Raw genomic sequence first — 112,438 nt, 5'->3', positions numbered from 1 at the left:
TAGGTCCATACCATTTCTGTCCTTTATCGAGCCTATCTTTGCATGAAATGTTCCTTTGGTATCTCTAATTTTCTTGAAGAGATCTCTAGTCTTTCCCAATCTGTTGTTTTCCTCTATTTCTTTGCACTGATCGCTGAGGAAGGCTTTCTTATCTCTCCTTGCTATTCTTTGGAACTCTGCATTCAGATGGGAATATCTTTCCTTTTCTCCTTTAGACCTGTAATTTTAACTTGAGCCACTGTTCATTTTCAAACTGTCAGTTGACCAAGAGCGAGCTTTCTAGCATTTCTCTCACTCCAGGACAGGAGCTTGCATTCAGTTATGTCTATTTTGCTTCTTTAATCTAGAAGTTTCTTCTTTGCAATGCCACGCACACACGACCTTGGAGGTCTTCACACCCTGCATGGGCAGATTTGACTTGCAGAGGACAGAGTGCTCTCGATGAGTTTCATCAGACAGGGACTTGGTAAAGGATATTAAATTGCCTATAGAATCATGGCAATGTCTAAGGCAACGGGTTATAAACAAAAGCCTCCCACTTCACAATCATCTGTCTAGGTCCTGAATCACACGAGAGCATCAAAATTGCTGCCTGGTGCCCTGCCTCTGGACATCCGTGGGCTAGTGAACAGACACAGGAAGGGGCAGCCTTTGCTCATGCTGATACAGAAAAGCCCATTGCCTGGGTGAGTGTGCTCACAGACAGGCTTGGCGGACAGCAGCAATGCAACCCATGCCTCACGCTCCCCACATGGCCCACCTCCACAGTCTCAGCTGTGAGGCGTCTGGGAACGGTGGTCTCCCATGTACCCTCCTCCATTGCATCCACCTGCCTTCCTTGGCTTCCTCAGTTGACCAGACAGCAACCCTCTAAGAATTCAGGTGCACTCCTGGCCCACACCCTCCTCCTTGCCTCACACAAATCCAAGAGCCACCCCCTCTCCCCCCGCTGTTTTGTAATGAAAGTTCCAGCGATCAGAGAGAAGCTGGCTTTGTTTGAGACCTGGGGAGTAGCCTTGGATTCTGCACTGCTCTCCAAAGTCCTGGTTTTAGGTGAGGAGAGGTAATAGGAAAAGCACTGGCCAGGGTCAGTAGATGAGAGCATCTCTTGAGGGCATCATGGCCACGCACAGCCTGGCAGGTGAGATTGAGAGTTACAGTGCGAAGGGAAGGCAGAGCCAAGGAGGCTGGAAGCACTTGGCTCAGCATCCAAGGCTGGTCTGGGTCAATGTTGCAGAGACATTTCTGGGGCTCTGAGGCAGACCGCTCCTTAGTGCACGGGGCAGTGGGGACCAGGGGGCGAGGAGGAGTGGGCACTGAGGCCATGCTGACAGATTATTCAGGGCCAGCCACTCTTTTTTTTTTAATACTATTTATTTGGCTGCATCGGGCCTTAGTTGTGGCATGCAGGATCTTCCGTTGCAGTGCAGGGGTGTCTCTCTAGTTGTGGCACTCCGATTTGGCTGCTTTGAGGAGTGTGGGGTCTTAGCTCCCCAACCAGGGATCAAACCCATGTCTCTTGCATTAGAAGATGATTCTTAACCACGAGACCATCAGGGAAGTCCCAGCCAGCCACTCTTGTTTTGGATTTCTGCAAGCCGCTTCTTCCTCCTGGCTCCCTCATCTTCCCGTTAGCCTTCCCACAGTCCAGCGAGCCCCTCTGCACCATCCACCTGCACGTAGAAAGCTGGGAGCTGCCTTCCAGGGAGGGGAGCTCTAATCTTGGCTTTGCCACTTGATCAAGTCACTAAACTTCACAAACCGTAACTGTGTGTGAAGCCAAATCATAAACTATTGATGACAAATATGAAGGATTGTCATTATTGACTTTGAACTTTTATAGCTCCACTTTAACACAAAATATACTATAGTGATCTTCGGGATCACAGAGCTGGACACAACTGTGCGACTAACTTTCACTTTTAGTCTTCATATTGTAGTGAAAGGGTTGGTCAATCACTCGTGTCTGACTCTTTGGAACCCCATGGACTGTAGCCTGCCAGGATCCTCTGTCCATGGGATTCTCCAGGCAAGAATACTGGATTGGGTTGCCATTTCCTTCTCCATGGGATCTTCCTGACCCATGGATTAAACCTGGGTCTCCTGCATTGCAGGCAGATTCTTTACCATCTGAGCCACCAGAGAAGCCCCACATATACTCTGAATGGGTCACAAATATTAAATATAAAATCAATAATGACATGACGACATGCTGACGAAGGAGCACTGCTCTGTGCGGCCACTGCCCCTCCTGTTGTAGGGACTCCGCCGCAGTAAGGAAAGTTCATCGAAGTTCACCCACCCTGAAGATTCTGGAGGAGAAAGTTCAGTCACTGCCAACAGCCTGGCCACTTCCAGTTCTCATCTAGGGAAAATGACTCATGCAGCAATTATTTTCAAGATGGGGAAGAGAGAAAGGAAATGAATAATTAGGAGCAATCAAAGAGATGCAAATTTCCCTTTGCTCAGAGCCGGTGGATCAAGATGCCTCTTTTCATTCCATTTAATTTCAAGGGAACCAGGAGAAGGGGTTGGAGGACAGGAAAAGCGAGAGGCAAACAAATGAGATAAGAGGAAAAGAAAAAAAAACTTCCTGCCACAGGAAAGGCAAGCCATTGCTGTTCTATGTAAAAGTAAAACTGCAAGAAGTGACCGTGGGCAAGGAAGGATCCTAATCCTTTATGGGAATCCCAGTGTTCACAAGGGGAGGGTGCCTGCTGTCTCCGGGTCCCTGTCCTGCGGCTCCTCTCTCTCCACCCTGGTCTCCTCCGCACCCCCAGCTCCCCCACGTGGACTGTGGGATGGTGAACAAGTGACCACAGCTTCAGCGTGCAGCCGGTTATTTTCTGATCAAAGTCCTTTAGTGAAAACAGTTTCACTTTGCTGACTTGCTCTGGGGCAGGAACCATGTTGGGCACCTTGTGGGTGTCCAGCTTCCCGGGTGGAGTCTCCACAGGGGGCCCAGGAGGAGAGCTGTCGGCTTGCTTGCAAAACCCCTGGAGCCCCACAGTCTCTTTGCGGGGGGCGGGGGGGGCTTTGGGGAGGGGCACCCTCAAGGTTCAAGGGCTGCTGCTCAAGTTTGGGGCCAGAGCAGAGAGTTTCTGGGAAGCTTTCCCTGATTCCAGGGGTGCCCAGCACCCTAAGATAGAGTGCCCTATGCTCCCTGTCGGGGCACCATGTTGTTGTTCAGTGACTAAGTCGTGTCCGACTCTTTGTGACCACATGGACGGCAGAATACCAGGCGCCTCTGTCCTCCACTATCTCCCAGAATTTGCTCAAAAATTGTGTCCATTGAGTCGGTAATGCTATCTAACCATCTCATCCTCTGTTGCCCCCTTTCCTTTTTGCCCTCAATCTTTCCCAGCATCAGGGTCTTTTCCAATGAGTCGGCTCTTCCCATCAGATGGCCAAAGTATTGGAGCTTCAGCCTCAGCATCAATCCTTCCAATGAATATTCAGGGTTGATTTCCTTTAGGATTGACTGATTTGACCTCCTTGCTGTCCAAGGGACTCTGAAGAGTCTTCTCCAACATCACAGTTCAAAAGCATTAGTTCATCGGTGCTCAGCATTCTTTGTGGTCCAACTCACATCCATACATGACTACTGGAAAAACCAAAGCTTCGAATACACGCACCTTTGATGGCAAAGTGACATATCTGCATTTTAATACACTGCCTAAGTTTGTCATAACATTTCTTCCAAGGAGCAAGTGTCTTAATTTCATGGCTGCAGTCACCATCTGCAGTGATTTTAGAGCCCAAGAAAATAAAGTCTGTCACTGTTTCCATTGTTTCCCTATCTATTTTTCATGAAGTGACGGGACTGGATGCTACGATCTTAGTTTTCTGAACGTTGAGTTTTAAGCCAACTTTCTCACTCTCCTTTCACTTTCATCAAGAGGCTCTTTAGTTCCTCTTCACTTTCTGTCATAAGGGTGGTGTCATCTACATATCTGATGTTGCTGCTATTTCTCCTGGTAATCTTGATTCCAGCTTGTGCTTCATCCAGATGAGGGCACCACGTTGGGTTACAACTGTCTCCCACTAGCCTGGGAGCCCCACGAGGCCAGCACTGCCTTTCTTTTGTTCACTCTCAGTGTGAACAAGTGCAGAGTGCTTGTGTGCCCAGTGCACAGCACAGGGTGAGTAGAATGTGTCCCTGAAGTCTACACTGCCAGCTGTCCTGTTGTGTGTCCTGGGGGCACAGTCTCAGTCAGAGGAAAGATCTTTGCAGCCAGGAAGGCAAGATAGGGAATCAATCTCACGTGCCTAGGAAGGGCCATGCCAGGCTCCTCCCTCACATGGAAATGGGGAATGAAGGAAGAATTTTAGTAATGAGTGCACAGCTTCAGGTATTGCACCCAGAGGTGGTAAAATAGTTGCTTGGGTGAGTTGTGACATCAAAGCGCTTCCCAGGTGGCTCAGTGGTAAAGAATCCACTTGCCAATGCAGGAATCACAGGAGATATGTGTTGGATACCTTGGGTCGGGAAGATCCCTGGAGTAGGGCATGGCAACCCACTTCAGTGTTCTTGCCCGGGAAATCCCATGGACAGAGGAGCCTGGCAGGCTACAGTCCATGGTATCCCAAAGAGTCGGACACGACTGAGCAACTAAACAACAACAACAAAAAAGAAGCCAAAACCCAACTTAGGCTATTCTGCCAAATGGAATAAGTCCAAAGTCACTGGGTTGCTAGCATTGCCCACCGCAAAAGGAAACCATAACCCATCTTGGTTAAAAAGTACACAGTCGATAAACACAAGCTGACTTACTAACTGGGGAATTTGTCATTGTTTTCCCAGAGAGGGCCACAGTCAAGGGCTGTGCCTTCAGTGTAACATGTTCAGTAAATATTTACCACATCCTTGGGTTCTCACGTTCCCCATGCTCAGCGTCGTAACGCCACACGACCGGTTGGTATCCTGTCTCATCTTCACATTGTTCTGCCTAAAACCCCAAACAAGGTCATCAGGGTTTAGAAGGATAGACATGTCTCTGGCAAGATGTGGATTTGGGAGGCGCGACTCCGGCCTTTTAAGGACAACGTTACGGAGAGGTCTCTCGTGCCCCCGCAGAGCCTGGGAGGTCAGAGGAAGGCTGGCGTCGCCGCAGGATTGTCCCAGACATGATGATTCATGCTGGGTCATCGTCTGAGAAACCACTTAGCAGGCCTGCTGAGAACCTCCTTGTGTCCCACGTAAGAGGCTGAGTGGAGGGAGACCTGGTCACACGTAGTTCTGTTCAGTCCTTATTCTGCGGCAACCAGAAGGGCCTCTTCCCGGCTGTGAACCAAGCTCCAGAGGCAGGCCTGGAGAGGCGGGCTCAGAACGAGGTTAGGACAGCTCCTGTAGTGGTGCTTTGCCCACACTGTCTCTGTGCAGGTGTGACCCTGATGTAGCCTGACAGAAGGGCACGTTGGGGCACAGAGAGGTCAAGTGAGCTACCCAAGGTGACATAGCCAACGTTGAGCAGAGCTGGGGGATAGGGCTTGACCACTCCACCATCTGAGCTCTCCCGAACCAGGAGGCTTCCAAGCTGGCCAACCAGAGAAACAGCCATATGTTTGGAACACATGGCTCATTAGGAACACCTCCAATTCTGAGCTTTCTCCTTTGGGGTGTTCTGCTTCTTCCCAGAGGAGGAAAGGATACAGATGTGGACTGCATTTTCCAGGGCTCAGGGAGCGTCCGCTGAGCAAAGCACAGGTACCAGCCGATGCAGACTGGTGTCACTGGTAGAGAACGGTCAGACATGTGACAAGCCAGTAACACAAAAGTGACACAGTGTCTAAATGAGGGTTTACATAAGAAGCACATTTGATACAATGTACAGATGGTGATTTATATTTGTCTACCTCTAGTCACCTTCCGCAGTGGCTCAGAGGTAAAGAATCTGCCTGCAAAGCAGGAGATGTGGGTTCCATCATTGGCTTGGGAAGAAAATGGCAACCCACTCCATTTGCCTGGGAAATCCTAGACAGAGGAGCCTTGCAGGCTACAGGCCATGGGGTCTCAAAGAGTAGGACACAACTGAGTGGCTAAACAGCAACAACAACACAGTCCAGAGATAGAAAACTCACATGGCCTGTGGCACAACGGTGATAGAAAAGAGACGAATTCATCAAGATGCACCCACAGCCCTGGGTCCTGAGGAGAGCGTGACCTCGAGGGCAGCTGCAATGCCCCGGGTGAGTTTGACATTCTGAGACAGAGCGGGACCCTATGGTCCTTGCCCGGCAACCATGTTCTCTACCTGCCTTTTGTCTACCTTTAGTCAAAGAATAAGTTTCATCAGAGAAGTGAGAAATGTGGAAGCCAAGGAAAACAGTCAAAGAAGACTAAATAATAATAATGTAGTCATTAAGAATAGTCAAGAACTTTTAGTTCTTTCTCAAGGGCTATAAATAATATTCTGAGCCATATCCTGTGAGCTGTCTTATAGATACTAAAAGCCCAGGTGAAGTTAACTACATGATGACCAGACTGTACCCATGATAAGAGCTGCCAAAATTCCAAGAATTGGCCTCAAAGAAATCGGAACAAATGGACCCCAGAACGGAAGATTAACTGTATCTAGAACAGCCAGGGTGATGCTGGAAAGACCACTGATGAGCAATGGAAGATGACTGTCAGAGATGTCTGCGCTAGTTTCAGCATATAGCCCCCCACCCCAACACCACGTCTGTAAAAGCTCTCACCCTCTGCTTGTTGGCAGTGGGGAGAGTCAGTCTTTGGACAGATGTCTGCTCCCCGCCGGGCCCCCCTGTTGCTGACATCTGAAATAAAGCAAACTTTCTTTTCCATCAGCTTGGCCTGTTTGTTGGCTTTTGGGCAGCAAACAGCCAGACACACACACTCTCTCTCTTAACAATTCTGCCCACTCCCCACTGCAGCGTTCCTGCCCACGAGACCTGTCTGCATGGAGAGGGGCTCCACCAAGATTGGAGGATGGTCATAAGGGGAAGAGGGCGCCCTGTATGCACCCGAGTCCTCACCCAAACGTCCTGGGTCACTCTGCCAGGGTTTGTCTCCAAGGAGCGCGTTCATCCCTTCAATCACCCAGCTGCTCCCTGTTCATCCCTCATCATTCTTTCAGCGTCAAGGTCTGTCACGAGCAGAGATGAGCACTGGTTATAAAAATGGAGAAAACACACCTCCTGTCTTCAAGCTGCTATCGTTCTACAAAGTGCTGTTATACAAGCGCAGTTTTGTGGGTCACGCTTGGAGATGCCATGCCTGGGAGCTGGGGGTGGGGAGGTTTCCGGAGAGAAGAGCCTTAGCTGGATTGTTGGGATGAAGGGAAGTGTCCTCAGGTGGGGGGCGGTGGGGGAGGGGCAGGAAGGGACATCCCAGTCTGAGGGAGCTGCAGACAAGAAATCACACGCGATCGACTCGTCCCATAATCTTTCTGGCCACCCGGCTTCCAGTCTGCGGATCAATCCTAAATCTGCCCCTGGATTATTTTTCTGAAAACCCATGTTATTCCCCTGTACCAGCCCTTTCATGGCTTAGGGTGAAAACCCCAGTGCCTCTCTTTGTTTTAATGATGTATAGTTGATTTGGGCTTCTCTGATGGCTCAGCTGGTAAAGAATCCACCTGCCAGTGCAGGAAACACAGGAGACCCAGTTTCGATCCCTGGTTGGGAAGAAGCCTTGGAGAAGGAAATGGCAGCTCACTCTAGTATTCTTGCCTGGAGAATCCCATGGACAGAGGAGCCTGGCGGGCTACAGTCCATGAGGTTGTAAAGAGTCAGACACTACTGAAGAGACTGAGCACACACACACACATAGTTGACTTACAGTATTGTGTTACTTTCAGGTGTAGAGCAAAGCGAATCAGTTTTGTATCTAAATGTATATTAGATTACTTTCCATTATAGGGTTATTATAAGAAATTGAATATATTTCCCTTATTCATACACTAAATCCTTATTGCTTATTTATTTTATTTTTTATTACTTAAAAAATATTTATTTATTTGACTGTGCCAAGTCTTGGTTGCAGCATATAGGATCTTATTTTAGTTGCCCCATGCAGGATCTAGTTCCCTGACCCAGGTCCCCTGCATTGGGAGTTTGGAATCTTAGCATCTGGACCGCCAGGGAAGTCCCTGCTTCTCTATTTTATGTAGAGTAGTCTGTATCTGTTAATCCCACACTTCTAATTTATTCCCCCCCTTTTCCTCTTTGGTACCTGTGAGTCTGTTTCTGAAGCCCCAGTGTTTTGATTGGTGCCCAAGGCTGTCTACTGTTTGAGACCCACCCACTGCTGGGCAGATTTCCTGCCCTCTTTGCCCAGCTAGCCTCTCCTTTAACCAGAGCAGGCCTCTGAAATCACCAGCCCAGGTGGAAAACTCAAAGCCTCAGAGGCCACAAAACAGCAGGAAGTGGCAGAGCAGACGACTGCGGGACGCCTGTGACAGAAGATTGCTGGCTATTGGCATTTCCCTGGGTCTCCTGCTCGCTGTGCTGGGGAGGGCCTTGCGGAGCTGTCCCATGTCCAGTCCTGCATCCAGGCCTTGGTCCAGGCTGGGCTTCCCTCCTGCCTGCCCCGCCCCATCCGTCTCCTATCCTTTCTTCAACACTTAACCTCTTGTGAAACTTCCTAAAACACTCCAGGGAACAAAAGCTTGCCTCATGCCAAACCAAATCCAAATTTGTCCGGAACCATATTCACCTTCCTTTTCCAAACTAGAGGAAAGCAGCAGCTGACCTAACAGTATCTTCACTTGTGCTCACCTAGAAGGCACCGTTGGTCCTTGACTTCACAGCGAGCAAACCTCCTGGCTGTGCAGTCAGTGTCAGCTGCCAGTCTGTGACTTGGGTGACCGACTTGAGCCTCAGGCTCCGTGTCTGCATCGGGGCCAGGAGCGGGGGTCCGTGACTCTGGCTCAGCTGGCACTGCCCTGGGCTTGTTAAGGACTCCGAAGACCCCTGCTTCCCCTCCATCCCCTAAGTTATCCCTGTTACTGTTTAGTCACTCAGCTGTGTCTGACTTTGCGATCCCAAGGACACCAGCCTTCTCTGTCCACCATCTCCCAGAGCTTGCTCAAACTCATGTCCATTGAGTCGGTGATGCCATCCAACCATCTCATCCTCTGTCATCCCCTTCTCCTCCAGCCTTCAATCTTTCCCAGCTTCTGGGTCTTTTAAAATGAGTCAGTTCTTCATATAAGGTGGCCAGTGTTTTGGAGTTTCAGCTTCAGTATCGGTCCTTCCAATGAAGAACTGTTTCTCCATCATGGAGTTTGCGCCCCAGCCTCACACCTCAGACACGCAGGCTCTGGTTAGGAGCATCACCAGGGCCGAGCTCCCTGAACTTGGAGTCCTTCCCCTCCTCCCCTCCTTCCCCTCCTCCACAGGAATGTGCTGGTCCAGTGACCAAATGCTGGGGTAGAGGAGATCTCAGCACACAAGATAATATGAAAGGGGGAGGAAAGAGCACAGGTTCTGCAAAAAGAAAGCAAGGCAAACATCTATTGTGACATGTGAGAAGGAAGACAGCTCGCCTCCCTCTGGGAAAGATGGGCCCAGGTTCCCAACCACCTGCTGGACCAGGCACCGCTTCTGAGTCCACAGCCCCACCTGGTGGTGCAGTCAGCACATGATGGTCACCTATCTTGCTGGAGCCAGACTGTCTCTCTCCTCTTACTAATAAGAGTCTACCTGTAATTTGAAAACCCAGCACAGTATCTAATTTACTTCCTCTGCAGTGAGGCATTGCCCCGGGAAAGCTATATTCATTCCTGTTTTCATCTTGGGCAAAACCTTCTTTTCTGCAGAGGAACATGAATTCGGCAACATGAATCTGATATACCTTGTTCTCTCCTGGACTGTAGGGAAGAGCCCCCTTCGCTAGGATAAAACGTCGCTGTCCTTGACGACACCTGCACAGGTAGCCTGCTGTTCTGGACGCACCCCTCCCTCCTCCCGCGCCTCCTCTATCCCCTCGCAGGGCTGTGCACCTGCCGGCCCCTCCCAGGAATGGTTCTCCCTTTCCTGGCTGGCTCCTCAGGTACATTCTCATGAATGCATCCACATGCCACCAATCTAAGGGGTCCTTCACACTGCACCCTCGACGTAAAATTGTCACCAATGCATCACCTCCCTCGTGACTTCAGGAAGCGCCTTTGTCCCTTATTTCTTGTCGATCTCTCTCCCACCCGCAACATGGGCAACCTTCATATTTCACGTTTGCATTCCTGGTCGTGTTCTCTGCTTTTCTCGCAGCGTATGGTGCCCGGACTGTAGACACACTCCATGACTACTTCCTGAATGAACCCAGGAATTCATCTTTCACAGCTGGGCTCCTCTGCCAGCTCTGCAGCCCGCCCCGGCCTGCCCTGAGGCAAGGAGAAGGGAAGAGAGGAATGACAAAGACACGTGAGCCCTTCTTTAACCAGGGAGCCGGGAAGCAGTGAGGTCTCTGCATGTGTGGATTGACCCATGTCTGAAGAGATCACCGACGCCCTCATTAACTCACCAAGCAGGTGGCCTGGGCCTGCGGCTGGGTCTTGGCTCTGCTGGGAAGAGACTCATGTCTATTTATTTATTTATTTTTGCCCACACCACTCAGTATGTGGGATCTTAGTTCCCTGACCCAGAATCGAACTCTCACCCCCTGCAGTGGGAGCCCAGAGTCTTAACCACTAGACCACCAGGGAAGTCCTTATATCCCTTTTCAATAACCTTTCCAGGTGCCATCACTGTGCCTTGCTTGTCTCTAACATCGAGTTGTGTATGTGTGCGCGCTCACAAGCCCAGACTCTCCCACCCTCGGTGCAGGGGGAAGGGGGAGTGACATGGACACTCCTTAAGATATGTTTGCTGCTTAGGAGACTGAAAGCGCCCCCCAGAGGGTGGAGAGCAGGGAATAGCCTCTCACTGTCATGCTCACATTGACACCACTCTCACACAGCGCTTTCACATACGGAGGAAAGAGCCCATTTAATTTCCGAGCACTGGCACCTAGTAACCGCGACGGCCAGCAAGTGTCACTGTCCCCCAAGAGGTGAAGCGCAGGGCCCGGGCCTGTCAACCTGGGTCTCAGAGGAGGAGAACTGGATGAGGCTGGCCCTAAAGCCAGGGATGGTCAGGGGCCTCGGGGTCATTCATATGCTGGTTCACGGTGGGAAAGTAGCTCACATCTGGCCTGCTGACCTCCCGAGTCAGGGGGAACCTTTTAGTTCAGATAGCCTTTTTATTTTGAGGGGATGTGTTTGTCACTATTTTTAAAAATTAATTAATTAACTTTATTTTTGACTGTACTAGGTCTTTGTTGCTGCTCTTACACTTTCTCTAGCTGTGGCAAGCAGAAGCTACCCTCTAGTTGTAGTGTGCGGGCTTCTCATTGCGGTGGGTTCTAGTTGCGGAGCACCGGCTCTAGGTGTGCCGGTTCCAGTAGTTGTGGTACGTTGGCTTAGCTGCCCCGCGGTTTGTGGGATCTTCCCAGACCAGGGATTGAACCCCTATCCCCTGCATTGGCAGGTAAACTCTTATTCACTGTACTACCAGGGACGACCCTGGAAAACCACTTGTTTTCGTTGCAGCAACCCTTCTCTGTTGGATGCTGACTCGGGAGTCGCTGGGGGCTAGGACTTTCTGGAGCTGCGTGGTCACTGGCCCTCTCGGCCCGCCCATCTGTCCTTGTAGGTTAGATTCTCCTCTGCCCCCGACACTGCTGCTGTTTGGGGGTGTGGACACCCGGCTGCAGACATGGGTGATCTTATCTCAGTCCCGTGTGTGAGGTCATCCTCCAGGAATCACCTCCTGCCTTCAGGCAGTTGTTCCTTCCTTGGGGCAGGAATCTCAGGAATCTCAGGAAATCTCAGGAAAGCTGATCGGGAAGAGTGAGGCCTCGCTCCTGTCTTGACCAAGGCCTCCAGATCCTCATGGTCCACAATTTGTTCTTCGCGTTTAACAATTTCTGGAATATGCAAGTAATTGATACGATGTCCCAGGGAGAGCCATCCTGGGTGCTGGTGATACAGCCCATTGCAAGCATCATCCTTGGGGGAGTGGGGAGCAAGGGTGCCCTACGTGTGTCCCCAGTAACCCCTGGGTTAAATCATAAGCTTCCCGTCCCTCCCCGGGGCTTCTATCCGTGGGTTGGCATGATCGCCTGGAGAAGGAAATGGCAGCCCACTCCAGTATTCTTGCCTGGAGAATCCCATGGACAGAGGAGCCTGGTGGGCTACAGTCCATGAGGTCAAAAAGAGTTGGATGCAACTAAGGGAGTAACACTTTCACTTTCACTTTTTAACCCCTCTCCCCAGTCTACCCTGATTGTCCACCCACCCCCACCATCCTGAGCTGCTTCTGATTCCATCTTTAGGGCTAGCCTGTCCCTCCTGGGCCAGTGGAGGCACCCTTGCAGGTAGCTCTCTGGGGGCTGAGATTTCTGGGCCCTGACTCTTGCCTGGTCCTGGGAGGTCAGGCCTCCAGTCCTCTAATAAAGAGCACACAGGGAGGGAGGTTATTGCATTTAGCCACGTCATTCTGCCCCAGGGTCAGTGGCACCAGGGTGGCCTCACCCCAGTGGCCTCAGTGCAGGCATTGGGCCAGGTATGCCAGGGAGGTGGCCAAAGGGCAGCCCACTCTCTAACCCTGTCTACCTCTGCTATCCATGATGTGGGTGGAAGCAGACCCAAGAAAACCTGCCTGCCACACCTCCATTCCCCCAGGAAGCACTTCCTGGAAGGCATGTACTAGAATCTGGTTCGTGAGTTCCCATTTCTAGCTTGTAATGCCTCTGGGTTAACTTTAACACAAAACAATACACTGTGATTGTCTACAACTCTCAAAGGAAGGGCAATGAAATTTTAAGACACCCCTACATTTTCTCTGGATCATAGAATTATCAATATTAAGAATGGATCAAATTTCTTATGCCTCCCAATAGAGCATGGCACAGCTGAGCCTAAAGGAAAGGGATCATTCCTGGCTCTGTCTCCTTTAAGATGATCTCTCAGGGGCAAAGACCTTGAGAGGGCTCTTAAAGGATGGGGCGGTAGAATTACTGACTAATCCTGTGAAGGAGCCTCCTTGTGGGACACCCCATCAGATGTGTTCTTCGTTTGCAATTTGGCTTTCCCCACAGCTTCCTCTCACACCCATTCTAGCCCTTTGCCCACTGCATCCGCAGATCCAGACATTATGGATGGCTTGGGGGCCCCTTGAGGTCACAGCAAGGGCTCAGACATCTTTTGGAAGATGTTTAGAGAGAGAACCCCTGTGTTCCTGACTCACTGGCAATACATGTCCCTAAACCAGAGAAATGAGTTTGGCTCTGTACAAACTCCTTACTGGAGTTTGCTAGCATTTTCAGCATTACCCCAAGTCTTTATCTACTTTACCCATGAAGCTGAAACATGTTCCTTAGGAACTCTCTTCTTTGTAATTTTTTTGCAGCATAAAACCCCAAGATGTATTAAAGCCATGATCTTTCTGGCTAATTGACATCACTTTTATAAACTGTTGGGGCAACTGCCAGTGGCTTTGGGCTCAACTGGGCCAAGCTGGAGCAGATGACTGACACCTGCCCGGGGCTTCCTCGACACCCCCCTTCCCTGCTCCTACCCTGTGGCCATGATTTTTTAAAAATAGCATTTTGAGCTGATCAAGAAATTTGTGTGTGTGCATGTTCAGTCGTGTCCCACCGACTGTAGCCCACCAGGCGCCCTCTGTCCATGGATTCTCCAGGCAAGAATACTGAAGTGGGGTGCCATTTCCTTCTCCAGGGAGTCTTCCCGACCCAGGGACTGCTCCTGTGGCTCTTGCATCTCTTGCATCGGCAGATGGATTCTTTACCACTAGTGCCACCTAGGAAGCCCAATCAAGAGGTATGGAAATATTAAAGTTATCGGGAGGAAAAAGTCTAGATTGCCAGCCCATGCAACACTTTTCAATTTGCAACTCAGTTTTCAAAGTGAGTTCGATTTGGTAAAGAGCCAGACGTGGTTGCTCTCCCAGGGTGAAGCCGTTCAAAGCAGAAACGGTTAAAATGGTTACTAGGCACAGATTTTCCCACACTGTTCTGAGTGTTCTGTTTTCCATTTAGAAGGTTTTTTCACCCCATAATGTCCTAGGTAGATTCAAAGATACATGAAACACCATGGTTTATTTTTGAAAATAAAATGCTAAGTAGAACAGCACAACTAAAAAAAAAAACCAAGTTATATTTTTGTTTTTTTTTTTCCACTTTAACATGAGTATTAAAACATGTACTTCTTTTAGAGTTCTGAGTTGTTCTATCACCATGTGTTTTAAACTGACTAGTTTTAAATTCACTTATTATTTCTTTACATGTTGCTTTCTAAAAATAACTTTTCTGGGACTTCCTTGGCTGTCTAGTGGTTAGGATTCTGTGCTCTCACTTCTGAGGGAAAGGGTTCAATCCCTGGTTGGGGAACTAAGATCTTGCAAGGCGCACGATGTGGCCAAAAAAAAAAAAGGTTAACTTTTCTTCCTGTAGGCCATCGGGGAAGCCCTTCTCTCTACATGGGTGGCCCCTCATGTCAGTCTGTATAGGAGCTGTTCACCTGCAAGTGACTTTGTTCTGTTTATTTTTAAAATTTATTTTATTGAAGTATAGTTGATTTACAATGTTGTGTTAATTTCTACTGGGCAGTAAAGTGATTAAGTTATACATACATCCCATTATGGTTTATCATAGGACATTGAATATAATTCCCTGTGTTATATGGTAGGACCTTGATTATCCATCCTCTGTGTAATAGTTTGCATCTGCTAACCCCAAACTCCCAATACTTCCCTCCCCCTTGACAACTACAAGTCTGTTCTCTATGTCTATGTGTCTGTTTCATAGATACGCTCACTTGTGTCATATTTTAGATTTCATTTTTAAATGATATCATATGGTATTTGTCTTTCTCTGACCTACTTCACTTAGTATGATGATCTCTAGGTCCATCCGTGTGGCTCCAAATGGCCTTATTTCATTCTTTTTGTGGCTGAGTAATATTCCACTGTATGTACTTACCACATCTTCTTTATCCATTTCTTTGTTGATGGACATTTAGTTTGTTTCCTTGTCTTACTGACTGTAAATAGAGCTGCTGTGAGCACTGGGGGGCACTATCTTTTTGAATTAAGGTTTTCTCTGGATATATGCCTAGGAATGGGATTGCTGGATTATATGGTAACTATTTTTAGTGTTTGGGGAACCTCCATACATAGTGGCTGCATCAGTTTACATTCCAAGTGTCTTTGTTCTAAGTGTGGGCTTTAACAAACACACCACAGAAATTATGTCCCTGGAGCCCCAGGAAGAACCCAAGGGAGGAATGACATGGGCAGAGTGACCTGCAGACAGGCGCAACCTCAGTGAGCCTCTTCCGTGATGCTGTGGCCGATGACTCTCTTGGACTGTAGACCAGGCAGGCTGTGCCCTGGCGTCTTGACACGTTGAGTATTTGTTTGTGATACCTCCTCCCCCTCCAGCGCTGCTGCAGAACCCCCGGCCCATACAGATAAGCAAGCTCGTGGCAGCGTCACGCTGTTCAACCTCCAGAATCCACTGGATCAATTCCAGCGGAGGCAAAGAGTTCATGCGCCGGGGCCAACGCCTCCCGGGCTTTCATCTCTGTTCAAGAAATCTGGCATTTTCAAAAATCCAAAATCAATCAGAATGGAGCCGGCTTTGTCCAGTAGATTATTAATGGCCCTGGAGCTGACTGATCATATTTGCACAACCTTTCAATAAACAGCTTCAACAACAACTAGGGTGGAAAAGAAAGCACACACCTCCCATACAGTCAGGACAAACGCAAGATATTGATTTCACCACCTCCTTCTCCAACCCCCCGCTTTCAAAACAAACGTAGAGTCTTACCCCAGGGCAGTGGATCATGGCCAGTGCAGTCCAAGGTCCCAACTACATTTTGCTGGCACGGTGCATTGCCTGCTTTAGCTGGAGTAACTTCCAAGATTTCCTGAGGCCGAGGATATAAACAACTGATTCGGGGGAAAACAGACATGAAAGGAATGTCTGACTGGGCAAGGAACTCCAGGTAGCTTTTCCTGATTGATGACTTCTTGACTTGATGGAAAGATGCCGCCATAAACCTCAGTGGGAAGGTCTGGTCCTCCCAGAGCCTGTAAACAGAAGGCACTCCTGCTGGGAGGGCGGTGAGCCGCACACAGAGAGCTCTCCGGCGGGGGAAGGTTTCAAAGTCTTCATTAGGCTCCTTTCTGTTTTAGACTCTGTCTTATTAGTGGAAGGGAAGCCTGGCGTGCTGCAGTCCATGCAGTCGCAAAGAATCAGACACGACTTATTGAATGAACGACAACAACACCTATTTGTGGGAAAGGAGGGGAAGCTGCAGGAGAGGTTTCAGAGGACCCTGATGTTCTGGTCCTTGCAGCTCTGCTGGCCTGACAGCCTTCTTGGTCCTCCCCTTCGTGACTTTGGCAAGGACAGCTCCGGGACGCGGGGATGTGGGTTTTCTCATGTCTCGTCATTGTCCCAAAATATGACATCTCAACAGTTAGCTGTTACTTGTGCAACACCCCTCCCACTCCCTAACCTCCATCGGCTTTAATGATTCATTAAACTAGTTTTGCTTATTCTTCTCCTCCATCAGGTGTTTCTAGCTCCCATCTGACTGCATTGTCACCCTACTGTTTGAGCCTGAGGATAATCTCTAAGGTCTATATGTCACCTTCCAACAAAGGAAAATAGATATGGTTGAGGGGCAAGAGTACAGATGCTGTGGGTAGATGGATAAGAGTTGGGTTATTCATTCAAGGATGCTACACATAGGCGCTAACCACCAGGCCCTGAAGTGAAGCAAAAGCTGCTCAGTCGTGTCCAACTCTTTGTGACCCCATGGACTGTATAGTCCATGGAATTCTCCAGGCCAGAAATACTGGAGTGGGTAGCCGTTCCCTTCTCTAGGGGATCTTCCCAACCCAGGGATAGAACCCAGGTCTCCCACATTGCAGACGGATTCTTTACCAGCTGAGCCACAAGGGAAGCCCAAGAATATTGGAGGGGGTAGCCTATCCCTTCTTCAGCGGATCTTCCCGACCCAGGAATTGAACCAAGGTCTCCTGTGTTGCAGGCGGATTCTTTACCAACTGAGCTATCAGGAAGCCCTATATGCAGCCTAAATGTCAGCCGAGTTCTGCACCCAGATTCAGCCGGAGGAGGGGGAGTTTGGACTAGTTGTTCAGCCCACAGCTGCCCCACCTGTAACCACACGAATATGATGCCCCTAGGTTTCCATGAGAATTTAGGGGGATGATGGGCAAGGCTGGCATTTGGCAGGACTCAATACTTTTTTGTTTCTTTTTTTTCATTTGGGCCGAACACAAGGGAGACAGTTTGGGAGGATAATTTGATCCACAAAAACTCGATTCCTTAGTTGGATGAGCCCACGGAGCCATGGCCACTCTTCCATACTTATCACTGTGTAAAAAGCAAGGCCTCTGACCCCGCTCCGTATCTTTAAAAAGTTTACTTTACCTGGGCAAACACTCAGTATCAAAGAAACAAATATGAGCAACACAAAAGTTCAGTTATTCCAGGTGGGAGTTAATTAGACTTAACCAGTCATCAAATGGCGTCTCGACTGTCACGTCTTAGGATAACGCAGTCTTGATGAGGGACCCAGAGGCCGGGTTCTGACCCCAGCCAGGGCCACCACCTACCTAACGAAAGCATGTGACTTTGGACTTAACCTGTCTGTCTTGGGCCAAATTCCCTTTACCTCACAAGGAGGGGTGAGGTGCTGGGTGGTCTGGGAGCCGGGCGTCCCTTTTCCCTCTGTCCTGGCCTTCTTCCCTTATCCCCAGAGCCCCTCGCAGTACTGGGCCAGTGCTGGACAGGCCATCAGAGGACCATCTTGCCCTGCTGGAGCCCTCAGGGCCGAAGAAAGACAGGGTCCTGTTTCTATTCTGGTTGGAGTAGAGCTCCCAAATGACAATGATGCTCTGTGAGCTCAAGCTAGGAACAGTGGTTGATATTTTTCCTATTGTATTTTCTTATCAAAGCTCGTGGACTTTGGGGCAAAGGACTGAACATTCTCTCATTTTAAAGAAAACCCAGGTGGCACTAGTGCTAAAGAACCCACCTGCCAATGCGGGAGACCTAAGAGATGCAGATTCAATCCCTGGGTTGGGAAGATCCCCTAAAGAAGGGAATGGCTACCTGCTCCAGTATTCTTACCTGGAGAATCCCACGGACAGAGGAGCCTGGTGGGCCACAGTCCATAGGGTCGCAAAGAGTCGGACACGACTGAAGCAATTTTGCTTGCACATTTTTCTTACTGCTTTCTGTGTGATTCTAGAAAGACCAGCGGAGAGAGGTTTAGCTTGCCAGAAAGGGCTTCATCGTGGAGATGAATCATCACATTATGTTCTCAGAAATCTCCAGGCCGCTGTTGCCGGGAGAGGGAGCCAGCACCACCTATAGACATGTGGTTCGGATTACCTGGTTATCTTGCCATCTGCTTTCTGGTACTAAATGATGCTTTAAAAATTTTGTCTCTGGGAACGTCTTAGTCTTGGGCTTCCCAGGTGGCTCAGTGGTAAAGAATACACCTGCCAGTGCAGGAGACTAGGGTTCAATCCCTGGGTTGGGAAGATCCCCTGGAGAAGGAAATGACAACCCACTCCAGTATTCTTGTCTAGAAAATTCCACCGACAGAGGAGCCTGGCAGAGTACAGTCCATGGGGTCCTGCGAGAGTAGGAACAGTGACTGAACAACTGAGCAACTAAACAACAAGTTTTTAGTCTTACACTACAAGACACAGCATCACTCCATGCCCCGAGTTTAGATTTGGCAATAGCTTTACTTCACCTTTTTATTGTAGGAAAAACACATAGCATAAAGTTTACCATTGTAACCACTTTTAAGTGTCTGGCTCAGTGGCACTGATCACCTTCACACTGTTGTCACTACTGTCCATATCCAGAACATTCCCATCTTCCCCGCGTGAAAATCTGCTTCCATTAAAGGTTCACTCCCCAGGCCCCTCCCTACCCCTGGCACCACCCTTCCATTCTCCATTTCCATGAATTTGCCTGCTCTGGGTACCTCTTGTAAGAGAAATCACATCATATTTGCCCATGAAAACAGCCTTATTCTTTCTGCTGCAGGCCGAAAGGAAGGCGCAGGTTCACCCCAGACAAAGCTCCTTATGGGGAAGAGCCCAAGAACCTCAATACGAGAGGCTGCAGGCATCTCCATCATCCTGACAGCAGAGTCCCAAGGACAGCCTTAGGCTATGCAGGCTGTGTTGCCATGGCGATTCTGCCCAGGGCTCACTTCTGCAGTCCATGGAAAGAAGGAAGTAGGGGTTACTTTGGAGCCCCTTGGTCACTGTCCTCTAGAGGGGCCCCTGCGAATCCTCAGACTCACCACGCCCTCGCTGAGCCTTGAAGGTGACCTTCTCTCTGCCCCAGTGCTCAGCTGATTCCTTCCGGGTCAGGTGCCTCTGTCCCCTGAGAACATTTTCCTGCATAGGGGACCCATCCTGTGAGCTCTCACGCCGTCCCAGCCTTATGGCTGTGCAATCTGTTACTGTAATTAATTGTCCCCTTGCCAGTCACTGTCCTGCCACAGATCATCTCAGCACAGGGACCACATTCTCCCTGCTGGGTCACCGGAGCCTGGCAGCGGCAGAGGCCGAGGTCTGAGACGTGCAAAGGCTGAGGGAGGGCGTGTGTTCAGGGGAAGACAATCCACAGGGAGTGAGGGGGTCAGGCAGGGGGGACGCTGAACCGAAATGTAATGTAGCCTCAGCCTGATCCCGGGAGAGGTCTGCAACATGAACAGCACAGCAAAGCTGTCCCACCTGCCACAAGGGGGCCAGGATTTTTGTAGCCAGGCAAGTCAGTAGGCAGGCTTCCCAGGTTGCTCAGTGGTAAAGAATCTGTCTGCAATGCCCGGACTCGAGTTCGATCCCTGGGTCGGGAAGATCCCCTGGAGGAAGAAATGGCAACCCACTCCAGTGTTCTTGCCTGGAGAAACCCCACAGACAGAGGAGCCTGGTGGGCCACAGTCCATGGGGTCGCAAAGAGATGGACATGACTGAGCGACTGAACAACGACCACGAAGTTAGTGGGTGTAAACTTCCAGGCATTTTCAGGGGAGGTGGCGTCCTGAGGAGGCCAGATCTCTGGAGAAAGCGCAGCTGGGCTAGCAGTGATACTCTCACCAGGGGCATTGGGGCCCTAAAACACTGGGTGTTTGTCCAGGGAAAACTTGTTGAAATTAACAACACATCTGCCATCTAACATCCACAACGTGCCAGGCACTGTGCTCTGCCTTTTACCATCTCGGTCTGTCTGTAAGCAGCCCTTGGAGCGCAAGTGGAGAGAGGGAAGATCCAGCGTAGCTAGACGACGCCTCCCAGTTGCCCAGACACTGGGTGGCAGGTAGATCCGCTTACCTGCAGCCAGGTAATGCACACACGCAGTAACGTTTGAGATGCAATCAGAGGACAAGGCACTGTCTCCCTGTCTCTTTGATCAACTTTTATTCAGGATGGGAATTATTGTGTTATGTCCTTTCACCGACTTGCTTTTCTGAGATTGGGCCTGGGCTAGCCTGCCGGATTGCTAAGCTGGTAGGACCATTTAAACAGTAACCTGATTAGACCCCGCGCCCTTCCACGTAGTCTTCCCTTCGCTTGGCAGCATCCTTGGTGAATTGGAGAGATGTCCACTTTCCAGGTTAATTTCTTTTTCAGTCCTAGCCATTCAGTCTCCTTCCCCTGGGAGCTTGGGAAAGGGGGGAGACCTGTTCCCACTCAGCCCGTGGGAACACCACGCCAACAACCTTGGACACTCTGCCCGCCCCAGGCCCCCGGCCACGGCCCTGTTTGTCCAAATTAGAGTCCGTTTACTCTGCAAACCGTGCTCGTGCTTTCGTCCACACTGAGCAGCTGCTGCCCTTGTTTGCACGGCATGGTCAGCAGGCAGACAGCTGCCCCGGACAAGCCCGGCAAGCTTCCGGCCAGAAGGAGCCACAGGCACCTGGTCGGACGCCGCCCAGCTTCCCCGGAGCAGACGGCGGCGGCCTGGGCTCCACAATCCAAAATAGTGTGCGAGAAATAAAGTATTCATACAGAAGAACCCTGGAATACCTGCCAAGGGGCAGCCTCCCAGCCCTGGCTCCACCAGACCCCCTCTTTAAAAAAAAAACAAGTTAATTAATTTTAATTGGAGGCTAATTACTTTAAAATATTGTGGTGGTTTTTGCAATACATTGACATGAATTGGTGCTTTTGAACTGTGGTGTTGGAGAAGACTCTTGAGAGTCCCTTGGACTTCAAGGAGATCCAACCAGTTCATCCTAAAGGAAATCAGTCCTGAATATTGGAAGGACTGAAAATATTCAGGACTGATGCTAAAGCTGAAATTCTAACACTTTGGCCATCTGATGCAAAGAACTGACTCATTTGAGAAGACCCTGATGCTGGGAAAGATTGAAGGTGGAAGGAAAAGGGGATGACAGAGGATGAGATGGTTGGATGGCATCACCAACTCAATGGACATGAGTTTGAGTAAACTTCAGGAGATGGTGATGGACAGGGAGGCCTGGCATGCTGCAGTCCATGGGGTCGCAAAGAGTCAGACACAACTGAGCAATTGAACTGACATAAATCAGCCACAGGTGTCCATGTGTCCCCCATCCTGAATGTCCTTCCCACCTCCCTCCCCATCCCATCCCTCAGGGTTGTCCCAGAGCACTGGCTTTGAGTGCCCTGTTTCATGCATCGAACTTGCACTGCTCATCTATTTTACGTATGGTAATATACATGCTTCAGTGCTGTTCTCTCGAATCATCCCACCCTCGGCTTCTCCCACCGAGTCCAAAAGTCTGTTCTTGTATCTCTGTCTCTTTTACTGTCTCTCATATAAGGTTGTCGTTAACCATCTTTCTAAATTCCATATATATGCGTTAATACACTCTATTGGTGTTTTTCTTTCTGAGTTACTTTATTCTGTATAATAGGCTCCAGTTTCATCCATCTCATTAGAACTGATTCAAACGCATTCTTTTTAATAGCTGAGTAATATTCCACTGTGTATATGTACCACAGCTTTCTTATCCATTCGTCTGCCAATGGACATCTAGGTTGCTTCCATGTCCTAGTTATTGTAAACAATGCTGTGATGAACATTGGGGTACATGTGTCTCTTTCAATTCTGGTTTCCTCAGTGTATATGCCCAGCAGTAGGATTGCTGGGTCGTATGGCAGTTCTATTTCCAGTTAAGGAATCTCCACACTGTTCTCCATAGTGGCTGTATTAGTTTGCACTCCTGCCAATAGTGTAAGAGGGTTCCCTTTTCTCTGTACCCTCTCCAGCATTTATTGTTTGTAGACTTTTTGATAGCAGCCTTTCTGACAGGCATGAGATGGTACCTCACTGTGGTTTTGATTTGCATTTCTCTGATAATGAGTGATGTTGAGCATCTTTTCATGTGTTTGTTAGCCATCTGTATGTCTTCTTTGGAGAAATGTCTGTTTAGTTCTTTGGCCCACTTTTTGATTGAGTCATTTATTTTTCTGGTATTGAGCTGCATGAACTGCTTGTATATGCTTGAGATTAATTCTTTGACCAGATCCCCTCTTTCTGAGCAGGAAGAAGCTTGGCTGATGGTTCCTGAGGCAGTCTATGCAGCAAGATGGCAGGGTTTTTATCCTGGTTCCCTCGCAAGTGGTTTAACCTCTCTGCAGCTCAGCTTGCTCCCCTGTAACATGGAGCTAAAGTCCTGGTGGGATGATGGTGTGAGCTAATGACAGAAGGTACTCAGAACAGTGTCCCACATGAAGTTGTTGTTCAGTCACTAGATGGTGTCAGACTCTGTGCAACCCCATGGACTGTAGCCAGCCAGGCTCCTCTGTCCATGAGATTTCCCAGGCAAGATTACTGGAGTGGGTTATCATCTCCTTCTCCAGGCAATCTTTCTGACCGAGGGATTGAACTCATGTCTCCCACACCGGCAGGTGGATGCTTTACCACTGAATCATCTGGAAAGCCCCCCATATGAAGTACGTTCTCAGTATAAAAACCAGCATTTATTTGTCTCTCTACTGTCTAAAAGAGTGCCAAGTGGTGAGGAAGTGGAATTGGTAGTGGTGTGTTATTTCCAGCATTAAGGGTCCTTCCAGGCAGGAAACTGTATGGAATGCTTGTCAGAACCTAACCGCAGAGTTTGGTTGGAACTGATAATGAACGATGGCAGCTGGAAGCCCAGAGTTCTGGTCCAGGTCCCATTCCTGTTGCATTATCCCTACGGCGTATCCGCCCCCACCCCCGACCATCCCCACTGCATCCCTGGGATTCCTGCAGACTCTCTTCTGAGTGGACTCGCTGTGGGGATGTAACATGTCCTGTCCAGTAGGATACTGTTTGTGTATCTATCCTACTGTTCTCACATGGGGTAGCTCTGTGAGATTTTCAAGCGGCTTCCTTACACATTTGTTTGTTCCATCTTGAAAGTACCAGGATTTAAAATTTAGTACTGGACTGAGTCTCCATGGGCCCTCCAAGGTCCATTTCCAGTGGTCTTCCATGTGGACAGAGGGTAAAGCTTCCACAGCTACATAGCTTTGTTGTTCAGTCACTAAGTCATGTCTAACTCTTCGTGACCCCATGGACTTCAGCACACCAGGCTTCCCTGACCTTCACCATCTCCCGGAGCTTGTCCAAACTCATGTCCATTGAGCCCATGATGCCATCCAACCATCTCATCCTCTGTTTCCCCCTTCTCCTCTTGCCTTCAATCTTTCCCAGCATCAGGGTCTTTCCTAACAAGCCAGCTCTTTGCATCAGGTGGCCATAGTATTGGAGCTTCAGCTTCAGCATCAGTCCTTCTGATGAATATTCAGGGTTGATTTCGTTTAGGAGTCACTGGTTTGATCTCCTTGTAGTTTCAAGGGACTCTCAAGAGTCTTCTCTGGCACCACAATTTGAAGGCATCAGTTCTTCTTAGCTTTAATCAGCAGCAAAATAAAATGGAGTTCCTTGAACGAGGCCCACATGGATTGTGAGTTCCTTCTTAGGCTTTATTGCCTGCCATGCCAGCAAGCCTGCGGCTACCGAAGTCAGACCAAGCACGTCTTTCCCTGACCATGGAGGTCTCTGTGAGCTGCCACGCCCGCCTCAAGGAGTGCCCTGCAAAGTCCTGACTTGACAGTGAGCTCCAGGCAAGGAGGGGGCTTTGGAAAATCCCAATTGGAAGGCGACGCTCTGTGAGTAATAGGCTCGTCACACTGCCATGCCCAAGCTGAGCCCTCGACACTCTGGTGCCTGGCAGGGCCATTTCCTGGAAAACATGAAGACAGGGTTAGTTTCAGCCTGCCCTTCCTGATGCAATCAGCCCTCAACCCAGTGAGCAAACACATGCCAGACTCTGGGGCCGTCTCCCTGACTCCCAGCCCAGACCTGCTCCTGGGGGAGTCAGCATCTACCGTGAGCCTCCCATTTTATTTGGTGGCTTCCAGTTACTAGGAATTTATAGACACAACCAATCCTCCCTGGTTTTATTATGCTCATAAGGTGCAGGAAAAAAAAATTATGCAGCCACACCCTCTTCTCTATCTGTCTCAGGCTCAGGAATCCACACGTTCCAGTCCTGATTTTGCTCCAGGTTGTCTGAATTCCTGTAAAGACCAGGAGGGGGCACTGTGTAACCACACAGCGTGTCCCCAGCAGCTTCGTGGACTGGTTTTTCCTGGCCATCCCTCTAACCTGTAGAAAGTGCCAGGCTCCATTGACTCTGAAAATCTAATCTACTTCTTACCTGGACCACAACACCTGGATGAAACTGCCGTGTAACAACACAGTCTTCACAAGGTCAGAGCAGTCCTCTTAGCAACATCCTTTACCAACTCTGCCTACAATACAGGAGACCCAGGTTTCATCCCTGAGTCGGAAAGATCCCCTGGAGAAGAAAATGGCAACCCACTCCATTATTTTTGCCTGGAGAATCCCAAGGACAGACGAGCCTGGCGGGCTACAGTCCATGGGGTCACAAAGGGTCAAACACAACTAAGAGACTGAACACGAGCAACAGAAAACCATATTTAGCACTTTTGTGTCTAGTTTTTACTTTGGCTTAACAAGGAATAGGAGAAATTTTGGTATCAGTAACAGTATTTTGGCACCAACAACAAAACCAAAAATCTTAAAAAAAACAAAACAAAACAAAACCCTGTGCCATCAAAAGATAACTGATGCAGCCAGTGAAGTACCAAACATTAGCAGAAACGAAATAGAATTAGGTACATGGGAAAGGGCTTTGCAAGCTCTAAACTACCAAAGTAGGGCCGTGAGAGGGGAGTGGTAGTTGAAACAACAACACTTTCCAAGATAAAGGATAAAAAATAACCTTGAAACCTCAGCTCTCTGCTGTCCCCAGGGAGCCTTTTGTGGGGACCCATCCATGGGTCTTGGCTGCCGCTGACAGCCTCTACCCCTTCTCCCCACCAGGGGGCTTCAGTCCTCTTCTCTGCTCTGTTCTTGTTCCTAGACCCTTGTCCTTCCTTTCACCTGTAGATTCCCCATCCTCCCCAGTCATCCTCCCACGAAGGGCTTCCTTTCCTTGTTCCCCTCTCAGTCTGTGATCCAGACATTAAGGCTTTTGGGAGCCACAGATGAAATAAAGCAGAGTCAGTGGTAAAGAATTAGCCTGCCAATGAGAGAGACGAGGGTTTGATCCCGGGATGGGGAAGATCCCCTGGAGAAGGAAATGGCAACCCACTCCAGTATTCTTGCCTGGGAAATCCCATGGACAGAGGAGCCAGGTGGGCTATAGTCCACGGGATCGCAAAGAGTTGGACCCAACTTAGCGACTGAACAACAAAAGCCACCAGTCCCACTGTATTGAAACTGTTTCCTCGTCTGTTGCCCCAGTGAGGGGAAAGTGTGTGATTTATGTGTGTGTGTGTTCATTTCAAAGCTCGGTGCAGTGCGGTAAGCCAGAGGCATTCAGCAAAGTTGGAAACCTTAGCTACACCGAAACCTCCAGAAATGTGATCAAGGTTGCATGGAAACTAATCACAAAAGATGGGGCTCAGGCATCAGGTTTGACAGAACTTTTTCTTTGTTATGTTTGCTTTTAATTTATAGCTCTCCTTCCCCTTTATCATGTCACAAGGGCGTCCTTGGCTATAAACCGTTCTTTCTCACCTTCCCAAACGAAAACTCTGTTCCCATTAGACACTAACTCTCACCCTCTGGCAACCATCCTTCTACTTTGTGTCTCCATGAATCTGAAAAGTTTCCAGAGCTCAAGGTCAAGAAGATATTTTCCTGTTTCCTTAGGGAAAATTGGTTTCGTCTTTCACCCCATGGACTGTAGCCCGCCGGGCTCCTCTGTCCGTGGGATTTCTTGGGCAAGGATACTGGAGGGGGTTGCCACTTCCTACTCTTAGGGGACCTTCCTGACCCAGGGGTTGAACTCGCCATCTCTTGCATCTCCTGCATTGCAGGCGGGTTCTTTACCACTAGGGCCATCTGGAAGCCCCCATAATCTTCCTATGATGGGTTATATAAAAGTTGGAGCAACTTTGGGATCTGGTCTCTGAAGCTCTTTTTTCCTTCACCGGCCTGGAATTCAGAGACTGGAGCTCTGGGAGATGGAAGAACGGGGGGGGGGGGATTTCCTCTTTGGGCTCCCACTGCACCCCAAGTCTAGCGCTTCCTTGCAATTACTGTGTGCTTGTCCTCGCATGTCATTCACTTTGCAGCCTGGAAACTGAGGAGGGAATCAGGTTATGATTTATTTTTCAAACACACCTGCTGAGTGTCAGCTCCAGTTCTGGGTAGCTCTGCCTTCCAGGTGTTCTGCATAGAGTGTCCCACCTGGAGAGGGGATGACCAGCGACCCTGATGGGAAAAAGGCTTATCCCACATGATGGCCTTTCTTCTGTCCCCTGGAGCATACTCTGAGTCATGCTGAGGCCACCTGTGTGTGTCTGAGTGACCAGGACGGGAACCAGATGGAGGCAGTCTTCTTTCTCTCCCGGCCAGGCTGGTTAGCAAACATTCTCCCCACTCAGCGCTAGATGCTTCCTTCAAAGGCTTTCCTGAGGATCCCTTGAACAAATGCCTTCTGCAAGTAGGAATCCCCAGGCTGAGACACAGACAGGCAACAGGACTCCACAGCGTCTCCTTCTCAGGCCTCATTGTCTTTCCTTCTGTCTGCGGAGCCCTGGAGGGTGACCACATCTGCTCAGTGGCCACAGTCCCCACCCCCAGTGCTGCCCGAGCCCCAGGGAACCTCAGGGCTTTCGTGCTCTGGGGTCCCCCAGGCTCCCTCCATGCTTCTGCCCTTTCCAGCTCCCCAGGGGAGGCCCAGAAGTGGGAATTAGCTGGACCTAAGGAAGTAGCGGGAACTTCCCAGGGGGGTGAGTGGTAAAGAATCCGCCTGCCAATGAAGGAGACTCGGGTCCAATCCCTGGGTTGGGAAGATCCCCTGGAGTAGGAAACGGCAACCCACTCTCCAGCGTTCTTGCCTGGAGAATCCCATGGACAGAGGAGCCTGGCCGGCTACAGTCCATGGGGTTGCTAAAGGGTCGGACATGACTTAGTGTCCGAACATGCACACACAGAAGCAGCAAGCCAGCTACAGACTAGAAGGACGCCAGCTTGGGGCCCATGCTCCCCACCCAGCAGGCCATGCCTGGGGAGCTGCCAGGGCTGGCGGTTGGGCAGCCAACCTGGACATCCCACAGCAGGCAGGCCTGGGGCTGGAGCAGGGTCCTGGCTCCTTCCCGGCCCTGGCTGACCCCACAGCAGCTGGGTGGAGGGTGGGGTTGGCCAGGACAGTGCGGAAGGGGAACAGAAGGGCCGAGGTCTGGGCCGGTGCCACCCCCCCACCCCAGGATGTGGCCAGAGGCCCCTCACTCCTGGGAGGGGAGCGGAGGACCTGGCTGAAACCGGAGCTCAGGACGGTTGGGACACGCAGGTTCCTAGTGGCTTCACCGCCCCCTACCCCCTACCACCCCCTGTCAGAGCAGCCAGGGCTGAGGGGATCCAGACGAGGGCAGGGCAGCTGCTGGCAGAACCGAGTACCTGGCGGCGGGGGCGGGGAGGGAGGAAGACAGAGAGAGAAAATGGACAAAGGGAGACCCCCATAAAATGAGCCGCGGGTCTGTAATCACCAGAGCCTTTGTTTAGAGCTGGTTTAAACAAGTTGTGATCCTTGGGAAGGGGAGGCCATAAACTGAAGCGAAAATAAAAGCATTTACAGCGAGGGCCCGTGAGGTGCCGGGGATCAATGGGGGAGCCGTGGGGGTGCGCCTGGCCTGCACTGCCTGGACTCCTGGGTGCCAGCAGGCCAGCCCGGCCCAAACATCACAGGCTCCACACAGATGGGGGGATGGTGTGGGGGTGGGGGGAGGGGCAAGTGGGGCCCAGGGACAATCCTGCATTCCAGGCTGGGGGGCGGGGTGTCGGGGGGAAGAGGGCAGGGTGCCAGGGCTCTGTGACATCTAGAGATTCATGGCCGGAGGCCGGGAGATCTTAGAGTCAGCCTTCCACTCCCCTACAAATTCCTTTATAATGGACTTGAGGGGTTGCACTAATACGGGGTTTGAAGGGCACTTGTTCCTGGAAGAAATGCCTCTTAGGCTCAACTTATCAGCACGGAAAGGTGTCAGGAGGCAGGTTTTACCCGAGGGAGCAACATTCCTCAGGGGTGCTCCATGTAGCCATGGGGGGTGAGGCGAGATGCTTGTGAAGGTGAGGCTGAAGGTGGTCATTCCTGACTGTCCAGCCCTGAGATGTTGGTGTGGACCCTCCATTCACTCAACAGATGTAACCAGCACCTGTCGTAGGCCAGGCAACCAGGCAGGGACGTGTTAGGGAATTGTATACATGTATACACTCCTGTTTTTTAACAGATTAATTCTCCCCAGGGATCTGTGTAATGGGATGTTGTCGTTTTTGTTCTTGTTTAGTCGCTAAGTCGTGTCCAACTCATACAATCCCATGGACTGTAGCCCGTCAGGCTCCTCTGTCCAGGGGATTCTCCAGGCAAGAATATTGGAGTGTGTTTCCATTTCCTTCTCCAGAGTAGCTTCCCGACCCAGGGATTGAACCCATGTCTCCTGCATTGGCAGGTGGATTCTTGACCGCTGAGCCAGCTAGGAAGCCCATGTAGGGGGTGCTCTGGGAGAATGGCAGTACCGAAGAAAGCCAAGGCGGTTCTCGGACACACGTTGTCTGAGGTCAGAGGGCCTCACCGGTTGTGCTCAGAAGGAAAGGCAGCCAGGCTTTTCTGCAAAAAATCCCACTAAGGTCACATTCATATTAATAAGGCAGATGAGTAATTGGAGGCCCCTGAACTGATACAGCAGGGTTTTTTTGGGTTTTTTTTCCTCTTTAAAATTTCCTGCTGACTGTTTGGCAACATTTGTGGAAGTGGTGCTGAGCTGAGTCTTCCAAACGGCAAAGACCAGCTAGAGAGAACCCAAAGGCAGGCAGCTCACCCGCTCAAAAGATCTTAAGAGAAGTGAGTCCGTGGGGATCTCGTGCCTTTGGTCCTGAAACACCAACGCTTTGTGCAGGGGGAAAGCAGAGCAGGGAATGGGTGTGGGCTTTGCAATTAGACAGTTGGGGTTTTTTTGTTTTACTATAAATAATGCCAAATTATATTTTAAAAGACAATCAAACATTAGAAATTGGATGGGATATATAATAACAAACTTTCCCTAGGTTTTTTTTCAAATTCATTTATTTTTAATTGAAGGAAAGTTGCTTCGCAGTGTTGTGCTGGCCTCTACCAACAGCAGGTTTTTGATCTCTTCTCAACTTCGTCATTGGACACTTGGCATCATCTCCAAGACTCTGTTTTCTCATCTGTAAAATGAGGACAAGAACGTCCCCGCCCCCGGGGCTGGGTATGAGGATGACCGAGGTGGTGTGCCTGGGGCTCCTCCCATTGCTTCTCCTTCCCTCCTGCCCTCCCCTCTTCCCAGTGAGACAGATAGAGTATTGCCCCTCCCAAATTTGAAAAATGGAGATTATAACAGAAGTACCAAAAAAATAGATAAGCTTTCCTTGTTTGTTTAGGAAACATCTCGAATTCCTACACCTGGTGCTTTACTTACTAAGTTGTCTTCAGCTCCTCGCAACCCCATGGACTGAAGCCTGCCAGGCTCCTCTGTCCTTGGGATTCTCCAGGCAAGAATACTGGAGTGGGTTGCCATTTCCTCCTCCAGGGGAATCTTCCAGACTCAGGGATTGAACCCGGGGTCTCCTGTGTTGCATGCAGTACCAAAAATATAGATGAGATCTCCTTGTTTGTTTAGGAAACATCTTGAATTCCTACACCAATGACATGCAATTTCACTGTCCATATATCCTGAACAACATTGGTTTAGGACTTCCAGTTCATTCAGGTAGTACCTGCCGTGGGCTAGGACTGTACTAGGGGTGGAGATGCAGAAGTGAATGGCACCGTCCTTAGCCACAGACAAATACCAAGGGTGCAGATAATTTCAAAGACACAAAGAATTTGGGGGAAATAGAGCAGAGCCCTGGGCTTCCCTCGTGGCTCAGACGGTCAAGAATCTGCCTGCAGTGCATGAGATGCAACTTCGATCCCTGCGTCAGGAAGATCCCCTGGAAAAGGGAATGGCAACCCACTCCAGTAGTCTTGCCTGGAGACTTCCATGGACAGGGCAGCCTGGTGGGCTACAATCCAGGGGGTCCCAAAGAGTCGGACACGACTGAGTGATTGAGGACACACACATTGTTAATTTAATCACATCTTTAGAGAAAAGTGAAAATGTCATTCGTGTCCACTTCTCTGTGACCTGATGCACTGTAGCCCCCCAGACTCCTCTATCCATGGGATTCTCCAGGCAAGAATACTTGAGTAGGTTGCTATTTCCTCTTCCAGCGGATTTTCCCAACCCAGGGATCAAACCCAGGTCTCCTGCACTGCAGGCATACTCTTTACCACCTGAGCCACCACTTGTCTCCAAATACAGTCTCCTTCTAAGATACTAGGGGCCAAGACTTCAACGTGTGAATTTGGGAGGGACACAGTTTACTCCATAACAGTAATCATAAGCTCTTCTGGGTGCACCCACCGCTCTGTGGGGACATGGGAGCTGGGGGAGTGCTCTGCGGGGGGCTTCCCAGGCCTGGCCCTCAGCCTGGCCCAGCTCTCGCCTCTGCTGGACAGTCTGTCCTGGTGGGCCACACTTCAGCGCCAGTTCAAGGCTTGAAGCTTCTCAGGGTGGTCTTTCTGAATCAGCTTTCCTGAAAACTTGTAACATGTGCATCCCAGCTGCAGTCACACCAGCAGCCTCAAAAAAAAAAAAAAAAAGATAAGAAAGAAGAAAGAAAGAAGGAGAGAAGGACAAAGAAAAGAGAAACATGATTGGGTTTCCCTGGTCTGTTACAGGATATGTCTGCAGAGATGCTGAAGCTGGGTAGCCTTTATGAAACCATCTTGAGCAGGAGAGAAGTCGTTTCTTTTCATTTGGGGTTCTCGATGAAACATTCTAGGAGACAGATACATGAAAAGGGGAACAGAGCAAAGACTACAGCCCCTCGGGTTTGTGAAAGAGACACTTGGGCACCTGGCCCAGGTGTGGGAGGAGCTGTGGGAAGGGGCACAGGACTTGCCTCCACAGGGGGGATTCGGTGTGAATCCCGGAGAAGGGACAGGGCCAGAGAAAGACCCGCAGATGCTGGCAGGAGAGGGGGGAGGGAGGAAGAGGGAGGGGAGAGGAAATGGGGAGGCAAGGATGTGGGAGTGAGTGAGGGGAGGAGATGGCAGGCAGAGATGGGAGCAGAGGGAGAAAGTTCAGTTTCCAGTAGATAAAAGCCAAGCTGGATTTCTGGCATCTTTTATTCTTCAGGCAACTCTGCCCTCCTTTGCTCCTGGTATCTAAGTCGTGCATCTCAGTGCTGGGCTGAGATTGTTATCCAGGTATTTGAGATCTGTTATCTTGTGATGGGAAGGTCTAGATGTGTTTCCTGCTCTCCCCCGCCTCCTCAGCTCCTAATAGTGCTTGGTCATTCTGTATGGATCAGAATCTGTGTCTGGTCCCACATGCCCTGCTTGGTAGGTGGCCCCCTCAAAGGGAAGCACTGAGACTGCCCTTTTGTTCTGTCTAAACTCCCCTCCAGGGACCCAGTACTGCCATCTGCCTTGCTCAAGTTAAAAAGATCTTGAGTAGGCCGGCAAGTTGAGTCTTCACTGAACACCCTAGAATATTCATAAGCACAGAGAACAGCATCATGACGCCCACCCACCTACCCCCCACCCAGTTTCCTCATGGCCAAGCCTGTTTCATCTTCTCTGACACTACCCCTCCTCCCAGGTTATTTTGAAGCAAATGCCCAGATAGTTCAAACTCTGTAAACATTTTAATAAATATTTCTAAATGAACTCTAAAAACCCCACAATAATATCGTACCTAAAAAATGAACAATCATATCCTCAGTATCAAATAACCAGCCAACGTTTGCATTTCTCTGATTGCCTAATAATATTTTTTTGCAGTCTGGTTGTTTGATTTGGAATCCATATAAGATATAAAGTCCATACATTGGCATATATATCTCTTGAGTGTCTTTTAATCTCTAGGTCCCCTTCCCATTCCCCTCGCTGCACCCTACCTTCACCAGAAATGGAGTTGTTTTTCTTTGAAAGTTTGCTGCAGGCTGAATATTGATGATGGAATTCTTGTGGGAGTCCTTTAACATGCTTTTCTGCCCCTTGTATTTCCAGTTCTAGAGGCTTGGTTAGGGGTGTGTGTGCATTTCCATTAGCAAATGTAAAATGTTTTTCTCTCTTCGTATAATGTAACTGACCACTGATGATCATTGTCTAGATTTTTTAATTTACTTAATTAAATTAGCAGTTAATTTAATTGCAAGTTGCAAGATGGTGATATTCTATCATTCCTTCTTCATTGACTAGCTGGAATGCTGCAAAGGAAAACCTCCCTCATCAATTCTTTGGTTTCTCTCAGGTCCAGATCATATAGGAAAAGAGGGACAAATACTTGGTTGTGTCCCCTGATTCAGCAATTCAACAGGGAATAAAGATTTTGTTCCTTAATATCATTCAAAGGTAATCAAATGAGTAATTGTTTTGGTGGGCTATTGTATCAATGAGAACTCAGGGGCTTAAACATATTTGACCTTTTTCAACCCACTGCACTTTTCATCCATATAAAAATACGTTTCACTTGTCCTAGCTTTGACCTGAGTAGCCTGTGATAGTTTCCTAGCTTATCTGTAAAGGTTTCCTGGCCCAAATCTGCAAGGGGCCATTTCTGCAAGGATTCCTGATTGTTTTTAGTGGGATATGCTGTGTAGAGATAACAGTCTGAGTGTTGGGAGTGGTAATTACCACCAGGTGGGTCACTGTTTGTAGGCCTTTTCCCTGGACAGAGCTAGAAAATATGTGTTCTTTAGGAAAGATTAAATAACCATAAAATCCTCTGATATGGGGATTCAAACCCAAGATTTACAGGAATTTTGCTTTGTCAGTCTTACATCATGTCTTCTTTCAATCACAGCGAAAAGTTCTCAAATCTACCAGCATAATTTGATTTGTCTTGCATTACTCTCTGGCTTCCTCGGTGGCTCAGGGGTAAAGAACCCACCTGCCAATGCAGGAGACTTGGGAGACCCCGGTTCAACCCCTGGGTCGGGAAGATCCCCTGGAGAAGGGAATGGCAACCCCCTCCAGTATTCTTGGCTGGAGAATTCCATGGACAGAGGAGCCTGGTGGGCTACAGTCCATGGTGTGGCAAAGAGTCGGACTCAACTGAAGCACACATGTTACTACCTAGACACAAGTCTCAGAATGACAGTAAGAGCATGATCATCAACAGAATGTTGACTGAAAGCCTCAAGAGGCTTGGCTTCCGGGGCTTTTTGTCCTTTGGGCACATCCCACTGAGGATGTGCAGCCAGCTTACAGTGCTTTCAAGTCACTTGCAATAGTTCCACACTGGGCGGCACACACTTTGGCCTGTTTGTTTCTAGTTTTAGGAATTGCTGTTTGATTTAATCTTGTTTCATGAAGTTCCACAAAATAGTTAGTAGCTCCAGATGATCCAAGGTGATGTAAGTCAGATAGGGAATGGCAAATATCATATATCACTTATATGTTGAGTCTAAAAAGATGATACAAATGAATTTATTTACAAAATTTTGAAATGAACTTATTACAAATTTTGAAAACAGATTTATGGTTACCAAAGGGGAAAGGTGAGGGGGGAGATAAGTTCGGAGTTTGAGATTAACATATACACACTATATATAAAATAGAAAATCAGCAAGGATCTACTGTATAGCACAGGTAACTCTACTCAATGCTCTGTAATAATCTAAATGGGAAAAGAATCTGAAAAGAAATGTATAAATTTAACTGCATTACTTTGCCATACGCCTGAAACTAACACAATATTGTAAATCAAATATATTCCAATATAAAATAAAAATTAAATTTAAGAAAAAATAAAATGATCCCTTAAGAAAATAAAAAAATAAAACATGTAATGGCGCCAAAGTAAATTCTACAGAATGTAGTGTATGAAAAAAAGTCTACCTTTATCCCTGTGCCCTTCAGCTTATCTTTTTCTTTCTTTTGTTAGTAAACATTTAAAGAATTACGACTTCTTTCTTCCATTTTAAAATTCTTCTGTGCAAAGAAAAAAAATTTTTTTAATTAAAAATACTTTTGTGTATTTTTATGAGTTGTATTGAGATATTGTTTACAAACCATCAGATTCATCCTTTTAAAAATCAGCATGTGTCTTCTGTCCTTAGGCAAGTGGCAGCATGTAGTAAACACTTTTCTCTGCCTTGCTTTTTACAGTAACAATATACCCTAAAGATTCTTCCATGGTATGAAGAGATCTTCCTCAACCATTTGCAAAGCTGCATAGCTTCAAAGTACCACGTTTTATTCAACCAGTCCTCTCCTGGTGGCCATTTGAGTTCTTTTTGTTACTGCAAGTAGTGCATATATTTTTTTTCATATTTTGATGAGTGTACTTTTGGACGATCCCTTTGTAGGTGGGGAATTGCTGGGTGAAAGAGGAAAGTCATAGATAACTTTTCAAGACATTGCCCAGGTTCCCTCCCACCATAAATGTATGAGAAGCATTGCCTCCCAGCTTAGCTAACATTGTATATTGTTGAACTGCTGTATGTTTGCCAAGCTGCCAGCAGAAACTGTATCTCAGTGTGATTTTACTTTGGGATTCTCTCGATATGAGTGAGGTGGAGGACTTTGTCATGACTGAGTGCCACTTGCAGTTCTTATCTTGTGAACCACGTTTTTGTGAACCTTGTCTTTGTGAACCATGTAATTTCTCATCCATTTTCCCATAGGTTTTTTGACCTTTAAAACTCCCTGTGATAACGAGTGCAAATGTTTTCCCTAATTTGTCTTTTGTCTTTTTACTTTGTAATAGGGTTATATGCCATGTAAAAATTGTTTCCCTGTTGTTCATTTATATAAGCAAATTTATTAACTTCTTCTTACTTCTGATTTTGAAAACACAGTTAGTGAACTTTCCCCCATTTCTGGTTTATGGATTTGAGCTCTCTCCTTTAGCGTGTGAAAGTGGCTCAGTCGTGTCTGACTCTTTGTGACCCTATGGACTATAACTGGCCAGGCTCCTCTGTCCATGGAATTTTCCAGTCAAGAATACTGGAGTGGGTTGCCATTCCCTTCTCCAAGGGATCTTCCCCAACCCAGGGATTGAACCTGGGTCTCCTGTATTGCAGGTGGATTCTTTACCATCTGAGCTCCCATGGTCTCTTTTATGGCATACTAAATTCTCACATGCAATTGGATCAATTTCTGGACTTTCTTTTCTGGTCTGTCTGTCTGCCTGTCTTTGGGCCAAAATTAAAATGTTTTAATTATAGGAGCTTTATAAGACCCTCTCATGTGTGGTAAGGCTAGCCTTTCTTCTCTTGGTCTTTGTTCTTTTCCAGGGTTTTCTTTGTTCTTGCTTGTGTACAAACCATATTTTTAAAATGTTAAGGAGAATTTATACAATTGTAATACATAGATGTTGCTTAGATCCTCCTTCAAACAAAGAATTATTTTTTTTAAGTTAGTATCAAACCAAGAGAATATCCATTCTATGTATTTGATGAAATTAAAGAATTATTGTCAGTGTGTGTGTGATGGTGCTGGTTGTTGTTTTAGTCACTAAAGTCATGTCTGAATCTTTTGTGACCCCATGGACTGTAGCCTGCCAGGTTCCTCTGTCCATGGGATTTTCCAGGCAAGAATACTGGAGTGGGTTGCCACTTCCTTCTCTAGAAGATCTTCCTGACCTAGAAATCAAACCTGTGTCACTTGCATTGGTAGGTGAGTTCTTCACTGCTGAGCCACCAGGGAATCCTGTGTGTAATGGTACTAAAGGGTGTTTTTCAGTCCTTATCCTTTAGAGAAATATAGTGAAGTATCACAGACTAAATCATAATTTATATCTGCTTCTAAGTAACCCTGGTGGTGGCTGGAGGAGACAGAGATGAAACAACTGACCATAAATGGATAGTTACTGAAACTGAGTGGTGGGCACTTGAGGTTCATTTTACTATTTATTTTTATGTATTTTTGAAATAATAAATAGTTTAAAAAAGAGAAAGGGATTTCGATTTCTAAAGGTTTTGAAACGTGGAGCAATATGAAACTTTTTAAAAGAGTAAGTTTCAGCAAAGAGTGGGTGCTTTACATAAGGAAATTTGCAGTCAGAAGCCAGGATGCAGAGGACGGAAGTAGGGAGAAAATGTTTGCATTGGTTACACGACTGACTCAGCCCAGGGCCAGGTGCATGAACTAATCCTTTTCTCCATTAAACATTTACCTGTAACTGAACTATATCCTTTTTCTGGGACGTAAAGGTCCAATATAGATAGGTGTGCCCTGATTTACAGGCCCGATGAGTTCCCGAAAAGTTGGTTTTAAATTCTCTATTTTCTAACTGGTAGCCTACCATGTTGCTCAGGGTTTGGGGTCTTTGAAATTCTGAAATGTTTCAGAAGGACAACTTGAAAAAGATGTCATAAATGTCACTTTTATGGCACTCATTTTATTTTTAAGCAATGTATATTTTAGAAATAAAGAAATGCTGTAGATTGCAGACCACAGACCCTCTAAGTTTCCCCTTCCATACTTCAACACTTGAGAGGTAAATTTTGCTCGGGGTTTAAAACTAGCTTTCAGTCCTGCAGCTTGACCACCTCTCTTGACTGAGTATCTGAACACTGCTCTCCATAAGTTATCATGTTTGCAGTCTGTTTAAAACTTAAGAGATTGTGGGAGAAAAAATACAGATAGAACTGGGTTGTTGATGTGAGGAAGGAAGAAAACAAATATATCTCTTTTATTTCTTTAAAATTCAGTACTGGCTACTTATATTACCTGTCAAACATTAATAGAAATAACTACTTGGAAAAACAGTCCTGCTCTGACTGAAGGTAAAGATACATATAAATGCCATGACCCACAAATTGAGCTTCAGAGATATTCATGCACATGGGTCCCTGGACACAAGTACAAATAAATGTGCCAACAAGATTGTTCCCAACAATGAAGCACTGGAAACAATACAGGTGTTTGGTAGCAGTAGGTAGTTGAGCATTGATAGACTAGATAATTATACAGCCATGAAGAGGAAGTATCCATGGTTACATTCAGTAACATGGATGAATATTACAAAAGAGTGCTATAAAAAGAGTAACAAGAATGCATACACACTTTATAAACTGTTGCTAAAGGATGCATACATAAATGTTAAAATAAAACAATAGGAAGAGTGACAAGTATACATATGCTAAACTCAACAATCAGTTGTTGGATCATCATAGAAGGTGGGGGCTTCCCTGATGGCTCAGGGGTAAAGAATCCACCTGCTAATGTAGGAGATGCAGGAGACCTTGGTTTGATCCCTGGGTTGGGAAGATCCCCTGGAGGAGGAAATAGCAACTCACTCCAATATTCTTGCATGGAGAATCCCATGGACAGGGGAGTCTGGTGGGCTACAGTCCACGGGGTCGCAAAGAGCCAGACACGACTGACCACAGCACAGCAGAATAGAAGACAGGCTGGTGAGAAGGGGAAATGAACGAGAAGAGACACATAAAGACATCTGGGGTTCTGGAAATGTCCTGTTTACCAGCCTGATTGGTGAATGCACAGGTATATAGTGTATGATTATTTATTAAACTGGATATTCATATATAGACCTTGCTGGATAGGTTTTATATTTCTCAATTTAAAAGGTTACAATAAAAAAGTTAATTAAAGGGCCTTTAAATGTTTATGGGAAACATAATTTCCTTCGTATTGTCTATAAAAAAATATATATCACTCTTAAAACAGCCATTGTGGGCATAATTGTAATGTCACTGAATTGCTAGACCATATAACTCATACTTATGTAAAGAATATTGGAGAAACTAGAGATATGTAAGGGAATAAAACATCTAAATATGTCAACAGCAGTGATTTTCGCTGAATTAACAGTTTGCAAATACACATCTGTGAGTCCAGGTTAAATAATGCTTTGTAAAGAGAAAACATAAAACAGAGAAAGCTGTAGCTCACAGCAGAACATTCAGATGTTCAAAAAACAGCAAACTCTAAGTATATTGATTTTTTTGTACTTAGAATAAAACTCCTGTCTTACACTTGATGTGTGTTTGAAGGGCAAGGAGGAGGAGATTGAGTGATGAGGGAAGTGACTTTACTATTATTGCAAGTGCAGCCTCTGGAGGCCCTTATGGTTTGCCATGTGGGAGGCAGAGTCCTTTCGAAAATCAGATCATCACAGCTGTCAGCCAGTCAGAAACTCAGGTTAGCCTGCCTTTCTAGATTTTGATATTGGTTAGTATGTGGTTGTTGTTCAGTCACTCAGTCGTGTCCAACTCTTTGTGACCCACCCCATGGACTGTAGCACGCCAGGCTTCCCTGTCCTTCTCTATCTCCCAGAGTTTGCTCAAACTCATGTCCATTGAGTCAGTGATGCCATCCAACCACCTCATCCTCTGTTGCCCCCTTTTCCTCCTGCCCTCAATCTTTCCCAGCATCAGGGTCTTTTCAGTGAGTCAGCTCTTTGCATCAAGTGGCCAAAGTATTGAAGTTTCAGTTTCAGCATCAGTCTTTCCAACGAATATTCAGGGTTGAGTCCCTTTAGGATGGACTGGTTTGATCTCCTTTCAGTCCAAGGGACTCTCAGGAGTCTCCTCCAGCACCACAGTTTGAAGGCATCCATTCTTTGGTGCTCAACCTTCTTTCTTATCCAAATTTCACATCTGTACATGACTACTGGGAAAACTATAGCTTTGACTATACAGACCTTTGCCGACAGTGACGTCTTTGATTTTGAATACACTGTCTAGGTTTGTCATAGCTTTTCTTCCAAGGAGCAAGAGTCTTTTTAATATAGTACATGTATATCCCCTGCATTAGAGATTGTTACAAAAGAACTGATTGTGAAGTATTGATACTTCACATGGCACCAGGTTTGAGAAATGAGAACCAGTTACAGAAATACAACGAACAATTTGACGTGTTATCAGCGGAAGTTACAGAATTACACTGAGCAAAGAGAAACGAGGAGGGAGCACCTGATCTTTACTGCACACCTGGGACTGTGCCAGTCTATTTCACAGGTAATCTCAAGCAATCTTACCAGAGGGCTTCCTGCAAAGCAGGAACAAACCCCCAAGGATGATGGACTGTTCTCCCCCATTTCACAGAAGAGGACACTGGGATTCAGAGCAATAAACTTACCTGCACAGAGTAAATGGCAGCATCTGGGAAAAGCGTGAATTTCAAGAAAAACTTAAATTGCTGTCATAGACAAGATATTAAGAAAATGCAAGGACTTCCCTGGTGGCCCAGTGGTTAGAAGTCTGCCTTGCAGTGCAGGGGACGCAGGTTCCTTCTCTGGTTGGAGAACTAAGTTCCCACGTGCCATTGTACAATCAAGCCCAAGGGCCACAGCTACCCAGCCTGCGCTCTTGGAAGCCAGAGAGCCACAACTAGAGAGTTTGTGCACCACAATGAAAGATCTCACATGACTCAAGGAAGATCCAATACAGCAAACTAAAAAAAAAAAAAAAAAAGCTCAGATGCTTTCTACAATGTACTTACTACATGTGAAGACTAAGCACTCAGCTTAAATAAATAAATATTCAAAATGTGACCCATTGAGATGTCTTCCTGACTTCAAGATTTATTACATAGCTATAATAATCACGAGAGTGTGGTATTTGTGGAAGGACAGATATGTAGATCAATAGAAGTGAAACAGTGAACCCAGAGGTAGACCCACACACAATCAATTTTTGAAAAAGTTGTAGAAGTAATTTAATGGAGGAAGAATAGCCTTTTCAAAACGTGATGCTGGAGCAATTGCAAGTGCATAGGCAAAAAGCAAAACAAGTTAAAACCACAATGAGATCACACTCTGCACTGACCAGGATGGCAAAAATAAAAAGCAAAACCAATACCAGGTGCTGGTGAAATTGCAGAGAAACTGACTGATGGGCACATAAGATGGTACCACCACTCTGGAACCAGTTTGGCAGTTGCCTAAAAAACTAAACATAAATGTACCACACAGCCCAACAATTACACTGCTGGACATTTATTCCAGAGCAATAAAGACCTGACATTCACACAAAACCCTATAAACAAATGTTTGTTTGTAACAGTCTCAAATTGCCACCAACTTCAATGTCCTTCAGTCAGTGAAGAGTGAAACTGATGGGGGCAGGTAACAGTACAACTCGGCTTTGTCTCCAGATTCGTCTTCTTGGGTGAATGACTCATCTTGAGGGGAGTCTTACACTTCTTCATTCTTGGTGCATTCATTGTCGTCAAAGGCTGACCTGAGGCTTTGGCATTAGGGGGTTTCATGAATTTTGAGGGAAATCCCTATTGCTGTCCAAGTGTTTAAGTTAACCTGCCATCTTCAAAATTGAGGTTTAGAGTAGTGAATAATGTTTACAGTTTAGTATTTTCATGTCTTCCTAGTGCAGCAATTCTGAAACTTTGGAACCTCAGGACCTCTTTAAATTCCTGAGGATACCAAAGAGCTTTTGTTTATGTGGGTTAAATCTACTTCATATATACTATATTTGAAACAAACACCCAGAAATTTTAAAAGTTTTATTAATTCACTGAAAAGTAACAGTAAATAAATCCTCTGTGTGTTAACATATTTTACTTAAAATAATTATATTTTCTTAAACAATGAAACAGTGAGAAGGGTATCATTGTTTTCCATTTTTGCAGACCTCTGTCACGTCTTGCTTTCTCGTTTGCAGATCTCTTTTACAGCTGGGTTCTCATATTTGCTTCAATTTGTTGCAGTGTTTTGGTTGAGGTGAAGCATATAAGAAAGGCCAGCCTCCCACAGGTATGCAGTTAAAAAAGAGAGAACTGGGAGACCCCTTGGAAATGTCTTGGGCCCCCCAGAGATCTGTAGACCACATTGAGCCTGAGATCTGTAAATCCACACTGATCTAGTGGATTTCCTCAGATTTTACTTGTCTTGTTTCTTCAAGGTTGCAGAAGACACAAAAAGCTTGACTTTCTGTTCAAGTTTTTGGAGGACTTGGTCCTTTTAGACAGCTTAGGGAATAGTAAACTTTCCAGGAGGCGCTAGTGGTAAAGAATCCACCTGCCAATGCAGGAGACGTAAGAGATGTGGGTTTGAGCCTTGGGTTGGGAAGATTCCCTGGAGGAGGAAATGGCAACCCCCTTCGGAATTCTTGCCTGGAGAATCCCACAGACAGAGGAGCCTGGTGGGCTACAGTCCATGGGGTCGCCAAGAGCTGGACACGACTGAAGCAACTTGGCACACATGCATGCAAACTGAAAATAGGATGATGAAGAAAAACAGCATCTCCAGAGGCTTTTGATGGAGAGTCCTTGAAGACAAGGTCTCAGTGAGCCCACAAGGGCCAGCCCTTTAGGGGGCTGAACAAAGTCCCTGACCCAGCCCTAGTGCCCCAACACACAGGTGACCCAGCCCTGGGAAAACGGGGCGTTTCCAGCAGCTCTGGAACCGCAGTGTCTCTCTTAGCTTTCCTTGTAATAAGATTAGTCTTGCTTTTCCCTGCTCTTTATTCCACTGTCTTGTGGGCCACCTCTTGGCTTTTGCGGTAATGTGATTAGCTGGCCTGTGGCCCACACCGAGGCCACTGACACAAAGATCTCTGCTTAGTTGAGTGCACCTCTTTCCTAAACAGCATCTCAGTGTTTATAATCACAGGGCCATTGTGAGTGCTGGGATTCCAATAGGACAGGATATTTACGATACCCGCCTACCTCCCCCACCTCCATAAAAGTCCATTCAAGGAGACAGTTGGAAAAGGAACAGAGACAGATGTGTGTCCTTCCCAGATGCTGACGAGCCTCAATTGTTCTGCATATGTAATGACTTTTTACGGCTCTCTGCAAAGGCCTCTTCTGACTTTTAAAAAGGTGCCAAAGTCAAATATAGGTAGTTTTAGTAATCTCCCCGGATGCTCCAGCTGCCTAGAAATCCTCTATCAGAGGGTGTACAAAAAAGCCTGTCTCCCTTTCCTGTTTTATGGATGTAACATTGATCTCTTAGTATTTATATCTGGCTGTTCATGTACATACAAGAGTCCATAGCATCTTATTTGGACAAGAGTCCTTTATAAACATTCAATGGTTCCATAACTGTTTTAAAGGCAATTTATGTAATTAGAACATAAAGAAAATAAAATGAATGGAGACTGTAGACCCTCCTATGAAGTTTTTAACAAATATTTTAATGTTTCTATATTTCTGAATATAATACTTTAAAGTTGAAAAAACTTTTTGATGTGGAATTAGCTCATTTGATTTTTATAGCCACATGATTTTGAAGAAACTTTTCTTTTTAAAAAATTTGTATTATTAGCCAACGGGAATTTGCTGTATGGCTCAGGAAACTCGAACAGGGGCTCTGTATCAACCTAGAAGGGTGAGATGGGGAGGGAGATGGGAGGGAGGTTTAAAAGGGAGGGGATATATGTATACCTATGGCTGAGTCATGTTGAGGTTTGACAGAAAACAACAAAATTCTGTAAAGTAATTATCCTTTAATTTAAAAATTAATTAATTAAAAAATTTATTATTTTCTAAAAATTGAAGTATAGTTGCTGTACAATATTACATAGGTTTCAGGTATACAGTATAGTGATTCACAATTATTATAGGCTATACTCTATTTATAGTTACTATGAAATGTTCACTGTATTCCCTGTGCTGTACAATATGTCCTGTAGCTCATTTTTTTTACCTAATAGTCTGTACTTCTTACTCCCCTACCCCTACGTTGCCCCTGAAACTTCTTTTCTTTTAATGCAAATTAACACATTTGATAATTTCTGATGGATAAGCTTTGTTCTGTTCATTTGGGTAGTTTAGGTTGAGCTGGAAAGGAAAATATCCAGGATTGGAGAATTCTATCTGCGGTGCTGATCAGCTTCTTTTTTATTTATTTTAAAATGTCTATTTATTTATTCATTTGGCTGCACCAGGGCTTAGCTGTGGCATGTGGGATTTTTAGTTGAGGCATGTGGGATCTAGTTCCCTGACTGGGGATTGAACCCAGAACCCCTGCGTTGGGAGCGCAGAGTCTTACCCACCGGACCACCAGGAAAGCCCCTGATCAGCTTCTTGCTGTGCTCCTCTCACCTTAAAAATCCTCTGCTGAGTTGAACTCACTTGGTTTGATCCCTGTGCACAGGGTCACCACTGTGTGCTTCCTCTGTGATTTCAGAGGGACATGCAGGAGGGTACTGAGTGCCTCACGGACCGATTCCCACTGTCATTTTTCTTCCAAAACCCAGAGCAGAGAAATGAATCCCTGACTGATTTTTAAAAATGGCAAAAGACAGCAGAGTCCATGAGGAGATGCTTCCAAACCCAGACATTATTCTTCTGCATGCTAGGCCCAGTTCAAGTATTTTCTCAGCTGTGAAGTCCTTGGCACCCTCCATCTGAAAATGCTCTTTTTCAGTCCTCGTCTCAGTTAGGCGTGTCCAACGGTCTGCTGGTAAACGTTTAACAATTAGCTCTTTGTGGAGAAGATGAACCCTGGTTTGTAGTGCTTGTGATGTAAACAGTCCTGCCCTGGCTGACTTTAGTCCCACCAAGATGTCACTGGGCTTCCCTGGTGGCTCAATGGTAAAGAATCTGCCCGCAATGCAGGAGCCCTTGGTCCAATCCCTGGGTCAAGAAGATCTCCTGGAGGAGAAAATGGCAACCCACTCCAGCATTCTTGCCTGAAGAATTCCATGGACGGAGGAGCATGGCAGGCAGCAGTCCATGGGGTCAAAGAATCAACACAACTGAAGCAGCTTAGCACGCGCGCGCGCACACACACACACACACATATATATATATTCTTTTTAAGGGGCTTTCCAGGTGGCACTAGTTGTCAAGAACCTGCCTGCCAATGCAGGAGACATAAGAGATGGGGATTCGATCCCTGGGTTGGGAAGATCTCTTGGAGAAAGGCATGGGAACCCACTCTACTATTCTTGCCTAGAGAAACCGATGGACAGAGAAGCCTGGCGGACTACAATCCATGGGGTCGCAAAGAGTCAGACACGACTGAGTGACTAAAACTTTCACTTTCATTCTTTTTCATATTCTTTTCCATTGTGGCATATCACAGGCTATTGAATATAGTTCCCTGTGCTATACAGTATGACCTTGTTTATCTATTCTCTAATATTCGGGCTTCCCTTGTGGCTCAGCTTGGTAAAGAATCCGCCTGTGATGCTGGAGACCTGGGTTCAATCCCTGGGTTGGGAAGATCCCCTGGAGAAGGGAAAGGCTACCCACTCCAGTATTCTGACCTGGAGAATTCCATGGATTCTATAGTCTTTGGGGTTGAAAAGAGTTGGACATGACTAAGCGACTTTCACTTCACATATAATATTCAACAGTTTACATCTGCTAATCCCAAACTGTGCAGTCAAAAAAAAGGAAAAAATCCAACAAAATAAAAGCACAAAATATGACACATGCTGATATATGTGGAGAGAGTGAGAGCCCTGATTACATCTAACATGTAAACACACTGATATGAAGTATTATTTTTCTTTGGACCTTAGACCAGTGATCTCATGGCTGATATAGACCTACAGGTATTTTACCATGCTGACCCAAACATGTAAAGCACTTATCGTTATCACAAGCATCAAACATGTTTATTTGTTAAATGTTCATTAAATGTCCATTTAGGTTGTGTGTTAGTCCCTGTAGTCAGAGTGATTCTTTGTCTTTGAAAATGGTGACCAGAAGTCACAATCCTATTTAACCAAACCTATTACTACTACCTAGGAAATGCTCTCAATTCCTGGTCCTATAGGTGATGTCTCACCTAATATCTTACAAATTTCTGGATTGGGCAGAAGTTGCAGAAATTTCCAGTTTCTATTACAGTTTTTCCCTATGTTTTTATTAATTTAGGCTGTCATTTCCATAATACATACATTTATTCTCAGAAGTGAAATCTGACCAAAGTATAGATGGAAACATTTTAATAAGAATTTTATTCCAACTGCTTTAGCCATTTGTCTATTATTATTTGGGGCATGTATCAGAGGATTATTTTCTACTTTAGGTTAAGTATTACTCAGTCAACAATGTCTTGTGAGTGAATAACATCCTTGGATTCATAGCCGGTCCCCACAAGGTGCTGCTAATAGATTGATTCACTCAGTTCCTCATTCTTGGGAGGAAGTCCAGCTTCACCCCTCTTCCTCCTCATTGACCAACCTCAGAAGGGAACTTGGGCTCCTGGTATTTATAGATAAATATACAGTATGTGGTCCAACACTGGACACCTGCATAAGCTCATAAAAGCATCCAAGGTTCAAATAAACAGTATTACATTCTTGGCCAATTATGGAAACCCCACCCTCACTGGGCTGAGGCAGCAGCAAGTTGCAGCTAAGGCACGCACACAGTCAGCTTGTCTTGCTGGACTGACCACCTCTCCAGGAACCAGATGGAAGCCATTGCTGTGTTAGGATACCCATCACACGGACGAGCAGGTGGGGGACCCAGAGGGAGGAGACCCCAGAGGGGTGATTCGGGAGCCCCTAGGAGATGAGGACAACCTTCAAAACCAGGGTCTCAGTCCACCGCTCCCCACACCCTGAGATTCCCCACATGAGATGAGTTGAGAGCTGGATTTACCAGAAGAAAGGGGATATTTAAACCTTATCAATTATGCCCAACAAGAAATGCCCCCTCTTCCAAAAACTAAAATGCATTTGTCGTCAAAAGACCTTTTCATGAAGGCAGTTATGTCAATGCGCCATCTGGGTACAAAGAAAAGGGTCCATTTGAATGCACGTAAATGCTGTCAGCGTTCAGGTTGTTCAGACTGTGGCTGACAGTTGTGTTTCAGCCAGTGCTACCTGCACCCTTACCTCTCCAGTTCTTCCCGGAAACCAGATTGCTGCATGTCAAGGCTGCAGTTTCCCCTGCCTATAAGACAGAAAGCTGTGAGGCTCCCTACTATTTTCAGGCTTCTTAGGTCAAGAAGAATGGATTTAATTTTTCTTATTCAACTGAGCACTTAATATATAACATGAATAGAAGGCACTTATTTAAATGTATCTTTCTTGTAGTATCGTTGCTGTTGTTCAGTCGATTAGTTGTGTCCGACTCTTGGCGACCCCTCCCTGTCCTTTACTATCTCCTGGAGTTTGCTCAGACTCATGTCCATTGTGTTGGGGATGCCATCCAACCATCTCATCCTATGTCATCCCCTTCTCCTCCCGCCTTCAATCTTTCCCAGCATCAGGGTCTTTTCCAGTGAGTCAACTCTTCACATCAGGTGGCCAAAGTATTGGAGCTTCAGCTTCGGCGTCAGTTCTTCCAATGAATATTCAGGGCTGATTTCCTTTAGGATTGACTGGTTTGATCTTGCTGTCCAAGGGACTCTAAAGAGTCTTCTTCAGCACCACAGTTTGAAAGCATCAGTTCTTCAGCAGTCAGCCTTCTTTCTGGTCCAACTCTCACATCCGTACATGACTACTAGAAAGACCATAGTTTTTACTAGATGGACCTTTGTCAGCCAAGTTATGGCCTCCAAATTAACGATTTGCTTATCGGTTTTTTAAAACATTTTCTCCCAAGAAGATCAGAGGTGAGGGTTCTTCTGAGAAGAGAATAGTTTCAAAGTCTATGATACTTCCTTCCTGGAAGACCACGTGGTGGGAACAGAGGCCAGGAGCAAGTCTGGAAGAATCTGGATGGACGGGGTGGGGGTGGGCAGGAAGATGTCAGGCCCTCCTCTGCAGAATCCCGGCTCAATCCAACAAGAAAGTGGAAGAGGGAGATGGAGAAAATATTTCTGTCTGGTTATATTTTTACATGGATGGGCCCTTTTTGAAAAAATGTTAAGACTTCATGAAGAATTAGATATGGGCTTCCCTGGTGGCTCAGTGGTAAAGAATCTGGCTGCCACTGCAGGAGACACGGGTTCAATCTCTGATCTGGGAAGATCTCATATGCCTCGGAGCAACTAAGCCCGAGCACCGCAACTATTGAGTCTGTGCTCTGGAGTCTGGGAGCCCCAACTACTGAGCCCAAGTGCCACAACTACTGAAGCCTGAGCACTCTAGAGCCTGTACTCGGCAACAAGAGAGGCCACCCCAAGGAGAAACCCGCACACCGTGACTAGAGAAAAGCCCGTGCAACAACGAAGACCCAGAACAGCCAAAAAATTAATTGAATGTTGGCTTTTTAAAAAAGAATTAGCTATTATAAAAAATAAAACTTAAAAAAATAAACTCCACACTTGACCAATAAAAGGGCCAGTGCAGTTACACAGGGCAAAAAACGACATGTTTAGTCCTCTGATAAAGCATTGCAAGATGTATGAATCATCCACACATATCCTTGGCTGTGTCCTTTGATATTGGAATCTGAGTTTTATGATCTACCTGTAATTAAAGTTCTGGGTTAAGTTTTTAAGGGAGAGAAAATTAAACACTTTAAAAGCCAACGCCTTGTTTCTCAAGACGTAACCCGGGGCCGGTTTTTATGGTCGCATAGGGTTTTGGTCACTGGCTGGCACTCGCATCCTCATTTGCACGTTGCTGCTAGCATTTCCTCTTTATGGCAGGGCCTGTGCTTCCCGCAGGGGCTGCAAGTGCAGACCAGCTCGTTCAGCCTGTGTAGACGGGCTCTGTGGCCACAGCTCCGTGGGTCCTGGTCATGGGGTGAGCACTGGGCCTGCGACAGTGACGAGGGGTGAGGGCTAATACTGAAGGGGGTGGGCCAGGCCTAGAGGCGGCCAAACTACAAGCTGAGAGAAGTCAGAATGGGAAACAGTCACCATGTCTGAAAGAATAAAGAGCCTCTCTGAAATCACAGGTACCTTCACTGCCGCAGACACAAAGGTGTGCTGGGTCAGCTGGTACAGGCGCCTGAGAACCTCCCAGTACCTTCCAAGTCAGTTATTAAACACAGCCATTCTTGTTTTAATATTTATTTATTTGGCTGTCTTGGGTCTTAGTTGTGGCCTGTGGGTTCTTCTCATTGCAACGTGCAGGACTTTTGGCCGTGGCAGGCTCTCTAGTCGCAGTGTGCGGGCTTGGTTGCTCTGCGGTGGGATCCCATTTCCCAGGTCAGGGATTGAACTCCTGTCCCCTGCATTGCAAGGCAGATTTTTAACCGCTGGACCACCAGGGACGTCCCCTAAAGAGTCATTCTGAACAATAAATTCTGTAAGAAAAGAAGGTGGTATATTCAAAGTTGATCACTTACTATTTGTCTTTTACTGCATTTTACTATTTATCTGTATTCTTGAGGTTATTGGATTATTGTGGAAACCCTATAAGGGGGCATTACTGGGCATCTCTTATCAACCCCACATTCAGTGATGTCACGTCAGTAGGTGGAAACCAGCCTTGGTGAGAGTGTGTGCACTGTGGAAACTGGCAAAACGCTTGATTCATTGTTAAATCAATCAGGACTTGATTATATATCAGGGCTCGATTTATTGTTTTGCTGATTGTCTAGACTTCAGAAAGTGATGGAGGAAATGTTAATACTGCAGATTAAACTGAGAAAGTATACTATTTGTGTAACCGTTAAATTGTGAATATCTGGAAAATTCAAAACATATCCTGGTGTATATGAAAATATTATCTGACGTGGTAAAAAATACACACACATCACTGATAAATGACTGAAGTTTTGATATAGTTTTTGTTGTTTTACTTTTACACTTGAGCAAAAATAGCAACTAACAGTTATGTTGGAACAACGTTTGTTCATCAGTGGCACCTCTAGGTTGGTTGTGGATACAAGTGTGCAACAAAAATTAACTGGCAGCATTCTGTGAGAATCAATTAGATAAATGGAATTTACAATCAATAGTATTACATATTTTTGGGGGAGGGAAGGAATAGTTAGGGACTTTGGGAGAGTCATGTACACACTGTTATATTTAAAATGGATAACCAACAAAGACCTATTGTATAACACATGGAACTCTGCTCAATGTTATTTGCCAGGCTGGATGGGAGCAGGGTTTCGGGGACAATGGATACATGTATATGTATGGCTGAGTCCATTTTCTGTTCACCTGAAACTACCACAACCTTGTTAATTGGCTGTATACCCCAATAGTGAGGGACAGGAAGGCCTGGAGTGCTGCAGTCCCTGAAGTCTCAGAGTCAGACATGACTTAGTGATTGAACAACACCTCAATACAAAATAATAAGCTTAAAGTTTAAAAAAATTACATATTTTTAAAAAATTTGTAAATTGTATCACATATCTATACTTCTATTATATACACACCTATAATGTATAACAAACCTATATATTATTATACAATGTATAATAATTATGCAATAATAATGTATAATAAACCTATATATTAAGTACATTATACACACACACACATTTTTACCTCTGAGAACTGGTTGCTTAATACCTACTGCCTACGACTGTACACACTGGTACACTGTAACACCAGACTTGCAGAACTCCAACTGCAGGCCACCGTGACAAGTTGAAACCCTTCTGGTCTACCTCCCTCCATCAGTTTCCATATGACACAGAGAAAGAGCCCCTCAGATACATTCAGCAGAATTATGCTCACTTTCGACTTTGCAGTAGGGGTGTGGGTGGTGGTTTGCTTTGGAGCGTTGCCGTGTTACGACCAGAAAAGTTTAAACAGATGCTAACATACCCCTACACACTGCAGAGCTAACCAGACAACTCGCCCCGATCTAAGTGGGCGGCAGCAAAGCTAAACCCACAGTAGGTTATAATTTAAAAGCCAGAAAAGCGGCAATCGTGATACATGACCAGCTCAAGACAGACAGGTGACAGTTTTCCTCCCCCCAAAGTGCAGGAATCCCAGCTATGCTGCAGGGACCCAGAGCCAAGCCTCATGATAGCTGGACCTCTGGGCAGGGGGTGGTTGAGAGGGGCACTGGGTGTATCCAATCTTGCGCTAAGTTTAGTCTGTGAATAATACACTGTCTAACTCCTAATGGCTCACTGTCAGGTCACAAATAATTAGGCATGAGTCATCTGTAAAGGTGAAAGTGTCTGGAATGGCCTGTCATTCATAATGCAAGAGGAGGGAAATTTGCCTCCTTTCCCAGGTGGACTGTGATCACAGAAGCCCCCACCTCACAGGTCCTGGGGCTCTGTGGACCCTGACCATCTCACACGTAAATGCTCTGTCCCCCATGTTAGACTCAGACATGGAGTCCTTGTTTCATTAGGGTCTGTGCTGCTGGTTCCTGAACAGTGAGGGTGGCGTCTTCATGGAAGATCAAATCCTTCCGGTCTTCACGGCATCTCCGGGTCCAAGTCAATCATAGAACATCTCAGGCAGCACCTGGCTGCCTTGCCCCAGGTGGAAGGCCTTCTCTGATCGCCTGTCACTGCAAAGGCCCAGCTCCACCCCAGGTGAGGGGGCGCTTGGGCAGATAGGCCTCTATCCTCCAAACAAGGGCTAAGTGAAGTAAAAGTCGCTCAGTTGTGTCCAACTCTTTGCGACCGCAAGGACTACATAGTCCATGGAATTTTCCAGGCCAGAATACTGGAGTAGGTAGCGGTGCCCTTCTCCAGGGGATCTTCCCAACCCAGGTATCGAACCCAGGTCTCCCCGCATTGCGGGCAGATTCTTTACCAGCTGAGCCACCAGGGAAGCCCAAATGAGGGCTAAGCAGCCAGTTATCTCTGATAGGCAAATCCTGTGTCTGCTTCGTGGGTGCTTTAGAGACCTTATCTTTCTGTTTGTTTGTTTCTCCTGATCGAAACCGCTTTGGCCCATGGACAAACCAGCACCAGAACTGACCCAGCAGCCTCGACTGAGAGTTGACTTGGGGGTTAAAGGTTACAGTTTTTGAGAAAGGCAGTCAAACATTAATGATGGGTAAAGTTCTTTCCCTCTTGCCCCATGAGCTGACTGGGTGATCCTGTTTGTTCTACAACGTGGACAGTATTTGCTGAGGGTAATTGAAATCTGCCGCACAAACAACCTCCCTCGCCTCCTGCCGCCTCTGGGCCGCCGTGTCAGGTGAGCACTGCCAGGCATTATCAGGCAGCCGGAAACAGCCTGGTCCTGTCCCCGACCTGCTCTGCATCAGCCTCCGCACTGGACAGATGCTGCGTGTACTGTGAGACCCGCTGGACCAGAGACTGGAGTGTCTCAGATGCCAGGAGCCTCATGGGCTTCTAGAGCTTGTTGTTGTTGTAGTTGTTTAGTCGCTAAGTCCTGCCCAACTCTTCACGACCCCATGGACTGCAGCATGCCAGGCTTCCCTGTCCTTCACTATCTCCTGGAGTTTGCTCAGACTCATGTCCCTTGTGTTGGTGATGCCATCGAACCATCTCACCCTCTGTCATCCCCTTCTCCTCCTGCCTTCAATCTTTCCCAGCATCGGGGTCTTTTTCAGTGAGTCAACTCTTCACATCAGGTAGCCAAAGTATTGGAGCTTCAGCTTCAGCATCAGTCCTTCCAATGAATATTCAGGGTTGATTTCCTTTAGGATTGACTGGTTTGATCTCCTTTCAGTCCAAGGGACTCTCAGGAGACTTCTCCAGAACCACAGCCTAGAGCTTATACCTCACTTGCAAACCTGCATCCCATAGTGCCCAAGAAATCAGGGCATTTTCGTCACCAGCGACACTGAGGTTATTCCTGTCTCCAGCCCCCAGTCTCCTGGGTGACCCTGGGCCATGCTCCAAATTTGACATCTACACTTTAAATGATGCATTTCTTTGTTCACGGATGTGTTTTCATGCTTGGAGCAGTGCCTGGCACATAGTGAGTATCTGTTAAACCCCAAAATGAATCCTAATACCTCTTCTTCAGGACCTCCCTGGTGTCTCAGATGGGAAAGAATCTGCCTGCTAATGCAGGAGACCTAGGTTCGATCCCTGGGTCAGGAAGATCCCCCGGAGGAGGGCATGGCAACCTACTCCAGTATTCTTGTCTAGAGAATCCCATGGACAGAGAAGCCTATCAGGCTACAGTCTATGGGGTCGCAAAGCGTCGGACACGACTGAGCAACTGACACTTTTCACCTCTTCCTCACTGGCTGCCCACTGCCTTCATGCCACTTCCCATCGCTCCTGGGGGGACATGGCTGTTACCTGGCCCATAAGAAATAGTGAGATGACTGAACCAGGCCAGCAGAGCTGGGAGCTGACCCCTGTGGGCCTTGGCAGGAAGTCGCCGGGCTCAGAGACCCTCATGGGCCCAGGGCTGAGGCCCCGCAGGGTGCCTCTTCATCTGCCGGTCAAAGATCAAGCTGGCCCGTGTGGAGGTGCATCAGCTGGAGGAGAAGGAAGCACAGTCCAGCATGCCCTGTGGACACCAGGAAAACAGCTTGTTGTAAAGATCAAACTGAATTCTTAGCTGTCTTCAAGAGCGTGGCCAAAGCCATCCATGACAGACCATCCCCTGATCTGAGCTGATGTCCCTCGGTGCCTTGGAACATATACCCCATCCCAGGCTCTCACAGTCCCAAGGTCTGTGGTCCTGAGGCTTGGCTTTCCTAACACAGCCCAGAAGGCCTCCTGGGGGAGAAGGAGCCACATCCATGAAGACATCTGGAGGAACCTCATCTCTAGGCAGTGAGAGAAACCCGCATCAGCCATCACATTCTTAGAAATGTCTCTTGTGATGGGTATTCAGCAGGGAGCTTGGGCTCACTTACCTGAGGCTGAAGTCTGCATGCAGAAAAGCACACAGCATCAACAGTCACAGCTGACACACGCCAGCAAAGCTGTGTACAAGAGCCCTGCGAATGCAGGTCACACGGGGGCTTGGAGGAGCAGACAGCCTGCGCCCAGGTGGCAGCCACACTCTGAAAGTTGCCCCCAGTGCTTCGGGGGTTCTCTCTGCAGGCCTGGAGAATGCGGCACGCTCGTGTTTACACAGATAAAAGCTGGCCACTAGATGATCAATGCTCCCAGGAGCCACAGCACAAGTCCTTGACACCTACAGATGGACATTCTGCATCTCGCATCATCTCTGGTGAATCAGACACAGTATGACTGCACGGCTTTGACAGCCTTGGAGAGTAATCCAATGTATTACTATTTTTTCACCATGGTGCTGGTGCTCAGTCGCTAAGTCATGTTCGACTCTTTGTGACCCCATGGATCGCAGCCCAACAGGCTCCTCTGTCCGTGGGATTTTCCAGGCAAAAACACTAAGGTGGGTTTCCATTTCCTTCTCCAGGGGATCTTCCCAACCCAGGGATTGAATCCATGTCTCCTGCATCTCCTGCATTGGCAGGAGGGTTCTTCGCCACTGAGCCACCTGGCAAGCCCATTTTTCATGACATAAAAATCCAAACCATATAGTTGGGGCAAATAACAAATCTTTGGGAATGGATCCTTATTATCCGATGTAGTTATTTACTTTGATCCAATCACAAACTGATGAGTGGATCAAAAACTGAATTTTGATTTAATCATGTGCCTATAAAGGTAACCCAGGACCCAGACTGAGTAATTGTCCGTCAAAGTCTCTTCTGACAATGGCAAGCATTACAGCATGCTAACAACATTTTTATCAGGTAGTTAAGTTAATTACCTGTGGTAAACGTGTTAGCGAGACAAGTGCGGTTTGTTGTCAACATTTGCCGACCACTTACTGCCCGGCCATGTGGGAGGAATCAAGTGTACAAGAGTTTGCAGATGCATTGACACCTGCCGGTGAAGTATAAAATCTGATGCAAGCTTTAGGCTGAAACCTCTGTGTTGTTTTTCCACCACAAGATGGCTCTGTATGGTCTCTTCTCAGAAGAAATATGGGCTTGTGTGGCAAATCTGTGTTTGTGAAGCGGCAACAAGCCCTGGGCAATGGTAGTGTCCAAACTGGATGGTCAATTTTTAAAGGAACCTTCGTCCTGCTCTCCGTAGTGGCTGGACAAATTTACATCCCCATCAACAGTGTACGAGGGTTCCCCTTTCTCTGCATCCTTGCCAACATTTGTTATTTGTAGACTTTTTGGTGATGGCCACTCTAAATGGTGATAGCTCATTGTGGTTTTAATTTGCATTTCTCTAATAATTAGTGATCCAACAATTCCACTCCTGAGTATATACCCAGAAAAATCCCAAAACACTGTTTTGAAAAGATACATGCACCCCCATCGTTCCTAGCAGTGTTATTTACAGTAGCCAGGATGTGGAAGCAACCAAGTATCCATCAACAGATGAATGGATAAAGAAGATGTAGTATATATAAACAACGCATTATTGCTGTTCAGTCACTGAGTCGTGATGACCTTGTGAACTGCAGCACACCAGACTTCCCTGTCCTTCACTATCTCCCAGAGTTTGCTCAAACCCACATCCATTGAGTCAGTGTTGCCATCTAACCATCTCATCCTCTGTTGCCTCCTTCTCCTCCTGCCTTCAGTCCTTCCCAGCATCTTTCCCAATGCATTACTGCTCTGCCACAAAAAAAATGAAATACTTCCATTTGCAGCAATGTGGCTGGACCTAGAGGATATTATGCTTAGTGAAATGAGAGAAAGACAAATACTGTATGATATCACTTATATGTGGAATCTAAAAAGTAAGCAAACTAGTGAATATAAAAAAAAGGAAACAGACTCACAGATAAAGAAAAACTGGTGGTTACCAGTAGGGAGAGGGAGGTAGGACGGGGTAAGGTAGGGGTAGGTGATTAAGCTACTACGTATAAAATAAACTCTAAGAATACATATCGTACAGCACAAGGAATATAGCCAAGATTTTATAATAACTGTAAATGGAGTATAATCTTTAAAAATTGTCAATCACTGAAACTTGTGTTATGTTGTAAATCAACTATAACTCAATAATAAAGAAACAAACTCAGGCAAATGTTTCATAAGAGTGTTAAGGGCAAAAGCCAGAGCATAGGATACAATGAAAGACAGATAAAAATTAATAATTAAAAAGCATGTATGTTAAAAAAATCCAAGAGCAACTTAAAAAATTTAAACATGATAGCAGAAAATATAAAAACATAAAAATAGTATAATATTTTATTTATTTTTAAAACCCCTGGTATTAGATATCCTTTCTTCATACCCATTGTGGATAGTTCTAACAGCCTACAGAATCAGTCCGTATCTTCCCTCTTTTAAAAAAAAATATTTTTGGCTGCACAGGGTCTTCATTGCTGCAACAGGCTTTCTCTAGTTGTAGACAGTGGGGGCTACTTTCTAGCTGTGGTGTGTGGGTTTCTCATTGAAGTGGCTTCTCTTTTGCAAAGCACGGGCTCTAGGGCACCTGGGCTCAGTAGTTGTGGCACATGAGGTTAGTGAATCCATGGTATGCGGGATCTTCCAGGACCAGGGATCAAACTTGTGTCCCCTGCATTGGCAGGCGGGTGCTTAACCAATGGACCACCAGGGAAGTCCAGTATACAATATTTTAAAAACTCAGTAGAAAGCTTCAAAGATAAAGCTGGGGCAGTCTTCCAGGAAATAGATCAACAAGAAAAATAAGAATGAATAGGTGAAAATATTAGATGATTAGGGGCATCACCGAAGATGTAAGCCAAAGAAACCTCCAAAGATGCTGGACATGGCTTTCCAGACTATGAGAGCCCACTCTGTGCCCACCCCAGTGGTGAAAACAGGCTCTGTGCATCCTTGTGAAATGTCAGAACACCGTGAGATGGAGAGGATCCTCAGAGTTTCCAGTTTCATAGCAGGTCCTGGAGCCACCAGTCCAGGTGAGGAGAGGTCAGACGTGCTCCAGCAGGAATTTCTCCAAGAAGGTAAAGCTCATAGAATACCTGATGAGTTGGAGCATATTGAGGGAACACGACTGGCGGGAGTTAGGTTGAATTAGAGGTAAGTACAAAAAGCACAAAAGACCAGGTAAAAACAGCAACAAAACCCAGACAGTTTTTAAACTCTGGGTAAAGTTAAAAGTTTTGCAGGAAGGAAAGAGACGTCACAGTTTACTGCCTGGATCAGCTGTGGCTAGCACTGATATTAGTAAACACACTGAAGGTGGTCTAACGAAAGCTGTGTCATAATCCCAGCCGTCTATGTGGTGACTAAGAGCACAGACCCTAAGGCCAGACCGCCCAGGCTCAAACCTGCGCCAGGTCATAATAATCCGATTATGAGCTGTGTCGGTGGGCTGGCCTGTCACTCTGACTCAATGTCCTTATCGTAAACTGGGGATCATAACCGAACCTATTTCATAGGGCTTGGGGGAAGAGTGAATGAATCAATACATATGAAAGGCTTAGAACAATGCCTAGCCTGTGGCAAATTCTATACAAGAGTAAACCTAGGACTTCCCTGGTGGTCCAGTGGTTATGAATCAGCCTGCCAATGTAGGGGACACAGGTTCCATCCCTGCCCAGGAAGATCCCATGTGCTGCGGGGAAACCAAGCCTGCAAGCCACAACTACTGAGCCCATTGTGCCGCAGTTACTGGAGCCCACACACCCTGGGGTCTTCATTGCTGGGCCAGGTGGCTGGGGTGAAGAATCTGCCTGCCATTGGAGCAGACGCAGGGTTGATCCCTGGGTCAGGAAGATCCGCTGAAGGAGGAAATGGCACCCCACTCTAGTATTTCTTGCCTGGAAAATTCCATGGACAGAGGATCCTGGCAGGCTACAGTCCGCGGGGTTGGGAAAGAGTTGTATATGACTGAGCAACTGTGCATGCACTTTCACATGCTCTAGAGCCCGTGTTCCACAATAAGAGAAGCCATTGCAAAGAGAAGTCTGCACAGCTCAGAGTACCCTCCTCTGCCCCGCTGCAACTAAAGAAACCCCATGTAGAGCAATGAAGACCCAGAGCAGCCAAAAAGAAATAAATAAAATACTGTTGTGTAACACATTCAGGTTATTTTTTTTTTTAAGATGAACTTGAGATACAGAAATATAATTAAAAAAATATATATACAGCATAGTTAGTGCTGTTACTTTATAACCATTTAGGAGAATGGAGAAAGTGTGTGTGTTAATCTTCATATTCCATAAGAGAAAATCAATAGAAAAATGCCTAAAACTTAAAAATCAAGAAGTAGCACTATGAAAATGTTATTTAGAAATGTAAGGAAACATAATGCACCCTCCTCAAAAAAAAAAAGAAAAGGGCTGAGATGAGTGTAAACTTGTTGCTTCTGGAGAACAAGAGGTTGGAGAGAGTCTGGGTGGAGGTGGCAGAGGCCTGTTGTTTTTTGGAATAAATCTTATAAAATGATTTGAATCTTGGTTTGCCGGAGCAGACCCTGGGACAGGATTAGTGGGCATGAAAGAAGTGCTGGAGGGGAACCAGCCGGACAGGGGAAGTGGGGGAAGGAGGCCAGGCCCAGGCTCCCGCCCTGCAGGCAGAGTTGCCGGCTGCCTCTCCCGTCCCCCGGGCTAAGGCCACCACCCACCGGCCCACAGGTGGGGGCCCTGCAGCCCCGGGGAGGGCCCTCGGGAGAGTGCTGGATGCTGGCGCCCAGAAGGCTGGTGATAGGCCTCAGAAATGTAAAATTATCTGGGAGGTGGCCTTTAAATTGCTACAGGTCCTAAAAATCTAGTTCAAAACTCCTCAATTCGCATCTCAGAGCCAGATGCTCCCAGCCGTGTACAGCAATAAACCCAACTCACCCCGTTCCCCCGGGGGTCTCCTGGAGGCTTCACAGCCGCCTTCCCGGGAAGATTTGCCAGTTTCTTTTCAAGTACCCAAGTAGCTCAGTGTGTACTTTAAAGCAGGAAGCAAAGGACCATTTCAGGGCCAAGTTCTTCCTGAACCCCTGGAATCATGGGGGCACAGACAGTCCCCCCTTCCATGGGAGGCTTGAAGCTGGGTGGCTGCCACTCAGGAAATGCATGCTTATTACTTATTATCCCCTTCCCTCATGCAATTAAATAAAAATGACTGTTTAATACATTTTACAAATATACAAATTTTAATCCAATTATAATATTCAAACAGCACTCTTTTGCAAATACAACCAGCAACAAATGATTCATTATTGCTTGAAGTAATTTTGCAGGACAAACCAGTCATTTTCATTTTCTCCCAGATTCACATACTTTCCTGTAGTGCTCAGTAGTTTTATAGACCTTATATGCGATGCCATGAATAACATGAAGTCTTTCTTCATAAACACACAGTCTTTCTTCACCAACCTTGCTGTCAATAAGTGGACAATTTCACTGTTTCTAACATTTGGAACCACTAGCGCAGCACTGGTCCAGGTGTCCGTGAGGTGTCACCTCGGAGACTCTGGGGTGCACCCCCTGAGAACCACATGACTAGTCTAGCATCTCATCTAGAGATCCCCAATAAATACCTGCAAGTCCCAACCTTGACCCATTCTGTACAGATCCTCCTCCCTTTGTCGTTCATCACCGAGAGCGTCATACATGTCACATCTCTGTGGGGGGCGAGGACGTCAGTTACTTGTTTGTGGCTGAGATCCGCTGTCACACACCATCCCAGGGAGCACACAATTCCTTCTAGAGGACAGTACTGCCCCTCTGCGGCCTCCTGCCCTGTGGGATTCTGGAGGAGCCCCTTGAGCTGGAGACAAGCCCCACTGGGAAGAGCCACGAACCTCAGGACTTAAAATCATACCACCAAAGGCAACCAAAGATCTAAAATTCCAAGCAGGGTGCTGGCTCCATTAGTCTCAGTTGCCCCAAGTGTTACTTTAGAAAAAGCGTGTTCTATTTACTGTCTGGAGCAGGAATTCCTTTTTCTTTTCAAAAAATTTTTATTTTTTTTAAATACCAAAACATTTTGTATTGGGGTATAGCCTATTAACTGGTGGCTTGGACGGTAAAGAATCCACCTGTAATGTGGGAGACCTGGGTTCGATCCCTGGGTTGGGAAGATCCCCTGGAGGAGGAAATGCGAAACCACTCCAGTATTCCTTTCTGGAGAACCCCCATGGACAGAGGAGCCTGATGGGCTGCAGTCCATGGAGTCACAGAGTTGAGCATGACTGAGTGACTAAGCACACATACCCACACACATAGCTGATTAACAATGTTGTGGTAGTTTCGGGTGAACAGCAAATGGACTCAGCCATACATACACATGTATCCATTCTCCCCCCAGCCCCCCTCCCATCCAGGTTGGCATGTAACACTGAGCAGAGTTCCATGTGCTATAGGTTTTGTCGATTATCCATTTTAAATTAGCAGTGTGTACGTGACCTTCCCAGAGTCCCTAACTATCCCTTCTCCCTGGCAACCATAAGTTCATTTTCTAAGCCTGTGAGTCTCTTTCTGTTTCGTAAATAAGTTCATTTGTATCATTTCTTTTTAGATTCCACATATAAGGGATGTCATATGATATTTCTCCTCTGTCTGACTTACTTCACCCAGTATGATACTCTCTAGGTCCATCTATGTTGCCACAAATGGTATTATTTCATTCTTTTCTATGGCTGAGTAATATTCCATTGTCTATATGTACCATTTTATTTATCCATTCCTTTGTCGATGGGCATTTAGGTTTGAAGCAGGAATTCTTAACCTGAGTCCACATCCCATGAAACTGTATGCAGTCCTTGTTTGTGGAGATGCATGTGGGTTTTTTATGAGGGGAGGACCCTGGGGATGACCTCCCCCCAACACCAGTTGTAATGATGGGCTCTAAGGCTGACAAAGAGAGAGCTTGTGGTGTGCAGAGGAGTATAAATTTTTGCTACATTTGGTAGAGGAAATACTCACATAAACCAGTTTTTTTGACCCTATTTCCACTGGCTAGAGGAATGAGAAAAGGCCCAGAAAAGAGAAAACTGGAACAGAACCATTTCAATGCTCTCCAGCTGCAAATAGATGACAGCATTTCCTCTTTTAATAAAAGGGAAGCAACCTACCCAGGAGAGGCAGCAGCTGTTTCAACATGTGCTCAAATTCCTATTTCTAGAAGATTAATACTTGAGATCAGCTATTTTCTCTTCTCCACAGGTAAGTGACTATTAATAGAGGTCCTTTTAAGATTCTTGGGCAAGTTTGTACTCATATTATCACAGACATTAAAGCAGTGGTTCTCCAGGATACATTCTGCAAGTTCTGAACATGGCCCCAGATGTCCCAGGGCTTCCCTCGTGGCTTAGATGGTAAAGAGTCTGTCTGCAGTGCAGGAGACCTGGGTTTGATCCTGGCTTGGGAAGATCCCCTGGAGAAAGGAATGGCTACTACTCCTGTATTCTTGCCTGGAGAATCCCATGGACAGTGGAGCCTGGCAGGTCCATGTGGTCGCAAAGAGTCGTATATGACTGAGCGACTAATACTTCTACTTTCCAGATGTTCCCAAAGATCCAGGAGACCCCTGCCCTTCCCGTCTCTCTCCACACAACCCTCTGTCGTGAGAGAGATGGTTCCTATTTCTTCGTGGCGGTGTTGGGAAAACTTTGGACTCAGTCAAGAAGAAAGAGTGATACAAACTGAGAAAAGAGCATGTCGGGGGAGTGCATGATGGCTGGGTGTGAGTAAGGAAGGAAGCCCAGTAGACTTGGACCAGAGTGGACAGATGCACAGTGAGGCTGAGTGTGGGGGTGCAGCAAGGAGTCAGGTCTTTATCCTAAAGGCTCTGGGATGCCACTGAAATCTCTGGCATTGGGGAAGGATCCCTTAGCAGTAGTGTGGAGAAAGGATTACAGAGCAGGAGCCAGCTGCAGGATGCATCTGGAGATCAGGTGAGACAATAGCGGAAGGAGATGCAGACAGTGGGGGTGAAGAAAGATGGATGGCTTCCACCCCTAAGGAAAACCAAGGAGCCATCCAAAAATGGGGCAAGGGCTCCTGCTCACCTCTGCCAGGAGGTGGGGCGGGGTCTCTGTGGGCTCGGTGAGAAAAGCTGATGGAGGAAATTATCAAACACGAACATCTTGCTTGGGCTGCAGATAGAAACTGTGAGCACTCAAGCACCTGACCCTGTGAGTAATCAGAGAGCAATCAGGCCCCACTCACTAGATGGAATCTTGTTGCTTCCAGCTTAGATGGATCTGAAGTGGGTGAAGGGTGACTAAGCGTTGGCCATACCCTGGCCCGGCAATTACAGCCGCAGGAGAACACCGCAATCAGGCTGAAGCAAGAGGAGGGCTAATTGGAGCAGCCAGGCTCACTGCATGGTGAGCAGGCAACCAAGTGGGGTGATCTTGGATCTCCCGCTGATTACTGATGGTTCCAGGGGAAGTCGTGGGGGGAGGGGATGGTCCAAGAACAGATGCTTCCAGAGGGTGAGGACTCTGCTGACAGAGGACAGCTGGGAGCAAGGGCAAAAGAGCAGATGATGCCTGGGGACCTCTCTCGACTGCTTAGATGATCAGTGACCCCGGAGGCTCCCTGACAGACAAGGGAAATAGTAGTATTGGGGAATGTGGCCGATGGGCAGAATCTCTCTTGCTTAATTCTACCTTGGTTGTCCTTGGGCTGACCTTGGTTCAACCCTTCACTTACTTTTCGTTTGAGCCAGCGTTTGAGAACCTAGTGTCATAACAGCTTACATAAAAAGCAGAGACATTACTTTGCCAACAAAGGTTCGTATTGTCAAAGCTATGACTTTCCCAGTAGTCAGGTTTGGATGTGAGAGTTGGATCATAAAGAAGGTTGAGCACCGAAGAATTGATGCTTTTGAACTGTGGTGCTGGAGAAGACTCTTGAGAGACCCTTGGTTTGCAAGGAGATCAAACCAGTCAGTCCTAAAGGAAATCAATCCAACATTCATTGGAAGGACTGATGCTGAAGCTCTAATACTTTGGCCGCCTGATGCAAAGAGCCAACTCATTGGAAAAGGCCCTGATGCTGGGAAAGACTGAAGACAGGAGAAGGGGACGACAGAGGATGAGATGGTTGGATGGCATCACTGACTCGATGGACATGAGTTTGAGCAAGCTCCAGGAGTTGGAGATGGACAGGGAAGCCTGGCGTGCTGCAGTCCATGGGGTTGCAAAGAGTCGGACATGACTGAGTAACTGAACAACAACAGCACTTCATGGTTGGCAAAGGGGCTTTACATGTATTTTCTTGTTAATCTTCACTATCTCTGATGTAGGTATTACTGTCCTAAATGGGCTGATGAAGAAACCAAGGTTCAGAGAGGTCAGTTAATTGACCAAGTTCCCATGTGATGCCCACAACAACTGTGTGAGGAAGGCAGGGCAGGGTCTCCTCTATTTCATAGAGAAGGAAGAGCAAGTTGGGAAGAGTTGCCCAAAGTCATACACAAGTAGTTAGTGGCAACTGGGGTTAAATCCAAAGGTCTTCCTACCCCACACCTATAAAAGAAGGAACAGAGAATTCCCTGGTGATCTAGTGGTTAGGACTCTTCGTTCTCATTGCCAAGGGCCCAGGTCCAATCTTTGGTCAAGGAACTAAGATCCCGCAAGCCACATGGCGCAGTCAAAAAAAATCAATAAAAAAAGGTTCAGAGCTTTAAGTTAAACTTGGGCTTCAGGGATGATGCCCTGGTGCTTTGCTTGGTCTGTGAGGACAGTGGCCCTGGCTGACTGTCTTGGCTGTGCTGGACCAACACGGGGGAAGTAAACATTAGAAGATAAGAATAAGGGACTATATGAATAATGGGATTAAGGGACTGTATACTGCAGGGAAGTCCATATTTGAGCTGTTTTGTCGTTATCACCATAACTACGTGCATTCTTTCACGCTGTGTATCTGACTTTTGGACAGGAAGACAGTTGTGTGATGGTTGGATGCTGGGTCAAAGTCCCCCTCTTGTCAGAATCCTCTTTGTTCAGCTGCTGTCTCCTTAGGGTGAATTCAGGACTATTGGAGTTACTTTGTGTGATGAAAGACTGACTATGTGCTAGTCAATGCTGGGTAACAAACCACCCCAAAATATAGTGGCATAAACCAACACATACCTATAATCTTACCATTTCTGCAGGTCAGGAGTCTGTGTGTGGCTTACCGAGGTTCTCTGCTTCACAGTCTCTCCCAGGCTGCAAAGAAGGAGGCAGCCAGGTTAGGGTCTCATCCCAGGGTCTGGCTGGGGCAGAATCTGCTTCTAAGCCTACACGGTTGTCAGCAGGATTCAGTTCCTCCATGGCTGCTGGACCGACAGCCTCAGTTCCTTATTGGCTGGAAGGCCATCCTCAGTTCTTTGCCCTGTGGGCGTCTCCGGCATGGTAGCTGTTTTGTCAGAGTGCACAAGCCCAGAAGGGAATGAAGGTCTGTGAGGAAGATGAAATCCCAATGTTTTGTAAACCTAACCACATCCCATTACCTTTGCCTTATTCTATTAGTTGGAAACAATTCACAGGGTCCAGTCTACCCCAAGGAGGGGGTGATTACACACGGATGGGATACCAGGAAGCAGTGATCACGAGGCGCCATCACAGAAGCCTGTCAACCACAGGGCACATGTAAGGATAGAAGGCATATGCCAGCACAAGGTGGGGGAAAATATTTTTTAATTTTTTTCTATAAAGATTTATTTATTTATTTATTTGGCTGTGGTGGGTCTTCATTGCTGGATGTGGGCTTTCTCTAGTTGAGGCAAGTGGACGCTGCTCTTTGTTGTGATGCGTGGGCTTCTCACTGAGGTGGTTTCTCTTGTTGCAGAATACACAGGCTCTAGGCTTGCAGGCTTCAGTAGTTGCAGCACATGGACTCAGTGGTTGTGGTGCATAGGCTTAGCTGCTCCATGGCATGTGGGCTCTTCCCAGATCAGGGATCAAACAAGTGTCCTTTGCATGGCAACACAGATTCTTAACCACTGGACCAGGGAAGCTTGATTTTTTAAATTACTTTCTAAGTTGAGCTCTGAGCCAAACACTTCACATGAACTGACTGTCTCATATAAATCTCACAACAATGCTCTGGCATAGATTTCGCTATCCTCATTGCACAGATAACACAAGGTTCAGAGGAATTAAATAACTATCGTGAGGTCAAATAGCAAATGCTAGAGCCAGCAAGCAGAGTTAGGTCTGCCAAACTACCAAGCCCATTCTTTTAACTACCACCTTCACTGAGTTGCCTTTTTACCTGTGCACTTGAACGTCTCCTACCTGCCTCCTTCTTGCTGGTCCCATGGTCACCGCCTCGAGCCTGGACCTCCTATTCTGCTGACAGTAGTAGCCTCTCAGTCTTCCAGACTCCAGGACTTTCTCTGCTAATCCTACTATAGACACCCTTTTCCTTCAGTACCAGTGTTAGAAGGTATAAGGCTGCTGGATAATGGGGAGAACTGAGGTCTGGAAAAGTCTGGGGAGGATTGATCCCTGGACACCTCTTTTCTGGTGGGATCACAGCCAACTGGGAAAAGCCAGTGTTCTCTCACTATAATACCTCCTGTCAGGGGACTGAGCATGAAAACTCGGGTATAGAGAAGCAGGTGGGAAGAACAGATGGTTAAGCGGATGGGAGGCATCGGGAAGGCAGAAGCAGAGTGTGGGGCTTGGCATGTGTCGGGAGAACGAAAGGAGGGAGAATGTGGAAGAGGTTTACCATACACCTCACCACTTCCAGGGCGCAGTGGAACACAGAGGAGACAGCCAGAAACACCACCCGGGGATACCATGTATGATGTTCACAGTCATAGGAAGGATGTGTGTGGACTTGTCCCTGGAGAGGGGCTGGGTCAGCAAAGGAGAAAAGCAGCATGTGAATGCATGTCCCAGACACCCTCTCCCAGTCCTCCAGACACCTGCCAAGACAGGCTATTATCCTCATGGAAGCCCTGGCTGGCCTTCAAAACTGCACTTCTTTGCAGGGCTCATCACCTTCAGACAGGGCTTGCTGAATGATTCAGAGTGATAAAGTTTGTGAAAAATACACACCTGGCAGAACATCAGACCATCCTGTCATTGTTATCCTCCAAGGATGTTCTTTAAACATGCAGTCCCCCAGTAACCAAGATACCCATACCATTCAAGCCTCTGAACAGAGCTTCTCAAATTCCAATTTGTATCAAATCACCTATAGATCTCTCCGATTCCAGAAGGTCCGAGGTTCCGACATCTAATGATGCTGCTACTCCCAAGACCACACTCTTGTGTGGCCAAGCCTTAGAGCAGTGGTCCCAAACTTGTCTGCACGTTAGAATCACTTGGGAAATTTCCAGACTATGGATTCCCGTTTCCCACCGCCAAAAACTGTGATTTAATTGATCCGGGATATGCTCTGGGCTAGGAAGTTTTAAAAGACCTCCACGTGATTTTAACCAAGTTTAGGAAGGAGGCACTGCCCCGGAGATTGCGGAGGAAAAGTTATACAGAGCTTGCAGGAAATTAATCCATAAAGAAGGCAAACCCAAAATGTAATAGTAAGTACTGGATAGTTTGGATCATGCAAGGTTAGTAATCTACAAAGGGTGGTGGCAGACGGAAAACACATATAAGCAGTGCTTAGGGGTCCATGCAGGGCCCATGACTCGCGGGGACCTTTTGCTGGAGTAGGACAAAGTCCTGGGCCTTTCATTCCTTGCGTCCGCTCCTCCCGGGGAGGGGCAGAGGCGCAGGCAGCCGGGGGGCTCTCCGGAGCATGCGCAACTGTGGGTCCGCGCGGGGCCTCTCGGAGCATGCGCAAGCGCCGCGCCGGCGCTCCAACCCCGCCCCTCCGGGGGGTCACGCTCCCGGAAGTGCCGTGGGCCCCCGCGTCACGTCCCGGGGAGCGGTCGGTGGTCCGCGGTTCCGCGGCACGTGGCTTACCACGTGGCCGAGCGCTTGGCCCCGGGCAACCTGGAGCCGCCGGCCTCGGTGGCCGAGGCGGTGTCGTCCCTGACTATCGCCGACGCATTCGTTGCAGCCAGCGAGGGCGCCGCCCCGCCGCCCCGGGCGCCCGCTCGGAGATTCATCTGCTCTTTCCCCAGCTGTAGCGCCGCTTACAACAAGGCCTGGAAGCTGGATGCGCACCTGTGCCGGCACACGGGGGAGGTAACGGGCCGCGGCCGCCGGGGGCGTGGCGTGCGGGCCTCCGACCTGGGGCCGCTGAGGCCGCTCCCCACGCTTTAGGTTAGGGGAGGACCGAGGAGGCAGACAGGTTGTTCTAGGACCGAGAGATACCCTTGTCGTGGGTCCAGGGCTCACTAAGCAACGCTTTAACCTTCTTTGATCTTGAGTGATGGGCAGCCACCGCCTCCCCAGAACCTGTAAATACTTGCAAGGTTGGAATACCCCCTCCCACCCTCACACCTCTGGTGGCTCAGACGATCAAGAATCCGCCTGCAATGCAGGAGACCCAGGTTCAATTCAGAGATCGGGAAGATCCCCTGGACGAGGGCATGGCAACCCACTCCAGTGTTCTTGCCTGGAGAATCCCTTGGACAGAGGAGCCTGGTGGGCTGCAGTCCATGGGGTCGCAAAGAGTCAGACACGACTGAGTCGACTGACACTTAACTTTTTTCACTTTTCACCTCCCCACCCTAGTCGGCCTTAAAAGGCCCCGCCTCCTGGGACCGGAATGGCGGGAGAACTGCTGAGTCCTAAAGGAGATCAGTCCTGGGTGTTCATTGGAAGGACTGATGTTGAAGCTGAAACTCCAATACTTTGGCCACCTCATGCGAAGAGCTGACTCATTTGAAAAGACCCTGATGCTGGGAAAGATTGAGGGCAGGAGGAGAAGGGGACGACAGAGGATGAGATGGTTGGATGGCATCATCAACTCGACGGACATGGGTTTGGGTGGACTCTAGGAGTTGGTGATGGACAGGGAGGCCTGGTGTGCTGCGGTTCATGGGGTTGCAAAGAGTTGGACACGACTGAGCAGCTGAACTGAACTGAAAGGTCTGCAAGCTGCCTGTGTTCATTCATTTGTAGTTCTGCACCATTCTAGCCTGGAGAGCTGCAGACCTGACAGGCCTGGTTTCTGGTGTCACAGACCTTATGCTTTAATCCTGACGGACCGAGGAATAAGTAGGAATGCAACACAGTGAAGAGAGGGCTTCTGGAGGGCAGTGGGGAAAGCCCTCTCTCTTGACCTGAGTGAGAAGGAAAGGTTTCCACCCTGCAGACATTTGAGGGAAAATCAGGGCAGGCAGAACTGCCAAAGGAGCGTGTGGTCCTGGAGGCAGACTCCGGGCAGTGTGGTTGGGTGGGGGCACCATCCAAGGGGAGCCTGAGGGGCAGGCCAGGAGGGTCGTCTGCAGACCAGGGTACAGATGGCTTTAGAGCCTGGGTTTTGTTTTGAGGGCTGCAGGAAGCCTTTGGGAGGTCACAGATGAGGAAAGGACATCTCATGGAGGCCTAGGAATCAGCCCGGTTTCCTGGGTTTTTGGCGGAGTCCAGCTTCTCACAGCCTCAGCTGAGGGCCCTTAACCAGGGCCCAGCCACTCCTGCCTCTGCTCCTAGCACCTCCCTAACTTATAGGCCACTCCTCTGTGTGTCCTCACACTCAGGTCCTCTTACCCCTTGCAGCATTTGAAGGCTGACCATCTCTCCCCGGGACCTTCTCTAGCTCACTGACCCTGGCCCCTGGCCCCTCTGCTGCCCCGCTCTCTCCTGACTTCTTACCCTGTGACTGGCTTCACTTATGGCATCCTTTATGCTCTGCCTCCCTGTCTTTCTGGCCAGTTCTGCCACCCCCGCCCCAATTCTAGGCTCTGTTACCAGGAGGCCAGATTAGAGCTTACCTTTCCTTTTAGATTCCTGGGCTGTGTTTAGGATATTGGCCCTCCCAGCTTCCTTCACGCCAGCTGGAAGACTTGGAGCCACGTCATCCCACATCCCACACGTCAGTTTGACAAGCGTTTTTCGAGCCTCCTCTGTGCTGGGCTGTGCAGAGTCCTGTGTACCTGTCTGGCAGCGCAGCTCTTGTCTTCCTGTCCACCTACTTTTCTACCAGTACTGTCATCTGAGGCCTTGGTGCCCCCTTCCTGGATGGTCGTGGGGCACGTTTTCTATAGTTCAATACACAAAACTGGTTATGTGCGGGACCCATCCTCCCAGCTCCTGGGTCCTGAGTGGTGGTTACATGCTGGGCCGTGAGCTTTTCTGGGTGTGACACAGTCCTCCGTAGCTGTGCCAAGCATTCCTTGAGCAGATGGTGGGCTTGTCCAGGACGACACAGAGCCTGCCCTGGACTCTGAGCAGATGAGAGGATGGTGGGGAGAGGAGGCAGGACCAGTGGACATGGACTGTGCTGATAGCAGCCAGGAAGCCTTTGAGGGGGCCGCTGCTGAAACTCAGTGTAGGTCAGGAGCAGCTTCACAATGCTGTAGTGTTACTGTGGAGGCTGCTCGCCTTTCTCATACGTTGCTATTCCTAGGTCAGAATCTGCTGCAACAACCTTGTGAGAAGCCATGGTAATTTGGTCATGTAACCCCAGGCGGGAGAACCTTCCCTGGCCTCCTGTAGCAGGTGCTCAGCACTTATTGGGTGGAAACCACCTCTGCAGACAGAGTCCACGGCTTTGCCCATCACACAGGTTAAGCCTTTAAGTAACACCAGAGTTACTGAGCGGGACAGGACTGACATGCTTTTTCTTTCCTTCCTGCTAGAGACCATTTGTTTGTGACCATGAAGGGTGTGGCAAGGCCTTCATCAGGGACTACCATCTCAGCCGCCACTCCCTGATTCACACCGGAGAAAAGCCCTTTGTGTAAGTGGGGAACTGTTTTTGGGCCTTTGAAGTGGGTTGTGTTTGGCACAGAAAATTGATCAAGGACTCATGAGATCAAGAATGTGGGGCTTTTGCATCTCCTCAGAGGAGACTCGGTTTGGAATATGTGGAGGAGAGTCGGGGTTTTGTGGGTCATCGTGTGTGACAACTTCGGGGGTGGGTTCATCCTAAGGTCTCTTGAGTTTGATCCTCTCAAATGCTTCCCTGGCAGATTGAGGGCTCTGCATCCGCAGGGCCTTTACAAACCAATCAGGTGCTGGGATAACAGACATAAGCATGAGAAAGTAGAACTGTAACAGTTTATCTTTTGTTTCTTTCAAAGAAGCCCCTGCTCCTCCACCATGCCAGGATTAATTTCATTCTACTCAGTTACTCCTTATCTCTGAAAGGGTGGTTATACTGTTTTTCTTTTAAATCAGCTACTTTAAAGCAGTGGATCTAAAATTTGGGGTGCCTCAGAATCACCCATGGACGGAGGAGCCTGGTAGGCTGCAGCCCACGGGGTCTCGAAGAGTCGGACACGACTGAGCGACTTCACTTTCACTTTTCACTTTCATGCATGGGAGAAGGAAATGGCAACCCACTCCACTATTCTTGCCTGGAGAATCCCAGGGACGGAGGAGCCTGGTAGGCTGCCGTCTATGGGATCGCACAGAGTCGGACATGACTGAAGTGACTTAGCAGCAGCAGCAGCAGAATCACCTGGAAGGCTTGTTAAAAAGATGGAAGAAGCCTGCCTGTTCGTCAGGAAGGACCAGTTAAAGTATATCTATATGGTGGAATACGATACAGCTATAAAAAGGAATGCAGGCATTCCCTGTGAAACTTGTAAGAAAATCTCCAGGGCTTATTAATTGAAAAACCAAGGTTCAGAAGAGGGTGTTTATCGGACTACCTTTTTGTGTGTTAAAAAGAACCCGGAGGGTAAACAGGAAGACCTCTATTTGTATTTGCTTCTGTTTATATAAAGAAATCCTAAAAGTTATAGAACAAAATTTGAAATCTTCTTGCCTGTTTTGGGAGCAGTGGGAGGCCTGGGTGGGTGGGAGGCAGGGGTGAAAGGATTCATGCATTTGTGTCCCTTTTCATACTTTGTGGTTTTTACTTATTAGTTAAATGATGGCTAAGATTAGGGCTTGTAAAGGAAGCTGTGCTTCATCCATCAGATTTATGAAAAGTCATCACAATAAGAGCACATATTTTCAAAAGGATTCACAGAGAATTAAGATAATTCAGGGTCACGATATAGAAACACTTGTTAAGGGGACCTGTCCCAGCTTGGTGAGATGCTGGAGGGCAGAATAGTTACAGTTCTGCTCCAAGTATCTGTTTTTTGCCTCTAATGATAGGCTGAAACCAGTTGTTTTTGAGGTCTTTTTGGAAGTGCAGTTTGTAGAGACATTTCAAGCAAAATTAAAGTGATCAAATTCTAAATTGAGAACAGTTTCAACCTCTCCTCTGCCCACTGTACAATGTCTGCTGCACTGTGCTTATTTCATTAATTTCAGAAGCCTTACATGAAAATGCATTTCATTACATAAAATCAAACTGAGATGCCTACAAGGTATGGCTAACACTTCAGAATTTGTTAAAGACTATTTTATACTATATTTCAGAGTAGATAGCTTTATAAAGTGGGAGGAGGTAAACATCTTAAAATTTCTCTTCCCTCAGTTTGTTAATATTTTGGTTTATACAATTTCATAACAGTTGTACAGCTAGTGGCTGTGATCAGAAATTCAACACAAAGTCAAACTTGAAGAAACATTTTGAACGCAAACATGAAAACCAGCAAAAACAATATGCAGTAAGTATGAATGATTTTATATGCTCAAATTCTCTAAATTTTATGTTTACTGCCTATGTATCTAAAATGTTCATCAACTAAATTTTGTCTGTCAAATATCTGAATTTAGTTTGACACTAGCTATAATAATAATATCATAATATTGGTATTGGTATCATTTTGAAAGCAGACATTTTTTGCTAATCGTATTATTGGTAGACTTTACCAAGTGAAACATTTTTTTGCTCTTTCAAACGTGCTACTCTTTGAAGCTTCTTGAATTTTATAGGAACTAAATGGGTGAAAGAAGCAAGAATATAATTTCTGCAGTATTTTTATCTTGAAAGGATTCTGTTATGAACTGTTCTTTGATTTTTTTTCCAAGACTAACAAACCTTTACTAAACAGTGCAGTTTCGAAGGTTGTAAGAAAACCTTTAGGAAACATCAGCAGCTGAAAACCCACCAGTGCCAGCACACCAACGAGCCACTGTTCAAGTAGGTACTTCGCATGGGTGAAAACCTCTTCAGGCTCAGGCGGAGATAAGATTAAAATCCACAGGTGGCATGCACATGCTCAGAAAGTTTCTTAATCATTTTCCTGTTGAGTTGTATGGTCTGTGCCCACTTACATATTGGGGCATTTCAGAATATGCTTTCGTTTCTTCAAAAGAAAGAGTAATGTGTTTTAGAATCATTTGTGAGATTAGTACAGTTGTGGTTAAGCTTAACTATCTATATAGAGCCTGTTGAATAATACGAAATGTCCTCATGAGGATGCTGAGTATTCCTTTCCTGTAGAACAAAGGTAACTGAGCTTAGCCTGCATCAGAAGGGGTTTCAGGAGGAAGAGGGGACTGGACACGTTGGCAGAGACTTGCAGAGGGCGCCCGCTGACGCCTGCCCTGCAGAGCCCCGGCTGACGGCCATGTGTGAGCTGAGCTGAGCTGCCTGCACCTGTGTCTCAGCTCACCCTCCCTGGGCCTGGGACTTGTGGCAGCGATAGTGCCTGTCCCTGCTTGCAGCCCTGCTGCCTCTTCTTGTGCTGCTGGTGGCCAGAGCGCAGAAGTGGCACGTGCTTTTTATGGCTCCCCAGAGGCAATACATCTGCTGCCCTGTTTTCTTTTCACACCATCCCGTGGCAGCATCATTAAGGAAACCAGACACAAACGATTCAGGATGGCTTGAGTATTTACCCCAGCCATCTTTCTGTGGCCATGGAAACGAGGTGTATTGTCCAAAGTACAAAGATGGAAACAGTGTTTAATTTGATCACATAAGCATTTTGGGAAAAAAAGACTTTTTTCTCTCAGTTTACTCTGCCCAAGGCTGGTCAAGTAACTTGCATCTCACCTGCAACTAGGTCTGAATTTGAAGTCTTTTATGACTGACTGGGTTGTAGGAGAGGGGCTTCCCTGAGAGGGGCTCAGATGGTAAAGAATCTACCTGCAATGCAGGAGACCTGGGTTCAATCCCTGGGTCGGAAAGATCCCCCTGGAGAAAGTAATGGTGACCCACTCTAGTATTCTTGCCTGGAAAATCCCATGGACAAAGGAGCCTGGTGGGCTACAGTCCATGGGGTCACAAAGAGTCAAGCACAACTGAGTGACTAATGCTTCTACTTTAGTTGTGGGAAGAGGAGACTGGCAGGGTGAGGACAGCATACTGTTTATTTTAGTACAGTTAGTTCTCTCGGACAGTGGGTCGATCGGCTGACACTCATGTGTTGTTAACCCAGGTGTGCCCACGAGGGATGTGGCAAACACTTTGCCTCCCCCAGCAGTCTGAAGCGGCATGGGAAAGTCCATGAGGGTAGGTCCTATTGCTCACCCTGGTGGGCACAACAGCCATAGTGTGTGTAATACTCTGATCTAGCTTGTTTTTGATAATAATCATTTTCCTTTCAGTCTAATTTGATTGTTATTTATACTGAATATTCACAAAAGACAACATACCAATCTGTTTGTTTTTTTAATAGGCTATATATGTCAAAAAGAATGTTCTTTTGTGGCAAAAACGTGGACAGAGCTTCTAAAACATATGAGAGAAACCCATAAAGGTAAGGCCAGCATGGGGGACATGATAGAAATATAATATCTGCCCCTGTAGAACTGATTGAGTGCTTTTAGAAGGTGAACTATTACACATGCTTGGGAAAGTAATAGATTATCTATCACTCTCTGGAGTATGTCTCTGTGGTATGTCTTGTTAAGCGCTGGGTCCCTCGGGTGTTGGACACATGAGCAGAGACCCGTGGCCCCAGGTTCGGGAGGAGCTGGACCAGGTCTCCAGGCCTGTGCTCACCTGGCATCTTAAAGGCTCCAGCGGGGAAGGCACTCGGGGAGGCCCTGGCTGGAGTCTGTGGGGGCAGCTTGGGAAGCATGCCCTCTGTGCCCGAGGACAAGGGAGCAGACCGGTCTGTGTAACTTGCTCCCCTGCCCGCAGCCGCGTGCAGAGAAGCCCTGTGCTTAACAGAGGGCCGGGGGACCGTGTATCACATAGGAATTTAGGAGAGCTAAGGCAGACCTTCAAGAAGCAAGCACTGGAATTTGTTTCCTCCGCCCGACATTCTGATTGGTGTGTCGTCATCAGGTTTCTGGCGTCAAACCCATTACTTGATATAGTCAGTGTTAGCTCTTTCTCTATGGTTAACGCTGGGGACGCGGGCTCCCCCTGCTTCTGCTCCCCTAGAGGACATAAGGTGTGGCGTGTGCCAGAAAACGTTTAAGCGCAAGGACTTCCTGCGGCAGCACATGAGGACGCACGCCCCCAAGCGGGACGTGTGCCGGTGTCCGCGGGCAGGCTGCGGCCGCACCTATACCACGGCCTTCAACCTCCAGAGCCACATCCTCTCCTTCCACGAGGAGCAGCGCCCCTTCGTGTGCGAGCATGCCGGCTGCGGCAAGACCTTTGCCATGAAGGTGAGCCCTGCCCACCCACCCGCAGCGGGGTGGGGGGCCGTCCTTGGGGTCTGCATCTTTTCTGCCAGGTCCCGGGAGATGCGCCTGGCGGGCGGGGGTCTGGCCCATCACTCTGGCTCCAGCAGGAGTGGTTCGCCACCAAGCTGGGCAAACACCAGATGGACACCTGCCCCTGGTTCTTGAAGTCCAGCCCTCAGCATGGCTGGAACCTGCCGGGAATGCACGTCCAGGCCCCACTCCAGACCCACTGACTCGGAAGTCTGGGGGATGGGTCCACTCATTTGTGTTTTAACCAACTTCCGGGTGATTCTTAGGTGACTAAATTTGAGACCCAGCGGCCGGTGGCACCATATGCGTACTGTTCATAAGAGTCTCCTGATGTCCTGGGTGTCCTTTTGAACTGCAGTGGTCTAGGGATTGGGAATGGGGTGGGGTCTTAGAGCTTCGGGATACTAGTCCAGATTTTGAGAGCAGGACCCGGACCCTGTGGACCCGCGCCTAGTTGGTGCTGTCACAGGCAGTGACCGTGAACTACAATAGACAGTGGGGGGTGAGGGTGGTGGTCAGCGACAGGGCGGAGGAGACCAGACCTGGGCCAGGTTTTCCAGGAGGGTTGGGGGTGCTGTAGACACCAGGGCAATTAGAAGAGTCTCCCTCCTTCAGCTCGGAAGAGTCCATTCAGAACTGGCGCCCTCCCGCCCCCGCCCCCTCTGCAGGCGGGGAGCACACCCACTCCTAACCTGGGTCCTCTGGGAAGGCAGGGGTTTCAGTGGAGGAGGGAGCAGTCTGCTCCAGTGCTAGAGGTCGGATCCCTCCGCAGAACAGAACAGAACAGAAAGAAGGCTGTTGGTTTATCTGAGTAACTCATGGGACTTGAACAGACTCCAAAGGTGTCTCACAAACATCCTCACTGTCTCTCTCCTTCATTGCAGCAGAGCCTCAGCAGGCATGCCACTGTGCACGACCCCAACATGAAGAAAGTCAAAGTAAGTTGAGACTTAGCATGCTGTTAATTTTATAACATTAATTGCTTAAACCAGATGCTAAATATGCTATTTGGCATATTTTCAACTACTTATTACTTTGTGAGTCTGTATGATTATTGAAGGCAGTTGTGTGCAGTTCACGTCCTTATTTACAACAGTTTTATTGTATGCTGTGGTAGATGCACACCTGACAGGCATACGATTCGGATAGTTTTGATTCTGAATTTGAGTTAGTCATCTCTTGGGGAGATGGATGGGGAGTTGGTTCTGTGATCCCCCAGGATACCAGAGTCTGCAGGTGCTTGAGTATATGTGGATTTTCAACTGCTGGTGTCCATGGGCCTCACCCCCTGCCCTCCTACCCCCCAGGGTCATCTGTATTCACATGTAACCTCTGCACATCCTCCTGTGTACTGTGAATTATCTCTACGTTACTTATGATACATAATACAATGGAAATGCTGTATAAATTGTTGTCAGCACTTGGCAAATTCAAACTTTGCCTTTTGGAACTTTCTGGATTTTTCCTTTTTTAAAAACACTTTGGATGGGCTGTTGGTTGACCCAGCTGCAGAATATGCAGACACGAGGCCTGACTGGCTCTGTCTTCCTTATTCCCCAAGGTGAGGCTGTCTCGTGGGAAGCGGAGCCTGGCCTCTCGGCTCAGTGGGTACTTCCCTCCTAAGAGGACACAGGGCCAGGCTGTGCCTTTGCCCAGGAATGGAGAGCCGCTGAGCTGCATGGAAGGCCATGCGCTCTCCACGTCGCCATGCTGACCGCAGCTGCACACCCGCCTGCGCTTTGTGGAGGACCACAGACCAGCGAGCACAGTTCTCTCTCCCAGAAGCATGTGTTTATTAAAGTCACTGGGGCAGGACACCAGATGCTCCGTCCTTCCCGTCTCCCCTGTTCAGAGCGTCTCCTCTCAGGGGGCCTGGAGCTGCTCTCCACGCAGCCACCTCCTTTTTGTTCAAGGGACGAAGAACACACATCACAGCGTTGCCTCCTCTGATTGGCTGCGGCCGGGATGAGAAGGTTGCAATTCCAGACATGGTCTGGACGATTCGATTACACGTCTCCTCCTAGAAGAGGAAAACAAAAAGCTAGTGTAGAACCAGCACCTCTGATTCTTTCCAGTGTTCATGCTTATCTGATACCCATAAAAGCCAGCATTCTTGAATTGCTATATAAGGGATTTGCTAAGTCAAATCGTATAGACCTGGTTAAGCTGGTTGAAACCTGTACAATAATCAGGTGGTTATACAAACTCCATGTAACTAGTCCAATGCGCTAAAGGCTTGATAGTTTTGAATCCCCCTTCATGACACTGAGAGGCTATGTTTGGCCCAGACCACCCTCACAAAAAGTGCAAAGCGGTGGGTTTGGGCCCTCGTAGGGCCCCCTTCAGGTTGTCAGCTCAGTGCTGTTCCCAACTGTCCTTCACAGAGTCATTGAAGTGGTTAGAAAAAGACAGACACATGGTTCTAGAGATTCTGGTTAGGCTGGACTGGGCCCAGAGCCTGAGTCATTCTAGCCTGGAGCTAGGGCTGAAAACCACTGGAGTAAATGCTGCCTTGATCTGCTGCTAAGCTGTGTAACTCCAACAGCAAGATCCACAGATCCTCCACAGACTTACCCTGGGACTGTAAACCAACACTTTCTAGAAGAGTTTGATTTGAATGCTTCTCATAGGCATTTATAAAGAGGAATCGGACCAAGAAAGATGAACCATGTAGTCTCTAGTTTTCCTATTTAAGTGTTAGACACTCTACAGCATATAGCCCTTAAGTGAGGAAGCAGTGTTCTCACGTGGCGAAGTACTAAATGCTACAGTGGGAAAAAAGTGTGTACATTTTGCATTTTGAAAACCCAATTAGAAAACTGCCACCAAGACTGGGCAGAATTATTACTTTTCTCTGCCTTTACGTTTTCCAGATTTTCCACAGCTGTAAGTTCAGAAAACAAAGACGCAAGCAGTCGCTCAGGCCTGTTTCCACTTACCATTTTGTTCTCGGGCTCATCTGCACTCTTCCCTTTCTTTACTGTAATCTGGACTTTGTACTTTTTTTCAATCCACTGCTGAATCTGTTTACTCTTTGTGTCCAGATCATGTTGTCCAATATTTGAAGAAAAAGTCAGTTCCTTGGTCAGGGTGGGTCCTGGGTTGAAAAGAGTGAGATCTAGGGCTAGTCTGTGAGGCCTGTGTTTTATCACACGTGCGTCCTAAGGTCTACGCTGCTACAGGCCCTCCTGTCTGCCTGGTAGTAACAGTTTCACCCTCCAGTTAGTTAAATAGAGGAGACAGACACAAGATGAAATACTGCTTCTGTAGTTGCCAAGTAAGAGCACCTAAGCAGCGAGTGCTTCCGTTTGTCATTACCATTGATGAAAGAACAAAGGAGTGGTCCTTTAAAGAGAACCAGGTAATCCTCTTTCTTATTTTAGGTGGTGGATAACAGATGTTCACTGTATTATTTTTTTATCCTTTTTTAATTTAAATAAAAATAATTTTTCTAAAAAGGAACACCTCCTTGCTTCTCAGAGCTCCTACCAGCTGGTCAGAGTCCTGTCAGCCCTTCAGCCACCTCTGAACCAAGCTTCTCAGGCTGTTTACCTTTTTTTAAATGTGACACAGTTTGATGCCCTTAGCACTGCAGCCGGTCGCTGGTCTCTTCTGGATATTTTTTGTTTTCTAGTCAGTATCCCTGTTGCTAAATGTGGTGTCAGAATTGACACATTCTGACCTCTAGTGATCAGCCGTTACTAGCCATCATGAAAAACAAACCTCTTCACTTAATTCAGCTCATGGCCGAAGGTTTAAGTGATGAGTTGGTAAAACACGTTGAGTGTTCCTACCCTTACTATCGCAGTGGGCATGGGGGATGCTCTGGGGATGACTTCAGAGTTAGGAAGCGCTTCTGTGTAATGAACTTCCTGCCTCCCCTCGGAAATGAGGGGAGAGAAGGAGGAGGGGACCCAGGGCAGGCAAGAGGCCAGGACAGGACCAGGAACTCATCCCCACCTCTCCCACACCTCACCCCATGCGGTGCTCTGCGGTCCTGGCCCTCGGAGGCCCCACCACAGTCAGAGGGGAAAAGAGCACCCATCATTTTGGCGGGGGTCACCTTGTCTGTCCCTCATTTTGCACAGGTGTGAAGGAAGAGATGATGGGCACAGAATAGCGAGGAGAAAAGGAACATGAGTGGATGAAAAACACACACTGGACACAGTAATAAAACAGGATTCCAGTTACCGCCTGCTGTACAGGCACCTGGCAGATGCCTGATCTAAACTGCAGATCTGCCGGCCCGAGGGACGTGGGAGCAGAGAGCAGGGTACCTACCCAGCTTGGGCGCGGCCCTCGCCGCCTCTCTGAGCTGCAGCCGCTCCTGGTGGATCTGTGCGCCTGTCAGGAGCTGGTACTGCGGGGGCTCCGCGCTGGGGTCCCTCTTCACTAGCCGCAGGTCCCGCTCAGCCATGAGCCTGATTACGTTTGCCCGATGCATGTGGCCCAGGTCGTTGCCCTGCTCGTCCAGCACGTGAATGATGCGCTCGTTGATTTTTCTCCCAACGCTACTGAAAGCCGTCTCTCTTTTTTTTTTTGTCCTCTCATCCTGGGTGTCTTCAGTGCTAAAAGCTCTTGCGTGAATGAGGCAGGACGGTCTTGGGGACGGCTGTGTGGGTGCCGGCCCCTGTAAGATGGATTTGCCCAAACATGTTCTAATGCAGTAATTCTCAGTCTTTACGGTTTGTAATGTTAACTTCTTGAGGAAAAGAGCAGCCATCCTATAAAGCAGGGAGAAAAGATCATTAAAACCCAGCCGTTCATTCCCGCGGGTTGGTGCTGTGGTACACGGAGGCAGCTGGTCAGAGCTGAGCGAGACGGACACAGTGCCTCAGACAGCACTTCTCGGGGACGCTCCTGGGTCTCCTGCTTGAGCATCGCTGGGGTGTGTAAGGCTGGGACTCCCTCTGGTCTGACTTTGATCCTCCTGGGATGTGTATCCCAGCCCTCCTGCCCGTCACCACCGCACACACCCACTGTTGACCAGTGATATGGGGGGAAATGAACAGTAAATAACACAGAAATTGATGGGAGGTGCACACTCTCACTGCCCTGCCCCTCAGATACCCAGGTCGATCCCTGGAACGCCATCCCTACAGAGGTAACTGCCCGCCCAAGCCCAAGCCCTCCACCCAGGCAGCACCCTCGGGTCAGTGTGTGCAGGACTGAGTTCCACCTGCCCTCCCGCCCCTAGCTCAGGCCTCCTGTCTCTATGTCACACACACACTTTATGTGTGATATAGAGCTAAGTGATCCCCAAACAGCTAAGTGATCCTTGGCCCTTCTTTTTCTCTTAGCCATTCATCAGCAGATCCCGTTGTTCCACCTCTACAAGCCACCAGGACCCAACCACTCCCCATCCCCTCCCTTGCCGTCACCCTCCCCCGAGTGCCGTGATCACCTCTCACCTGGGTCAGGTCCCAGCCTCCTGACCACCTCCCACAGCTGCCCTTGCCCTGATGACCCATCACCCATGCTTAAAGCACAAACGTCAGACCACGGTCCCCCTGTGCTCACAGCCCTCCGGGGCCCCTGCCTCACTCCAGAGCCCTCCCCTACCCCACCCCACTCTGCCCACAGCACCCGGCCCACCTCCTCCACTCACTCTTCCAAGCTTGCAGGCTCCTTGCTGTTCTTGTAAACACTGCACACACACACCCCCCCACCCCTATGTGATCCTTTCCCTCAGACGATGCAGCTTCGTTCAATTCTCAGCGACGCCCTGCCTGCCCTGCCTGTCCGCTCTGTAAATGACACACCCCATCCTTGCAAACCCATCACTTTGCCCTTTAAAAACATTCACTGCTGACCTTTATCTGCACACACTGTTCGTGCTCTTCCTTCAGTAGAATGTAAGCTTCGTGAGAAAACATGTCTGTCCGCTGGGTTAGAAGCGCGGCAAGGAACCCTAACCCAGCGCCTGGAGTCTGTCTCAGTACATGCAACATCCTCGGTATCCTCGTGGGGCTGATTCCAGGGCCCCCGGAGATACCTAAATCCACGGACACTCGAGTCCTGAATGTAAAAAGCTGTGTGTTTGCATGTAACCTGTGTACATCCTCCCACATACCACATTGTCTCTAGGTTACTTACAAAACCTAACAGCGGAAATGATACGTCAGTAGCTGCCTGGCACAGCAAATCAGTTTTGCTTTTTGGAACTTTCTGAAGTTTTTTACCCCTGAGTATTTTCAGTCATGGTTGGTTGCATCCATGGATGCAGAACTGGTGGATACAGAAGACTGGCCATATGTGCTGAATGTGTGAGTCGAAGGAGATGGTCAGGAGGGAGGCACTGTCCACGGGCATTTATCCCGGGCCTTCAGGTGCATCACCCCACCTGCCACACAGAAGGCTGGTAAGTGCGGTATCTGTCTATCCTAGAAATACTCAACTTTCTTCCTTGTATCTTCTTCCTTTATTCAAAACCTAGGGTCTTTTTTCCCAGGAGTATTCGATTATATCACTGCATCAGCTGCTTCTGATGATTTTGTATACTATCATGAGAAAATATTGTCAGATTTATGAATAGACCTTGAATAAAACGACCCATGCTTTACCAAAGAAGAAAACAGTTCCTAACTGGCGTTTCAAATGTCCACCACCCTCCACGAGATCTGTGATGTTTCATCTGCGGTGAATGAGGCGCCTGGAGTCATGCAGAAGGACCCCACCTGCCGACGCTGCAGAGGCCCCAGGATTGGACTGAAACTGGGTTTAAATAGCTGAGCCACATCAAAAAGTCTACAAACAATAAATGCTGGAGAGGGAGTGGAGAAAAGGGAACCTTCCTACACTGTTGGTGGGAATGCAAACGGGTACAGCCACTATGGAGAACAGTGTGGAGATTCCTTAAAAAACTGGAAATAGAACTGCCATACGACCCAGCGATCCCACCACTGGGCATACACACCAAGGAAACCAGAATTGAAAGAGACACATGTACCCCAATGTTCATCACAGCATTGTTTACAATAGCCAGGACATGGAAGCAACCTAGATGTCCATCGGCAGATGAATGGATAAGAAAGCTGTGGTACATATACACAGTGGAATATTATTCAGCTATTAAAAAGAACACATTTGAATCAGTGCTAATGAGGTAGATGAAACTGGAGCCTATTATACAGAGGGAAGTAAGTCAGAAAGAGGAACACCAATAGAGTGTATTAACGCATATATATGGAATTTAGAAAGATGGTACAATGACCCTATATGCGAGACAGCAAGAAACACAGATATAAAGAATAGACTTTTGGACCCTGTGGGAGAAGGCAAGGTGAGATGATTTGAGACAAGAGCATTGATACGTATATTACCATATGTGAAATAAGTCACTAGTCCAAATTCGATGCATGAAGCAGCCACTCAAAGCCGGTGCACTGGGACAACCCAGAGGGATGGGATGGGGAGGGAGGTAGGGGGCAGTTCAGGATGGCAGGACACATGTACACCCGTGGCTGATTCATGTTGATGTATGGCAAAAACCACTAATCTTGTGAAGTAATTAGCCTCCAATTAAAATAAATTATTTTTTTTAAATTATAATAACTAATCATAAAACACCATTAAATATATACCACTATGAAAAATTAAAATAAATAGCTGAGCTACTTACTGCTCAACAGCAAACAATCAGACACTTATTCATGGAGGAAGCCCCCAAAGCAAAAAAAGCAGAAAAGTCTGAAGACGCTGGAGAAAACTTCTATTTGAGTACATTTGAGTACATCACCTCTAAGAGCTGAGGACTCTTTTATCTTCTGGATAACCACAGTAACACGTCCCAACTAATCATTCCTCTACATCATCAAATATCCAGGCTTCAGATGTCCCTGGTAGTTACTCTGTTTACATTTCATTCACAAGTTGATTGCATGAAGAGACTCGCACTGGCCAAATATGTGATCATTTACACATCAGTGACTGAAATTCATTTCAACACACCAACCATGCAAAAATCCATGAAAAAGAGAGACAGTTTGCCACAACCCTACGTGACTAATACCCTGACTCCTTACTTTGGAAATTGGTCACTAAAGAAAAAGAACTAAGTATTTATCCTACCTTTTTAGGAAGAATTATAATCACCCCCAGGCGATGAAGAAAAGTGTTCTTTAGAGGAGAATGCCAGCTAATACCTGGGTAAGAAAAGTAAAAGTTATTTGAAAACCACTGTATTCCCATCTCCAATCAGACCACTGATTCAGGCTTGTTGTTCAGTCTCTAAGTCGTGTCTGACTCTGTTTAGGCCTAGATGGATGCAAACATCATTAGGTAAAAGGCTGATGAGGAAACAAGGAGTTCGTGGGGTGCCAAAGAGTGACCCAAGGAATACTTCCAAACGGAAGCAGGAAACATGCTCCAGCTGTCACCCCATAACAGATCAGACCCAGCACCCTGACACCCTAACACTCGTCTCTTTGTGGGACGGGTGATCCTTCTGTGAAACGGACCTGCCAAAAAGGCTGAACCTGAACAGCGTCAAGCCTCTAGACTGAGCTCCTGGTTTCCAAGGATACAAGGGCCAGACTCTGAGAGGAACAAATCAGATGACACAACAAGGAAACCACTGATAAATCCAGACTATGGGACAAAACCGCTGGCTTCAAGTCTTAAAAAAAATCAGTGTCACTGGGACCTTGAATTAAAAGACTGAGGAGACATAATCATAAAATTCAATGTTTGAAAGAGAAGCAATTAAAAAGACACGTGGGGATAAGGGAGGAAGAACTGCATATGGTCTAGATTCATGATGGATTAGACTCTATCAGAAAAGTACTGCTTTCTCAGCCATGAAAATGGCATTCTTAGGAAATCTTAGGGAGTGAGTCATGATATCTGCTTACTCTGAAATGGTTCAGCAGCAAATAAATGTGATTATGGCAACATCTGCAGAATCTCGATTATGCTTGTATGAGAGTTTAGTTGTTAGCCTTTCAACTTTTCTATGTTTAAATTTTTTTTCATAATTAAAAAGTTCATTTTAGAAAGAATCAACAACCTACAGGGAGGAAAAAGTTCACTAGTCATGCCAATATGACTATTCCAGTCTGTGTAAATGTATATTTACTGTAATTTAATAAACTGGCACTCTGACTTTGTGTAACCTTAACAAATATTCCTTTCATTAGCTGTAAGTCTATGTTTAAGCAGAGCCTATGTCTAAGGAATTTTACAAACTTAATGGTCTGACTTTTTTTTTTTTTAATGCAAACTGCCTTTCTTTCTCCATCTGGTTTTCATCAGATCAAGTCTAAAAGTGCCTTACCTGGCAAATGGTGATGATTTCAGTTTAAGGTAGAATGTGTACAATTTTCTGCTAACCAAAGTAGCTATAAGTTAATGTGTATTTTAGAGAAGGGCTCTCAGAAGCTGGAGGCCCACCAGCATCATCTGGGGATGCTTTTTCAGAACATACGATGTGTCCTCACTCCTCTCCTGTTAACAGCCCCTGGGTTAGGACCCCTAGAAAAAGATGGCATAAGAAACTGAGTAATAAAGCATTACAGTGTAAGTGGATTCAAGTAACTTACGCTGAGATGTCTTGGGCTACCCTTAACCTTTCAAGACTGATGCAAAATAGGAAGCCCGTTTCTCTGATGAGATGTCTTTGTCAAACATATAACAGCCTGAATGAATCAGATCTATCAAAATGAAAATGCTTATGTTCTTATAACAATACTGGTACACTTGGTCACTCCCACAACTATCATTTCTGAGACATCCAAAAATATTTTAAGAGCCAGTTACCTTAAAGCCAGTTGCTTAAAATGCACAATTTGATAGTATGAGATATTCATTTCTGATTTTGTGTTTATTCAGACCTGACTGAAATCATGCTGTGCTGTATCAGCTGCATCTACTGGCAGTTTTAATTGAGGAGCTAACTCCACATTCTAGAGAGAAACAGAAGGCTTCTTTTTTGCTGCTGTTCTTTACTTACTTGAGACAGGATCACTGAAAAACTCCACATCCTCTGAGCACCAGAGGACAGACTGACAGGCGTCCCCAGAGCCCGTTTCCTCTGGTTGTGGCTCCTCTTCTGCAGTTCCTGCTACTTTCTGTCCTCACTCCACTTCCCAGGGGTCTTCTGCATCATCCTTAACTGTCCTCGATGATACAAGAAAAAATGTCAAGTTACATTATTCCAGATGTACACACAGGGGAATTCTAGTGTTTGATCCACATATTCCATAAGAACTGGGATGTAAACATTAAACCATAAAGTGGGCAGTCCTGAAATAAACGTGTGGCTCTTCCTTGTGTTGCCTGTTTCAGGTGAGCTTAGGGCTGCGTCCTTCACACTGTCATATCAGTCTTCAGTTGTCTCAGAGGAATCACATTCTTTGAGGGCTCTTACCAAGCCCAAGCTCGTACTGCTCACCACACGACAGACCAACAAATAAGAGACGAGCTGTTGAGACAAGGAATGGTGACTGTTTGGAAAGCCAGCAGACTGAGAAGATGATGGACTCGTGTCCCAAAGAACCAACTTCCCTGAGTTAGAATTCTGACTTCTTTTATATGAAAAAGGGAGGGGGCCAGACTCCGGAAAGGATGTGTTAATTTCTTCCTCCTTGCAGCCATTCAGAGGTGGGTCTGGACAAGGTGTTTTCTGTAAGCTGAACAAAGGTATTTGAGCTTCACCCGGGAGGCAGGGTTCCTAGAGATGGACCACTGTGTAATTTAAGCTTGCAGGCAGCATTTCTTTAATGATTAACTGGAATACAGAAGCCCTATTATAAGGCTACTTTTCCCAACTTTTATTATGAAAATGTTTAAATATTCAGAAAAGTTGAAAGATTATACAGTCAACACCCCAATACTCATTCACCAAGATTCCACTGTTACTCTCCTTGGTGTATGTATATTTATTCCTCTTTCCATCCATTTTATTATGTTTTGATATATTTCAAAGTAAGCTGCAGACACTGCTACACTTCACCCTCAAATACTTCAGCATGCATATCATTACCTAGAGTTCAGTATTCATTTACAACTCATCATTTTGAGACAAAACTTACAAACAGTGAAATGTATTAAGTCTTAAGCATATAATTTGACAACACCTCTGTAACCAAACTCCTATCAACTGACCAGATGAAAATAACTTCTATTTATTTGTTCACTCACTGCTTTTCTTTCCTACATAGCTGATGTTGTATATTGATATCTATTATTTCCCGGGAGGTTGGATCAAGTTACATGGATTCTAGTGGACAAAATATTTATGAAATTAATTTTGCCAATTCTGATGACTTTTAAGAAGCCTCTCTCACTTCTTCCAAAGGAGTTTAACTAAGTCCTTCTGCCTGCAGGCCTGCCCCCTGCCCCGTGTTCCCCACTCTGGCAGGGGCTGAGCACTGCAGACCCCAGGCCTGCAGGTTGCTGTCTGCTGGCTCTGGTTTTGCACAAAGTATTCTCCATACTGAGATGGGCTGTTTAAGAGTTAGAACAGTGACTAAAAACACTGGAAAAAGCCAACGTAATATCTTGGTCAATTACTTAACCACATTTCTTTAGCCATAAAATTTTAAATTTATTTTATTTTTTAGTTATTTTATTGAAATAAGCATCCAGAAAACATTTTTTAAAAAGCTTTTAAATCCGGAGCTCAAGATTCAATACTAAAAGATGTACTTATTCCTCTATATTATTCTTCTAATCCGTCATCTCACTTTCCAGAACCCCCATCTCAGAGACCAGCATCTTTTCCAGGTCTGCTCTCCCACACTCCCACAGCTAATCCAACACCAAGGCTCCTCAATACTACTTCCAAACAACAACCAAATCCACCTACTTCTCTCCATGTCCATGGCCACCACCCTTAGACACCTCCCACCATCAGTCTCCTAACCAGGCTCTTGCACCTTGAACTCTGCAGTCCTCCCCTCTGCACTGCTGGTGCTAGCTCCACGCGCAGTGCCCGCCCACCTTAAAACTGCCTGCAGACGAAATACCTACAGCTGTCAGGAGGCCAAAAGGCCCTTCCCACCTCTCCAGCCTCATTCCACACCAAACTTCCTTTATGGCTAAACCACACTGGCCTTGCTGATCTTGAATGCTCTTCCCCCTTGGTTTAGGAAACTCCCTTCCTGCCGAGTGCTGCCTTTCTCAGGGCATTCCTCTGATCACCTCCAAGACTAAGCCAGGTCTCCCCTGAAAGCGCGCCCCCCCATTTGTTTTTCGAGCTCAACGGTCAAGTACTTCCACAGTATAACCTCTTTCCACGATTATAATTTTGTTATTATTACTGATTCTCTCCTTTACTAGACGGTGAATTCTGTGAAGCAAGGAACACACGTGGCATACCCTTCCCGGAACCGCGCCTGGCACAGTAAAACCTCACAACGTGCCCTCGGAACTGCGGCTATTCAGTAAGAAAATATTTTTACTTCTTTCAAGGAGCCTTATGCCAGGGAGCCCAGTAAATGATAAATGGAGGGGGAGGGGAAGAAAAAGAAATCCCAGATGGTCCCCAGATGGTCCGGCGACTTTCCTCCAGGATCCCTCCTTGGGGAGCCTCAGACTGCAAGAGTCTCCAGGTGTCTGCGCTGTCTCACCAGCCAGGCACTGAGCCAGGCGGGCCACGGCGCGCCCGCGCAGGAGCCGGGCGTAGCGACGTCCGGCGTGCGTGCGTGCGTCCCCGTACGTGCGCCATGATGGCCGGACGGAAAACGTAGGGGTCGGAAGGAGGGGCGTGTGGCCTAGCCCGGGCTCTAAGACAACTTTACAGCCTGGTTGCGCTCCCGGCCGCGCGGCAGCGTCTCCAGTCCACCGGGAGGTGGGCGGCACTGGCCTTCCAAGGACAACGACACGGCCAAGCGCCAGGCCGCAGGCCCGCCCGTACGACCCCGTCCTCCCGCCGCAGGCTCCCTCACTGGCGCAGGGCCCCTGGCCTTTGGCTTTACCTGTACCGAGCCGCCGATTGATGAGGTTTGGTGGCAGCAGCCCGCAAGCGGGCTCCGGGCTGAGACCCGCTTCGCCTTCCGTAGTGGGCGGGGCCTTGACTCCCGGCTTTAAAGGGAAGGCGACGTTAGGAGGAGAGCGTTTCCGGCTGGCCCCTCTAAGTCCCCAGACAGAGAAGGGCGCTGGCGCGGCGGCCGCCAGCGGGAAGTGGCCGCTCCCCAGGCTCCTGCCGCCGCAGGTGGTGCGGCGATCGGAGGATCGCTTCCCCTCGATCCCTTACGTTGGCGCCGACTTCATTGAAGCTGCGTTCCCAGTGGGCTTACAACTTGCATACTTCTTTCTTATTTAATAAAATACTGCTTTGATAGGATGGTTAATCAGTTCAGTCCAGTCGCTCAGTCGTGTCTGACTCTTTGCGACCCCATGGACTGCAGCACGCCAGGCCTCACTGTCCACCACCAACTCCCGGAGTTTACCCAAACTCATGTCCATGGACTAGGTGATACCATCCAACCATCTCATCTGTCGTCCCTTCTCTTGCCTTCAATCTTTCCCAGCATCAGGGTCTTTTCCAGTGAGTCAGTTCTTCGCATTAGGTGGCCAAAATATTGGAATTTCAGCTTCAGCATCAGTCCTTCCAATGAACACCCAGGACTGATCTCCTTTAGGATGGACTGGCTGGATCTCCTTGCAGTCCAAGGGACTCTCAAGAGTCTTCTCCAACACCACAGTTCAAAAGCATCAATTCTTCAGTACTCAGCTTTCTTTATGGTCCAACTCTCACATCCGTACATGACTACTGGAAAAACCATAGCTTTGACTAGACGGACCTTTAATTGGCAAAGTAATGTCTCTGTTTTTTAACATGCTGTCTAGATTGGTCATAGCTTTTCTTCCAAGGAGCAAGGTCTTTTAGTTTCATGGCTGCAGTAAGTGACCGTGACAGAATGGTTAACAAGCTAGTTCGTAAACGTCTTTATATTTACTGTGCATTCGGGAGCCCTACCTCAAAGTGCAGGTGGACAGGCAGAGCCGGGAAGTAGAGGCTCCCCTTGGTTACCAGGTTAGGGGGCGCTGGCTGCCTTTGAGAGCACCGGGCTGGGTGGGGAAGGCCCGTGTGGCCCGCCACCTGTGAGAGCGCAGAGTGGTCAGTGTGCAACTGCGGGGGCACACACATGGAGGGTGCATGGCGTGTCCTGGCTCCGGGGACAGCTCTAGCCTGGAGGGGTCGTGCACTTGGTCTCTTCCCTTGCTGGCTTTGGGGTCCGCGAACCTGTAGCCCACCTTGCCAGGCTGCCCCTCTGGCCTCTTCTCCATAGGAAAGTCCTCAGTGGCAGTGGGAATCCATGGCTGGGGCACACTAAACCCACCTAGGCAGAGAATCATCTGGTTTATTTCAGAGCCTGTGACTTCTGTAGGGTACTTGTAGTCCCGTAGGACGCATCACTTTATTCGCATTAAGTAGCTCCTCAAGCATTACCTCTTTGATTACAGATGAGGAAACTAGAACAGTCTTAAAATAGCTCCTTGAAAGCAATGATCCAAGTTTTTGTTTCCTCATCAAAGCCACAGGGTCTGGCCCAGAAGGTACTGAATATGAACAATGAAGTGGTAAACCCAGAAAAAACTGTCTGCCCCAAAGGCCAATGGTTAGTATTTGCATGTTGGCCTTTTGGAAGTTAAACAAGAAGAGTTAAAGTTTCAGTTTCATTTTACCAGGAATATTCTTTAATAACAATGTGCTTACTTAGTGTAGGTCTGGAAATGGCTAGCACAAAACTTGGGAAATAGTGGGTGCTGGCCACTGTGCTCTGTGCTTTCCTTCTATCAAGTAGTCTAATCTTCAGGAAAAGCCGATTACCCCATTTCACAGATGGTGGAACTGAAGCCTGAAGAAGGTAAGTATTAGTAGTTTCCCCAAAGTCTGGCAGCTAGTAGACTCAAAAAAAAAAAATCCACCCAGGCAGCCCGGTGCCAGAGTTGGTGTTCTCAATGCTGAATGTCTGCTATGAAAAGAGTGAAGCAGTGGGGTTCAAGTCTGTGGAGATACTAAGTGAAATGTGTGGAACTGATTGAAGAGTTTAATACCCAAACTCAGGACTTAACAGTTTGGTGAGATTATGACCGAGTCATCATCAGTAACTGGAGCTTCCTGTCAGCTCCCCTTTCGCAGCCCCTTTGAAGTACATGTGGCTGGAGTGGATGATTTGAGGAGTTTTCTAGACTGCCAGCGTCAGGTGTCTCAACTTCAAGAGACATGTTAGTGCTCCTGGAAGGAGATGAGCAGAAAGAGTGGGTGTCACAGACATGCCCTCAGAGAGAGAAGCAGGTTCTTTTTATCTCTTCCAAACTCTGCTTTGACCTCAGCTGAAATGGGACCAGACAGCTTTCAAAGAACTATTGAGAGTTTTGGACTCAGCCCCACTGGGGGCCGACTTTAAAGACCCTTGACTAACGAAAGTAGAGCGAGCAGCTGGCTTTTTCAGGACCCCTCCCTGTATTTATGGCCTCTGCCTGCTAAGGCTCCCTCCTTGGTTTGGGCATGTTAAGTGACTATGCCACAAAGCCCTTGGAAGCTGTCTGATTTGATATGTGCATGGAAGAGGATTCTCAGTATAGAGAGCTTTCCCAATTGTTATTGTCTCTACCTATAATTTACCAAAAAAAAAAAACCCCAAAAGCCCAGAATGTAAAATTGTAACTCCATAATATGACTCACATCCTGGTGACTAAAATTCCTACGTTTTCCACCACCGCGTAATTTCCACATTATTTCCTGGTTGGTCCCTGAACGGCACATTTCCTCACACAGTGCAGGTATTGGTGTTTTTGCCCTGAGGAAGGATTAAAGAAAACAATTCTGTCCCTCTCCTTGCCTGTTAGCTTTCAGAGTCCTGTCTCTTACCCCGTTGTGCAGAGGGAGGCATGGGAGACAGTTGCTAAGCCCCAGAAGTTAAGGTTCAGGAGTCTTTACTCTGTGATTTCGTCAAAAGTTGTTAATTCTAGGCTGTATCTTCATGATGCCCCAATGACTGCAACAAATTAAGAAGCTAATCTGATAATAGTCCTGGGTTTAGTTTGAAGTTATGTGGATGTGGCAAAGCCTGTCTGGGGTCAAATACTCAGCCTATTCTTCAACAAGTAGCTGGTAATGGATTGTAGGTAGTTTATATACCCTCTTCCCTCCATCCATTAGATTGTAAACTCCCATCAGGATCGTTTTGCTAAAACAAAAGAATGGGAGTCTATTACGTGCAAGAGCCTGTGCAGTGCAGACTGAGTCCAGGGAGAGTGTTGGCTTGAATGGCAGCCACTTTGGCATTTCGGAGCAGTTTAGTAATGGAGAAGAACCATGCCCTGCTCTCTTAAGCGTGTGTTTACAAACTTGTGGAAAGGGGCAGAGAAAGCAAGGCGTGCTTGGGACTTTGGCTGACTGAGGATGACTTCAAAACCTCAGCCCTTAACACCTGAAAGCTGGAAGCCTTCTTACGGCATCTCTACCGTTATCCCCAGGCAGGACTGCGATGAATCCATTCTGAACATGTAATCATCTATACACTTAAAAAACAAAGCACCACAACCCAGGCAAGGAGACCCAGCCTTCAATCAGGAGTTCATCTCAGTGTTTTAAGGGGCTGAGGGACTCCTACTTTGTGAACCTAAATCCATCCAGCAGCTACTTCTGCTGGTTCCTCAGAAGAGCTGGACCATCTGGTGATCACGTGTGTGTCAAAACCCTTCACATACTCTCAAGCTGTTATTAGATTCAGAATAAATTTCTTTCCCATGTGAAAAGTTTCCCATAACATTAGACTCCAAATTAATCATTTCTCTTACTGAAAGTGATGGCACCAGACTTCCCTGGTGGTTCAGTGTTAAGACTCGGCACTCTCACTGCAGAGGGCACTGGTTCGATCTCTGGTCCAGGAACTAAGATCCCACAGGCTATGTGATGTGGCCAAGAAAAAAAAAAGTGATTACACCAATAATTAAAACATGACAGTGGTTGAGAATGACCAAAACAAATTTGTCTAAAATGAATGAAATTGTGATGAATTTTTTAAAAAAGTTCTCATGTCTGCCAAGACATGGACGAGATGGTTGGATGGCATCACCAACTCAATAGGCGTGAGTTTGAGCAAGCTCCAGGAGATGGTGAAGGACAGGGAAGCCTGGCGTGCTGCAGTCCATGGGGTCGCAAACAGTCGGACGTGACTGAGCGACTGAACAACAGGTCTGCTAAGTAAAAAGATACTTATATATGGAAGGTCCTTTTATTGTCTGTGAAAAAGCCTGTTATGCAATCAAATAAAGCAGAAAATCGGTTCAAAAGTCTCCTTTGGAGAAACAACAGGGCCATATGCTTCCATTTCAAAGATGTTCTGTTCAGGAGTTAGTCAATTAACTTTGGTCATTTTGAAATACTTGATGAAAATAATTTCTGTTATCATCATGAGACGTTGTGTAGAAACACGAAGAGCTGGTACAGGAAACCTTAGGAAATGTGTGTTGTCTTGTACTGTGAAGTCAGCCTAAAGCAGGACCAAGTCATGAGTGTTCTCTGTGATAAAACCCACTAATATGTTTAAACACCCACATGAGATCTTCTAGTTACAAGGCTGCTTAAGGAAGGCAGGGCTAACAGCAAATATAATGTTAGTGGTGAAACAAACTTGTGCTCCCGCCGCTTCCCATCTTTGAGGGAAATGGAATTAAAAATGGATCATTCCATCTTGGAGAGTACTCGGCTGTGGAGTTTGATCTGGTCACTGTGTGGGGAGGACTTCCCACTGTACGTTTCTGTCACTGGCTGCTTTCTCCCCTGCAAGTTGTTCAGTTGCAAAGATTTTAAAGGGTGATTTGCTGGCAGCCTGGGATGTATCTGTGACCTTAGCAAAGTGGAAATGAAAGCTCTCAGTTTTTCTTCTTTTCTTTCTTTTTTTGCAACAGTAAAACTACCAATTTTACAGTCAGTTGAACAGCAATAGATGAATTTGTTTAAAGTCTGTGTTCACAAAGAAAACCTGAACTTCAGTCGCTTGAATGCCTGACGCTGAAGCGCGATCTTTGAAGGGCAGACACTCTTACAGCTTGCTCTAGGCTACTGTCACCTGCTTCTCCGCACAGGTGCTGACCCCTCGGTCGATCCCGGGCCTCCGGCGGGGGAGCAGGAAAGCTGGGCCTTTGTGTGCTGCAGAGAACGCTTTTCCAAGGCCTGGGCCAGTTTTCTGCAGCGGCCACAGGAAGCAGAAGAAAGAAAAGGTTAAGGGCCACCACGAAGGTCAGAGTGGGTTTAAATTTAGTTAACGTTGGAGGTTATAGCTTTTAACAACCGCTTTAAGAAAACTGATTCGAAGATGCAATTTGTTTCTTCTTTGTCAACCGTTAATTTTTTTTTATCCTATTGATAGTGACAGCTTAACAAAGTTTTTATATGCTAGAGGTTTTCATCCTTTTAGAGGATAAAGGCCTGTTCCTAAAAAGAGATGCAGGTGGAGAACTTTATAAAGCTTCCATGACTTTCAAATTGGGAGCTTTAAAATAGACTCCCTGCTTGGCTGAGTCAAAAATAATCTGTGAGGGATGTTTTAAAAAAAAAAATCTCTATTGGAAATGGGGGACTACTTTGGCAGTCAGATACAGAGGCTCAGATTTCTAGAAGCTTCTTTGTATGTATTTTGCTTTCAGCCATTCTAGGATAGCTTTCCCAGTTTTTATTCAAAATTACCAAAGACGCCTCCCCTTATCTTTTCATATGTGTATTTCTTTAAATTTAGAGCATGGTAATGTTCATTGTATCTCTATGTGAGCAAAAGAGATGGCCACAGATTTCTGTACATGCGCTCTATGTTCCTGTCATTCTGTTAGTCCATGTTTTCTATTCAAGGATGGGAATGTTGTGGAAATTGGTCTTTCAAAGGAGGGTCATGTAAACTCTAGCTTCTCAATGGGAAACCCACACCGTTTAATAGGTATGATTACCCAGGGCTGACATTGAATGTCCTGTATCACACAAAGGCCTTGTGTATTATTTAGCTGCATTTCTACCATACGTAAGAGGCTTGACTCTTTTGGAATGGGTTTCATACATTTATTTAGCTGGAGTTTTAAAATGCTGAGCTTGGGTCTACAGAGCTGTGCTTTCTATTGTATGTTCAGCAGGGTAAATGTAACCTATACATCCAACTGCTGTCCTGTGAATGCAGCCATGAAATTAAAAGACCACTTGCTCCTTGAAAGAAAAACTATGACCAAACTAGACAGCATATTAAAAAGCAGAGACATCACTTTGCCGACAAAGGTCCATATTGTCAAAGCTATGGTTTTTCCAGTAGTTGTATACTTACGTGAGAGTTGGACCAGAAAGAAGGCAGAGCGCTGAAGAGCTGATGCTTTCAAACTGTGGTGCTGAAGAAGACTCATGACAGTCCCTTGGACTGCAAGGAGACCAAACCAGTCAATTCTAAAGGAAATCAACCTTGGAATATTCATTGGAAGCACAGATGCTGAAGCTGAAGCTCCAATACTTTGGCCACCTGATGCAAAGAGCTGACTCATTGGAAAAGACCCTGATGCTGGGAAAGATAGAAGGCAGGAAGAGAAGGGATGAGAAGATGAGATGGTTGAATGACATCACTGACTCCGTGGACATGAGTTTGAGCAAGCTCCAGGAGATGGTGAAGGACAGGGAAGGCAGGCATGCTGCAGTCCATGAGGTCACAAAGAGTCAGACATGACTAAGCGACTGAACAACAACAACAAATGCATATATTTGACAGAATAACGATTTCGGGTTTGGTGAGGACTCATTTAATTATTATTTGAGAAATGAAATTCTTTGTATAAGAGATGTTTATCTTCCAGATACCTAAATGTACCTCTCAAGTGAACACAAAACTTCTTAACATTTTGAATAAAAGTGTTTTATAGAATCTATTACAAACTTCACTGCTTTCTGACACATGGTGTAATGAATACTGTTTTCAAGAATGGGAGTATCCTCAGCCATTAAAAAGGGATGAAATAATGCCATTTGCAGCAACATGGATGGTCATACAGAGTGAAGTCAGAGAAGGAGAAATATCGTATGACATCTCTTATATGTGGAATCTAAAAAGAAATGATACAAATGAATGTACAAAACAGAAAGAGACTCAAAGACTTAGGGAATGAACTTAATGGCTGCCAGGGGGAAGGGATAGTTAAGGAGTTTGGGATGGACATGTACACAGTGCTATATTTGAAATGGATGACCAGCAAGGATCTACTGTATAGCACAGGGAACTCTGCTTAATGCTTTGTGGCAGCCTGGATGGAAAGGGAGTTTGTGGGAGAATGGATATATGTCTGTGTGTGGTTGAGTCCCTTCACAGTCCACCTGAAACTGTCACAACATTGTTAATCAGCTATATCCTGATACAGAATAAAAAGTTTAAAATAATAATGAAAAAGAATGGCAGTCTTGCTATGACTACACGTCTCCATATGGTGGTGTATATGACACTCCCATCATAATCAATGCCACTATATGCCCACACTGGCATGATTTTGAATTTGTGATTCTTCTTTTTATAACTTTTCTTACTCCTCTCTTGCCATTATATTGCCAGCTACCCCCTGTTGCTCTAAGTGCCTTTGTATCTTTAATAGTTCCTAGAGTTCTGCTCAAGGTCAAGTTCAGTCTCATCTGGTCTCATGCAGGGGCTGCTCCATCCCACCTTATTCCAAGTCAGCCCACACACTGCTGCCAGGGTAATCTTGTTTTAGTAAAAAGCTCTGTTCACACCAGTGCCTTGCTGGAGACACTACTCGTGATTTTGCACGGCCTGCCTGCTGAAATGGACTGTGACTTTCCACTCCAGGGTTTCTCGCCCTCTGCGATGGATCTATTAGCCTTTTGTAGTTGACAAGCTGGTCAATTTGTCTGCTCGGCCCAGACTCCTTTTTCCATCTTGGCTCCTCGACATGACCCCTGAAAGGGGAGCCTCACAGTCCAAACGTCCAGCCTGCAGACCTTCTCCAGTTCTCAGCTCACTGGACCAAGGCAGGAGCCTGACCTACAGCAGAACGGTCCATCCGCCATGACAGTTTGCAGTCAACCTGGGAGATTTGCTGGGTGTCAGAGGGCACTTGGGGCAGAGAAACTAATTGGATATCCATTCTCCTCTCCCAGGTTTTAGCTGAGCACATTTGTTGTTGTTCAGTTGCTTAGTCGTGTCCCAACTCTTTTCGACACCATGTACTGGAGCACTCCAGGCTTCCCTGTCCTTCACTCTCTCCTGGAGCTTGCTCAAAATCCTGTCCATCGAGTCAGTGATGCCATCCAACCATCTCATCCTCTGTCATCCCCTTCTCTTCCTGCCCTCAATTTTTCTTAGCATCAAGGTCTTTTCCAATGAGTTGGCTCTTTGCATCAGGTGGCCAAAGTATTGGAGTTTCAGCTTCAGCATCAGTCCTTCCAATGAATATTCCAGGGTTGATTTCCTGTAGGATTGACTGGTTTGATCTCCTCGCAGTCCAAGGGACTCTCAAGAGTCTTCTCCAACACCACAGTTCAAAAGCATCAATTCTTCGGCACTCAGCTTTCTTTATAGTCCAACTCTCACATCCATACCTGACTACTGGAAAAACCATAGCTTTGACTAGATAGACCTTTGTTGGCAAAGTAATGTCTCTGCTTTTTAATCTGCTGTCTCAGTTGGTCATAGCTTTTCTTCCAAGTAGCAAGCATCTTTTAATTTCATAGTTGCAGTCATCATCTGCAGTGATTTGGGAGCCCAAGAAAATAAAGCTGAGCACATAGCTGCCCAGAATAAAGACAACTCCAGTCCCCTGGGGCCCGTGGGGCTTCATTTCCTGTCTTTGGATAACTCTTAAGTAGATTTTTTTTTTTTTCTTTTTTCTTCCTTTTTAAGAGTATATTTTTTTATTTCTCTATCTTTAGGCTGCACCACGAGGCATGTGGGATCTTAGTTCCCCCACTGGGGATCAAACCCGTGCCCCTACAGTGGAAGCTCAGAGTGTTAAGCACTGGATCACCAGGGACATCCTGATGTGGATTTTCTTATCTGTCTGTCGATTGAAACCAAACATCTTTACAGCTTTAACCCTCTTCACCCTCCTCCACCAAGCAGCCAGACCATGATTCGCTCCTACCTTCCTCGTGTTTTCTGTGTCTGCCCGTTCACGCCCTGCCCTCTGCCTGGAATCCAGCCCAGCACCCTGCCCTCACAGAGCCCCCCCTTCACCCAAGTGGGTGAATTTCTCCCTTCTTCGGACCCTGTCATTTCTCGTATGCTTGTTCTGTGCCGTTTATTTTTCTCTGTCTCCTAATGTGTTTACGTGGACGTTGGCACATCAGTGTCAGCACCTCGAAGGCTGGGACCCTTGGTCCCTGTGTCCTGCAGAGAGGCCAGCCTCGGACCTGCATTTCTTTATTGCACATTAGGAATCTGTTGTGGGCTGTGAAGCATACACCTAAGCCTTTTCAGATGGGGGTCTCTGAATAAATTGTAGGAGCTCTGCTGCAGGATGTCATGTCTTCTAGACGTTTCCCTCCTCTCTGCTCTCTTGGAGCTGACAGTCCTTAACCGGAGACCACAGGTGCTGAGTCACAATTTTAGGAGGAACCTTTCGAAACCACTTGGGAAGCTCTCTGAGGTTAGCATCTTTTGTTGAAACAAATTGCTATGCTCAGTAGCATGCCTGCTGAATTAGAAGCACGAAAAGTCTATAAACTATTTATGAAAAAAATCACAGGGAAGCTCAGTGTCTGTAAAGGGGTAATAGCTGGGTTTCCAAACTTTTGTGTTAATTACCGTGTTATGGACTCTATAATTGCAACTGACATTCTTTATAATCATCATGCATGCGTGCATGCTCAGTTGCTCAGTTGTGTTCGACTCTTGTGACCCCATGGACTATAGCCCACAAGGCTCCTCTGTCTATGAGATTCTCCAGGCAAGAATATTGGAGTGGGTAGCCATTCTCTTCTCTGGGGGATCTTCCTGACCCAGGGATAGAGCCTGGGTCTCCTGCATTGGCAGGTGAGTTCTTTACCACTAGTGCTACTTGGGAAGCCCATATTCATCATAAGAATTGTCAAAGGATTATTAAATGATCAAACATGTATAACCTTGGGTTGACCTCACTGCCTCTAAAACAGAAAGTTCACAAGGAACTAGAACACCCAGTCTTAATCACTTAATCACTTCTTGATGATTGATGGGTTTTTATGACTGTCATGGTCAAATGTTTTGGTATGAATCTCACAGTAAGAATCAGACATCATATAACAGGTCCACGTGTAATTATAATTGCATCTTTAAATGATCACTATGAGGGCATGCAACAGAATAATGGGAACTAATGAGGAGAAAGAACTGCCCTGAAGCATGTGGGATCTTCCCGGACCAGGGATGGAACCCGTGTCTCCTGCACTGGCAGGTGGATTCTTTATCGCTGTACCACCAAGGAAGCCACCCCCCACCCGCCCCACATTTCTGCTGCGTCCTTTATAGGCTGTAACGGATGGCCTTTCACAACTTCTAGTATCCCCTCTCACACTCAGCCATCGTGTCGGGATCCACTGGTGTAGGTGAGTGTTTTACACTAGCAATAGTTTAAGTCATAAACATTACCGCTGACTTTATTGTTTGCAGATTAGAATGGATTTGAAGTTACTCTTTGCTAACTGGCCTCCAGCTCACTTGCTTTCTCAAGTCGGGAAGAGGCAGCTGCGAAGTTACAGCAGGGGGTGCATCACTCCCCAGACCTGATTAGGCCAGGCTCTCGCCTCTTGCTGGGCTCCCCGAGTGTGGCCAGGGGGCTCCCATGGGGAGCCTCGCACACTTGCAGGGCTGCCGCAGAAGGGGAAACCTGTTTTCCCAAGTGTCCAACTCTTTTCGACCCCATGGACTGTAGCCTGCCAGATTGCTCTGTCCATGGGTTTCTCCAGGCAAGAATACTGGAGTGGGTTGCCATTTCCTTCTCCAGGGCATCTTCCCAACCCAGGGATGGAACCCGGGTCTCCCACATTGCAGGCAGACTCTTTACCATCTGAGCCACCAGGGAAGCCCAAAGGTGTTTTCCAAAAGTTGCCAACATTGGTGAAAGTATACACCCAGACTGAGAAACACATTCATACAGTGAATGTGACAGAGTTGGAGAAGAAAATGCAGGACGGCAGGGATTCAGCGTCTCAGGAGGTTGGGAGAGCCCCAAGCTGGCACTGGGCCAGGGAGGGTGAGCTGCCAACGGGTGGACCCAGGGGCAGTGGCAGGGGAGCTGATTCGCTGCTTCATGAACTGCAGAAACATGATGGTCAGTGAAAGAGGCCAATCACAAAGGAACACGTATTTTCCCGTTTATAAGAACCATCCCCAAATGACAACTATATGGAGACAAAAAGTAGATGATGCTTGCTTGGAGCAGGGGCTGGCAATGGGGAAGGATTGTGAACAGAAAAGAGTTTTTCTTTAATTAGGTGATGGAAGCATTTCTAAGATTAGATTGTGGTCATGGTTATACAACTCTATACATTCACTAAAACTCCATTGTAAAAATGGGTGGGCTTTACAGGATGTAAATTTTATGGTGTGTATTCATATTAGGTATCAATAAGGCTATTCGTGGGATGTTCCAGATGGCACAGTGGTAAAGAATCTGCCTGCCAATGCAGGAGACACAAGAGACGCAGGTGCGATCCCTGGGTCGGGAAGATCCCCTGCAGTAAGAAATGGCAGCCCACTCCAGTATTTTTGTCTGGAAAATCCCATGGACAGGGGAACCTGGTGGGCAAGTCTATGGGGTTGCAAAGAGTCGGACATGACTGAACACAAGGCTATTTTTAAAAAGTCAAAGGATATATTATTTTAATAATAATCCAAGCACTTCTAGGAAAATCTTACTATATAAAAATATCATTTTACTAAATTTCTATTCTTAGTATTGCATCCATTTTATCTCACTCAGTGACCTGTAAAATGCTCACTGGGATGTTAAATATGAATGGCATTTTAATTTTTCTAAAATTCTCATTATGCAAAAAGGCAGCATGTATTTATTTCAATTCATATGGTATTAGATAGGAATATATTTATTTTCCCCAGTGAGGCAGTATTCCGTGGAATTGAGGGTGATCAGATTTTATACTTTTGCCTTAGCAATTATGGTGTTATAGCAGGATTTTTATAACTTGAAAGTATAATTGGACTGCCACTGACAGGATACTTTATTACATAAAATGCAAATTAAAATACAGCTACATTTTGCATAACTTTTGAGTCAGTTTCAGTGAGAAAGCTTTTATAAATTCAGCCTGAGTGTAAATAGAATTTCCTTTACAAATTAACCTGTATAAACAGTAACGCTTATTGTTCCGCAAGAACATAGATTTCATGTTTTCACCACCAGTTGTCTAAACATTCTTGTGAGAGGAGGATGCACTAGAGCTGACCCTTCATATACAAAGTGTGTGAGTGTCCAGGGCGCTCTGTAGACACTGGGTCTGAACATCGTTCCTGCAGATCCCACAAAAATCTCTATGGTCATTAGACTCTTTAGGGAAAATCTTGTCTTGCTCGTCAGCAGGTCTCCCTCCTGGTGCTCTTATCGAATCATTCTCACGTTCCCTGAGGACCCCTTCCTAAGAGGGAATCAGGCCTCAGAGGCCAGGAACTGTTTGGTGAACTGTGTCCCTAATTCCACAACAGAACACCCCGTGGGCTTCCTGAGGGGGGCAGCACACACAACCGTTAGCAAAGCCACATGCAAGAAATCTGTGCAGGAGGGTCTCTGACCACAGCAAGGATTTGTCAGCCAAGTACCAACACTGAGAAAAACAGCCCAGACAAAGGAGTGCACAGGGGTCCAACCACCCTGGGAAGCAACTTCCTGAAGCCCAGCGCCCGGAATTAGTAACCTACCTCCCCCCGCCACCACCACCACACACACAGCCCTGGGGATGCCCTTGGGGTAGCCCAGGGCATGGTACTGTATTCACTGGACCTGGTACTGTATTCACTGCACGTGGTGGTGTGCAGTCCCTGAATGTGGCATTGTGTAGTCCCTGGACATGGTGTTGTGTATTCACTGGACACGGTGTTGTACATTCACTGGATGTGGTGCTGTGTATTCACTGGACGCGGTGTTGTGTAGTCACTGGATGCAGTGTTGTATAGTCACTGGACGCGATGTTGTATAGTCACTGGATGCAGTGTTGTATAGTCACTGGACGCGGTGTTGTATAGTCACTGGATGCAGTGTTGTATAGTCACTGGACGTGGTGTTGTGTAGTCACTGGATGTCTGATTTGCAGCTTCAGCTTCTTGGAAAGGACACTGTAACATAGCCCCACCTGGGTGACCCAGCCTTGTATACAAATCCAGGAGGGGCGTGATGCCAGCCATCTGGGGGCTCAGCCACTCAGGAACCCCCAGCACTTCCCACCCCCTGCTCCTCCTGGCTGGCATGGGTCTGCTGCACCCCACCGCTACCACCCAGGGCTGTGGCTTTTCCTGCCTCCATGGCCAGGGCTGGGTCTCAGGTGCTCTGCGAATCCTTCCCTGACATTCTTTTCTGAGGTCACCTCCTCACTGGTCTTACTGATGGAGGGATTTTATTTTGTTTTTGAGAATTCTGAGTCAGAAAACTGAGCCTTGACACCTAGGAGTCCTGGTCTGAATCAAGGCCCCCTGTAGGTCCTACCTGACCCCAGCCCGAAGGCTGAATGGCTTCAGGGCGTTAGTAATAATAATGATATAATATGTGATATATCTACACACACATATATATGTATACTGCCTACTATGTGTGCCAGCCACCCTTCTAAACATGTTACATCTATTGACTCATTTAGTTCTCATAAAAACTTTCTGATTAAGTACTACTCTTGTTCTTATATCAGTTCAGTTTAGTCACTCAGTCACGCCCAACTGTTTGCGACCCCGTGGACTGCAGCACGCCAGGCCTCCCTGTCCATCACCAACTCCAGGAGCTTGCTCAAACTCATGTCCATCGAGCCGGTGATTCCATCCAACCATCTCACCCTCTGTCATCCCCTTGTCTTTGTTCTCATATATTCTTTCATAAATAAGGATGCTGAGACAAGAGAGTTTAAGTAACTTGCCCAAGGTCATACAGCTAATTAACAGCAGAGCTCGGATTAGAACCTCAGAGGTCTGTCTCCAGAGTTTATGCTCTTACCTACTGTACTACCAGTGAGAATTAAAATAATATTTTATCTATGTATTTTATTTTATGTGGTATTTTATCTATGTAATAATAAAAATAGAGACATTATCAAATTGATTATATACCTAGGTCTGACTTAAAGTGAGTTATAATCCCAGAACTTCCTTTACTTCTGAAAAACTGGTAGGGAGGTGATACTGAAAATCATCTGGAGAGGAATATTTGTTAGTTTATACTTTATTTTCAAAATTCTTTGCCTTCCGTGTGGAGGTCAGAACTCCGTTGTGAGATTTATTTGCCAACTCCATCTTTTACCTCCTATGGTTCCTTGAGAAGTTAGTTTTAAATCTCTGGACTCTTGCTTCTTCATCCTTAAAATGGGGTAATATTGTCAAAGAGTGCAAGGATCAAACAGGATAAATTAAAATATTTTGGAAACTATAAAGCAACATAGAAATGTACAGATGTTATTCGTTTCCTGATCCCAGGTCGCCTCGAAATACTTATCTCTGAGCATTTGCTGGGCATGAACTGATAAGGGGATAAGCTAGGCGAACCAGTGCTACTCCACGTGTGGTGTGGGGACCAGTAATGCTAGCAGCCCCTGGAAGCTTCTTGGAAACGTTGTTTCCCGGTTTGTTCTCAGGTTTACCGATTCAGAAATTGATTGTGGGCACGGAGTCCACAGTCATGCTTAACAAGCCCTCCAGGTGATTCTGATGCTCGCTATCCAGGTGATTCTGATGCTCGCTAAGGTTCGAGCAGCACTGGTGTGGAGTACGTTTAGTCCATTCTTCAACAAATATCGATGGAGTGTCTCTAGAAGGGGCAGTGGCTGGGTCTGGAGGGTAAGACAGAGATGGTCTCCTCAAAGAGGTCCTTCTCTATGAACCCCTTCTCATCCTTCAAGATGCTGCTCAAGTGCCCCCTGGAGGCCCCCACTGTCCCTGGTGGGCGGGGCATGTGGACGGCCTCTTCGCGGTCCCACCTTCTCCTTCACCCGTACTCCCACCTGGAGGTCCGGCCTCCGAACTGCTCTTCCCGACCGCTCTGTGTTCGGTGTGGCCTCCATGCTCCTGAGCCCCCTGGCCTCTGCCCCGGCGGCCTTCCCTCCTCCTCCTCCATCCTCCCGGGTGCTCAAAGGAGGCCTCCCCGCCCTCCAATAAGTCAGTCACCTGTCCGTCCCTCTGCATGCCCTGTGTGCCTCCACCAGGTCTTTCTCAGGTCATAAGGTAAGGCGTTTTGTGTCCAGTTTTCCCCCAAACTAGAAGCCTGTGTTTTAAATTTCTAGATCTCTGAAGCTTGATAACGTTCACAGCGGGAAGACCTGGGAGGTGGTGGTAGACATAGCAGGGAGGTGGGGCGGGAGGGTTGGTGGAGAGAGGCATTTGCCTTTTTCTTTGGAAGGCATCACCTCCATTCACCTGTTGTGCAAACTGGGTGATTTTGTCTTCCACGTGGAAGGGACTTTTCAAAGCCCAACTCTTGAAATGACCCGCAAATGTAATTAAACTCTGTAGCTATTTCTTTTGCATGCTCTACCTGCAAAGCCCTGTGGTGGCTGCAGTGAATGGTCCTGCCCTCAGGCAGCTCCCCATGGAACAGAAAAACACAGGGCCCAGCACCCCCAACCCAGCCAGAGGGATTTCTTTTTTTGATTAGTTGGCCACTTGGAACCCTCCAGACAACATTCTAAGTCTTTGCAGCCTTCCTAAACATAGGGCTGGTGCCGCGACCCTCTGCTAAGTCCCCTGTTCATTCTAGAAGTTTGTGCTGGGAGCCCTGGCTGGGCTTGCAGTAGTCCTGCAATCCTGGTTGCCTGTGCAGGGGCTGCTCTTTTGTTTGGAGGTGGGAAGTGGGAGGAAGCTGGTGGTGGGGAGGCGGTGGGGAGTGTGGAGGAGACAGGGGGGAGGCGGGAGGGCCCCAGGGTGGGGTGATAAAACAGAATTATGTTTCCAGAAGCACTGCAGTTCATTTGAAATGTTGATTCCTGTGGGAAGGTCACAGCCCAGCCTTTGTGGTGTTTTCAGAGGAGCTATTTATACATTTTGGTCTCTGTTTTGGAGTCAACTTCTATACTGGTGACACTCTAGCTTTGCTGAGGTAGTGTTTAAAAAAGAAAGTAGTAATTACTAACTTCACCCATGGAACAAAAGCTTTCTCGTAAGTGTCTACTCCCACTGCTCAGGGAGGGCAGCTAGAATCCTCTTCCTCTCTAGCTAAAGCAAGGTTCTTGGAATAAATTAAATAAAGACTCACATGCCCTTGAAATCTTGAGTTTTTGGGTCCATATAATGACTTTTCGGGCTTCATTGGTGTCTCAGATGGTAAAGAATCTGCCTGTAATGCAGGGGACCCGGGTTCAATCCCTGGGTTGGGAAGATCCCCTGGAGAGGGGAATGGCTACAGTCCATGGGGTCGCAAAGAGTTGGACATGACTGGTTGACTAACACACACACAGTATAGTGAATATAGCAGCATTATTTTTATTTATATTTGGCCCCACTGTGCAGCATGTGGGATCTTTGTTCCCCAACCCACGCCCCGTGAGGTGGAAGCACAGATGGAGTTTTGACCACTGGACCACCAGGGAATTTTTCTGGAGCATTTTATTTTTTTTAAGAAAACTTGCGAACAATGTAATGCAGCAAAAATGAATGGCAGGTTTACTACACTATGAGACATCAATACAAGGGACATTCATCTGCTTTCTGAGAGGATACAACAGCATCTGTGTCCTGTCGTGGACCTGAGTTGGCACTGGAGATAAAAAAAAATACATACGTGTTTGCAGTGTTTATTTCTGCTTGAAGAATACATAGTTACATTGACCTGCCAGGCTTGCTGTAGAGCCTGAACCTTTTTTCGGGGTTGGGGGTGTGAGCATACTACCTGGAACTCCACCCAGCCCAGTGGACAGTCACACCCACACCAGCCTGGGGGCAGGATGGAGGCAGGGTCACTCATATGCCCTCCTCGCCTCCTTCTCACTACATCTATTTCAACAACCTTTATGTTTAGGGACTGGCCCTTTTGGAGATTGGCAGCTTGGTTTTTACTGTCTGCATTCACAGATCAATGGTTATGTGGTATTTAATTCAATTATGTAATTATAGTATCAGGTATGACTGGTAATAATAGATTTGAGGATAAACCAACTGCCTTTGGGTCAGAGGACCATCCCAGGGGAGGGCAGAGGAGCCCAGCCTCTGACCCCCTGTGGGCCTGTGCATGGCCATCCAGGAACAGGCTCAGCACGGACCACAGCCAGGCCATGATGCCACTTAAGTGGAGGGCAAGAAAGAGTGTGAACAGTACATGAGCACCATACATAACAGTACATGGCAGCATCTTCAGTGATAAGTGAAGGAATTTAACAATGCGTGTGTGTGTGTGTTAGTCTCTTGGTCATGTCTGACTCTTTTTGACCCCATGGACTGTAGCCCACCAGGCTCCTCTGTCCATGGGATTCTCCAGGCAAGAATACTGGAGTGGGTGGCCATTTCCTTCTCCAGGGGATCTTCCTGACGCAGGGATTGAACCCCAAAATGCATACATATGGCAAAAATAAGTAAAAATGTTATCATGTGGACCACGACTGAGACAACATCTTTCAGTGACCCAGTTCCAGGGACTGGCAGAGTTAGAATGTTCCAGAGGGTGGTGAGGGTAAGTGCTCCTCCACGGAGTTGAGGACATGGAGGACTTCAGGGCAAGCCCCAGGAAGAACGGGCCCCAGGTCTGTTAGAACCTTAGGAAGTAAAGTCAGGAAGGTCCTGGGGAGTGTTTCCTTAGCGAATCTTTATTTTGTGGACCAGCAGTGTCCTGAGATTTCTTTAGGTAGCCATGCCTGCTGAGTGATTTCCCCAGTTTTCTGCATCTGTAAAATGTAAAGCTTTAGTTTCCCCTAAACAAATGTTACATCCTTTTCTGAACTTCAACTAATCACAGGAATTATTAAGGGTGATGCATTGTATCTTTTTATAATTCTTTCTAAGGGAGAAATTAGTTGAGTCTAGATTATCTTTGCGATAAAATAAGGATCAGTTGAGTCGCTCAGTCGTGTCCGACTCTTTGTGACCCCATGGACTGCAGCACACCAGGCCTTCCTGTCCATCACCATCTCCCAGAGCTTGCTCAAACTCATGTCCATCGAGTCAGTGATGCCATCCAACCATCTCATCCTATGTCATCCCCTTCTCCTCCTGCCTTCAATCTTTGCCAGCATCAGGGTCTTTTCCAATGAGTCGGCTCTTTGCACGAGGTGGCCAGAGTATTGGAGTTTCAGCTTCATCATCAGTCCTTTCAGTGAATATTCAGGACTGATTTCCTTTAGGATTGACTGGTTGGATCTCCTTGCAGTCCAAGGGACTCTCAAGAGTCTTCTCCAACACCACAGTTCAAAAGCATCAATTCTTCACCTCTCAGCTTTCTTTATGGTCCATCTCTCACATCCATACATGACTACTGGAAAAACCAAAGCTTTGACTATACGGACCTTTGTTGGCAAAGCAATGTCTCTGCTTTTTAATGTGCTATCTAGGTTGGTCATAGCTTTTCTGCTAAGGAGCAAGCATCTTTTAATTTCATGGCTGCAGTCACCATCTGCAGTGATTTTGGAGCCTAAGAAAATAAAGTCTGTCACTGTTTCCATTGTTTGCCCATCTCTTTGCCATGAAATGATGGGACCAGATGCCGTGATCTTAGATTTTTGAATGTTGAGTTTTAATCCAGTTTTTTTCACTCTCCTCTTTATTTAACACCAGTGTGTTATTATGCCAGACTTGAGGCTAGTGTTAAATAAGGATGTCATTTAAATAGTGTTAAAATAAGGATGGTCAGGATGAAATTCATAGTTTGACTTTGGAGGGCATTTTATTGGGAGACTACTAATTCTTTTTTAAAATTTAGTTGATTTATTTTTGTCTGCACTGGGTCTTTGTTGCTGTGCATGGGCTTTCTGTAGTTGCTGTGAGCGGGGTCTACTCTTGGTTGTAGTTCCAGGGCCTTTTATAGCTGTGGCTTCTCTTGTTCCAGAACTCAGGCTCTAGGGAGTTCGGGCTTCACTAGTTGCAGCACATGGGCTCAGTAGTGTGGATCCTGGGCTCTGGAGCACAGGCTCTCCCATCATGTGGAATCTTCCTGGACCAGGGATCAAACCCATGTCTCTTGCATTGGTAGGCAGATTCTTTGCCTACTGAGCCACCAGGGAAGCCCTGGAGGGTATTTTTGTTTCAAAATAATTTTTTTTTAAGGTTGAGGCAAATCACTACCTGTAAGTCAAATAATGAAAACAGAATTCATTCAACGCTCAAATCATGGGCACCCACTCCGTGCCAGTGTTCTAGAAGCTGGGCACACGGCACCGAGGGCCTGCTGTGCGGGCACGTTGGAACTCAGCTGCCCCGCCCCGAGTTTGAAACTTGAAGAGAATGAATAAGTGTCTCAGGGTTGGGCCAGCTGCGGCCTGCTGTTTCATTGTGGTTCCTGACTTCCCATTCGGAAGGTAGTTAGCGAAGCAGCAGCGTACAGTTGATTCCAACATCCAGGAAAAGACAGACATCGGAGACAGAGAAAGGGGCAGTGGCTGTGCGGGGATTGGGGGAGAAAGGGATAAATAACAGAGCTCACAGGATGCTGAGGGCAGTGAGACTACTCCGTGACCCCATGATGGTGGGTCCATGTCCTTATACCAAGAAGATGGACCCCACCAGGAGTGAATCCAGCTAAACACTGGACTTCGGGTGTTGATGAGGTTGATTGATGTAGGTTCATTGATTGTAACAAACGCACCACTCTGGTGGGGGTATTGATAGTGGGGGAGGCCCTGCCAGTGTGGGGATGGGAATTCTCTGTACTTTCTGCTCAGTTCTGCTGTGAACCTAAAACTGCTTTTAAAATGTATGTGTGTGTTGGGGGTGGGTGTGGGTGTGGGTGGGTAGGGTGCTCAGTCGTGTCTGACTCTTTGTGACCCCATGGACTGTAGCCCACCAGGCTCCTCTGTCCGTGGGATTCTCCAGGCAAGAATACTGGAGTGGGTTGCCATTTCCTTCTCCAGGGGATCTTCTCGACTCAGGGATCAAACCTGTGTATCCTGCACGACAGGCTGGTTCTTTTACTGCTGAGCCACTAGGGAAGCCCACTCTAAAAAAATAAGTCTATTAAAAAAAAAAACCCTCAACAATGTGGAGTTCAAACCAATGTTTAATGATGGGTTAGCATCTTCTGTGTTTATTATTTATGTTCATACATATATGTATGACATATGAAGTTCTCAATCAAAGTAGTTAATCAGCAAAAGAAGAAACAGTTTAGAAAAGGTGAGCTAGTTGGATTTAGATGGCAGCCACCCTATTGTATGGAATAACGCAGATCTGAATTTGGCTAATGACCTGACCATAAGGACAGAGAGAAGTGTTTGTCTGGATACCAAGGGCTGAGCACCCTGGGTGTGGTTGAAGCCCTGTGGAGCACTGGAAGCTGGGCACAGTCTCTGCATTGCAGTGGAGGGAACTCCAGTGGCCCCCTGGACCACCTTGGACTCATTGGATTCTCAAGGAACAGCAGGTGGGGTCCCTGGGTCTTGTTGGAAGTGCAGGGACTCAGGCTCTACCCCAGCCCTGCAGGGTCAGAATCTATGTGAATTCTGAGATGCTCTGCTGGGGCCTCACCAGGAGCAAAGCCGAGCCTATGGAGGGGGTTGCTGGACCAGCACAGCTTACAGTGCTCCCTGACCTTCCAGAGAGCACCTGTCTCCATGGGGGCCCGATGACCAGGGGGCACTAACCACTGGGCATCCCTGTGGACGGCTGCTCCTTGTGTGTGGGGGACCCTGGCTTTCAACACGGCCCTGTTTACAAGAAACCACAGTATCCTCCTTGAAGTGGCTGCTCTGAGACTCACCCCAGGAGACTGGCTCTGTGGGCACAGAACCTGAAAGCTGACATGATCTTACCGTAAAGAAAACACTGAGATTGCTGCATGAAACGAGCTTTGGATCTTATCTGCAGAAGGCTTGTCTGCGTAAACAGCCACAACTGGAGACATCTGCTCCTTTAGATGAAGTTTCCTGTGACCCTACTTCTGCAGCTCAGAGCTCTGTGGAGCCTTATTGTTTTCTATCACTATCCTTCAATGGGCTTCCCAGGTGGTGCTAGTGGTAAAGAACCTGCCTGCAATGCAGAAGACCTGGGTTTGATCCCTGGATCAGGAAGATCCTCTGGAGAAGGGAATGGCAACCCATTCCAGTATTCCTGCCTGCAGAATCCCATGGACAGAGGAGCCTGGTGGGCTACAAGGTCACAAAGAGTCGGACATGTCTGAGTAGCTTAGCAGGCATGCACATCCTCCCAATCTTCTGGAAGAGAAGAAGCCCATCCTAATCTATACATGTGGCTAGAATCCCTCTCTGCAAGCCTCTACTAGGAACAATACCTCTTATGAGTGCTTGCCAAAGCTCTTACAGCCAGAAGGGATGAAAGTGGATGGAAAGCCAGGCCTGGGTGCAGAGCTTTGGACCATCTGCTGTAATTCTTCCAAGCATGAGTGAGGGCACTGTGGGGGAGGGGCCAGAGCACACTTGCTCCCCTAAGTGCCGCCCACGTGCAGTGCTGCTCCCCAGGGAGGGAAGGGTGGGAGAAGGCTCTGAGGTTCTGGGCACCTTGTGCCTTTGTGACCTGAACCCCTCCCCTCGCCTCCATCAGCAGCCCTGCCTGCCTAACCTGCTCTCAGCCATAGATGCTAATGCTAACAGGAGCAAGCGTGGGGAGGCAGAGGGTGGGGCAGCTGGTGGAAACCCTCACCAGAGGATCTGACATTGAACTTGGCCATTGAACTATTCCTGCCATGAGGAAGACCCAGGTGATGGCGGAATGGCACCCCTGGTTTGGGGTATCCTTTCCCATTCTCCCTGGCACTGTTCTCCCGAGGGTGAACTGAGAGAGCCCGGTGCATCTGCAAGCCCCCAGCCTGCGGGACCGGGCTCCATGGAGAGCAGTGCCCTGGGGGGTTACCAGGCGTTAGGAGAGCAAAGATTAGTATCGATACAAACACACAGACAACTGCACAATGAGGAATGTAAGGTGAACGCGAGCCAGGCATTCAGGCAGAGAAGGATTTATTATAGGAAGAAAGATAGAAAGTGACTGGCTTTAGAGAGAAACCAGTGCCCTCCCTTTATAGCCAAGCCTTCTTATATACCCCATCGACGGGAAATTATGCCCGGAAGGGAGGGGGCCTTAGTTTATCTTTAGCCCGCAGCTGGGGTCTTGTGGTCACGTAGTCGAAGGGGTCTCACGGTCGGGTGGTCACGTAGTCTTGAGAAACTGGCACCAGCAGGGAGAAACAGGATATCGCCTTAACGAAAAAACAGGATGCCCATCAGGGCAATGTGGCCACTGTGACTTCATCCCTTGTTTGTCAGGTCACCACAATGGGCCATTTTTAAACTATACACTATGAGCCCCTTGTGAACCCTAACAAGGAGTGAGATTGGAAATGCTGGTTTGGAGCTTGCAAGCATTGGTCGGTGAGGGAGACACCGTGAACCCGTTAATCCAGATTCAACACTTCTTTCAGATTCAGGGCTGACAAAGGAAGCCTGGTTATATAGGGCATCTCCACTGGGATTTCATTTTCGAATATCAGCCGGTCAGGTTCCTTCTATGCAAATCATTTTGAGCATTTATCCTGCTTTTCATTAACACACTCTCCCAGGCCATCACCCCAGCCTCTCTCCTCTGAAACATTTCACAGGCGAGGAAAGCTCAACAGCGGTGTGGGGCGGATACTGCGTTTGTGAAGGAGTTTGAGTTTTTATTCTGTCTTCTCTGGCTGTAATATGTTATTATACACTATATCCACACCCAAGAAGCTTTTATTTTTTCAGTGAAGAACAAAGCAGAGTCACAGACCCAAAGAACAGGCTTGTGGTTGCCAAGGGGGAGAAGGGTGGAGGAGGGATGGAGGGGCGGAGTGGGAGTTTGGGGTTAGTAGGTGCAAACTGTTGTATATAGAGTACATAAACAACCAGGTCCTGCTGTATAGCACAGGAAACTATATTCAGTATCCTGTGTGTGTGCTTAGTCGCTCAGTCATGTCCGACTCTTTGCCACCACATGGACTGTATAGCCCACCAGACTCCTCTGTCCATGAGATTCTCCAGGCAAGAATACTGGAGTGGGTAGCTATTTCCTTCTACCAGGGACCTTCCTGACCCAGGGATCGAACCTGGGTCGCCTGCATTGCAGGCAGATTCTTTATCGCCTGAGCCACCAGGATGTAATGATCCATAGTAGAGAGGAATATGGGAGGGAGGGATGGGAGAGGAGGACAAAATAAAGCTGAGATTAGCTACTCCTGGGTCAAAAAGCCCCAGAATCTCAAGGGAGATCTGAATTCTCCCAGCAGCATGCTCTACAGGATGCTATACTTGTCACCCCTGTGATGGGCCAGATACTAAGTAGCACATAAAGATAACTTGTGCAGGAGATGTGCTCATTACAAAAGACACTTGTTACTGAGGACCTGTCAAAAGGCAGGAACAATTTTAAAGCTTTTGGAAAAAATGGACCAGTTGTCCTTCAGAAATATTGTACCAAGTATATATTCTCATCAGCAGGGTATAATAACGATTTCATGAACTCTTTACCAATATTGCTTATTTTAAGTTTCAAAAACTTAGCCAACTTGCTAAACAGAAGGATATTTGAGGGAAGCAGTTCATTAATGATCAAGTCAAGCATTTTTTTCTAGATGCTTGTTTTTGACTATTATGAATATATTTATTTGAGACTGTAAAACAACTTTTGGCTATTTATATTACTTTTGTATGTTGTTCTACTCTATAAATCCTTTACTAATTTTTCTCACAGAGACTTAATATTTTTCTTGTTGATTTTTATGAGCTTTTTATATGTGAAAGATACTAATTCCTTATCCTAGTTAATTCAAGTATTCTCCCAGTTTTCCATTTGCTTTCCAACTGTGCTTTTTGACATGCATTCAGTTATTTGCCTTAAAATTTTCTTACTTCATTATGAATAATTTTTTAATTTATAAAAATTAAAGTAAAAATATTTTAATTGTCAAAAACAATTTGTCTTAAAATTTCTTGCTTTACGCTTATATAAGTTTTTCCCTTGCTTTATTGAAATATTATTAATGTAAAAGATACACACATTTAAGGTGTACAGTGTGATAATTTGACACACATTTACTGTGAAATAATTACCATAATAATGTTAGTTAAGACCTCCATTGGCTCACATAATTACCTTTTGTGTAGGGCAAGGAGTGGGGAACAACATTTAAGATCAACTCTTAACTTTCTGATATATCATATAGTACTGTTAATTATAGTTGTTGTTAAATAAGTTCTTATCTATTTAGAGATCAGATGTGTATATTTCTCCTGTCTTTTTGTTTATATTTTACTCCATATTCCCCTTCTCCAAATAGGTAATAAATTTTACAATACTGAAACATACAGTCCTGAGCTCAAATCCTGACCTAGGCATGAATTCCTGTGTGACCCTAGGCAAGTTAACGCATCTGTTTTATATATAGTAGTGTGTATCTATTAACCCCAAATTCCTAATTTATCCCTCCCCCTTCCCCTTTCAGTAAATTTGTTTTCTGTGTCTGTGAGTCTATTTCTGTTTTGTAAATAAGTTCATTTCTATCAGTTTTTAAGATTCCACATGTCAGCAGTATCATATATTTGTCTTTCTCTGTCTGACTTATTTCACTTAGTATGAAAATGGACCTTATGATGGCTCTTAGTTTAGGTCCATCCATTTTGCTGCAAATGGCATTATTTCATTTTTATGACTGATATTATGTATATGTATCACATCTTTGTCCATCCCTCTGTCCATGGGCATTTAGGCTGCTTCCATGTCTTGGCTCTTTTAAATAGTGCTGTTATGAACATAGGGGTGCTTGATTCTTTTTAGAATTTTTCTAAAATTGAAGGATAGTGGATTTACAATGTTGTGTTAATTACTGCTATACAGCAAAGTGATTCAGTTATACATATACATGCATATATATATGTGTGTGTATATACACATGCATCCCTGCTTTTTAAAATATTCTTTCCCATTATGGTTTATCATAGGATATTGAATATAGTTCTCTGTGCTCTACAATAGGACTTGTTGTTTATCCATTCTTGATATAAAAGCTTAGATCTGCTCACCCCAGCCTTTCTCTCCATCCTTCTCCCAAACCCCTCCCCCTTGGCAACCAAAATCTGTTCTCTATGTCAGTGATTCTGTTTCTGCTTCACAGACAGGATCATTTGTGTCATATTTTAATTCCAATTACAAGTGATATCATATGATATTTGTTCTTTCTCTTTATGACTTAGTTCACTTGAGATGATAATCTCTAGCTGCATCCATGTTGCTGCAGATGGCATTCTTTTGTTCTTTTTTATGGCCAAGTAATATTCCATTATATATATATGGACCACATCTTTATCCGTTCATCTGTTGATGGAT

At 46.9% G+C, this 112,438-nt stretch overlaps 2 protein-coding genes and 1 non-coding gene across 24 annotated transcripts; 1 reads left to right on the top strand and 2 right to left on the bottom strand.

The window, feature by feature from the left end:
• Positions 1 to 27,582: 27,582 nt before the first annotated feature.
• GTF3A (general transcription factor IIIA) lies at positions 27,583 to 75,641 on the top strand. Its single transcript, XM_081547294.1, has 10 exons — positions 27,583 to 28,053; positions 65,961 to 66,389; positions 68,951 to 69,051; positions 70,783 to 70,879; positions 71,267 to 71,355; positions 72,596 to 72,669; positions 72,836 to 72,916; positions 73,549 to 73,778; positions 74,711 to 74,764; positions 75,388 to 75,641. The coding sequence occupies exons 1-10, from the start codon at positions 27,583 to 27,585 to the stop codon at positions 75,538 to 75,540; spliced, it is 1,779 nt and encodes a 592-aa protein (XP_081403420.1). The 3' UTR covers positions 75,541 to 75,641.
• On the bottom strand, positions 43,599 to 43,671 carry TRNAG-CCC (transfer RNA glycine (anticodon CCC)). The gene has a single exon. It is a non-coding gene; the product is annotated as a tRNA-Gly (tRNA).
• Positions 75,596 to 86,825, bottom strand: MTIF3 (mitochondrial translational initiation factor 3). Of its 22 annotated transcripts, none has more exons than XM_081549382.1 (7): positions 86,744 to 86,825; positions 83,776 to 83,942; positions 83,101 to 83,297; positions 81,897 to 81,970; positions 78,108 to 78,550; positions 76,766 to 76,923; positions 75,596 to 75,846 (listed from the first exon to the last, which is right to left on the bottom strand). In XM_081549382.1, the coding sequence occupies exons 5-7, from the start codon at positions 78,547 to 78,549 to the stop codon at positions 75,628 to 75,630; spliced, it is 819 nt and encodes a 272-aa protein (XP_081405508.1). In that variant the 5' UTR covers position 78,550; positions 81,897 to 81,970; positions 83,101 to 83,297; positions 83,776 to 83,942; positions 86,744 to 86,825; the 3' UTR covers positions 75,596 to 75,627. The 22 variants fall into 22 exon arrangements, with proteins under 22 accessions (XP_081405508.1, XP_081405505.1, XP_081405509.1 ...); XM_081549379.1 differs by having other exon boundaries at positions 83,776 to 83,937; XM_081549383.1 differs by lacking the exon at positions 86,744 to 86,825 and adding an exon at positions 86,046 to 86,407 and having other exon boundaries at positions 83,776 to 83,937.
• Positions 86,826 to 112,438: the final 25,613 nt, after the last annotated feature.

This window comes from Giraffa tippelskirchi, chromosome 12, assembly GCF_054371585.1.
Source record: "Giraffa tippelskirchi isolate mGirTip1 chromosome 12, T2T-mGirTip1v1.2.pri, whole genome shotgun sequence".
NCBI lineage: Eukaryota > Metazoa > Chordata > Mammalia > Artiodactyla > Giraffidae > Giraffa > Giraffa tippelskirchi.
Note: the sequence above shows the minus strand (reverse complement) of the source record. Positions and strands in the feature narration are given on the sequence as shown.

Bases quoted from the DNA above. Each gene is read 5' to 3' on its own strand.
- GTF3A (XM_081547294.1), top strand. From the start codon at position 27,583: ATGCACACACAGAAGCAGCAAGCCAGCTACAGACTAGAAGGACGCCAG. The intron at 69,052-70,782 runs GTAAGTGGGGAA...ATTTCATAACAG, and splicing joins ACCGGAGAAAAGCCCTTTGT to TTGTACAGCTAGTGGCTGTG. The intron at 74,765-75,387 runs GTAAGTTGAGAC...TTATTCCCCAAG, and splicing joins CCAACATGAAGAAAGTCAAA to GTGAGGCTGTCTCGTGGGAA.
- MTIF3 (XM_081549382.1), bottom strand. From the start codon at position 78,549: ATGGCTGCTCTTTTCCTCAAGAAGTTAACATTACAAACCGTAAAGACT. The intron at 76,924-78,107 runs GTAGGTACCCTG...TTTTCAACCCAG, and splicing joins GAGGGCCGCGCCCAAGCTGG to GACCCACCCTGACCAAGGAA. The intron at 75,847-76,765 runs GTAAGTGGAAAC...TTCCTCTTCTAG, and splicing joins ATGAGCCCGAGAACAAAATG to GAGGAGACGTGTAATCGAAT.